The sequence below is a fragment of the Saccopteryx bilineata genome, chromosome 3 (assembly GCF_036850765.1).
Source record: "Saccopteryx bilineata isolate mSacBil1 chromosome 3, mSacBil1_pri_phased_curated, whole genome shotgun sequence".
Taxonomy (NCBI): Eukaryota; Metazoa; Chordata; class Mammalia; order Chiroptera; family Emballonuridae; genus Saccopteryx; species Saccopteryx bilineata.
The window spans coordinates 317154140-317298318 of record NC_089492.1 but is presented as its reverse complement, the minus strand read 5'-3'; the positions used below and the strand labels follow the sequence as shown (position 1 = coordinate 317298318).

General features: G+C 45.3%; 1 protein-coding gene and 1 pseudogene across 6 annotated transcripts; one reads left to right on the top strand and one right to left on the bottom strand.

Annotated features, from left to right (window-relative positions):
* The first annotated feature begins 23193 nt into the window (after positions 1 to 23193).
* On the top strand, positions 23194 to 141379 carry CEACAM1 (CEA cell adhesion molecule 1). 6 transcript variants are annotated; one of them, XM_066271983.1, is made up of 9 exons: positions 23194 to 23390; positions 24265 to 24624; positions 28902 to 29180; positions 29713 to 29967; positions 129023 to 129304; positions 136928 to 137054; positions 137713 to 137765; positions 138459 to 138490; positions 139547 to 141379. In XM_066271983.1, exons 1-9 carry the CDS (start codon positions 23327 to 23329, stop codon positions 139664 to 139666), a joined length of 1572 nt encoding a protein of 523 aa, XP_066128080.1. In that variant the 5' UTR covers positions 23194 to 23326; the 3' UTR covers positions 139667 to 141379. The 6 variants fall into 6 exon arrangements, with proteins under 6 accessions (XP_066128080.1, XP_066128081.1, XP_066128085.1 ...); XM_066271982.1 differs by lacking the exons at positions 23194 to 23390; positions 24265 to 24624; positions 28902 to 29180; positions 29713 to 29967 and adding exons at positions 120880 to 121048; positions 121929 to 122288; positions 125936 to 126214; positions 126745 to 126999; XM_066271985.1 differs by lacking the exons at positions 23194 to 23390; positions 24265 to 24624; positions 28902 to 29180; positions 29713 to 29967; positions 137713 to 137765 and adding exons at positions 120880 to 121048; positions 121929 to 122288; positions 125936 to 126214; positions 126745 to 126999.
* Positions 78867 to 82077, bottom strand: LOC136328883 (microfibrillar-associated protein 1 pseudogene; annotated as a pseudogene).
* Positions 141380 to 144179: the final 2800 nt, after the last annotated feature.

The window sequence follows — 144179 nt, the reverse complement described above, 5'->3', positions numbered from 1 at the left end:
CGCTTTCCTCTCTGTCTCTCTCTTCCCCTCCCGCAGCCGAGGCTCCATTGGAGCAAAGATGGCCCGGGCGCTGGGGATGGCTCTGTGGCCTCTGCCTCAGGCGCTAGAGTGGCTCTGGTCGCAACATGGTGACGCCCAGGATGGGCAGAGCATCGCCCCCTGCTGGGCAGGGCGTCGCCCCATGGTGGGCGTGCCGGGTGGATCCCGGTCGGGCGCATGCGGGAGTCTGTCTGACTGTCTCTCCCTGTTTCCAGCTTCAGAAAAATGAAAAAAAAAAAAAACTTAAAAAAAAAAGAAAACAGACACCTCCAGAGAGGGAACCCTCCAAGTTGACCATGTCAGGCCGACCAGAGGGCCCAGGTACATGGGCATCTCTTCACATGGCTCACCTCCATCAACCAATCAAAGGACACCTGGGATTCTGGGGTCCGTGGGGTAGGCCATCTCTAGACTTTCTCAGAGAAAAATACCTCCAAGTTGTCCCCATACAGCTCACCAGTCACCAGGTCATCACTAAGTCTTATATCTGTATCTCTTTATCCTGACAGAACCAGTAGGTCTGTGCATCAGAGAATAGACTATTTATTCAGAAAGACAGGAGGGGATACAAAGGATTAGGGAGATTGGAATGTGAAGTGGATTTAGCATTTAAGACCTGCTCACCCACCTTGGGAGAGTCCAGAGAATACATCTTTCACCATGATTGTATGAGTTTGTAAGGGAGCCCAGCATCCTTGAAGAGCTACACGATGGCTCTTCTCTTCAGGGTCAGAAACTACATTGGGAACTGCTGCCACTGAACTGGGAAGCCCAAATGCAATTGGGGTACCTGAATCCTGAGGTAGCAAGGCTAAAAGGCAGCACTTAATCACCAAAGGCAATGGACAGTAGTCAAAGCAGGAATCAGAATAGTCTGATTCACAGGAACCAGTGGCATTGGCTAATTGATCATGAAAGAAATTGGAAGTCTACTAAATTCTTTCTTGATCTGTATAAGCAGAAGAGTTCTAAGTCAAGTGAACAAAAGTCTAACATTAATTATACAAACAGAGTGTTGTGGACCCTTAATCAACTCCCAGATTTGGTCCACTTTATAGACCAAAAACCCCTCGAATGAAAAGAAGAAAAACTGAGTTCCCTTCCTTGAGGGGTCCCCTTGAGGAAGGACCCCAGCTCACTACTGTTATGTACACTGTTATTCTTTCTCCCAGTCTTCCCTCAAGAGACCGATGGTCTGATACCAGAATAACTGCCCTGGGGAAAAATAAGTAATCTGACCTTTTAGAGACTGCTGGACACTGGCTCTGAACTGGCACTAATTGCAGGAAACCTAAAATGTCACAGTGGCCCACCAATCAAATAGAGGCCGACAGATTTCAGGTGATCAATGGAATTTTAGCTCAGTTCCAACTCACAGTGGGCCCAGTGGGTGCCAAAACTCAGACAGTGGTTATTTCCTCAGTTATAGAATGCATAATTGATAAAGATGTACTCAACAGCTGGCAGAATCCCCACATTGGTCCCCTGACCTATGGAGTGAGGGCTATATTGGTGGGAAAAGCTAAGTGGGAGCCACCAGAACTGCCTCTGCCAGGAAAATATAAACAAAAAAGCAATACCACATTCCTGGAGGGATTGCAGAGGGCAGTGCCACCAGCAAGGACTTGAAGGGTGCAGGGGTTGCAATTCCCACCACGTCTCCACTGAACTCTCCTATTTGATCTGTTCAGAAGAGATGGATCTTGGAGAATGACAATACAGTCATACACCACTTAACGACGAGTATGTTCTGAGAAATGCGACATTAGGCGATTTCATCATTGTGTGAACATCACAGCATGCATTTACACAAACTTAGGTGTGCAGCCCCATACACACCTAGGCTATTTGGTATTGCTCCTAGCCTACAAGCCTGCACAGCATGTTACTGTACAAAAACAATATGAAATTAAATCAAGCACAAAATAAAATGATGTGATCAAGAGATGCAGTAAACACGAGATGTACGAAACTGCTGCCAGTATAATATGATATACTGCTTTGAAGCAAATTTTTTCTTAGAAAGATTGTACTCTAAAATAACAAAAGTATAGTGTATTGTTTGGCCAAGCAGTGGTACAGTGAATAGAGCATTGGACTGGGACGCGGAGGACCCAGGTTTGAGACCCCAGGGTTGCTGGCTTGAGTGTGGGATGATAGACATGACCCCATGGTTGCTGGCTTGAACCCAAAGTCGCTGGTTTGAAGCCCAAGGTCACTGACTTCAACAAGGGGTCATTTGCTCTGCTGTGGCCCCCCAGTCAGGGCACATGTGAGAAAGTAATCAATGAACAACTAAGGTGTTGCAACAAAGAATTGATGCTTCTCGTCTCTCTCCCTTCCTGCCTGTCCCTCTCTCTGACTCAACTCTCTGTAGCTGTCACAAAGGGAGGAAAATAAAATAACATATAGTGTAATAAATAGATAATCCAGTAACATAGTTGTTTATTATCATTATATTGTATTACACATAATTGTATGTGCTATATATTTATACTACTGGTGGTGCAAGTTTCTTTAAACCAACATCACCACAAATACATGAGTGATACATTGTGCTACAACATTACAGTAGCTATGATGTCACTAGATGATAAGAATTTTCTAGCTCCATTACAAACTTATAGGACCACCATTGTACATGTAGTTCATTGTTGATTGAAATGTCATTATGTTTCACACTAGTATAGATTATCATGAACTTAACCAATTGCAGCTGTTGTATCACATGTGTGGCTTCATTGCTTGAACCAGTCAACACATCCTCTGGTGCTTGGTATGTGGCAGTTAATCTGACAAATACTTTTTTCTCCATACGTGTTAGTGAAGGCCTGCCATAGGCAGTTTGCTTTCAGCGGGCCAGTCCTGCAGTATACCTTCACTGTCCTATCTCAAACGTTCATCACCTCTCCAGCCTTATGTCATAATTGAGCTCACAGAAATCTTGATCAGCTTTTCCTGTCACATGAGGTCACACTGGCCCACCACATTGATGACATTATGCTGATTGGACCTAAAGAGCAAGAAATAGTGACTACTCTAGACTTATTGGTAAGATGTTTGCATATCAGAACATGGGAAATAAATTCTTTTACCTCAGTGAAATTTCTAGGGGTCCAGTAGTGAGGGGCATACTGAGATATCTCTTCTAAGATGAAGGGTAAATTGTTGCATCTGGCTCTTCCTACAACCTACAAGAGGCACAATACCTAGTGGCCTCTTTGAATTTTGAGATAACATATTCCTTATTTGGGTGTGCTACTCTGGCCCAATTACCAAGTGACCCAAAAAGCTGCTAATTTTGAGTGGCAACCAGAATAAGAGAAGGCTCCTCAACAGGCTGCTGGAGGTGTCAATGGCAGATCAGGTTGGTGTGTGGTCTTTGGCAAGGCCACGCATGTGATGAATGCCCTCAGGATGTTGGAGCAAGGCCTGTTGTCCTCAGAGGATAACTACTCTCTTTTTGAGAAACAGCTTTTGGCTTGTTAGTGAGCTTTAGTAGAGACTGACAGCTTAACCACAGGTCACCGAATTACCATGCATCTCGAGCTGCCTGTGCACTGGGGGAAAGAAAATAATCAGACCTGTTGGGGGTTACTGGACACAGGCTCCGAAATGGCACTAGTTCTATTATGAACTGAATGTTGTCTGACAGATAAAACCAGAAAACCAGGCATGCACAGCAGCCATCCATCATCAAATACGCATGCAGTCGGAGCACATCTGCTCTGCCAGGGATGACTTAGGTGGTGAGATTCTCAGGGTGAAGAAAAGCACTAGGAGCTGAAGGTAAGGTGGTATATTTTTTAATGTTTTAATTGTTGTTTTACTTCTGTTGTTGATGGTTTTGTTGTTGTTTCTGATGCCCCCTGCCCCACTTCTTTTAGTCTTAAGTTTTTTAAGTTTTTGAATTTTTAGTTTTGAAGTTTCTTTAGTGTTTTGAATTTTGATGTTTCTTGTTTTTTTTTTTAATTTTGATGTTTTTGTTTTTTGGATTTTGATTTTTTTGTTTTTTGTTGTTTTACACCTTCTTTAGGTGGAGGCAAACTGTTTTTGGCTTTTCGGGGCAACATCAATAGAGAAGAAAGTATTAGAGAAGTCTACGGTGGTAGTGTCCTAAAGTTAGGGTTAGTTTATTAAATTTAGTAATGACGGAAAGACTGCATGGAGTAGGGCAGTTACTCTGTTTACCGTACTTTCTGGTAGCTAACTATACTGTGTTAGGCTTTGTCAGCCTTCTGGCTTGTGTTCTCTGCCAGCCCCAGACTGTAGGTCAGCAGCTCGACTGTGGCCAGCACTCAGGGGGCAGGCCCACCGTGCTGTGCCGTTTGCTGTCCCTCTGGCCACGGCGCCACCTCAGCTTGAAGCCCTGGCTCCTAGGCCTGCTCTGTGGCCACTACGCACAAGCATCACCTTCCTTGGCGCGGCAAGGACGCCAGGGGCTGCGTGGAGAACTGTGGGTCAGGTTGCTCGCAGTCATTTATTTGGGATCCTACCAGGGTTGAAGAGACGGGTCCCTTCCTGTTTTTAAACTGGTTTTGTTTTGTAACGAAACCAATGAGAGTATACAAATGCTCTCCACACCAAAGTGCAAAATTTAAAGGAATCTTTATTCAAAGCCAGGACTGCTGGAGACCTAAGTCAGTCAAATTATGCAGCCCCCAACACAGGTTGAAGTCAGCTTTTAAAGACAAAATCACATACTGATTGGGGTATGGGGAGGAGGGGGAGCCCAGCGAAGCATGGGACAAAAGCAATAAAACAAAGCAATAAAACGCATTCATTAATCTTACTAATAAGCTCATTACATATTACCGACTTGTTACAATGTTTATCTATTGGATCAATTTAAAGAAAAACATTTCTAAACACTGAGATCCTAAGTTTTGAAGATGATAACAGTAGTAATAAATTTCCGTATGCCTAAAAAAACATTTCTAAACATTCTAGGGTTTATAACTCCTCCCACCTACAATTTTGCAAATCTGGCACAAGGCCAGGGGTAGGGACTTTTAGAAAAAATAAGTTCTAGGGTCATTTAGAGTTCAGGGTACAGAAAAGCTAAAATGGAGTTACATATGGTAAGAGCCTTTAAAGTTACCTGTGCTAAAAGCCTTTCTTTTCTACATTTCAGTTTGTCTAATATTTTTGTTTTCTAGGCTACTGGTACAAATGCAGTTGTTGGCACAGCAGCTACAAAAGTTTAAGGAGTGCCCCCCCCTGCACCGCAGGGGCTGGAGTCCTCTTGACACTCTTCAGTGTTACCCCACCCCCCACCCCTGCCCTGGGGTCAGGTAGTTGCAAGGGGGATGTACTATATGTCTTGCAACATTGCCTTCACAACCTAAACCTGAAGGTGGAATTTTATTTTGTTGTAGTTTTTTAATTACTGTATAGCCATTACAAGACATCCACCCCTAAGATACATTTAGGGATGAGACACAGTTTACTGTAGGGCTTAGGAGGCAGTCCTCCTATCAATAAGGGAATGATTACTGGCTTTGCTTGAACAGTCTAACACTGCAGGGGTTCTAGGGAGCCTCTTGGGGTTCTTGTAGGGGAGGGAGCAGTTAGTGGCGGTATCTATTTGAGTTAACACTTACTCTACATCAGAAGGGGACTAGTGAATTGAATTCTACATGGGGCCTTCTCCCACTTGTCACTCTTAGCAGGTCCCCTGACTTTTTTTATTAATTCAGACTGGGACTTCTCTACCCCTTCAGACTTTTTAGATTGCTGCAGCTGCTTGAGGGCCTGTAGCCTCTTTTTTGAGGCCTTCTCTGTCTGCTGTAGCTGCATGATCTGTGCTGTTTGCTCTAAAACCCAGAGATGCTGCTTTCCTACCTGCATCAAGAGCAGCCAGGACACTGGTCCTGCTGCCTCCGGATGCGGGGGTTGGGGAGGGTTGACTTTGAGTCTTTTAAAGCCTTCTTAATGGCTTCAGGTGTGGGCTTTGACATCAACAGGACTGCTGCCACCGGGTGCCAGAACCTTGTCGGTGGTCACAGGTCGCTGCCACTATCTAGGGGTGCAGGGTACAGGGGGATACTTACCAGATCCTGTCAGCTACACCAGTTGTCCCAGCACACCTACTCCGCAAGGGATGATTTAGACAGTGAGATCTCTAAAGTGAAGAAAGGTACGAGGAGCCGAAGGCAAGGTGGTATATTTTTTCATGCTTTCTTGTTGTGGTTATTTCTGTTTTTGATGTTTTTTCTGTTTTTTTCCACCTTAAGTCCCAAGTTTTTTTAATTTTTAGTTTTTTGTTTTGTTTTGTTTTGTTTTTTAACAGAGGCAGAGATAGACAGGGACAGACAGACAGGAATGGAGAGAGATGAGAAGCATCAATCATCAGTTTCTCGTTGCGCGTTGCGACTTCTTAGTTGTTCATTGATTGCTTTCTCACATGTGCCTTGACCGCGGGCCTTCAGCAGACCGAGCAACCCCCTGCTGGAGTCAGCGACCTTGGGTCCAAGCTGGTGAGCTCTTTGCTCAAGCCAGATGAGCCCGCGCTCAAGCTGGCGACCTCGGGGTCTCGAACCTGGGAGCTTCCGCTTCCCAGTCCGACGCTCTATCCACTGCACCACCACCTGGTCAGGCCTAATTTTTAGTTTTGAAGTTGTCTCAGTTTTTTGAATTTTGATGTCTCTTGCTTTTTTTAATTCTCATGTCTCATTTCCCAATTCTGATGTCGCCCATCTCCCATCTCCTCCCTAGCAGTACCAGCATCCACCCTAGCTGTAGACATAGGGCTTCAGGACCGTAGTGGCACGGAGCCAATATTACATTAATCATCAATGTGGTGATATTTGCTGAGCCAGCTTGCCTATATCCAAAAAGGTAGTCTTTCGGGCTGCTGACCTAGAAACACCTAAGAATTAAGGCTAAGTTAGTTAGCCCAAATATGCATGGGAGCTGGTAGTAGGGCACACAGCCTAGAAAGTCGGGGAAGCCACTGCTGCTTGAAGTGTCTCATGAAAACCAGAGCTCACATCCTGGCTTTCACTATTAGGGTCCTCACATGCAGTATATCCACAGTCTGGCCAGAGCAGGCCCTGAAGGCACAAGTAAGTTACATGAAGAAGTAGCTTAAGTATCCATGGACGCCACTCCTGGTACACTGTCCTCTCTCCCGGCCACACCTATGGGGAGTTTCCTACACCTGAGCCTGGTTTACAGATGGCTCAGGGGATAAGCAAGCACCACTGGAAAGCAAATACCACAGCAGTACAGACCCTTTCTGGGACATCCCCAAAAGACAATGTGGAAGGGAAATTCTCTCAGAAGGCCAAGCTTCAGGCAATAGAACTGACTGTTGATTTGCCTGGAAAGAGAACAGGCCATGTGTGATTAGATACCAACTCAGAGCTGTGGCTGATGATCTGGCTTATTAGTCAGGGACGTGAACATAACTGGGAAACGGTGACAAGGTCTGGGGAAGAAGTGTGTAGATAGACCTCTCCGAGTGCTCACCATTTGCCTCAAGAGAGGATTTTAATAATCAAGTGAATAGATGACCTGCTCAGTAGACACCAGTCAGACTGCTCAGCAGACACCAGTCAGACTGCTCAGCCATCCCTGTCATCACAGGTGGACTCATGAGCAAAGTGGCTATGCTAGTAGGGATGGAGGTGATGCATGGGCTCAGCAACATGAGCCCCCACTCGCCAAGGACAGCTGGCTATGGCCACCACTAAGTATCCAATGTGTCAGCTCAGAGACCAACACTGGGTCCCTGATACAGCACCACTCCCCAGGGTGATCAGCAACTACTTGGTGGCAGGTTCTTTACACTGGACTACTTCTGTCACGGAAAGGGAGCATTTTGTTTTTACTGGAATAGACGCTTACTTTATATACAGATTCGCATTCCCTGCACACTTGTTTCTACAAAAGCTATTTACATCCACTGACTCACAGGATGCCTATCCTACATCATGGTACTCCACATAGCATTGCTGCTCTTCTTCTTCCTCCTCCTCCTCCTTTTTCTTTTTCCTTCTTCCTTCTTCCTTTTTCTTCTTTCTTCCTCTTCCTCCCTCTCCCTTCTTTCTTCTCTCCCCTTCTTCTCCCCCCTTCTCCTTCTCCCTCCTCCTCCTTCTTCTTTTGAGAATTTATTTATTTGTAATTTATTGTGTTGACATAGTTTCAAATGTCCCACTCAATATAACACCATCTACACATCGCGTTGTGTCCCATGTCAAGTTTCTTTCCACCCCCATTTTCCCACCTTTTCTCCCCCCCCATCACACTTACTTTTGGCTATGCTACCCTTTTGTCTGTATCTATGCATTTTGTATGTATGTTTTCAGGCTAATCCCTTCAATTTCTTTGACTCAGTCCCCTCTTCCCCCTTCCCTCTGACAGCTGTTCCCGTGATCCTGCCTCAATTTCTATTTTATGCCTATTTGTTGTGTTCATTAGATTCCACATATAAGTGAGAGCATATGGTATTTGTTTTTCTCTGCTTGGCTTATTTACTTCACATATACATATATATATATATATACCACATCTTCTTACTTCACATATACATATATATATACACCACATCTTTTGTGTGTGTGTGTGTGTGTGTGTGTTTCTGAAGCTGGAAATGGGGAAAGACAGTCAGACAGACTCCCACATGCGCCCAACCGGGATCCACCCGGCACGCCCACCAGGGGCGACGCTCTGCCCACCAGGGGATGATGCCCTGCCCCTCTGGGGTGTTGCTTTGCTGTGACCAGAGCCACTCTAGCGCCTGGGGCAGAGGCCAAGAAGCCATCCCCAGCGCCCGGGCCATCTTTGCTCCAATGGAGCCTTGGCTGTGGGAGGGGAAGAGAGAGACAGAGAGGAAGGAGGGGGGGTGGAGAAGCAAATGGGCGCTTCTCCTATGTGCCCTGGCCGGGAATTGAACCCGGGTCCCCCGCACGCCAGGCCAACGCTCTACTGCTGAGCCAACCGGCCAGGGCCTATACCACATCTTCTTTATCTAATCCTCTATCGAAAGATACTTTGGTTGTTTCTTTGTCTTGGCCACTGTGCACAATGCTGCGATGAACATGGGGGAGGGGGGTTGTGTCTTCATGTAGCAATGCCAACACCATATATTGAAAAGACTATCTTTACTCCACATGTTACTCTTGCCTCTTTTGTCAAATACTAATTGACAATAAAGAAATGGGTTAATTTATGAGTTCTCTGTTCTGTTCCATTGATCTGTATGCCTGTTCTTATGCAAATCAAAACCAGGCTATTTTGATTATGATGGCCTTGTAGTATAACTTGATATCAGGAAGTGTGATACCTCCCACTTTGTTCTTCATTTCCAAGATTGCTGAGGTTATTTGAGATCCTTTTTGGTTTCATATAAAATTTTTAAATATTTGTTCTAAATCTGTGAAGTATGCCATTGGTATTGTAATAAGAACTGCATTGAATTTTATAGATTTCTTTGGGTAATATGGACATTTTAATGATGTTAATTCTTCCTATCTATGAACATGGTATATGCTTCCACTTGTTTGTACCTTCCTCGGTTTCTTTTTTCAATGTCTTATAATTTTCTGAGTACAAGTCTTTTACCGCCTTGGTTAAATTTATTTAGGTACTTTATTTTTTTGTTGTTGCAATAGTAAGTGAGATTGTTTCCTTAATTTCCCCTTCCAAGAGTTCATTATTGGTATAGAAAAATGCCACCAACTTCTGAATATTAATTTTATAACCTACCACATTGCTAAATTCATTTATTAGGTCAAGCAGTTTTTTTGGTGGTAACTTTAGGGTTTTCTATGTGCTTCTATCAGCAAATAATGACACTTTTACTTCTTCCTTTCCAATTTGGATGACTTTTATTTCTTCTTCTTGTCTGATTTCTGTAGGTAGGACTTCCAGGACTATGTTGAATAAGAGTGGTGAAAAGAGCCAGACTAGGTGCTGGCACAGTGGATAGAGTATAGGATTGGGACACAGAGGACCCAGTTTCAAAACTCCAAGGTAGTCAGCTTGGGTGTGGGCTCACCAGCTTGAGCATGGGATCATAGACACGACCCCATGGTTGCTGGCTTGAGCCCAAAGGTCGCTGGCTTGAGCGAGGGGTCACTTGCTCTGTTGTAGCACCCTGGTCAAGGCACATATGAGAAAGCAACCAATGACCTAAGGTGCCACAACAAAGACTTGATGCTTCTCATTTCTCTCCCTTCTTGTCTGTCTCTATCTGTCCCTCTCTCTGTTGCAAAAAAATAGAGAAAGAGAGTGAGAGAGAAAGTTTTCATTTCTCTCCCTTCTTGTCTGTCTGTCTCTATCTGTTCCTCTCTCTGTCACAAAGAGAGAGAGAGAGAGAGAGGTGAAAGGAGACACTCTTGTCTTGTTCCTGGTCTTAAGGGAATTGCTTTTTAGTTTTTTCCCTTTGAGTATGAGGTTGGCTGTCAGTTTGTCATAAATGGCCTTTATTATGTTCAGATATGTTCCCTCTATTCCTCTATTTGCTGAGAGTTTTTTTTTAACATAAATGGGTGCTGGATTTTATCAAATGCTGTTTCTGCATCTGTTGGTATGACTGTGCGGTTTTTATCCTTCATTTTGTTTATGTGATGAATCACGTTTGTTGACTTGCAAATATTGTACCAGCTTTGCCCCCTCAAAATAAATCCCATTTGATAATGGAGTATGATTTTTCTAATGTATCCTTCGATTTAATTTACTAATATTTTGTTGAGAATTTTAGCATCTATGTTCATCAGGGATGTTAGCCAATAGTTTTCTTTCTTTGTAGTGTCTTTACCTGGTTTTGAAATTAAGATAATACATGCTTGTAAAATGAGCTTGGAAGTTTTTTCTCCTCTTGAGTTTTTTTGGAAAAGCTTGAGAAGGATAAGAGTTAGTTCTTCCTTGAATGTTTGGCAAATTTTGCCTGTGAAGGTGTCTGGTCTAGGACTTTTGTTTGCTGGGAGTTTTTTGATAATTGATACAATTTAATTTGTTGTACTAGGTCTGCTCAGGTTTTCTGATTCTTCCAGATTCAGTTTTGGAAGATTGTACAGTATGTTTCTAGGAATTTATTCATTTCACCCAGGTTGTCCAATTTGTTGACATATAATTCTTCATAATATTTTCTTACAATTTTTTGTATCTCTGTGATGTCAGTATTACTTTTCCTCTTGCATTTCTAATTTTATTTGAGTTCTCTCTTTTCTTTTCTTGATGAGTCTGGTTAAAGTTTTGTCAATCATGTTTACCTTTTCAAAGAACCAGCTCTTGGCTTCATTGATCTTTTGCATTATATTTTTTAGACTCTATGTCATTTATTTCTGCTCTGATCTTTATTATTTCCTTCCTTCTACTTCCTCTGGGCTTTGTTCATTGTTCTTTTTTCTAGTTCTTTTAGGTGCATTGTTAGATTGCTTATTTGAGCTTTATCTTGCTGCTTCTTTTTTTTCAGAGACAGAGAGAGTTAGTCAGAGAGAGAGATAGATAAGGACAGACAAGACAGGAATGGAGAGAGATGGGAAGCATCAACCATTAGTTTTTCCTTGCACATTGCAACACCTTAGTTGTTTATTGATTGCTTTCTCATATGTGCCTTGACCGTGGGGCTACAGCAGACCAAGTAACCCCTTGCTTGAGCCAGCGACCTTGGATCCAAGCTGGTGAGCTTTGCTCAAGCCAGATGAGCCCGCGCTTAGGCTGGCAACCTCAGGGTCTTGAACCTGGATCCTTCGTATCCCAGTCTGATGCTCCATCCACTGTGCCGCCACCTGGTCCAGGCAGGCTTATCTTGTTTCTTAAGCTATGCCTGTAATGCTATGAACTTCCCTCTCAGGACTGCTTTTGCTGTGTCCCATAGATTTTGGATTATTGTATGTTCATTTTCATTTGTTTCAAGGAAATATTTTATTTCTTCCTTGATCATTGTTAACCTATTTCTTATTTGACATACTGTTTGAATGTTTCTCAGTTTTTCTATTGTAGTTAATTTCTAGTTTCATGCCATTGTGGTCACAGAAGATGTTTGATATGATTTCAATCTTCTTAAATTTATTGAGTGTAGGAGATGACTAAACCAGTATAAATGGCAGTTAACTGCAGAGCAAGGGTTAATTGGAGACAGGAGATCTTGGAGTGTGTTGGCCATGGAGAGACACTGAGCTGGGTTACTCAAGTGCATGTATGCAGGATTCTTAGAGGAATGCCTGCAAGAACCAGATGTACTTTGTGATTGATAAGTTCTGAGACTCTGACTCTTCTTGTGTCCTTGTTCATGAAAAGAAACAGTAGATGTGCAGGGTTGGGGACGAAACAAATGGGAAAAATGGCTTGTGTAACTTTCTAGTTTTAATTGCTGAGCTATGGTTTTTGGAACTCAATAAATATGCAGAGGCACTTTTTCTCAGGGCTGATTCCACATAAGAGTTTCAGCCCTCTGCCTGGTGTATATAGACTCTGGTGTGTCTTTTGCCTTGTGAGTCCAAACCTTGAAGAAATTCGTACCATCTGGTGCCCAACGTGGGGCAGGTTCCCACAACCCAGGGGCTCAAAGAGGTCAGAGGTTGCAGTCTCAGGACCATTAGACTGAAGGTGTATAAGACCGCTCTGTAGGTAAGTGAATTCTTTGGGAGGCAGAGTGATGGGGAATTCTCACACCAATTCATTAATGAAGACCCAAAAAAACGTGAAACTACTGCAAACATTTTTAGAGGGTCATGGTGGAACTGTAAATAGTAAAAATATTAAGTTATTAATTAAAAATATACAGAAGCATTGTTACTGGTTTCAGCCACAAGGAAAAGCTGCTTTAAGTTTAAAAACCTGGAACCAAGTAATGAGAGCTTTACGGCATGATCATCAACAAGGAGACACTATTCTTTCTGTTTGGTCTCTTTGTAATTTAATTTCTTTAGTTTTGCAGCCATTACAGTCTGATTCTGAATTCTCATGGCCTCCAGCTCGTCAGGTAAAGTCTGATATTGATATAGGCTGAGCAGTAACTGTTAAAAGGACAGAAGCTTGAAGCATCACATCAATTGGTACAAACTCAATTAGAATTAGGACATATAGAAGAAACACAAAGTCCTTAAAATAATCCAATCTTTGTAATAAAGAAAAATACCTGGAAAACGGAGAATGCTTACTGATTTTCTTTAATGTTTTAGCTATGATCCCCTGAGCTATCATTTTGTTTCTTTCTTGTTCTTTGCCTAGAAATTTAGACAGGTGACTCCTGATGGATTCGATTCAAAATCTCTTAGTGGCCACCGAGTTTTATTTTCTGTCTGGAGGATCTATCCACTGATGTCAGTGGGTTGTTAAAAATCCTCTACTATTACTGTATTACTGTCAATTTCTCCCTTTACATTCATCAAAATCTGCTTTATATATTTATGTAATCCTATAATGGGTGCATAAACATTTACAATGGTTATATCTTCTTTTTGGATTACTCCTTTTATCATTATGTAGTGACTATCTTTGTCTCTTACTATAGCCTTTTCTTTAAAGACTACTTTGTCAGATATAAGTATTGCTACCCCAGCTTTTTTTTTTTCATTTCCAGTTGCATGGAATATTTTTTTTCATCCCTTCACTTTTAGTCTGTATTACCTTTTGTTCTGAGGTGGGTTTCTTGTAGACAGCATATATATGGGTTGTGTTTTCTTATCAATCCAGCTACCTTATGTCTTTGATGGGATCATTTAATTCATTTACATTTAAGGTTATTATTGGTCTGTACTTATTTATTGACATTTTATTCTTTAAACCTGTAATTCTCTTTCTCCCGATTTCCTTTTTCCTTTCCTCTTCTTATAGCAGGCTCTTTAACATTTGTTGCAATACTGGTTTGGTGGTAATGACCACCTTAAGCCTTTATATATATATATATATATTTTTTTTTTTTTTGGTCTGGGAATCTCTTTATTTCTCTTTCAATTTTAAATGATAGCTCTGCTGGATAGAGTAGTCTTGGTTATAGGTTCTTGTTCTGCATCACTTTAAATATTTCTTGCCAGACACTTCTGGTCTCAGGTGTGTCTGTTGAGAAGTCAGATATTGGCCTTATGGGGGCTCCTTTGTAGGTAATTAATTGCTTTTCTCTTGTAGCTTTTAAGATTCTTTCTTTGTTTTTTATCTTTGGAATTTAATTATGATGTGTCTTGGTGTGGGCATTTTGGGGTTTATCTTGAATGAGACTCTGTGCTTCCTGAACTTGTGTGACTTTTTTCTTCACCAGGTTAGGGAAGTTTTCATCTATGATTTCTTCAAACAAGTTCTCTCTCCCTCGTTTGTTCTCTTCTCCTTCAGGAATCCCTATGATGCAGATGTGTTTTCAGTTGATGTTGTTGAAGAGGTCTCAGAGTTTCCTCAGTCTTCTTGAGCCTTTTTTCTTTTTGCTGCTCTTCTTCTCTGTTTATGTTTGTCTTGGCCTCTAAATTGCCGATTCGGTCCTCCACTTCATCCAACCTGCTGTTGATTCCTTCTAGTGCAATCTTCATTTCTGATATTGTATTTGTTGTTTCTGACTGGTTCTTTTTTATGGTTTCAATATCCTTTTTAAATGCTTACTATCTCTTTAAGTTCTCGCTGAGATCATCTACTCTTGCCCTAAGATCTTTGAACATTTTATTTTTATTTTTAAATATTTTATTTATTGATTTTACAGAGGGGGGGAGAGAACAAGAAGTATCAAGTCATAGTTGCTTCACTTTAGTTGTTCATTGATTGATTGTTGTATGTGTCTTGACTGGGAAAGCCCAGAATTTTGAACTGGTGACCTCAGAATTCCAAGTCAATGCTTTATCTTCCACGCTACCACAGGTCAGGCTGATCTTTGAGCATTTTAATAAACATTGTTTTAAACTTTGCTTCTGGAAGTTTGGTTACTTCCATTTCATTTAACTTTTTTCTGTGGATTTCTCTTGTTGATTTACTTGGGGAATATTTCTTTGTCTGCCCATCTTGTCTGTTTATCATGTAGCTCTGCTGTGACTCCCAATTTTGTTGTGATGTCTTTAGAGGAAGATGGGCTCAGTGGTACCATCCTCCAGGCTACCTGGGTTTCTTGCTCTAGGAATGCTTCTTGAGGGTAGTATTTACCCTCCTATTGTATTTGAGTATTGAATGCAGTTGGTCCTTTCCTGGGTGTGGTTAGCCTTTCAGGCTGGCTGGCTCTAAGCGTCAACCTTGATCATGTGTATTAGACACTGTGCAGTGTCTGTCCTGTTGGGTGTATTTATTCTCTGTAGTGTCTGGTGCCTGCTGAACTCCTTTGGGCTTGCTGCTTGTGAAGCTAGCTGAGTCTAACATTGGTACTGTCTGCCTCCCACTACTGGTTGTGTTGATTCTGGGTCTTCTTGGGTTAGCATCAGCTATTGTTTGTATCCTGCCATGAGCTCCTGTCTAGAGCTACTGCTCCATTAGCTGTTTGTGTCTGCATTTTCTGTGCCTGGGTAGTGCGGAAGAAGCCAGCTTGTGTATAAGGATCAGCTTCCTTCTGCTTAGAGATGACAGCAGCTCCGTACAATTTGCCTCTACTTTTCAGCTGCTCCCTCTCCTCTTGCAGCTGCCTGGTCTTCCCACAGAGTCCTCTGTAGAAAGACTGTAGTGTGAGCTCAGGCTGGCCTCACCCCATCAACCCTTCTACAGGTTGCAAGCTTGATGGGTTAGAGCAGCTGAGATTGGGAATACAATATTAGTGGGACCCCCTATTGCAGGGGTCTCTTGGTCAGGAGCTCTGTATGAGGAAAGTGGCCCCTTCTCCAGAGCCTAATCCCTCAAACACTGCTGGATATTCCTATTTTATTTCTCCCCAGTGACATGAGCAGCAGGTTCAGATTGGGTGGGGCCAAGAGTCTGCAGAAGTTCTTCCAGCTGGTAAGACCCTGGTCTCAGAGAGGAAGACCAAGAGACCTCCCCTGAGGCTGACTGTGTCTTCCTAGAAAGTGGTTAAGCCCCTTGTAAGGATCCAACAATAGGCTTGTGGGGAACCATACTGTTTTTACAGAGAGAGACAGAGACAGGGGTAGATAGGCACAGACAGACAGAAATGGAGAGAGATGAGAAGCATCAATCATCAGTTTTTTGTTGTGACACCTTAGTTGTTCATTTATTGTGTTCTCATATGTGCCTTGACTGTGAGCCTTCAGCAGAACAAGTAACCCCTTGCTGAAGCCAGCGACCTTGGGCTCAAGCTGGTGAGCTTTGCTCAAACCAGATGAGCCCATGCTCAAGCTGGCGACCTCGGGGGTCTCAAACCTGGGTCCTCTGCATCCCAGTCTGACACTCTATCCACTGCACCACCGCCTGGTCAGGTGGGACCCATACTTTATATGTGCATGTTCCAAGCCTCTCTCCCTTCCCCCTGTGGAATCTAGCCCAGCGGGGCAATATCCAGCACCTAGGCCAGCAAAATCTGGAGCTCCACCCTGTCCAATGCATGCAAGTCACTGTGCCGGTGATGATCACAGAAAGCAGAACTCACCTCAGTCAGGCCACTGTCAAGTGAGCCCTCCCTTAGGACACACCACCAGCAAGGGTCGTTAGGTCCTGAACCACTGCTCTCTGCAGCTGGCCACTCTATGTTCCAGCCCTGGGCCTGAACTTCACACAGACCAGTGGGGGACATTGCCTATGACTGGCCCTCAGTAACCTTTTTCAGGCTACAGCAATCCGGAGTTTGTGGCTGCCTCTGCTGGGCCCAGGTGCACATGGAAATACCAAGCTGTATACCTAGGCTGGCTTTTACCTGCACTGGGCCTGGGGGAAGGTCCGGAAAAGACCAAGGTTCCCTGAGCTGCACCTTCTGCAGCCTCTGCCTGCTGACTGCTTGTTGAACTCGGTCACTGAAATAACTACTGGTAGAGTCTACAACCTGCCGCAATTCAGGGATTAGGAAGGGTGATGGGTGCGGCTCCACCCCTCAGCCCCAGGTGTCAGTCTGTCCAGACTTTTTTCACAGAATTCAGTAAGGTCCAATGGGTGTGGCCTCTGAGACCCAGAGGTGTGGCTACCCACAGTCTGGACAGTTTCTACTGAATCTCCCATGATGTGGAAGCACCAATCATAGTCTCAGAAAAGTGTGGGGGTTGGGGAAATTTCTGGCCTCAATGCTGGAAAACTAAGTCAATGACACAACCTCTACTTCCTGGCTTACTTCTCAGAAGGGCCTGGTCTCCATAGGGTGGGGCAAGAGAGATTCCCAAAGGTGAGCCAGTTGCTTTCCCCCAGGCTGAAGCCGCACAGTTAGGGGACTGCTTCACCCAAGAAAGATGGTGACTGCAGTATTGGAGAATAACTCAGAACAAGGGTTCCAGTGGCCATCCCCCAACGTGTCTCCCCCTGGGCCACCAACCTCACACTCTACTCTTTTTACTCTAGTCCTCTCAGCTTTCCTTCCACCAGAGCCCCAGGTAAATGGCTGTGAACGAGATTTTCTATGCTAGCCCTTTAAGATGCAGCCTGTGTCTCCAAGAGCTCCCATCTCTTTATTGCAGACAGAAACTTCGGCTCTTTTCACTGACAAATGCTATGTGGGTACCTCTTATAGGCTCTGGGACAGTACGCTGGGGCTCTGGGACTGGGACTTAGGACCTGAACCTCTCAGAGTGAACCTCCCCACAGCAAGAGTCCCTTCAGACCCTCCACCCCACTCGCTCCTGGGAGAGAGGCAGCCCTTTCTATATCTCCACCCTTCTTACAGTCTTGTGGTTTCTTCTGCTATCCTTGGGTATAGACTCTTCTTTGTTTACTCCAAAGATATTTTTTCAGGATGGTTGTTTTTAAATTAAGTTGTAATCCAATTTGGTCCCAGGAGGTGGCAGTTGAAAGGTCTGCCCACTCCACTGCCATCTTGGAATCCCTCCTCTTCTTTTCACTTAGTTTTAATTTTGTTTTTCAGGATGATTGTTCTTAATTTGAGTTATAACTCCTGTTTGGTTCTGGGACAAGTAAATGGATCATCTGCCTACTTTGTCACCGGCTTGGATCCCACATTGTTTCTGATTGAGGAACTCACTTTACAGAAAATAAAGTGCAGCAGTGGGTACATGCCCATGGAGTTCACTGATCTTACCATTCTTGAACAGCTGGCTTGATAGAAAAGTAGAATGGCCTTTGGAAATCAGTGACAGCACCAGCTATGTGACAATACTTTGCAGGGCTGGGGGAAGGTACATATGCTCTGAATATGGGATACTGTTTCTCCCACAGCCAATAGTCACAGGTCCAAGAATCAAGGGGTGGAAATGTAAGTGATACCATTCTTTATTACCTCTAATGATCCACTAGCAAATTTTCTGCTCCCTGTCCCAACACATTATGCTCTCTGACCTAGGGCTCTTAGTTCTAGAGGAGAAATGCTTCCACCAGGAGATGCAATAATGACTCTGTTGACACATCAGGGTTCCTCACTCTCAAGTTAACCAGAAAGTTCAGAACCTTGAAGAGTGCCAACCTCAGCTCTATTCTTTTTCTTTGACAGGGTCAGGGGTCAGAACAAATGAGAGGCTAGTGAGCCCAGAGATTGTGAAGGGGTAACAGCCCCCGGGGCAGCCTGGAATGGGAACAGACGAGGCCACTGGCTGAGGCTGTCCACAGAGGCCCTGGGAAAGGATGGTGTGGGAAAGAAACCCCAGGAATGGAGAGAGGAAAAGGTGAGGAACACAAGAATTTGGAGAGTTCTGCTTAGGCCCTGGGTAGGTCTGTGTGTGTGAAGCAATCTCAAGGCCAAGCATGTCACCATTCATAGCTCCCATGGACAGAGACCACCAGTGACAGCCCTGGATCAATGTGCACTTAACTTTTGACAGTCCAGCCACGGACACAGAGCACTTGAGAGGCCCAGGTCTTGATGGCCTGCACAAGAAGCAGCTCCCACTCACCTGATCAGGGACACAGAGAAGTGTGAGGTGCCGTGTGTCCCCAGAATCAGGCTTCCCATTCTGAACACCAGGCCCTGGGAGTGACAGGGGACATTGACTTGATCATCCTACTCCTTCTACTCCCCTGACACAACCCTCCCCTCCAGACACACCCCATCTCCACTCCTCCTCCCCCAGACCCACCATCCAGAATTTCAGCCACACACACCACTGCACCCAGGGGCACCCACTGTGTAACTTACCGGAGACAAATGCTAATTAACTAGTACACATGTCTGAAAATGTGAGTTCGGTGACATCACATTGAGGGAAGAGGCAGAGCCAATGTACTTATAAGAACAGAAACTGGGACTCATGGACCTGGAACACGATGGGACATTAACATGATATGTACTCCATATGAAATGTCTGTGTATTGATGTTTAACATGGTGACTGCTACACTTCCATCCTTGTCCACCAGAGAGCAGCAGAACTACTCTGCAGTCTGGGCATCCCCCTAGGGCTGCTCACCCCGTCCCACTCAGCAGCACCCACAGCCCAGCAGGGTCCAACCTCACCAGCTTCACTCCATCCTCGTCCTCCTCCTCTCCAAGCTACCACAGTGGACTCTGTCGGCTCCTCCATCCAGCCAGGCATCTGCCCACCAAAGGCCAGTCCTCCACAGACAGCTCCTCTAAACACACCCTATGTCCTTCAACAGGCAAATGCCCACTCATCCTTCATGTCGCACACAAAAAGTCTTCTTTTGCCTGACCAGGCAGTGGCGCAGTGAAGAGAGTCCGACTGGAATGCGGTGGACCCAGTTTCGAGACCCGAAGTCACCAGCTTGAGCATGGGCTCAACTGGTTTGAACAAAGCTTACCAGCTCGAGCCTAAGGTCGCTGGCTTGAGCAAGGGGTTACTTGGTCTACTGTAGCCTCACGGTCAAGGCAGATATGAGAAAGCAATTAATGAACAACTAAGGTGTCGCAACAAAAACTCATGATTGATACTTCTCATCTCTCTCCATTCCTCTGTCTGTCCATATCTGTCCCTCTCTCTGACTCTCTCTCTGTCTCTGTAAAAATTAAAAAATAAATAAATAAACTCCATGAACATGGGGCCCATGTATGTCCTGTTCTCTGTAGAGTTTCCAGGTCCCAGCCCAGGACCTGACATCAGATGCTCAGTAGACACTAAATGGATGATGAACCATGCAACAGATGCCTGTTGTGACACCTAGAGTCAGAGAATGTTCATTATAGACACAAAGGCTTTGGTGTCAACATAGGAAGAGGCCACCAAGTGCCCATGATTGTCCCAGGGACAGGTCTTTATCTTTGTAGAGTCATCATGAAGGACAGGGACCTCCTAACAGTGAGGGGTTGGAGCCACCTTGATTCCCAGAAAATAATCTCTACCCTGTAAGTGACTTCTCCTGGAAGAGGGGAGGGAGCTGGGCAGTAGTCTGAGTCCTTCCCACAGAGACCTGATACAGTGCAAACTCTGGATTCTCCACGTCAAGTGAAGTCACCACCAGGGAAGGAGGGCGCTCATCCTGACCACAAAGGAATCAGAGGCAACAGCCCCTCCAAATTGTCCCTGGTCCATGGAGACACGTGCCTGTGGCCCCAGAAGACATCTCACCAGCCAATGCATGGTATGCTGGAGGACAAGGGAGGCTTCCTGTGCAGGATGGGACAGGGAAAACCCAGGATCCGGAGTTGCTTCCATCTCAGAGGGGCTGATGGTCACACAGGGGTCTCCCGATCCCCTGCTGAGTCCCCATATGGAGCTGTTCCAGCTCCTGGGTCCTTGGTGACTTGGATGCAATGCCCCAGTGTGTGATGGGGGACACACAGGGAAATCTGTGGACCAGACCCCCAGCCTAGAGACCTCTCCTGCAACACTCGAGAGAACCCTCACTAGGCCCTTCCTTTGAAACTCTGAGGACAAAGAGCTCCTCTTAAGACAACACATTTTCCTGGAGGGACAGTTCTCCTGACACTGGATCAGGATTCCTTTGGACACTTATCTTCTCGCTGGGTTCACTCTGCACTAGGATGGAGTGGAGAGGCCTGGGACCCAAGTGACCAGGACCCAGGGTGACTGGTCACTGAGCCTGAAGGTCAGAGCCCACCTCTTCCCAGGGCTCAGGATCAGCTCACACCCTCTGGAGCAGGGGTCCCCAAACTATGGCCCACAGGCCGCATGCGGCCCCCTGATGCCATTTATTCGGCCCCTGCCACACTTCCAGAAGGGGCACCTCTTTCATTGGTGGTCAGTGAGAGGAGAACATTGACCATATCATTAGCCAAATGCAGGCCCATTCTTCCCATTGAAATACGGGTCAGTTTGTTGATTTAAATTTACTTGTTCTTTATTTTAAATATTGTATTTGTTCCAGTTTTGTTTATTTACTTTAAAATAAGATATGTGCAGTGTGCATAGGGATTTGTTCATAGTTTTTTTTTTATAGTCCGGCCCTCCAATGATCTGAGGGACAGTGAACTGGCCACCTGTGTAAAAAGTTTGGAGACCCCTGCTCTGGAGCCTGCTTGGTCAGTGTTCCTGCTGCAGCACTGACATTGGCCACAGGTCTCCTTCATGCCCTCCAGGTGGCGATATTGAGACACACAGACAACACACAGGAAATTCTTGCACAAAACTTGACTTTGGCTAAGGAGACAGAAAGAGACTGATTTCCATACCACAGACCCTTCTGGGTCCCTCCCATGTGTCTGCTCTGTCCTGCCCACCTCTTCTAGGGGCACCTTCCACCTGCTCTCTCAGGGACCCTTGTGCAGCTCCCTACTCTCTGCCAGGCCATTCATGGGCAAGTTGGGGTGACCACAGAAAAGTCCCTCAACAGAAGACAGAGATTGCCCCAATGGTCAGGGATCACAAGGACAGGCTCAACCCAGAGACACACAGAGGGAGGGTCTCCTTGTAACTCTCCCCTGAGGACCAGGAAACCCAGAGGTACCAGACATTTCACCAAAATCTTTACTGCCGGGACACTCCCCCCTTCACACCCAGGACCTGCAGGTCCTTCTGAGACACCCAGTCCTGGGTCTCTGTCCCTGGAAATAGCAGGAAATAGTGACACCTAGAGATAGATGGTAGGTCCCATCTGCAGTCATCACCCAGCCTGACCCCTTCTCACCGCTCTAAGGTTTCATTTCTTTAACCCTGCAGGCACGAGTTTTGTTTCAGGCCTTGCAGCGGGTGACTAACCATAAAGGAATGTCCGATGCAGTCATGGACGGTTGAAACTGCTGATGATTGAAAATGCACCAACATCCGTAATTAGTGGAAAAGCACCCCTGTGCCCAGCGATAGCGGCGGCCAATCAGCAAATGCCCCGCTACCTTCCCACTTCCCTTACCTGACCCTTAAGTGGCCTAGTGGCCTAAGTCTGTAGCCGGGGCTGCTCTCCCTTAGGAGACAGCCCGGCAGGTTTCCTTTCATTAAAGCCTGTTACACTGGTCATTCGGACTCCGATGGATTCTATCAGCCCCCACAATCATCTCTGAGACCTTCCTGCTGGGAGGGAATCCAGCCTTCTCATTGAAAGTGAGCTCCAATGCTCTTATAATTTTTTTAACAAATTTAGATGTTTATAAGAAATTTTAAATGAAATACTCTGGTGGGTTTATTAACAAGCGTTGCATTTTCACTTCTGTTTTGTTCAGTGCTGTACATTCAGCTTCTAAAAAGAGCTTGGGAGAGCAGTATAAGCTCAACAAATCAACTGCTCATAAAAATTAGAGGATATTTCAAAATGAATATGAAGCATAAAATATCCCCTAATTTTTGTGAGCAGTATTTGGTGAATGGAAAAAAAAGTGTGCTCCACAGCCCAGTAAGGTCAACCTCCCCTGACAGCTGGTGAGAGGCGGAGTCTCTGGTCCATCGCCCACCTGCTCTGACAAAATCTGCATTTAACAGGATCTGCAGACCCCTCCTGTGCACAGGAGCATCATTTCTAAGGTATCATCTGGGCACTCACAGTCTTTACCATGTTTTACAGGTGATCTGATGTACAAGAGGGTGACACCCCTGTGACAAGAGTTCCTGTTGTCGCTCCAGAGCTCCTGCTCTGATAGAAAAAGCCAGGAGTGATAAGGGAGGCTTAAGGGGGATGCTACTGTGCACCCACCGTGGAGCTGTGGGGAATGCCACGGACACTCAGCAGTTCCCACGGTCTGAAATCTAGAAGGAAGGTAACAGGGATGGAGAGAATAGGAAAGAGGAAGGAGAAGGGAAAGGGCAGGTTATCAGCACAAACCCCGCCCCTAGCCCACGTGACTGGGGAAGTGCTCTTGACTTGAGCCCTTACCACACCTGGAAAAGGACAGCAGATCTCACCTCAGCAGAGCGGTGCCTGTGAGCATTTCTGGAATCCAAGCTCTTCTCGCAGAGGTGGGGTCAGAGCAGGCAGCAGTCACCATGGAGTCCCCCTCAGCCCCTACCAGCAGAGGGCGCGGCCCCTGGCAGCGGGTCCTGCTGGCCGGTAAGGAGGGGACAGTCCCTAGGGGAGGACAGGAGACAGTGACTGCCTGGGGTGTCCTGGGGAGGACAGCGCTCTGAGGGGGAGGGCTGCTGTTTGGACCTGGGGAGAGGACATGAGAGCAGAGAAGGACAGGGGAGAGGGCGCAGCTACAGGAAAATCTCATGATCTAGAAGTGGTGAGGAGCAGGAAAACCTCAATTATAGTAAATTTTACAAGTTATTCATTACTGGAAAGTAATTTCTGAAAACTGATGATAATAACAATTTATGTCAGGGCAACACAAGAAAGACTTAAGCAGAGGCGCTAAACACTGTCCTTACCACCAACCTCAGAAATGGGCAGGAGGTGCCGGGCCCTGGCACACTCATTCACCCACAGGTGTGTGCAGCCTGCTGTGGGCCCTGCACGACAACAGGAGCAGACAAGCCCCTCCCACATGGAGCTCCTGTTCTACGGGGAGGAGAGGACAAGGAAAGATCTAGATGTGAGGTCAGGTACCCACCAGTGTCATAGAGGGAACAGAGCAGGGGCAGTCAGAAACTGAAGACAGAGGAACTTTAAGGGAGGTGGTTAGCCAAGGTGTCTCCCAAGATGTCCCTGAGTATCAGCAGGGGTCTGAGGGCCGTGAGGGGGTGAGCTGGGTGACACCTGGGGAATAGGTTTCAAAACAGAAGGAACAGCAGATTCAGAGGTGCTAAAGTAGTGCTGGCCATGCTGCTCACTTTCACCATAGGAGACACACTCACACTCAAACTCACACACGCACACACACACACCAAGTCTGAGAGATGAGAGACTTGCTCAGGACCCAGGGTCTCATTTTCCCATCCCAAAGCATAGATCCAAACATTGATCAATTTCTCTTTACTACTAGTGTCACTTTTAACCTTTTGGAGCCCGCCCACCACTGCCAGACTCACTGTTGAATCAGTGCCATCCAATGTGGCCGAAGGGGAGGACGTGCTTCTCCTTGTCCACAATAAGACTGAGAATTTTATAGGCTATTCCTGGTACAAAGGGGAAGTTGTGGACAGCAACCATTTGATTGCATCGTATGCAGTAGCCACTGCAGAAAGTACCCCAGGGCCTGCATACAGCGGCCGAGAGACAATATACCCCAATGGATCCCTGCTGCTCCAGAATGTCACCCTGAAGGACACAGGATACTACACCCTAAATGCCATAAAGCAAAATTTTCTGAGTGAAGACGGAACTGGACAGCTCCGTGTTTACCGTGAGTGATTGCTCTCTGACCCCTGGGTGTTGGGTGGGGAGAATTCTACTCCACACACAGGACAGACAGCCTTGGGCTCTGCCTCCACCGCTCTGCATCACGGCTCAGGTTGGGTTTGGGCATTTAGTGCAGGACACACACAGTGGAGACAAACTTCCTAAGATCAGAGTCCCCTTCCTGGGTTCCACCCCTGCAGACATTCACCGCAGAGAGAAGGGCCATCCTGACGGGAGTAACTCAGCAGAGGGAGACCAGGCTCATCCACACCCTGGGTCCCTCCCCATGACCATGACTCTGAGAAAGACCCTGCAGGGCAGGCATCCCCAAACTACGGCCCGTGGGCCGCATGTGGCTCCCTGAGGCCATTTATCTGGCCCCCCTCCGCACTTCCAGAAAGGGCACCTCTGTCATTGGTGGTTAGTGAGAGGAGCACTGTATGTGGCGGCCCTCCAACCATCTGAGGGACAGTGAACTGGCCCCTTGTGTAAAAAGTTTGGGGACCCCTGCTGCAGGGCTTGGTCAGGGCCTGACCTGTGGGGTCCCCTAGGATCCTCACAGATCTCAGAGGGGCAGTCATTCTCAGACCCCTGTCCCAGGGCTCCTGACTCCAGGGACCCTGGGGAGCCTGTGTCAGCTTGGGTTTGATCTGTGGAAAGGGCTGACAAGGACCAATAATTTCCCAGGTGCCTGAGTCCCAAGACTCCTAAGCTGTTGGTCACCAGCCAGGGCTCAGCCCATGACCCACATCTGGGCAGGGATGGGGCCCGGTCTTTCACCTGAGTCTATATATGGGGAACACATGTAGACCGAGTTTCCGGGCCATTAGCCAACTGCCCTGGGGGCCATAGGAGACCACAGAGGCAGGTCAGCGTCCCCAGGGAGGGACAGGGAGATGCTCCTCAAAGCTCCTCATCCACAAGGAATCAGGCCAGGACGTTGTCTCTCATGGACGCAAATAATTACAGATGCTGTTCACTTGGGCAGCTTCTCTATTCCAAGCTTTAGGTCAGAAAATTACAAAACATTTAAGGTTCATTCACAGGCAACATAGCCAGCCTGAGACCATTTACCATTCATCCTGTTTTCTGCAGGGGAAACCCAGTTACGTAGGATACACTCCCAGTCAGTCACACAGACTGTGACTCGCCAGCCTGAGTCATGGCCAGGTTGTCCTGCAGTCGTAGCTCCTCCTCTCCTCCCAGCCAGGGGCCTGGCTGTGCATGTGTAGACCCTGAAACCAGCTGTTGGTTCAAATCCTCTCTTAGCTGTCCCCAGCTCACAGGGAGAGATTCTGGCCTGGGGAATGAAAGCAAATGGAGAATTGATCTGTTTTTACTCCAGAACCAAATTTCCTGCAGGAACAATCAGACTCGGTGCTGGAAAGGCCCAGACCTCTTGCTCAGGGGGCCGATCCACACCTCCCTGCCTTGGACTTGAATCTCTTCTTTATTTCCTGATGTCTGGGTGTCACTCCCACAGGACAGAAAGGAAAGGACTTTGCTTCTCACTCCCCACTCTCCACCTGCAACCAGCTCAGGGACAACATGAGACAGACACTCAGTTGCTTTTCATGAAGAAGGAAAGATGATGGTAAATGAATAAATGAGTGATTCATAATCTCTACAAAGACTAGAACATGGATGTAGGGTCCTAGGAGGTTTTTGCCAGGCCTGTTCCCTGTCCCTCTAGGGGCTGAGACCCATGATTCATTCCTATGACCACCGACCCCTAATGCCCCTCCAGGAACCAAGTCCCATGGTGACTGTGGGGCTGTTTGGCTGTGGGAGGGTTTTCCAGGCTGCACCGCTTCTGCCCTGGGGCAGCCATGCTCTTTTGATCTGTGGGGTCCTTGAAGTCACCTGTAACCCTGACTGCTCACCACGGACGAGCTGTTCTTCCCATAGCCCTCATCTGCCTCCTTCATTCCTGCCACACTGTCCTGCTCTGTTCTGCTTCCTCCACCCTGGCTCTCTGTTCTTCCCATAGCCCTCATCTGCCTCCTTCACTCCTGCCACACTGTCCTGCTCTGTTCTGCTTCCTCCACCCTGCAGTCTCCCCAGATTCTGACACTAACACCTGCATCCAATCCCACCCTCCTGGGCAATAGGAAAGGACACAGAAATCAGTTGTTGCTACAGCCCCTGGCTCCATGATGAGCCAGTTTCCCAGGTCACCAGAAGAAAGAGCTTCCACTGTGTCCCCATCCAGGGCTCCTTCCCTCTGTGAGGCCAATAAGAGGAACAGGCCACGTGACAGGGACATGTAAACCATTGATCCACTCTCTGTATGACTCAACCAGGGAGGCAAAGGCAGAAGAGTCAGGTCTCGGTCCCCAAAAGCACAAGGCTCACTTCACCCCTGTATTGTGACTCACATCTTTGTCCTGGTGTGAAGCTCTCATTCCTCTCATTAGCCCCCAAAATCTTCCCAATATGAGATGGTGACTGTGTACAATCTGACAGGCGTACTGCCTAGTTCACACACAAGTGTCCTCACGATGACAATTTCACCATAGAGCAGGATCCACTCAGACAGTGAGATCCACCAGCCCTGTCCCTTCTCTTAGATGCTGCCCAGTTTGAATGAGTTTGGTCAACCTCTGTTCTGTTTCCTGAATTAGGAAGAAAAAGAAGAACACATGCCACATGCCTGTGCAGGGCTCCTCATTTGCCTGATTGTCCAGAGAAACTGGTAACAGGGACCTTCTTCCTAAATTTACTAACGTACCACATCTTTTCAACCCATTTACTATCATTCCTCCCTTTCTACAACAGACACACCTATACTTCCCTTCCAGTCCCTTCCATCCTCTTAGCAGGACTCACATCCTCTCCCCCCAGGGAGTCACTATTTCACACCCGCAGTGGCATCTCCCTTCGGTCACAGTGTGACCCTGGTTGGACTACAGAACTTGGTCTATGCCCTTCAGGGGTCTCTAGACAGAGATTCCTCCAAAAACTGGTCTTAGATATTTGGGGCACTATAATGATTTTTGTATGTTCTTTTACAATTTAACTCAAGTTTCTATCTCATAATTGCCAAACACAAACAGTCCATGAGGGTCATGTTTTCAGCATGTTCAAGTTCCCACACTTTATCCATGTCACCCTTCTGCACCTGCTGTTGTCTGAGTATTTGAGGAGGGTCCCTGCCCTCTGCGGTGGGAGCCAAGACATGAAAGGTCAAGGGCAGAGAGCACGGCTCTGATGCCAAAGCCAGCGAGCTCCCGCCACCCTCTCTCTTTTCCGAGTCATTCCTGAACTCCACTCCCGCCTTCCTGGGGTCACTGTCTCACGCCAGTCACCAGGGAGCTCCTGGGCAGACCGCCCTACCTCGTGGCCCTGCAGCCTGAGAACTGACTGACCGCTACACTTACTTCTGGCCCCGCCCCCCATGTTGTTCCTGCTCAAACCCCAGTTCCAGGCCGCACTGCTGGTCTCCTCGGGATGTGAGGACTCCTGGGGATGACCCAGGAATGTGAGGCCTCAGGGCAAACACACCTTGCCCAGGCAGACTAGGTTCGTGTACTCGAAGGGACTCAGCCCTGCGCATTCCAGGTGAGATCCGGAGGTCGCTCAGACAGTCAGACAGTATGAGAAGAACCAGGACCGATGCCGAGTGCACTCTGATCCCGGTCCTATGTTTTTGCCTAATCAAACCCTAATACTTTGGCCTTGGCCAGTTGACTAAGTGGTAGAGCGTCGGCCTGGCATGCAGGAGTCCCAGGTTCGATTCCCAGCCAGGGCACACAGGAGAAGCGCCCATCTGCTTCTCCACCCCTCCCTCTCTCCTTCCTCTCTGTCTCTCTCTTCCCCTCCTGCAGCTGAGGCTCCATTGGAACAAAGTTGGCCTGGGCACTAAGGATGGCTCCATGGCCTCTGCCTCAGGTGCTAGAATGTCTCTCGTTGCAACAGAGCAACGCCCCAGATGGGCAGAGCATCGCCCCCTGGTGGGCATGCCGGGTGGATCCCGGTTGGGCGCATGCGAGAATCCGTCTGACTGTATTCCTCTTTCCAACTTCAAAAAAATTAAATAAAAAAAGAACAACCCCAGATACTTCATTGTCACCCGAGAAAGTCAATGCTTTCCCCTGGACGTAGGGCTGGCAGGTTTAAGGGCTCTGAGCGCTCAGACCCTCATGCGTTTGTTTGTCTTGAGATACACAGACCTAAGGACTCAAGTTAACTGAGAGGTGAGAGGTGCCAACTCTGGTTGAAGGAGCCTTTGGAGGAACAAAGGCACCACACAGAGCAATGTTCTCTCTGTTATCTGCACAGTGAAGTTACCCACAGCCAGCATCACAAGCAACAGCTCCAGCCCCGAGGAGCACAAGGACCCTGTCGTGCTAACGTGTGAACCTCATACTCAAGACGCCACCTACCTGTGGCTGATCAACAGTCAGAGTCTGCCGGACAGCACCAGGCTGGAGCTGTCCGAGGACAACAGGACTCTCACTTTACTTCATGTCACAAGGAGTGACACGGGACTCTATGAGTGTGAAACCCGGAACCCAGTGAGTGTCAGCCGCAGTGACCCATTCTACCTGAATGTTCTCTGTGAGTAACTGTCCTTACCTGGCCCAAGCTGATGCCCAAATCCACACTCCCAAGGCCAGGCCACATTCGTCCCTCTCAGGGGTAACTTAATGGACCCTCACTCCGAACACCCAGGGTGGCCACGCCTCTGTCCCAGGCAAATCCAGGCAGGGCTCAGGGTTAGGACACACAGGTTTATGTCTCAGATTCAGGTTCAGTGAACACAGAGGGCGATCATTGGGACTTTTTTTAAGACTTTATTCATTGATTTGGGGGGGGGGGCAAGAAACATCAATTCCTGCTGCTTCACTTGAGTTGTTCATTGATTACGTGCCACATGTGCCTTGACCGGGCAAGCCCAGGGCCTCGAACCAGGGACCCCAACACTTCAGGATGATGCTCTATCCACTGCGCCACCACAGGCCAGGCTGGTTGAGACTTTTTAAGGCAAGGCTGAGACCTAGCTCAGAGAGACAGTGTAGCACTTACACAGACAGGGAGTCTCCCCCTACCTCTGATGATATCACGTGTGGTTTTGTTCTGTTTGATCCAGATGGCCCGGACACCCCCACCATTTCCCCCTCAGACTCCCATTACCTACCGGGAGCAAACCTCAGCCTCTCCTGCCACGCAGCCTCTAACCCGCCCCCACAGTATTCCTGGTTTATCAATGGGAGGCCCCAGCAATCCACACAGGAGCTCTTTATCCCTAACCTCATTGTGAATGATAGTGGATCCTATACCTGCCTCGCCCATAACTTTGTCACTCGCCTCAATAGGACCACCATCAAGAATATCACCGTCTCTGGTAAGGGCCTCCTGGACCATCGGCTCCAAGCTCTGGGGTGGAGGTCTGCCTGGTTTTCAAAAAACACCCTAGACGTTATCTCCCATCCTCTGGCCTCAGACACAAGGAAATCACAAATTCTCCCCCTGAACCCCTCACTGCATCTCTGTAGACTCCTCCCCTTGCTCTCCTGGTTTCTAACCACAGAGCTGGGGCCCAGACTTGGAAAGCAAGGAAGGGGTCTCTCAGCCACAGAGAGCCCCATGTGGTGGAGGGGTCTTCACAGAGCAGAAGAAACAAACACCCTCAAGGCCAAGTTGCTTCTGTCACTAACACATTTCATCTGTCATCTCTTTTCTGTTACCTACTCCATGTGCTACAGGAACATGCAAGGCTTTGAATCAAACTCCCTTCTTTTTTCCCAAACAAGAGGATGAAAGCACCCCGGAGGTGGGGTGAGCAGGACAGACCCTGCTGTCTGCTCTGCTCCAGGCTCACCCGGTCACTGACTCTGCTCTGCTGCCATCTGTGCTGGGACAGGGGCCCATAGAGTAGTTGCACGGGTGGCCTGTCCTTAATCTGGCCACCACTGACACGAGAGCCTCCTCAGACCAGGCTGCACAGAGATGGGAAGAGAGCAAACCACAGGGCTTCTCTTCTGAGCTGGGTCCTGGCTCTGAAGCCTCCAGCTGCATAACGCTGTGCGTCACCAGCGTGTCCGATATTCCAGAGAGCGGTGAGCGATGGTGCACACTCTGTGGTGGGATTCAGCCGGCTCACACCGGTTCAGCAGAACTGATTCCTAATTTTTTGTTGAATTTGGCTAACTGGTTGTTAAAATGGCACTTATAATCAGTGTTCTCTCTAAGGTGGGCGCCTGGGCAGCCCCCCAATGTGGAAATCACAAATTTACATTCCTTTCTCTTTTTTAATGTTCACCTGCCCAACAGCATATTCTAAGCACCTGTAGTAATGTCCATTCTGTCCATAGGTGAAAAAAAATGACAGAACTATGCTTCTAATATTTATTATTCATTTCATAAAACTCATTATACCTTTGATAAAATAGTACATTTTAATTCCCTCACATTTGTTACTTTGGAAGGAAGTGAGGATATAATATGGAAATATCTTAAATAACAACTTTACTGTTTTTTGTCAGGTATTATTTAATATTTTTTCATTAATATAAGGTCTACCAGAAAGTTTTGTCCGTTTTTGGAATTAAACAAAATACAAATTTTTCTTATTGTCAATAAACTATATTAAATAATATAATTGCCATTATTATTAATGATTTCTTGCCAGTGTGATGGCAATTTGTATATCCCATTTTTGAAAAATGTTTTATCTTTTGATGTGAAAAATTGAACCAGTGCTTGTTTGATATCTTCCTCATTTTTTAATTTTTTGCCCTTCAAAAAATTTTGTAAGGACAAAAACAAGTGATAATCGGAGGGTGCTAAGTCCGGGGAATATGGTGGATGCGACAGACATGCTTCTGTAGCATTTCTTCCTTGTTGAAATTTGTAAAAATTACAGTGGTGTAAATGAACTTTATCAGTAGCCATGTGTACACTATCGCTTCACACACAAGACTAATGTGAATCAACTTTGTTTTAGTTAATTTGCTACGTCAGTATGTATACATTAAGTGATAAAAATAGAGAGGCACACATGCGCCAAATAAACATGTGCTTACGTGTTGAAACATTGTCATAGAAACAGATAGAACTTTCCGGTAGACCTTATATTTTAAAACTCTTATAACAAATCTAGTTTTTTGTTCCTCTTTTATTGTTCTTATTCAAGTATTTAATGCATGAAATAATAAACTACCTTTTGGTATATCCTTTTTTATACTTAAAACGTTCATTAGGGCAGAGAACCTAGTTGTTAAATTATTTGAATCGCACCACTGTGCACACTTGACAGATAGATAGATTCATCCATGAAGTCCCTTTTACGGGACAGAAGGAGCAGTGTCACGAATTTCTAGTTTATGGAGAAGGCTAAGATTACCGGCGTTTTGTTAAAATCATAACTACTCTTCAGTGACTTCCTTTCTTCTCTGTGATACTCAATCCACAGGCCAGGAAGTGAAAGTCCTACTCAGATTTAAAAATTCTTTATATTGGAACTTCTCCAGTTCCTAAAGTGCTGTTTGGGTTGTTCTCATTCTCTAATAAATTATCTAACAAAAGGGAAATGCCTTCCCATCTCTATGTATGGCCAACAACCAAGAGAGGGGTCTGACTTTCTAGAAATTCGCAGGAAGCTCTAGGAAAGAATCACACAAAAGTCAATGGGTAAAAAAATTCCACCAGGTGATGAGGATGCTGTACATGTGGGCTGAGAGGAGGTTCCGATGCTAATACTCCAGATGCCCAGAGAGACAGGTCAGGGGTCATCCTGAGGTAACCTAGAGGTAAGAGGGGGAGATATGGTTCTATCGTTATAGATTGTCACCTGAACAGAGATACTTGTCCTGAAGAGGTGAGGGTCATCTTCTGGTGACCACTACAGCGCTCGCTGGAACTGTGAGTGGCTGAGATCTCTGAGGAAGGAGCCGTCTCGGTCAGTCACCTCCTCTGTGTCTCCACAGAGCCTGTGGGGAAGCCCTCCATCCAAGCCAGAAACAACACAGTCACAGAGCATAAGGACACTGTGGTCCTCGCCTGTCTCACAAATGACACGGAGATCTCCATCGGGTGGATCTTCAATAACCAGAGTCTGCGGCTCACAGAGAGGATGAAGCTGTCCCAAGGCAACAGCACCCTCACCATCGACCCCGTCAGGAGGGAGGATGCTGGGGATTATCAGTGTGAGGTCTCCAACCCCGTCAGTTCCAGCAAAAGTGACCCCTTCAGGCTGGGCGTGCTTTGTAAGTGACCCCTTGTTCCATCCTACACCTTCCTGGGAGGATTGCTCTACCAGTGTTGTGCGAAATGGACAGACATCACAGGGGGCAGAATGTCAATCAGGAGAGCATTACAGTAAACAGAAGGGCCAAGTAGTTAGGAGTTCAGTCTCTGAACCAAATATAGTGAATTTCTGATCCTGAGTCTGGTATTACTGTCTTTTTGTTGTTGTTTCTGTTTCCATTTTGAATGTGTTAGAATATATATAAGATTTACCTTTTTTTTTTAAGTGAGAGGAAGAGAGACAGTGAGACATGTGCCCCAACTGAGACCCACCTGGCAACCCCCATCTGAGGCGGATGCTCGAGTACTGAGCTATTTTTAGTGCGTGGGTCTGCTGCTCTCAGACCAACTGAGCTATCCTCAGCACCCAGGGCCACACTCAAACCAGTTGAGCTACTGGCTATAGGAGGAGAACAAGCAGAAAAGGGGGAGAGAAGCAGATGGTCTCCTCCTGTGTGCTCTGACAGGGAATCGAACCCAGGACAGCCATATACCTGACCAACACTCTATCCACTGAGCCACCAGCCATGGCTAGATTTACTTTTTCTTTTTTTAATTTAGTGAGAGGAGGGGAGGCAGAGACAGACTCCCATATGCACCCTGAGCAGGATCCCCCAGGCAAGCCCACTAGTGGGCAATGCTCTGCCAATCTGGGGCGTTGCTTTGTTGCTCAGCAACTGAGCCCTTCTTAATGCCTTAGGTGGAGGTCATGAAACCATCCTAAATGCTCAGGGCCAACCTGTTCCTATCAAGCCATGGCTGCAGGAAAGAAAAAGAGAGAACCAAGAGGGAGAGGGGTAAAGAAGCAGGTGGGGTGCTTCTCCTGTATGCCCTGAGAATCGAAACCAGGAAATCCGCACACTGGGGCAATGCTCTACCACTGAGCCAACTGGCCAGAGAAGATTTACCATTTTCAAGTGTACAGCTCAGTGGCATTAAGTACATTCACATTGTGCAATCATTACTGCTATCCACTGAAAACTTTTTGAATATGACTATTCTAGATACTTTGTATCAGTGGAATCACATGATATTTGCCCTTTTGTGTGTGGCTTAATGTCTTCAAGATTCATTCATGTTGTAGCATGTATCACAGTTTCACTCCCTTTGAAGGCTGAGTAATATTCCCTTTATGTATCCAACACATTTCATTTATCTTCACCTGCCCTTAAAGTTCTTTTGCCTATTGTGAATAATGCTGCTATAAACAAGGAAGGGTGCACAAATATCTGTTCAAATCCCTGCTTTCAATTCTTTTGAGTATATACCCAGAAGTAGAATTGCTGATCAAACTATAGTCCTTTGTTCAATTTTTTGATGAATTGCCATACCAGCCCTGACCAGACTGCTCGATTGGTTGGAGCGTTGTCCGGAGGTGCAGAGGTTGCTGGTTCAATCCCCAATCAAGGCACATACAGGAATGTATTTATGTTTCCCCCACCTCTTTCTCTCTCTCCCGCTACCACTTCTCAAAGAAAAGAAAAAAACTGCCATATCATTTCCCACAGTGGCCACCACTTTATATTCTGGCCAACAAAGCATAGAAGTTCCAATTTTTTCCCATTCTTTCCAACACATTGTTTTCTGGGGTTTTTTTTTATTTGTTTGTTTTGTTTTGGTTTTAGTAATAGTCATCTTAATGGGTGTGAGGTGGTATCTCACTGTGGTTTTGATTTGCATTTCCCTAATAATTAATGATGCCAAGCATCTTTTTATATCCTTATTGTCCATTTGTATATCTTCTTTGAAAAAATATTTATTCAGTTTCTCTGGCAATTTTTAATTGTTTTTAATTGTTGTTGAATAGTTATTTTTATATTCTAAATATTAATTCTTAATCAGATATATGATTTTCAAATATTTTCTCCCATTCTGTATGTTGCTTTTTCATTTGGTGACAGTGTCCTTGATGCACAAAGGTTTTTAATTTTGATAAAGTTCAATTTATCTATTTTTTTTTGTTGCCTATGCCTTTGGTTGCCTATCTGAGAAATCATTGCCAAACCCAATGTCAGAAAGCTTTCACCCTATGTTCTCTCCTAAGAGTTTTTTAGGTTTAGCTCTCACATTTACACCTTTGACCCATTGAGTTAATTTTTTTGTATATGGTGTTAAGTAAGGGGTCAATTTTATTCTTTTGATGGATATTCAGTTTTCATAGTACCATTTCTTTTGTGGGCTTTTGTGGGGGGGTGTTTGTTTGTTATTTTCCAAAGTTAGAAGAGGGAAGGCAGTCAGACAGACTCCCACATGTGCCCAACCAGGATTCAATGATCCACCTGGCATGCCCACCAGGGAACGATGCTCTGCCCATCTGGGGTGTTGCTCCGTTGCAGCCGGAGCCATTCTAGCAACCAGGGTGGAGGCTATGGAGCTGTCCTCAGTGCCTGGGCCAACTTTTCTCCAATGGAGTCTTGGCTGCAGGAAGGGAAGAGTGAGAGAGAGTGGAAGGAGAGGGGGAAGGGTGGAGAAGCAGATGGGTGCTTCCCTGTGTGCCCTGACCAGGAATCGAACCCAGGACTTCCACATGCCAGGCTGATACTCTACCACTGAGCCAATAGACCTAGGATTTTTTTCATTTTTTTTAAGTGAGAAGTGGGGAGGCGGAGACAGACCCCCGCATACACCCTGACTGGGATTCACCCGGTAAGCCCCCTACCAGTTGATGCTCTGCCCATCTGGGCCGCTGCACCATTGTTCGCCAACTGAGCAATTTTAGCACCTGAGGCAAGGCCATGGAGCGATCCTCAGTGCCCGGGGCCAACTTTGCTCAACCAATCCAGCCATGGCTGCAGTGCAGAAGAGGAAAAGAGAGGGGGACCATATATGCAAGAGCTTATTTCTGGGCTTTCTATTCCATTGGTCTGTATGTCTGTCTTTATGCTAGAACCACACTGTTTTTATTACCATAACTTTATAGTAAATTTTGAAATCAGAAAGTGTGAATCATTTTACTTTGTTCTTCTTTTTTGTTTGTTTTGGCTATTTGTGGTCTTCTGAAATTCCATATGAATTGAAGGATAGATTTTTTTACTTTTGCTTCAGACTTTTCAAAGGGATGTTGTTAGGGATCGCACTGGGTCTGCAGGTCACTCTGGGCAGTGCTGTCATCTCAGCAGCAGTAAATCTTCCAGTCCCTGAGCACAGAATGTCTTCCCAGTTATTTATATCTAATTTTTTTCAGCAGTGTTTTTTGTAGTTGTTCAATAGGTAAGTTTTTCACCTCCTTGGTTAACTTAACTCCTAAGTATTTTATCATTTTTGATGCTATTGTAAATGGAATTTTCTTAATTTTCTTTCTGAATTGTTCATATATAGAAACACAACTGATGTTTACATGTTCATTTAGTATCCTGCAACTTTGCTGAATTTATTAGTTGAAACAGTCTTTGTGGGATTTTTGCAGTTTTTCTATATATAAGGTCATATCATAATCAGACAGAGATAATTTTGCATTTTCCTTTCCAATTTGGATGACTTTTATTTCTTTTTCTTGCCTAATTACTGGCTAGGACTTTCAATACCGTTTTGAATAGAAATATCAAAAGCAAGCATTTTTGTCTTGTGCCTTATCTTAGGGAAAAAACTTTTCATTTTTCACCACTGAGAATGATGTTAGCTGTGGAGTTTTTATAAATGTCCTGTATTGTATAGAGGTAGTTTCCTTCTATTCCTCATTTGAGTGTTTTTTATCATGAAAGGATGTTGAATTTTGTCAAATGCTTATACTGATTCATTCTTCCTACTTCTTACAGATCTAATCATATTTTTTATTTCTTTGTGATTCCATCTTCGTAGGTTTTGTGCTTCTAGGAATCTGTCCATTTCATCTAAGTGATCCAATTTGTTAGCATACCATTATTCATAGTACCATTATAATTATTTTTTCTTTTTTGTAGCAAGAGAGAGGGTGAGGAGGAAAGAGAGAAAGAGGGGCAGACAGTCAGGAAGGAAGAATGAGAAGCATCAACTCATAGTTGTGGCACTTTAGTTGTTCATTGATTTCTTCTCATATGTGCCTTGATGGGGTGAAGGGGAGGGCTCCAGCTGAGCCAGTGTCCCCTTACACAAGCCAGCGACCTTGTGCTCTTGCTATCAACCTTCAACTTCAAGTCAGTGACCATAGGGTCATATCTATAATCCCACACTCAAACCAAATGAACCCATGCTTAAGCCAGCGACCTTGGGGTTTCAAACCTGGGCCCTCAGTGTCCCAGAATGACACTCTATCACTACACCCACCACCTAGTCAAAAATTATAATTCTTATTGGTTCTGTAGAACTGGTAAGTAATGTCCCCACTTTCACTTCTGATTTTAGAATGTGAATCTTCTTTCTTTTTTTCTTAGTCTAGTTAAAGGTTTGTCAATTTTGCCTATCATTTTTGAGGAACCAACTTTTGGTTTCATTGATTTTTCTTTCCTGTTTTTCTTTTATTTTTTTTAGGTGAGAGGAGGAGAGATAGTGAGGCAGACTCAAGCATACTCCCCAACCGGGATCCACCCGACAACCCCATCTAGGGCTGATGCTCGAGTACCGAGCTATTTTTGGCATGTGAGGCTGACCTGCTCAGACCAACAGAGCTATCCTCAGAACCCTGAGTCACAATCGAACCAATGGAGCCACTGGCTGCAGGAGGGGAAGAGGGCGAGGAGAGGGAGAGGGAGGGGAAGAGAAGCAGATGGTTGCTTCTCCTGTGTGCCCTGACCAGGAATCAAACCCAGGATATTTTATTTAACTCCACAAATATTTTATTTATCTCCACTCTGATCTTTATTATTACTTTCCATCTGCTACATTTGAGTTTAGTTAGTTGTTTTTTTTCTAGTTCCTTAAGTTGTAAAGATATGTTGTTGATTTGAGATCTTCCTTATTTTTTAAAATAAGCATTTATAATTCCAAATTTCTTGCACAAGATTTTTCACTTCTCTGAGCCTCATATTCCACAAATAAAAATTACAATAAGAGTACCTGTATCATGGTATTGTTTCAAATATTTAAGGTAAAACAAATAAACCCTTAGCAAAGTGCCACACATGGCAGACATGTTCCATAAGTGTTAGCTGCTATCATTACTACAATTATCATTGGCCTCTATGAAGTCAGGGAGTCCTAGCATCAAATCCCAGCTCCACCTCTTACTAGTCATATGACTTTGGGTAAATTTTTAACCACTCTTAAGTCTCAATTCTTCATCAATAAAGTGGAAATAATGTCCATCTGACAGGGTTATTATATGAATCAAATGAACTACATGTAAAGGAGTTGGCACAGACGGTGGCACATAGTAAGTACTCCATAACACAGGGGTTGGGAAACCTTTTGGCTGAGAGATCCATGAACACCACATATTTTAAAATATAATTCCATAAGAGCCATACAATGACCCATGTACGTTAAGCATTATCCAATAAAAATTTGGTGTTGTCCCGGAGGACAGCTGTGATTGGCTCCAGCCACCCACAACCATGAACATGAGCGGTAGTTAATGAATGGATTATAATACATGAGAATGTTTTATATTTTTAACGTTATTATTTTTTTATTAAAGATTTGTCTGCTAGCCAGATGCAGCCTTCAAAAGAGCCACATCTGACTCGTGCGCCATACGTTCCTGACCCCTGCCATAACAGAAGCTAATATTAACATTAACCATCAACCTGAGTTGACTAGTTAGGGCAACAGAAATCAAAAAGAAGAAACAAATGCAAACTGTATATTTTTTTTCCTCAAGTGAGAATCAGGGAAGCAGAGAGAGACTCCTGCATGCGCCTGACTGGGATCCACCTGGCAAGCCTGCTAGGGGGCAATGCTCTGCCCATCTGGGGTGTTACTCCATTGAAACCAGAGCCATTCTAGCACCTGATGCAGAGGCCATGGAGCCATCCTCAGTGCCTGGGCTAACTTTGCTCCAATGAAGCCTAGGCTGCTGAAGGAGATGAGAGAGAGAGAGAAAGGAGAGGGGGAAGGGGGAAGAAGCAGATAGGCGCTTCTTCCGTGTGCCCTGGCTGGGAATCAAACCCAGGGCTTCCACACACTAGGCCAATGCTCTACCACTGAGCCAACCAGCCAGGACCAATGCGAACTATATTATATTTTATAGCAGGGAGGGCATTACAAACAAAAAAATGTTAGGACATGGTTACTGACTAAACATGGGAAAGGAAAAAAGAGACTTGAGCACAAAGTTTCAAGACTAGTTTGTTAGTTTTCATCCAGAGATGCAGCCAAGGTGGCCTTAGACATACACAGTATTTATTGAGAAAAATGCCTTTGAAGGAAAGGGGGATGCAAGTGCAGGAGCCCAGGAGGTCCTCAGCCCGTGATGCCGACCTGACTCGGGCGAAGGGAGAAGGGACAACAGTTCTAGGTTGCAGAGCAGTTCTCTGAGTGTCTGCAAGGCTGATGGGGAGTCCTTGAGCTACAGTCACCCATCAGAGGAAAACTGTTTCTCACAGAGTTGGGTTTGTTTTGTACCCTTGCTGGGAGTTGGTCCTTTCACCACCTTCTGTCAATTCAGCCCCCACCACAGTAGACCTCAGACGCATGTATTCATGCCTGCCACATCTGGTATTCAGAAACACATGCAACCATGAAATGGTGAAGACTTATAACTTACAGAATGGCAATCCACCTCCAAAGCTCCAAAAATATCTGAGTGCAGAAAGGCCAGGTTGGAATTGCAGCAAGTCTGACCACCAACCTAGAAATACAGTGGGAGGAAAAACCATAAGGATGTAGTGAGCAAATCACCTCACAGCAGCCTTCCCACAGAAAATGTACTCCTTGGAGAATAAGTAAAGACTGTTTGTGTTCAGAGTTGTTTCCCAGGGCACCCCACTGTAAAATAATGTCACCTTCATTCATTCTTCCCTTTTCTACCCATTACAGATGATCCAACACCACTAAATCCTGGCCTCTCAGACGGGGCTATTGCGGGCATCGTGATTGGAGTCCTGGCCGGGGCAGCTCTGATAGCAGCCCTGGTGTACTTTCTGTGCATCAGAAAGACTGGAGGGTAGGTGGCCTTCCCTCTCATCCCGCTTTGCCAATGGCTAACCGCCAGGCTTGCGGGAGGGAAGCTTTCCCCTTTTCTCTGGGCTGGCTCAACTCCTCGTCCTTCCTAAACCCCAGCTTGTCACTAATCCCTGCGGCCTCTTCCTCACTGCTCTTCAAGCTTCCCTCTTCCCACCCTGACACAGACTGCATACACTCCCCCTCATCTGTGCTAGTCTGTGTTATTTAATTTTGCCTGACTAAGGCCACTTCTGGCCTTAAAAACTTGCTCTATATTTCTAATAAAAATTATACATCAGATATCAACATGCTGCCTCACAGTTAGTTATACTTTTGACAGTGTTTTCTTTACAGTTAGAAGAAAGAGAAATAACTGAGCAGGGTGTCAAATCCTATTTCTAAGTCTACAGATATTTGATCCAGTGATCAGAGAGGTAGCTAATCCCTTGGCACATGAGCTAACAAAGCAAGTCTATCTAGAAGCAAAAGCCCACATGGCAACCTGCTTGGAAAAAGACAATTTCATAAGGAAAATTTCCCGGCCCCTTTATGAGGGACAAATACTACTTCCCGCACTGGTGGCTCCAGTGACCCAGATGCAGCCACAGAGTTTCCCTCACAGCTGTCTCCACGGCTTCTGTCATGGAGAAGTCTCTCTAGCACCTTCTGTCTTATTGTCTGCAGTTCCTGTTCTCTGCTGCCTCATAGGGTCAGAGCCCTTCAAACCTGAATAACCTTCATTTATTAATTCTAAATATTAGCCTGTTAGCTCACTTCCCTCATTTCCAAGTGATTGAAATGTGTGCTGTTGTCCCCTCGTCGACACCATCTCTCCTCTATCCCCAAGTCGCTGGACGCAGCATGAAATGACATCTGTCTCCCGGCCAAATTCACAGGTCTTTTCACCATCCTCACGTTGTTCACTTTTACACCACCAAAGACCACAGACAATGTTTTCCACCTTGGATGTGCTCCTTCTGTCGCCCACCTCCACACTGCATCCTCAGACTCTGCCATCTCCGTCCACACCACCCTCTCCCCCAGTTCATGTCCTCTCTGCAGACGGCTCCTGCATCTCCGTCTCCAGCCCCTACTGCTTCCCAGACCTCAGGACACTCATATCCAGATGCCTTCTGAAACCACTCCCCATTTTCACTGGCTTGGCCCCACAGCTCACTCATTTGTCTCAGCGACATCTCTGTTCCTTGGCCCTTGCTTTTTGTTTCCCAGACTCAATACATCGTCCAAGCCTGTTGGTTCTTTCTGAACATCTCTCAGTCATGTCCTTCACTCCCTAAACCTACATAATCCCAGCTCTCAGCAACTCTACTGGGGGTACAACTTGACTTCTTGTCTCTGGTCTCTACTGAACTGTTCCTTGCAGACCACTGCCTCATTATCTTCCTAAAAACTGGTTTACTCTCCTACTCAAGGGGTCTACTGTGGCCTGCCCTGGCCTACCAGATAAGTTCACAATTCTTCCTCACTAATACTCCTTATTCTCTTTACCACTACTCTCTGGTATAATTCCTCCATCCTAATTGGATCTGACTCCTTACCTATCCCTGCCCCGCTACCCCATACACACATATAATTCTCAGTCCCAATGCTATGCCTGAAAACATACAACACAGGGCAACGCTCCATCTGTTACCTCCCACAGGAGTCACCCACACCAGTCATCATGAGCAAAAGCTCAGACCCAGGGGAGGACTAGGAACTGGAGCATTACATGTGCGTTTGAGACTTGGAACACAACCTACCTGTGATTGAGATTCTTCCTAAGGACCAATTTATTACACAGGAAATCCTTATGGAGCAACTGCTGTGCTACAAGGCTCAGTGTTAAACCCCAGGAGAGAGACAGAAATGAGAAAGGCAGAGTTCCTACCTCAGGGAACATGAATCCTAAGATAACAGATAAGACATGAAAAATTATTATAATATAAAAATAAAAAGGGAGCCTGCCCTGTGGTGGAGCAGTGGATAAAGCATCAACTTGGAATGCTGAGGTTGTCAGTTTGAAACTCCAGCTTGCCTGGTCAAGGCAAATATGGGAGGTGATGCTTCCTGCTCCTCCCTCATTCTCTTTCTCTCTCTCTCTAAAATGAATAAATAAAATCTTTGAAAAAAAGAATATGTGTGTTTAAAAAAGAAATAGAGGGATAAATGCCAGAAGAGAAGACAGAAATCCAAAAGGATATATGGCCTCTCATTAAAATGACTGGGAAATTTTAAAAACAATTGATACTCAGTGCTCACCCATAGGTTTCAATTTAATTGGTAAGAGGAGGAACCCAAGCACGGGTCCCTTTCAAAACTTCCCAGACATTTTTAACATGCGTCCAGGATGGAGAGCCTCTGCTGTCACAGGTAGGACTTGAGCCTAAAAGCAGTGGTTTTAGCCAGGAGTATAAATGAGAATTACATAGGGAACTTTTTCAACATACATAATAAGCCTATAAACCATCCCTGGTCAAGCTGATGCAGTATGTCTGGAGTGATACTGAAGCTTGTATATTTTTTAAAACTCCCCAGTGATCCTCACATATATTCCATGTTAGGAAACACTGTCCTAAAACATAGGAAGGACTGAAAAACTGGGGAATTGAGATAGCATTCCACAGGACAAGCATAACATGAATAATATATTATGCAAGGCATCAGAAGTACTCAATAAGAAATTACTGGCAGGGACTAAACTAAGAGGACTCTTCAACCAAGGAACACTGAAGAAGCCACACTGAGACTGGTAGGAAAAGCAGAAATGCGGAGAGGGCTGCCCACCTCCCAGGAGCTAACGGCAGCCCGGAGAGACTTGTGTGGTGGGAAGTGAATTCAGCGGAGAGGGGAATGTCTTGAGCCCCAGGAACAAAGCTCCAGCCTGCAGCCCCAGAGCATAGAAGAGGCTTACGGACAGTATTTAGCTGCGAAACAAGTCAGGATACTGTTTGTGAGAAAGAGACAGATTTCTCAGACCCAGGATTCGTCTTAAAGGGACCATGCAGAAAACCTCTCTCACAACCACCCACCCAGGGCTCCAGGGACAGGGAGAGAGGAGAGGACTGGAGCAGTGAGAAGAGAGTGTAATCTAGGAGGCACAGGGAGAAACACTTTGAGGGACAGCCACCCTAACCCTTGGGCTGATTCACTCCCCAAATCTGAAATGAATTATTTCCTCTGAAAACAGCAATACCAGCAAAGGGAAGCAGGACACCAGCCAAACAAGCTTTCCTGCAACACTCAGAGCAGGGTCACTTAGAAGGAAGGAGCTTTTGGGACTAGACTATGGAGTGTTAGGGTCTGAGCTGCAGTGCCCCCACCCACACGGCTGAGGGCTTGCTGGAGGGCTGGTCGCGCGACACGGAAGTCGGCAAGGGCAGAAGCTGGCTGGCCACCACTGAGGCCCCGGCATGTGTGCAGTCTTGAACAAAAGCGATCAGGCCCAGCTGCAGGCCTATCTGCAATCCTGCCTGTGGGAGAAGGGCAGGAGCACTGGAAGGGGCAGAGACCTGAGCTGAGCAAAGAAGCGCTGGCTCGCAGCCTCATCTGCCCATGGAACCCAGGCTTGCAGCAGAATGCACGAGCCATCTCCTCTTGTGGGGGTAGGGCAAAAGCCCAGAACAGGCAAAGTCCACGACTGACCACAGTGCACAGCCCTGCCCAGCCCACAGAGTGCAGAGCCCAGGCTTGCAGCTGAACCATGGGCTGGCTCCTCCTGCTGGGGTGGGGTGGAAGCTCAGAACAGGTGGAGACCCACAGCTGAGCAAAGGTGCTCACTCCTGCCCTCAGGGCCAAGCCTTGCCCCCTCCCCTGCCCAGGACATAACCCCACCTGTGGGGGCAGAGCAAAGGCCAAGACCTCTGAGGCTTATAGACCCAGGCACGTAATCACAGCCCCACCCATGGAGGAAAGGCAGAAACTGCAGTGACAGTCACAGTGAGCTGAAGCCTGCAATGCCCATATCCAAATGCCCTAGGCAGCAGTGGCAGAGGGAGTGACGGGCCTACAGACAGTCCACACCTAGGGAACACAGAGGCCATACCCATTGGACTCCAGCAGCCAAAACCTTCTTATACACAGACAAAATGTGAAGGCAGAGAAATGCAACCCAAATGAATCAAGAGAAATTCCCATAAAAGGACCTGAATGAGTCAGATATAACCAAATTACTGGATGCAGAGTTTAAAATAATGATTGTTAGGATGCTCAAAGGCCTTAGAACAATAATAGATAGCCATTAGGGGCACCTAAATAAAGAGATAGCAAATATAAAAAAAGACATTGAAATAATAAAAAAACAATCAGTCAGAAATGACAAATACAATATCAGAACTGAAGACCACAATGGAAGGAATTAAAAGTAGATGGATGAAGCTGAGGATTGAATCAGCAAGTTAGAGGACAAGATAAATGAAGGCACGGAAGCAGAGCAGAAAAAAAAAATAGGAGACTCAAAAAGTCTGAGGAAACTTTAAGAGAGCTCTGTGACAACATGAAGAGAAATAACATCCGCATCATAGGGGTTCCTTGTTGTTGTGAGTCGGGGGCGCAGAGAGAGAGATCAGCAGACAGAATCATCAAGGACTAGCCAAGGAAGACTGCTCGCTCAGGCAAATGGCCCTGAGTTCATGCAGTGTCCTAATTTTATTCACAAGACTTCAAAAAGCTTGTTTACTGAGAAATTGGCATAACATCAAGAGTAACTCTTACTTAAAGATACATAGAGTGCACCTGCAAGATAGCTTAGTAACAACATAATATCAGAAGGCATTAATTGCTATTGCTTCTATGGAACCCACAACATTACTCTCATCTTAAGGGATAAGGAAAGCACAGAAATCTTATGAGAATGTTTTACTGAGAAAAGCCAAGCAACTGCCTTCAGTCACATAGACTTGTTTCAGTGACTCGCCTTCAACTCACAAAACAACTTTCTTGGCAAAACATTCATTTCTTGTTGGCTGTGTTCCCATCCAAGGCCATGCAATGGGTTATTCCACTACATTTCCCACTTTTTGTTTATGCTGAATATTATGAAGCACTACAGAAAACACAGCCTTCTGTTGTTCATCCCTTATTTCTCTTGCTTTGATTTGTCAACAGACTACATATAAAAGAAAACATAGAATTAATACTATTGTAAAAAGTTCTACAGTGGATCCCCAAAATTCCTTAATATATTCAATAGGATTTAATTGCGATAAATTATCTATTAATCCCTTCAATATAGGTTAACATGTTAGAATTTCTAATTTTCTTTGAAAAGCTTCATGAATATGTTTTTGTAATTTAATGATTTTTTTAGTTACATTATCATGATTTAACAAATGTTTTTTAACATTTTCCTAGTGGAAATAAGTATGATTTTAAGAAATAGGGGTAACACAAAGAGTAGTTACATTCTAATCACATCTTAGCTTAATTTGTCTTTGCAGGCTAACAATTTGATCTCTTAACACAATCATAGTCTGTTCTAAATCATTGACTTTAGTATTAATGTTATTATTTATACATTATTGAGAAGTCCACAGTTGTTCAGAATCTTCATGCCATTTTTGCACAAAGTCCACAGTCTAAATACTTTGATGTAATGTAACTCCAGATATAGCAGCCGCGGTGGTTACAGCTATTAGTCTTATAATGATGGCAATGATCAGTCCAACCAGTCTCTTGGTTCGCTTCAAGGACTTAATAAGATGTTGTAACAGCATCATGGAAGGGGAACCCTGCCCCATCTGATGCATCTGTACTGGAATCTAGACTCCTGTTTAGGTTCTTAAAATGTAAAGACTTTGACTATTTTATTAAAAAGAATAGAAGAGTTAATACATGTATAAAAAGCACACTTATTGCAAGTTATTGAATAATTTTCAGCTGTCTATTTGGTTTCACCTATAATAAACATATAAAGCAATCTAACACAAGCAAATATAAAATGTGTTTCATTTTTCTTAAAGATTAACATAATATAATTAGAAGGATAATTTCTCCAGATTTTTCCTTTCTACACTGACATATGTTTAAGTGCCATGGCTACTTTCCACAAATGATATTGTATAGGACTAAATTTTATATGAGGAGCTTGAGGTGACATCCCTCCTCTATGCTATATGATAGTAGGATTACTTTGATCACCAGCTGTAATTAAACCATTGTTCTTATGCCACCTTAAATCAGCACCCTGCCCTTTAACTTGGGCAGAGCTAGCAATGAGGGCTTTAATCTATAATGTTTTATGTACAGATGTATTACTTTTAAATCTATATTTTTGTAATAAACATTTGGTTTTTTTCTTTTTCATATCCTTTACTGTTATCTTTGACAATAGAGAGCCAAGCTTGAGCTTCTATGTTTAAACAATGTGGCTCATGTCCTATACATATAGGGTATTCCTCAACTTCTGTTGTATGATTTTCTAATTTTACGCCTTCTTTCGAAGGTGCTAAGGGACCTCTATCATTTAAAGGTCCTAGAAGCCAATTAGAGTCATTAACAAAATTAGGAAAGGCACTATTTTCCTAATGAATAGCTCTACTTAATAGAGGATTAGGAACATATGCCTAATAACTAAAATTTTCAGCTCTACTTGCCGGAATTGTTACCAAAGCAATCATTGCTAAAAACAGGTTAGTAGCATTTTTTTTCTAGTAGCTTGTAGCATATTTTTACCATTAAAGGTCAGCTTTTTAAGTTGAACCCAACTTGGTATTTTAGCCTTTTCAATACCAAGCACTAGTACCTTTAAGATTCTTCTTTTGAAATTCATTTCTTCCATCTCAGCAATGGGTGGATATGGAAAGAATCTATTGTCCTTATTTATGTTGTTAGTTTAATTCTGCGAGCAGGACTCCAATAAACTTCACCGGATTCTGCAATGACACAAGCAAACCCTCTTCCCCAATGTTGCAATACACTAGGTACCTATTGATTCAACTCACTATTAAAATGCATTGGTTGCTTTAATTTTAGAACTGTTATTTTTTTGTCCAATGTCTGTAGCAGTCTAATTATCTTCTCCTGTATTTAAGAAATTTAAAGTAAATAAAGCTTTGTGTAACATAATTCTAGGGAATAATCTCCTTTCTTCTCCCCCCTTTTGTTTAAGTAACATAATTTTCAGAGTGCAATTACTGCGTTCAATAATTGCTTTTTCTTGTGGATTATATGGAATTCTAGTAGCAGGTTTAATATTCTAAAATGCTAAGAATTGTTGAAATTTAGTAGATATATAGGCAGAACTATTGTCAGTTTTAATTGCTTTAGGAATGCCTATAACATTAAAAGCTTCAATAAGATGTTGAATGACACAATTAGCCTTTTCTCTAGGCAAAGGTGTGGCCTATCAAAAGGAAGAATAAATATTAATAAAACCATACATAAGATAGTTTTTTAAAAGAAAAAATATGAGTAATATCTATTTGCTACAGGTTATTACTGTGTTGCCCTCTAGGATTCATTCCTCTCGGTAATGGAGGAGCATTTATAATACTATACTGAGGACAGTTTCTAACAATATTCCGAGCTTCTCACCAGGTTATTTTAAATTTTTGCATTAAATCTTTTTTATTTGTATGAGTCTTTGTATAAAACTTAGTAGCTATTTTTATTGATCTAATGAGTAATTAATCAACTTCATTATCTGTAGTAGACATAGGTCCTGGTAAAGCTGTATGAGAACAAATGTGAGTTATATAGACAGGCAAATTTCATTCCTTCAATAAAAGTTGTAACTCTTGAAACAATTTGTGCAATCTAGAATTATTATTTAAAATATAAACAGTTTTTATAAGTTTAATTGTATGTTCTACATATTGTGAATCCATAACAATGTTAATAGGACAGGATGTTTGAATTTTGTCATTAACTACAATCAAACTACACTGACTTAAGGTTTCAGAAGCATTTTTAAGGATGACTGAAAGTTCAGCATTATTTTTATAAGCTATTAATATGTCATTTATATAATGGATTATTAAAGATTGAGGATATTTTTAACAAATTTTTTAAAGGTTGGTTTACATAATGTTGATATAGTGTCTGACTATTCAACATTGCTTATTTAAGTAATATAAACTTAGTAAGAATAGTTAGTTATGCTTATTATTATAGACACAACAGCTAGCATTGCTAGAAACAGTCAATGTTGTTTTTTGAAGTCTTAGTCTTAATTAAAAAAATTTTTTGCCTCCTGGGTAAGTTTATTTAATTGTCAAATTTCCCTTTTTCTATTTCCAACTTATACCGAGGCTACAATTTTCTGGAAGGTATCTACTACTCCCGTATCTGTGGAAATAAGAACAAATCCTCACCCCTATATTTTGCCTACATTGCTGTTGTAAATTAGAAAACTCTCTATTTTAAAAGTTATAATATTAATAAGATGGTTAATATTAATAAGATGTAATATTAATAAGATGGTTAGCATTAGTATTTTGATTAGCTTGAATACAAGCTTGATTTTCCTAAGTTATAAATTGTAACTCTCGCTTTTGAAAGAACAGTCCAAGCTAACATTTCTAAATTTTTTGAAATAAAACATTCAGAGTCTATGAAGGAGAATAGTAGTTCCTTCATATAAAGACAATTAGTTTTATACTGGGAGCAAGCTGTTTTTAACTCTTTAAGAGCTTTGACAGAAGTTTGGTCATAGTGAGTATAAAAAACTCCTTGTCAGAAAGTTTAGACTGTAATTTAAAAAGTCGCTCTTTTAATTATTTATAAGATAAATGTTTTTCTTTATCAGAGGCCAAATGACCCTTGTTATTTTCCTATTGTAAAAGAAATCTTAGAGCTTTGTTAGGGACTTCTCCTAAGCCATGCAGCTTAGTGACTACTGCCTAAGTGGGCTAAAAAGAAAACTAATGTTGCTTAGTAATAAGAGATGCATCAACTTCTATATCTAAAAGTCTTTTGTATTGTTAAGTCTATTATAGGGCATCAGAGGAACTAAATTCCCGCTTTCCTCAGTGCCTCCTTTTTCAGGATATTGCCTTACAAGCAGCTAACTGTCTGAAGCAGCTTGAGATAAATTCTTAAAATGACTTAATTTTGTTTAATTCCTTAGTTTTACAAATTTGAGCATATTTTACACACAAACAAGACAATTTTCAACACAGAAACACAAGTATAACACATAACTTTAATCCTAATACTTAAATTCTTATTTGATTTCAAACTTTGAATATACCTTACAATGTATTAACCAAATTAGCAAGTCTTAAGAATCCATATTCTATTCAATTTAAATTTAAATGAGCGCTCCTTATAATTTCTCATTTTAAAGCAAAAAATATATGGATGAAACTATTTTTTCAATATAAAAGAAAGCCTGCATTTTTAATCTTTGTATGTAAACACAATTCAGGCCTTAAAAATCAAATTTTAGACTACATCAAACAAAAACTAAACAAAATTAGAATCAGACAAAACAGACTAGACAAACCAAAGAGAAACCCAGGATTTCAGAGCACAGCCAGATTAGAAAGATGCCTGCCTGATTTTAATCAGGGCATTTTCTGACAGAGGGACTGACGATGGATGAGACTAAACAAAATTCCCCCAAGAAAATTCTCTTGGCAGCTGCTGGGATATTTTCTATAGTCAGATCCAATACATGTCCCCTGCCTCAGTTTCCAGACAAAGAATAAGAAAGAAACAAAGTGATAGCTCAGAGGATTGTAGCTAAAACATCAAATAAAATTAGTATTTATTTATTTTATTATTACAAAGACTAGAGAATTTTAAGGACTTCATGATTCTTCTATATGTCCTAATTCTAATTGAATTTGTATCAACTGATGTAAAGCTTTAAGCTTTTCTTCCTTGTCTCCAACTCTAGTGATTTGCATCCAGGCTTTAAGACAAGCAATCTAATCTGAGCTATAACAGCATCAGTATAACCAGTTTGTTGTCCCACAGCTGCATAAGCAGCAATGCCTATGAGCATTTCAAAAGTAGCTCCAGGGAGATTATTTCTGGCATTCATGCGAGATATTCGAAGAACCTCCTCTCTCCACCAAGATTTGAATTGTAAATATTGTCCTGGTTCCAAAACCATACTAGCAAGTAAATCCCAATTCAAAGAAATCATTAAATGTTCATTACAATAGGAATAGGTAATACCTTGAACATATGAGGACTGAGGTCCATACGTAGCAACAGATTGTTTGACTAGCTTTAAGAAAGTAAATTCAGTTTGCTCAAATTGGATATTATGCCCTCCCCAAGGATCTGGAGCATTAAGAGGAAAAGGCTGTCAAATAATTGGAAAAATAGATGTAGAAAAATTACTAGAATTAGATTCTAAATCATTATGACGTATAAGCACCTGTTGCATTTCAGAGATTTCAGGGAATTGAAAAATCCTTCCCCTGCCAGTACCAATTAACTTTTGACCTTGAATTGGAGGAGCCATAGGCTCACATATATCTTGCTTTTGAACAGAATAAGCAGTATACTGATTTCATTTCTCCTGTTGTTCCAGTGTAAATTGTAGTTTACTTAATAAATGTTTTAGACAGGCAACATCATCCATAGGGGCTCCCTCATTTTTTAAGAAAGAAGGATGAAAGCCTGTGGAATGCTGAATTTCATTAACATTATCAGTAACTTCAGAAGCAGAGACAATATTGTCCAAGTCATTATTCTGTTCATTCTGTGCTAAATCAAGTCCTTCAGGCTCATTAAAAATAAGCTCACTCAAGTCTTTAACAGAATCTCCATCTGATTGCAAAGGTCCAAGGGGTATAGCAATAAGATTATAAGCAGCCCACATTTCAGCATCAAGTGGATCTCCGTGCTGATGAACACAGCGTAAAGATTTTCCTACTTGTTGCAAAACATTCAAATTCAATTTATTACAATGTTCAGGAGTATACCAATAACAGTATTTCTGAATAGCATTTAAAAGACGGAACAAAACCTTGTCTTTTATCTGAGTCCCAGACCCTTTTAAAAGGGATGTCAAAACCTGTACATAATTGTCATGTAATGAAAGGGAATTTCCCATGACTTTGCTAGTTACCAGAAAGTAAGGCGTACACAGCGCATCCAACTTACCCTTTTGGGGTTCCATCTGTTCCCAACCTCTTCTTAAGGCCCCACGGTAAGTGCCAAATGTTGTTGTGAGTCGAGGGTGCAGAGAGAGAGATCAGCAGACAGAATCATCAAGGACTAGCCAAGGACCACTGCTCGCTCAGGCAAATGGCCCTGAGTTCATGCAGTGTCCTAATTTTATTCACAAGATTTCAAAAAGCTTGTTTACTGAGAAATTGGCATAACATCAAGAGTAACTCTTTCTTAAAGATACATAGAGTGCACCTGCAAGATAGCTTAGTAACAACATAATATCAGAAGGCATTAATTGCTATTGCTTCTATGGATCCCACAACATTCCTCTCCTTATCTTAAGGGATAAGAAAAGTACAGAAATCTTATGAGAATGTTTTACTGAGAAAAGCCAAGCAACTGCCTTCAGTCACATAGACTTGTTTCAGTGACTCGCCTTCAACTCACAAAACAAATTTCTTGGCCGCCTGATCTGTGGTGGCGCAGTGGATAAAGCGTCGACCTGGAAATGCTGAGGTTGCCGGTTCGAAACCCTGGGCTTGCCTGGTCAAGGCACATATGGGAGATGATGCTTCCAGCTCCTCCCCCCTATCTCTCTCTCTCTCTGTCTCTCTCTCCCTCTCTCTCTCTCCTCTCTAAAATGAATAAATAAAATAAAAATTAAAAAAATAAATAAATAAAAATTTTAAAAAAGAATTGTTTAAAAAAAAAATTTCTTGGCAAAACATTCATTTCTTGTTGGCTGTGTTCCCATCCAAGGCCTTGCAATGGGTTATTCCACTACAGTTCCTGAAGAAGAAGAAGAAGAGAAATAACAAAGGATAGAGACTTTGTTCAATCATATCATAGCTGAAAACTTCCCTAAATTAATTCAGGAAAAGGTCTCATAAGTTCAAGAAGCACAGAGAACTCCATTAAAGAGAATCCCAAAGAAATCTACACCAAGACACATTATAATTAAAATACCAAAGCTAAGTGATAAAGACAAAATATTAAAAGCTGCTAAAGAAAAAAAGGCTATCACCTACAAAGGAGCCCCCATAAGGATGACATCTGTCTTCTCAACAGAAATACTTGAGGCCAGAAGGGAATGGTAAGAAATATTCAAAGTAATGCAGAACAAGAGCCTATAACCAAGACTACTGCTTTACCCAGCAAGGCTATCATTTAAAATTGAAGGAGAAATAAAAAGCTTTCCAGACAAAAAAAACCTCAAGGAATTCATTAAAACCAAAACAATGCTGCAAGAAATGCTAAGGGGCCTGTTGTAAACAGATTAAAGGAGGTAAAGAATATAGCAAAAGAGGACTACAGCTTTAAAGAATAAAATGGCAATAAACAGCTACATATCAATAATAACTTTAAATGTAAATGGATTAAATGATGCAATCAAAAGACATAGGGTAGCTGTGTGGATATGAAAACAGGACCCATACATATGCTGTTTGCAAGAGACACACCTTAAAACAAAAAATGCACATAAACTGAAGGTAAAAGGATGAAAAAAATATATTTTATGCAAATGAAAATTTAAAAAAAGCTGGAATAGCAATACTTATATCAGACAAAATGGACTTTAAAACAAAGGCTACAGTAAGAGATAAAGAAGGCCACTACATAATGATAAAGGGAGCAATCCAACAGAAAGATATAACCGTTATAAATATCTACACACCTATGATAGGAGCACCTAAATATGTAAAGCAGACTTTGATGGATATAAAGGGTGAGATCAACAGCAATACCATAATAGTAGGGAATTTTAATACCCCACTAACATCACTAAATAGATCCTCAAAAAAAATTAATAAAGAAACAGCAGACTTAAAGGACACACTAGATCAACTGGATTTAATAGATATCTTCAGAACCTTTTACCCTAGAGCAGCAGAATATACATTCTTTTCAAGTGCTCATGGTACATTCTCTAGGATAGACCACATGTTAGGATACAAAAGCAGTCTCAACAAATTTAAGAAGATTGAAATCATATCAAGCATTTTCTCTGATTACAATGGCATGAAACTAGAAATCAACCACAACAGAAAAACTGAAAAATACTCAAACACTTGGAAACTAAATAGCATGTTATTAAATAATGAATGAGTTAACAATGAGATCAAAGAAGAAATAAAAACAATTCCTAGAAACGAATGATAATGATAAGTTGTTCCATGCAACAACTCATTTATGGGACACAGCAAAAGCAGGACTGAGAGGGAAGTTCATAGCATTACAGCCATACCTTAAGAAGCTAGAAAAGGCTCAAATAAACCATTTAACCCTGCATCTAAAAGAACTAGAAAAAGAACAGCAAGTCAAGGCCAGTGGTAGTAGAAGGAAAAAAATAATAAAGATCAGAGCAGAAATAAATGACAGAGAGGCTAAAGAAACAATACAGAGGATCAATGAAACAAGGAGCTGGTTCTTTGAAAAGAAAAACAAGATTGATGAACCTTTAGCCAGACTCACCAAGAAAAAAGAGAGAGGACTCAGATAAATAAAATTAGAAATGAGCATAGAGAAATAACAACTGACACAACAGAAATACAAAGGATCGTAAGAAAATACTATGAAGAACTGTATGCCAAAACATTAGACAACCTAGATGAAATGGACAAATTCCTTGAAACATATAATATTTTAAAAATCAATCTGAAAAAATCAGAAGACCTAAACAGACTGATTACAACAAATGAGATAGAAACAGTTATCAAAATACTCCCAACAAACAAAAGCCCAGGGTTCTACGGCTTCACAAGTGAATTCTACCAAATATTCAAAGAAGAACTAACTCCTATCCTTCTCAAGCTATTTCAAAAAATTCAAGAGGAAGGAAGACTTCCAAGCTCTTTTTATGAGGCGAGCATAATTCTGATTCCAAAACCAGGAAAAGACAACACAAAAAAGAAAATTATAGGCCAATATCCCTGATCAATTTAGATGCTAAAATCCTCAACAAAATATTAGCCAACCAGATACAGCAATATATGAAAAAAAATCATACACCATGATCAAGTGGAATTTATTCTGGGGAGGCAAGGCTGGTATAATATTTGCAAATCAATCAATGTGATTCATCACATAAACAAAAGGAAGGAGAAAAACCACATGATAATTTCAATAAATGAAGAAAAAGCATTTGATAAAATCCAGCACTTATTCATGATCAAAACTCTCAGCAAACTGGAATACGGGGGACATACCTCAACATGATAAAGGCCATCTATGTATGACAAACCCACAGCCAATATCATACTCAATGGGCAAAAATTAAAAGCAATCCCCTTAAGCTCCGGAACAAGGCTAGGGTGCCCCCTTTCACCACTCTTATTCAACATAGTCCTGGAAGTCCTAGCCACAGCAATCAGAGAAGAAGAAGAAATAAAAGGCATCCAAATTGGAAAAGAAGAAGTAAAATTATCATTATTTGCAGATGAAATGATACTGTATATAGAAAACCCTAAAGTCTCAGTCAAAAAACTACTGGACCTGATAAATGAATTTAGCAAGGTGTCAGGATATATTAATACTCAGAAATTAGAGGCATTTTTATATACCAACAATGAACTGTCAGAAAGAGAAATTAAGGAAACAATCCCCATCACTATTGCAATCAAAACATAAAGTACCTAGGAGTAAATTTAACCAAGAAAATTAAAGACTTGTACTGAGAAAATTATAAAACACAGATAAAAGAAATCAAGAAAGATACAAGCAAGTGGCATCATATACTATGCTCATGGTTCGGAAGAATAAACATCATTAAAATGTCTAAATTACCCAAAGTGATTTATAAATTCAATGCAATACCAATTAAAATACCAATGACATACTTTAAAGATTTAAAATACATATTCCAAAAATTTATATGGAACCAAAAAGAACCTGAATAGCCTCAGAAATCTTGAAAAAGAAGAATAAAGTGGGAGGGAATACACTTCCTGATATCAAGTTATACTTCAAGGCCATCGTACTCAAAACAGCTAGGTGCTGGCATAAGAACAGGCATATAGATCAATGGAACAGAACAGAAAACCCAGAAATAAACCCACACCATTATGGACAATTGATTTTGACAAAGGAGGAAAGAGCATACAATGGAGTAAAGACAGCCTCTTTAATAAATGGTGTTGGGACAATTGGACATCTACCTGCAAAAAAATGAAACTAGACCACCAACTTACACCATTCACAAAAATAAACTCAAAATGGATAAAAGACTTAAATGTAGGCCGTGAAACCATAAGCATCTTAGAAGAAAACATAGGCAGTAAGCTCTCCGACATCTCTCGCAGCAATATATTTGCTGATTTATCCCCACAGACAAGTGAAATAAAAGACAGGATAAACAAATGGGATTATATCAACTAAAAAGCTTTTGCACAGCTAAAGACAATAAGAACAGAATAAAAAGACAAACTACACAATGGGAGAACATATTTGGCAATACGTCTGATAAGGGGTTAATAACCAAAATTTATAAAGAAGTTGTAAAACTCAACACCAAGAAGATAAACATCCAATAAAAAAAATGGGCAAAAGAAATGAATAGACACTTCTCCAAAGAGGACATACAGATGACCAATAGGCAGATGGAAAAATGCTCACCATCACTGATCATTAGAGAAATGCAAATTAAAACCACAATGAGATACCACCTCACACCAGTCAGAAAGGCACTCATCAACAAAACAACACAGGATAAGTGCTGGCGAGGATGTGCAGAAAAGGGGACCCTCCTGCACTGCTGGTGGAAATACAGACTAGTTTAGCCACTGTGGAAAACAATATGGAGATTCCTCAAAAAATTAAAAATCGAACTGCTTTTTGACCCAGCTACCTCAATGTTAGGAATATACCCCAAGAACATCATAGCACTGTTAGAAAAGGAGAAATGCACCCCCATGTTTAGGGCAGCATTGTTCACAATAGCAAAGACCTGGAAAAGCCCAAGTGTCTGTCAGTGGACGAGGGGATTAAAAAGCAGTGGTACTTATATACAATGGAATACTATGAGGCCATGAAAAAGAAGAAAATCTTATCTTTTGCAACAACATGGATGGACCTAGAAACTATTATATTAAGTGAAATAAGCCAGTCAGAAAAAGGAAAATATCATATGACCTCACTCATTTGAGGAATCCAATGAACAAGGTCAACTGAGTGACAGAATTGAGACAGTGGAGATACCAAAGGGACCAGAGGAAAAGAGAACAGAGGAAAAGGGGATGATAGGATGGGATAAACCTGAAGGGAAGGGGGGAGGGTGCTAGTGAGAAGGGGCAAGGGAGATGTTCAGGGGAATATGGGGGAGGAGGATGCATTTGGGGCAACACTAGAATCTATGTAAACATAATAAATTAAAATCAATAATAAAAAAAAGAAATTACTGGAATATACCTAAATTTTAAAAGCCTGATTATATCACCTGACCAGTGTTGGCACAGTAGATAGAACATTGACCCAGAACGCTAAGGGTGCCAGTTCAAAACTCCAAGGTCTCCAGCTTGAGCATGGGCTCCTCAGCTTGAGCATTGTAAGGATCAAGAAAAGATCAGAATGCTGTAAATAACAGGATGTGGGCTAAGCACTAACAGAACAGGGAACTTAGGTTGAAGACATGTCCTGTCCCTGACCGTTAGAGGTGCCTTACCCAGAGTTACTCAAGATGTTGACTTACTGCCAAAAGATAAACAATATATGTGTTTAGACTTGAAAAATTTCCATTCCTTATTAGGGTTGTTATAACGCCCAACTATGAATCAGCCAATAGCTAATCGCCACATTTTGCTTCTATGAACTGCTTGCTTGCCTAGCTTATATAAGGACTTAGTTATAAGTGCCGGGCACGATTCCCATTTGCAGCTCCTTGTGAGTACGGTGTCTCCAGACATCTTGGGAATTTGCCCCTGCACAGGGTAAACTGGCCAATAAAGCAACATCTATACTCCTGAAAGTCTCCGACATTTGTTCTCATACCCAGTGGATGCAACAAGCATGGGTTTGTTGGTTTGAGCCCAAAGGTTGCTGGTTTGAAACCCAAGGTCACTGGCTTGAACCCAAAGTCATTGGCTTGTGCAAGGGGTCACTGGCTCAGCTTGAGCCTCACCCTCCGTCAAGGCAGGAGAAGAAACTACAGGTTGGTGCTTCTCATCTCTCTCCTCCCTCTCTGTCTCTTTCTCTCTCTCCCTTCCTCTCTTTAAAAATAAAAAAATTAAAGATTAATGATAAGAACTGTTGAGGATGTCAAAAAATTGGTATTCTTATATATTGCTGGTGAAAATATAAAATAAAATGAGCTCTCTGAAAAAGAGTTTGCATTTTCTTATAAAATTAAATATGCGCCTGACCTGTGGTGGCGTAGTGGATAAAGCGTCAACCTGGAAACGCTGAGGTTGCCGGTTCAAAACCCTGGGCTTGCCTGGTCAAGGCACATATGGGAGTTGATGCTTCCTGCTCCTCCCCCCTTCTCTCTCTCCTCTCTATAATGAATAAATAAAATCTTAAAAAAATAAATAAATAAATAAAAATAAATAAAATAAAATTAAATATGCTTCTACAGCCCAGTAATTCCTCTTCTAGGTATCTACACAGGAGAAATGAAAATAGATATCCATACAAAGAATTGTACACAAATGTTCACAGGAGCATCATTCATAATAGCCAAAGAATGGAAACAAGCCATATATCCATCAACATGTGAATGGATAAACAGGTAAGGGTCTAGCCCTACAAGGGAATACTAATCAGCAGTGGAAAGGGCATAAACTGCTACTAAGGCAAGATGGATGAATCTCCAAAACATCAGGCGAAAGAAACCAACCACAAAGGAGCACATACTACAAGATGCCATTTAAATGAAGTTCAAAAATAGGTAATAGTAATTAATGGTGTTCAAACTGGCCATGGGGATTGGAATTAACTGCAACGGTGCACAAGAGAGTTTTTGTGCTGACGGAAATTTCTCCATCTCAATTCAGGTGGTGACGACATGTCAGGAGTATACATATATTTACCAAAAATCCAAGTGCACACTTAAGATGCATTTCCATATGCTTTTCAGTGTATTTCAACTTTATCTTTTTTAACTTATTAAAATTTTTATTAATTTTTAATTTATTGTGTTTACATGGATTCAAGTGTCCCACTGAATACAAGTCCCTCACCCCCACCCCTGGGTCTCTTTTTATACCCCTGTTGCCCCCCTCCCTCTAACTCCCTCCCCCCTTCTCTCTAAGATTCACTGTTCTGTTATCTATATCTCTGTATCTTATTTTAAAAAAAAACAATAAAATTAGCAAAGGAATACCTCATTCAATCTAACAGGTACAAAGCACCTATTGTATTTTCTATTTTTTCAAAACAAATTACCACAAATTTAGGGTTTAACACCACACTCATTTATTAGCTCACAGAATTCAGATCCTTTAAGTGATAAGTCAGGGCCCAGAAGGCCCCTCCATCTGAGCAATGAAGAATATCCCTTAAATCAAACCCCTCTCACACTTCTAATCTCTGATTTCCCCTCTGAGACCAGCTGGAAAAAAACTGTCTGCTTTAAAGGGTTGGTGGGATTAGATCAAGCCACTCAGCTGATCTTTTTTTGTTAAAATCAAAGTCAACTGATTAGTCACCCTAATAACATCTGCAAAATCCCTTTTCCCACCTAAGGCTGTGATGGCGAATCTTTTTATAAAAACCGCCCACTTTTGCAGTGCTGGTCGACCTGGTCCCTCCCACCCAATAGTGGGCGTTGCAGCTTTCATGGTGGGCCAATCACGGCGCTGTTTGGTTGCTCCACTACTGCCCACCATGAAAGCTGGAATGCCCACTAGTGGGCAGAATGAATTAGGTTGACCAACACTGCAAAAGTGGGCAGTTTTTATCAAAAGGTTCACCATCACGGACCTAAGGTAACAATCATAGGCATGACATTTCATCATATTCACAGTCCAAGGATTATGGGTAAATCTTGGGGTGCCTACCACAGCACCGTAGGGAAGTCATCCACTCTCAAGGAACTCCTTCAGGGTCTCTGTTCTGAAGAAATAGCAGGAAAGCCAAACGTGGTAAGTCCGAATTCAAAGTGAGAAAATAAGAAACTAGGACAAAAAGCAGAGACAAGAAATCAGGTGCCCATTTCCTTCTAGCTTACAAATGTCTGAGTCACAGGCACATTCACTGACTGCCCTGACCTTCGGTAATGTTCACAGGCACTGACGGTAGTTAGCACCTAGGTTAACCCCTAACTGAAGTTACCAGAAACCAAAGCTTTCCCCAGAAGCCTACCAAAAATGGCAGTAATTCAACTAGGACATTTTATAGATTTCTGATGATTCATTCATTCAACAAACATTTGTTGAGGATTCCCTATATGTTGAACACTAAACCAGGTCCTGAGGAAAACATCAAGATTAAAAAATATGCCCTTATTTGGATTTTTATTCAAACAACTCTATTATTTATACAGGGGGACAGGGACAAAGGAAGTTATAAAAGAATAAAGAAAAATGGAAGAGAAGGGGAAATTTATGAGATTATTGCAGAAATATGAACATTAAATATATTATGATTTAAAGAAGTATTGTGTTCACTTTGGCAGTACATATATTAAGAAAAAAGGAAGTATTAATTTTTAGTATAATAATAGTATTATAGTTATGTTTTTTGCCCTGGCTGGGTGGCTCGGTGATAGAGCATTGGCCCGGCATGTGGAAATCCAGGGTTCAATTCCCAGTCAGGGCACACAGGAGAAATGCCCATCTGCTTCTCCACCCCTCCCCCTCTCATCTCTCTTTCTTTCTCTCTCTCTCTCTCTCTCTCTCTCTCTCTCTCTCTCTCCCCCCTCCTCCTCCTCCTCCTCCTCCTCTTCTTCCTCCTCTACAGCAGCTATGGCTCAATTGGAGGCCCTGGGCACTGAGGATGGCTCCAGATGGGCAGAGCATCGCCCCTAGTGGGCTTGCTTGATGGGGCGCATGCTTGGGGCTCATGGAGGAATCTATCTCTGCCTCCCCTCCTCTCACTAACAAACAAACAAAAACACAAAGTGCTAGTGTTACTAGACCGAACCAGATCCAGTTACTCAGTAGTTGCCAGCCAAAACACAACTCTGAGATGATTCTTTGACAAGGAACTCTATTTCAAGTGAACAAGCAAGGACACACAGGTAGGGGGAAGGAGAGTAACTTCCCAAAGCCACGTCTTCGAAGAAAGGATTGGCTTCATCTTCATTCAGGAAATCACACGTAAACATCAAGGTAAGCTTCATCATCGCAGATATAGGTAGGGCTGCAAAGTTAGAAAACATGGCTATACATACATCGCATGTTAAAAAATAGAGGACAGCCTGACATGTGGTGGCACAGTGGATAAAGCGTAGACCTGGAAATGCTGAGGTCACCGGTTTAAAAAACCCTGGGCTTGCCTGGTCAAGGCACATATGGGAGTTGATGCTTCCAGCTCCTCCCCCCTTCTCTCTCTCTCCTCTGTCTTCCTCTCTGTCTCTCTCTCTCCCTCTCTCTGTCCTCTCTAAAAATGAATAAATAAAATAAAATAAATTTAAAAAAATAGAGGATAATCTCTGTCCCTGAGAAGAAAGTCTAGTATTATAATGAGGGTATAATGAGAAAAGTTCATGAAGAGGTCACTAGAGGGTCCACCAAGCTGCTTTGGCCAGTTTCAGGTGTTTTCAACTGGGTCACCCCCACTTCACCGCGCCTCCACCCCAGACCTGCACTTGCTCCTGAAAACAGCTCTGGCAATCATCAGTGTCAGGAATGTGTAGGTACGGAAGGAAGTTTAGCTAATTAAGCCTCAGCCTTTCTGTTAAACTCTTAGCAAATTACAGGGTATGGTTACACAAACCTTATGAAATGCAATGAGTTTACAGGTTAAATCTAAGCAAAGTTATGAATTCTAAATAAAAGTTTGTCGGTGTTAGGCTGTATGTATGGGTGCGGTTGCCCTAGTCAAGCTCCAAGGACATCAGTGACCGGCCAGGAACAGGCAGAGCAAGGCAATCCCTTGCCCAGGGTCTCTAAGCAAGGGCAGACAGGGGATGCAAAGGAGTCAGATGTGAAGCATCAGAACTGGGTGCCTTCCTAGAAGCCATGCTCCTAAACAGCTCATGTTCTACATCCAGGGCACCTGCACTACTGTGCCCTGGTGAGCTACTGGCAATGTCACTGTGCCTCAGATTCTTTACTTATAAAAGAGTGGTGTGCCCTGGCCGGTTGGCTCAGCGGTAGAGCGTCGGCCTAGCGTGCGGAGGACCCGGGTTCGATTCCCGGCCAGGGCACATAGGAGAAGCGCCCATTTGCTTCTCCACCCCTCCGCCGCGCCTTCCTCTCTGTCTCTCTCTTCCCCTCCCGCAGCCAAGGCTCCATTGGAGCAAAGATGGCCCGGGCGCTGGGGATGGCTCTGTGGCCTCTGCCCCAGGCGCTAGAGTGGCTCTGGTCGCAACATGGCGACGCCCAGGAGGGTCGCAACATGGCGACGCCCAGGATGGGCAGAGCATCGCCCCCTGGTGGGCAGAGCTTCGCCCCTGGTGGGCGTGCCGGGTGGATCCCGGTCGGGCGCATGCGGGAGTCTATCTGACTGTCTCTCCCTGTTTCCAGCTTCAGAAAAATGCAAAAAAAAAAAAAAAAAGAGTGGTGATAACAATACACACACATCACATGGTTGTTGCCAGGAGCTAATGAGTTAATTCATGTTAAACACTTAGAAGGTGATGGGTAAACAATAAATGTTAGCTGTTAGTAATGATAGTAGTATCTCAGCCCACAATGCCACCCATTTTGAAAATCTCATCTAATTTCTATTTGTTACCTATCTTTTTTTTGTTAGATTGTACACTCAGAAAGCAGGCACTGTCTTATTTATCTCTATAACCCCAGGACCTAGCCTAAAGTCGTGCCTATAACAGGCTCTGATCAGGCAACACTTCTTTAAGGCAGCAGGGAAGAGCCACCTTATTCCCCTGGGATTACCCCCTCAGTGCTACAATTATTTGGCTTCCTTTAGCTTCCTTCCTTGTTCCAACCTCCTCCCTTACTCTGCTCCAGAGATGTTCACTTGCTAATGGTGCTCTCTGGTCCCTTCTCTGGCAAGTGTTCCAGTGCTTCCTTTCTCTCTCTCCCCACAGCTATACTCTCTAAACGCTTCTGTGTCACTTATTCTGCAATTAATAAAGGATGAAGAGCAGCTGAATTTCTAAACCACTGGCATCATGCCTGTTTGTGCTAAGTAGAATCCTCTGGAAAAGAGAAAAGCAGATGGAATGATAGTCAGAATATAAAGCTTTCAATCATATCTTTGAAAAAAACCTGTAGACATATTTTACAGTCAGCAATCACCTCACTGGGGTTTTGAGAGGTTTGGAAGCTGCTGGGGAGGAGAGGGAGGCATGACAGGCAGGGAGCCCAGTTTTGTGTTAATTTTTGCTTTGCAAAGTTCAGGGTTTCTTTTCCCTCACTAATAGTCATCTTTGTTTTGCACCCAGGACAGAAACTCAGAGAGGAAGAGAATATGAAGATCCAGAGACTAAGAACTGAGAAGCTACAAAAACACAGATGTCAAACCCTTAAGCCCTGGCCAGTGAGCTCAGCGGTAGAGCATTGGCCTAGCGTGTGAAAGTCCCGGATTCGATTTCCGGCCAGGGCACACAGGAGAAGCACCCATCTGCTTCTCAACCCTTCCTCCTATCCTTCCTCTCTATCTCTCTCTTCCCCTCCCTCAGCCAAGGCTTCATTGGAGCAAAGTTGGCCCAGGCACTGAGGATGGCTCCATGGCCTCCTCACCAGGCACTAGAATGGCTGAGGTTGTAATGGAGTAATGGCCCCCTAGTGGTCATGCCGAGTGAGTCCCAGTCGGGCACATGCAGGAGTCTGTCTCTCTGCCTCCCCGCTTCTCATTTCAGAATAAAATAAAATAAAATAAATTTGAATAAAACAGACGTCATAGGAAGGTCAGATGAAAATCTCTCTCATATCACAACTCTCTGTACAAAGTGCCCTCTGCCCTGAACAGCAATGTGGCACTGGAACATGATCCTGGTCTCCCAAAAGTGGGAATTGCTGGTAGAACATTAACGAGCTACTCAGGAGCAGAAGGAAATGGAGCCCTCTGAAGTACCTTTCCACACAGGAGCAGAAGGAAATGGAGCCCTCTGAAGTACCTTTCCCTACCTATTCTCCCAAGTTTTCTCTGAGAAGAGGACAATTCAAGGCTATGTTCCCAGCTGTAGGATGTGATGGTGAAAAGAAAAGAAAGAGAAAAGAAAGCCAGGTTGGGGAGGGGATCGCAAAGCAGAAATGGGACACAGGCCAGAATGCACTAAAAAAAAAGGATCGTTTAAGCATGCTTTGTTTAAGGTCAAAGTCTCTTGAAACACACCAATCTACCCTACCGTTGGCTGCGCTCCACCCTTGGAACCCTATCTGAACTCGAACTAGAGCAAGAAAGAAAAGGGGGAACCAGAAACATACAAATAAAGAGCGGCATGCTCCCGGAAATACTGAGTGTGATTATAATGGAATGATACTGGTTTAATCGGGCTCAGACTGGTTTAGAGAACAACTCTATATAAGTGACCAGAATATTCTGATTAACAACAGAATTTTGGAATATATGTGTAGCCACCCAGGACAACTACTCTTAAGGTACCCATATTTATCTAGATATGATATACTTATTAAAAAATCCTATAATTCACATGAGTTTCATAACTTTATGGTCTTAACTTACACAGCAACCAGGGACAGGTTGAATCTACCAGGAGTTTAAAGAGAAAGGGAAGAGCAGGGAAAACAATAGCATGTAATGGCAGAGATGTGTGGAAAAGAAAAAAGAAGAACTGAAGACAAGAGTAATACAAAAGAAACAATAAATTTCTATTCAAATGCAAAGATAGAAGTGATCTAATTATGGCTGAAACCAGCTAAGAAGCCAACTCCCCCAACTGAAGCCTTCCTGGGTAGCTGTCAGTCGGCACTATGTAGTCCAGGCGTGGAATGGAGTAGGAGTGGAAACAGGCAGGAACAGATACTAAATTCTCCCAATTTCATTTAAACCCAAGAAGGGCTTTATCACCCTACACAGGAGAATTAGACTGCCCATTTTTTGGCTACTTTATATTAGACAGAGAAACTTGATTAATTTAAAGAACCAGCTGTGAAACTTGTCTAACACTAAAAGAAGAGCAAGAGTTATCAGTGCTTCATATGTTTGTGAACTTATTCTCTAAAGCAACCTCTGTTCTTAAGGATCCTAAAGCCTCCACATGACCCAGCAGTTCCACTCCCAGGTGTGTGATGAATGAATAAACAAAATGACATGGACAATTGAATATTATTTGTCAATAAAAAGAAATGAAGTACTAACATGATAGAACATGGATGAATCATTTTGCCAGTAGTGAAAGTGTTGTAAGGTGCCAAAAGCTACAGAATATTTTAGAAAGCTTAAAGAACATTTTGTTGATTTGGGCTAGGCATACAGATAGATTTTGTGGATGACTTCTCTGTACTTGTGTGATTAGCATAAAACCAATATGGCCGATTGCATTGTGTTGTAAATGCAGAAGAGGAAGGAGACTTGGATTCTCTGACCTTCCCACATACCTATGGGGAAAGGGTGAATAGCTAGCCAGGTACAGGAAGAAAAAGATTAAATTAAAATCTTTTCTTATATAGATGAACCATTTACAGGCATTTGTCCCTATAGAAACTACCCCTCCCCTCCTGAGAGCATGTAGTTAATGTATGTATCTCTAAACAAAATGTATAAATTTATGCCGTGATGTCAGGTTTTTTCCCCTCCCATGTATAATTAAGAGTATATAAACAGCCCCTGAACTATTTTGCAGGTCTGCACAATTTGGGTCTGTTGCCCTGTGTCAGCTATATGAGGCCGGCATATTTAATAAATTTCCTCCTTTAATAAAACTTTTCAAAAACTTATTTGGACTATGTGCCTCTACTAAAACCTGTGGAATTGTGGATTGGGTACTTTACAACAAAAGAAGCCAGACACAAAGAACCACTTATTATATGATTCCATTTTTATTAAATATCCAGGAGAGGCAAATTCAGAGATAAAAAGTAATTAGTGGTTTCCAGGGGGAGGAGGGAGGAGCTGTAGAGAAGGGAGGGGAATGAGGAGTGATAGCTAATGCACATAGAGTTGCTTGTTGGGATGATGAAAATGTTCTAGAATTAATTATGGTGTTGGCTGTACAATTCTGTAAGTATACTAAAAACCATTAAATTATATACTTTATTATTTTTAAAATTTTTATTTATTGGTTTAGTGAGAGAAGATGGGAGAAAAGTGGGAACATTGATCTGTTCCTGTATAGGTACTGATTGGGGATTGAACTGGCAACCTTTGCACTTTGGAATGATGCTCTAACCAACCAAGCTATCTGGCCAGGGCAAATTATATACTTTAAATTAATAAATTAGATGGTATATGAGTTATATATTTTTTATTTGTCTGTTTCATTTTTCTGAAGTGAGAAATGGGGAGGCAGAGAGACAGACTCCCACAAACGCCGGACCGGGATCCACTGACATGCCCACCAGGGGGCGATGCTCTGCCCATCTGGGGCACTGCTCTGTTGCAACTGAAGCCATTTTAGAGCCTGAAGGAGAGGCCATGGAGCCATCCTCAGCGCCCAGGCCAACTTTGCTTCCATGAAAACTTGACTGTGGGAAGAAAAGAGAGACGTAGAGAGAAAGGAGAAGTGAAAGGGTGGAGAAGCAGATAGGCACTTCTCTTGTGTACCCTGGCCAAGAATTGAACCCGGGACTTCCACACACCAGGCTGATGCTCTACCATTGAGCCAACCAGTCAGGGCCATGAGTTATCTTTTAACAAAACTGTTATTAAGCCTGACCTGTAGAGGCACAGTGGATAACGCATCGACCTGGAAATGCTGAGGTCGCCGATTCGAAACCCTGGGCTTGCCTGGTCAAGGCACATATGGGAGTTGATGCTTCCAGCTCCTCCCCCCTTCTCTCTCTCTGTCTCTCTCTCTCCTCTCTAAAAATGAATAAAAAAAAGAAGAAGAAAAAAAAAGATTAAAAAAAAAAACAAAAAAAATCTGTTATTAAAAAGAAAAGAATTGTAAGGCCTGAATAAGGGCTGTGTCAGCTGGCTGTAGTTTAGAGTTAGCTATACTATCACATAAGCCCATTAAGACCCATACTCAGTTTGTTAAACTGCAAAAAACTGAACATTTACTTTAATTTTTTTAAACTGATATGAAGACCTTGGACTTCACTTCTGCTCTCTCTCTACCAGTTTTCTTCCACCTGCTCAGCTGGTTTAATGAGAAACATGTTCAAAGTAACTATGGTGGGCCCTGGCCAGTTGGCTCAGTGGTAGAGCATCGGCCTGGCGTGCAGAAGTCCCAGGTTCGATTCCTGGCCAGGGCACACAGGAGAAGCGCCCATCTGCTTCTCCACCCCTCCCCCTCTCCTTCTTCTCTGTCTCTCTCTTCCCCTCCCACAGCCAAGGCTCCATTGGAGCAAAGTTGGCCCGGGCGCTGAGGATGGCTCTGTGGCCTCTGCCTCAGGCGCTAGAATGGCTCTGGTCACAACAGAGCAATGCCCCAGATGGGCAGAGCATCGCCCCCTGGTGAGCATGCTGGGTGGATCCTGGTCGGGCGCATGCAGGAGTCTGTCTGACTGCCTCCCTGTTTCCAACTTCAGAAAAATACAAAAAAAAAAAACCAAAGTAACTATGATAAGTCATTCATTGATATAACAAATATTTACTAACCATCTACTACATCACAGGTACTTCTCTAGGCCCCAGGAATGCAACAATGGACATGGAATCCCTTCCTACAAGATGTTTACAGTACATTCATAAGGCTGTCTCAAGGGAGCATGGTAAGTGCTGCAAAGGGGTACATGATGGCTACTTCAGAAGCATAACCTGGAGCTGGTGGTCAGTGTAAGAATACAGCAGAAGTAATGCATCAACCAAGGCCTGAGGGATAACTAAAATTTATAGAAAAGTAAGAGGCATGACAGGAGCGATCTAGGTAGACAGAATATGTACAAGGGCCCAGATGCAGTAGAAAGCAGGGGATTTAAGGAATTAAAGTAATTTTGTGTGGCTGAAGTATGAAATGTAACAACTGTGGTGGGGTGGGGGACAAGATTGGCACAGCTAAAGCTGGAAAAGACTGAGGTCTTTTAAATTTGTAACATAACAAAAATTAAAACTTGGGAGCCATGCTAAAGAGATCAAAGTGCATCCTGAGGACATAGATTAAAGGACCTGAATAATGGGAAAAGATATGATCAGAATTTTGTGGGAGTTTTTCCTTCTTCTTTTCCAAGTGAGAGGAGGGGAGATGAAGAGACAGACTCCCGCATGTGCCCTGACTGGCATCCACCCTGCAAACCCTGTCTGGGGCCGATGCTCTGCCCATCTGGGGCCGTGGTCGCAAATGAGCTATTTTTAGCACCTGAGGCAGAGGCTCCATGAAACTATCCTCAGTGCCCTGGGTCAATGCACTCAAACCAATTGAGCCATGGCTGCAGGAGGGGAAGAGAAAGAGAGAGAGAGAGAAAGACAGAAACAGAGAGAGAGACAGATAGGAGGAGAAGTAGATGGTTGCTTCTCCTGTGAGTCCTGACCAGGAATTGAACCCAGGACATCCACAGGCCGGGCTGACATTCTACCACTGAGCTAACCAGCCAGGGCCAGAAATTTGATTTATAAAACCAATCTAGCTGAATTGTGGACAATGAATGAAATGAGTCATACAATTAGACTGGAGGTAAAGAAGGGAGTCAGAGAGAAAAGCTGCAGTGATCTAGAGAAGGAAATGATAGTGGCCTGAATTAACCATGTGAGTAAGGTTGGAAAAAGAAATGGACATATTAGAGATACTTAGGAGTTTGCTTTGTCAAGACTCAGTGACTAAATAGATGGCCAGGTTTCTGGTGTAGATCATCGTGGAGTACCTGTCACTAAAAAATAAATTATTTTTATAAGTGTCAAGTTTGGAGGTAAGATAAGTTCAGTTTTAGACATGTTGTATATTTAAAATCAGATATCCAAGAGATTTATTGTAACTAAAGTTGCAGAGGGCCTGGTGAAAAGGACATAGGACAGAACCCTAGAGACCACTGACATTTATGGAATGAACAGATCAGAGGTGGCAAATAAAACTGAAATAGAATGGCCAGATTGAAGGAAAGCCAACAGAGTGAGGGCCATACAGCAGTTCCAGAGTGAAGCAGTGGTCAACAGTGGCAAGTGCTCTAATAACAGGTAAAACAACAGTGAGAAGGATTTATTAGTATTTGGGGACAACTTCACCATTGGAGGTCTGGTTAAAGCAGTTAGGGTTGCATGATGAGGGTGTGGGGGTGGAAGGGGTCAGTGAAGTCCATGATGCTGAGGAGTAGATGGGAGAGACATTGGTTAAAACCAACTCTTTTTTTTTTTTTTTTTTTTTCTGAAGCTGGAAACGAGGAGAGACAGTCAGACAGACTCCCGCATGCGCCCGACCGGGATCCACCTGGCACGCCCACCAGGGGCGAAGCTCTGCCCACCAGGGGGCGATGCTCTGCCCCTCCGGGGCGTCGCTCTGCCGCGACCAGAGTCACTCTAGCGCCTGGGGCAGAGGCCAAGGAGCCATCCCCAGCGCCCGGGCCATCTTTGCTCCAATGGAGCCTTGGCTGCGGGAGGGGAAGAGAGAGACAGAGAGGAAGGAGGGGGGCGGTGGAGAAGCAAATGGGCGCTTCTCCTATGTGCCCTGGCCGGGAATTGAACCCGGGTCCCCCGCACGCCAGGCCGACGCTCTACCGCTGAGCCAACCGGCCAGGGCCTAAAACCAACTCTTTTAAGAAGTTTGTAAAAAGGAAGACAGTGATAGAATGGAAGTCAGCAAGAGAAATAGAGTTCAAGTAAGAGATTTTATTTTAAATATAAGACTTAGATATATTTAAATATTAAGATAGATGCAGAGTTTGAAGGTTTATATTATAGTCATGATCTTCCCCCTTAACTCTCCCTCTTTCTCACAGGAAACCTGCAAGGGAAGACCTATTTTATAATATGCTAGGTGCTTAGCATTTTAAGCCAGAGCAGCTTTCCTGCTGATTTCACTTACCAACCAACAGGGTGCCTCCAATACCTCTGTTAAAATCTGCTCTCCTTGCCTGACCAGGTGGTGGCGCAGTGGATAGAGCGTCAGACTGGGATTCCGAGGACCCAGGTTCAAGACCCTGAGGTCGGCAGCTGGAACATGGGCTAATCGGCTTTGAGCAAAGCTCACCAGCTTGGACCCAAGGTCGCTGGCTTGAGCAAAGGGTTACTAGGTCTGCTGAAGGCCCGCGGTCAAGGCACATATGAGAAAGCAATCAATGAACAACTAAGGTGTCGCAATGAAAAACTGATGATTGATGCTTCTCATCTGTCTCTGTTCCTGTCTGTCCCTACCTATTCCTCTCTTACTGTCTCTGTAAAAAAAAAAAAAAAAAAAAAAAAAAAAAAAAAAAAAAAAAAAAAAACTCTCCTTCTCAGTCTTTTCTCTATGGCCACACATAATTTAAAACTACTAATTTTCTCTGCCTGATACTTGATGGAGCAGTGGATAGAGCATCCACCTGGGACAGTCCCAGGTTCAAAACCCTGAGGTCTCTGGCTCAAGTGTGGGCTCATCTGGCTTGAGTGCAGGCCTGCTAGCTTGAGTGAGGGGTCACCAGCTTGAGCATGGGATCATCAAGATAATCAGTGGTTGCTGGCTTGACTCCAAGGTCGCTGGCTGGAGCAAGGGATCCAGCTGCAGCAAGTGGCCCGGCTGGAGTTCCCCAGGTCAAGGCATGTGTGAGAAAGCAATCAATGAACAACTAAGGTGTCGCAGTGTGCAATGAAAAACTAATGATTGATGCTTCTCATCTCTCCGTTCCTGTCTATCTGTCCCTATCTATCCCTCTCTCTGATTCTCTCTCTGTAAAGAAAGAAAAGAAAGCAATCAATGAACAACTAAGGAGCTGCAATGAAGAATTAATGCTTCTCATCTCTCTCCCTTCCTGTCTGTCTGTCCTTATTTGTCTCTCTCTCTGTCTCTGTCTCTGTCACAAAAACAAACAAAAACAAATAAACAAAAAACAACAGAAAAAAACACACCAGTTTTATTTTTTTTTTTGGTCAGGTATTATTTAATATTTTTTCATAAATATTTTAAAACTTTCTTATAACATAATCTAGTTTTGTGTACCTCTTTTACTGTTATTTAAATATTAAATGCATGAAATAATAAACTACCTTTCGGTATATCATTTTTTTTTATACTTAAAACGGTCATTACTGCAGAGAACCAGTGTTACATGATCTCAATCCCACCACTGCCCCAAACATCTGGATTTTCTGGTATTCACAGCTCCTACTGCGGAACAGAATGGAGCAGAGCATGGGATAGTACTTCTGAGATCAGGTAGCACAAACTGACTGTCTCGGCCATGACCTGCACTCCCCGTTCTCTTAGCGAGGAAGACGCTGCCCTGCTGGAGCTGCCCTGTGTGTGTGTGTGGAGGGGGGGGGGGGGGTCCCTGCAGCAAGCACCTGCCAGAGGCTCTGGCCAACAGTCAATGACACATTGACTGCCACGTCTGAGAGATCTTGAGCCAGAGGCACAGTTAAACTGTGCCTGTATTTCTGACCCACAGGAACTGTGAGATAATGAAACATTGTTTTAGCTGCTAAGCTTGGGGCTAATTTGTTAATGTGGCAATAGAGAGTTACTCCGAGCTACTTCCTCCATATCTGTCAGAGAAGATCCCAAAGCCACCCTGTTTATGTTTTATTATTAACCAAGGTCCCTAAGTGAACATTCCTACAATAATGCTTTGGTTTAGTCATTGGTTAGATGAAATTTGTTTCCTGTCTCTCTGATACTAGTAATTATAATTGGTCCCTTTTCTGTTTCAGTTGTTGAGCCCTCTTAAGACTTATATTCAGACACTGAGTGTATCATTAAATAAAAATGCTTCTAACCTGACCAGAAGCCATTAGTGCTAAATACCTACTTCAGGACTAATATAATGGGGAGTCGGAGGCACTGTACCTGCTTGGCGGAAATCGCAATTGGTCCAGATCTCATTGCTCCACTGAGAAACATCATGAACCGGATATGTCAGACTTGTGACAGACAGAGCTCATGGTGGACAACAGGGAATACGCACAGATCTGAATTTCAAGTTTATTCAGAGTCACTATATTGAGTAGGCCCCAAATTTGGATTCGAACTGATCTTACACAAACTCATGCGACCATTCTAGCCATTGATGTTTTCTGAACTCCAGGCCCCACCACTGCCTCTCAGGGTAGTCCAGCATGTGGGTAAGGGAGGACAAAACCAGTTATTTTATAAAAAGCAGAAAGTGAAACTGATGAAAACCTTTCTCTTACAAAGTAAAGCAATAATTAAGTGGCAAAGAAACAAGTTACATATTTGCAAAAATAAACATTTATTATGATAAACATGTATTATGATTCTCTTCCTTCCTCTGATGAAGTTAAACACTCCACGTAGATGGTACTGGATGGTGCTTATGCCATTTGGTCTTCTAAAGCGGTAGTGCTCACATTTAAGAATCTCACAGACTAGGCCCTGGCCGATTGGCTCAGCGGTAGAGTGTCGGCCTGGCATGCAGGAGTCCTGGGTTCGATTCCCGGCCAGGGCACACAGGAGAAGCGCCCATCTGCTTCTCCACCCCTCCCCCTCTCCTTCCTCTCTGTCTCTCTCTTCCCCTCCCGCAGCCAAGGCTCCATTGGAGCAAAGATGGCCCGGGCACTGGGGATGGCTCTGTGGCCTCTGCCTCAGGTGCTAGAATGGCTGGATGCAATAGAGTGACGCCCCAGAGGGGCAGAACATTGCCCCAGTGGGCATGCCGGGTGGATCCTGGTCGGGCGCATGTGGGAGTCTGTCTGACTGCCTCCCTGTTTCCAGCTTCGGAAAAATGAAAAAAAAAAAAAATCTTACAGACTAATGGAATTTCCAAAAAGATTTTGACAACTAGCCAACACTTCGTTTGGCCAAGTATGCAGTGAAATGCGCAAATAAAAAAACAAATCCCCTCTCCCACCAGGAAAACCATCACTTCACAAAAGAAAGGGCAGCGTAACCTCCAAAGTGGCGAAAGGGAACGCTGTCAGAATAAACAGTAGTCCTTTAAATGGGATCCATTTAGGGTTAGGAAAAAACTCATGACAGTACCTTTTATTTCATTTTTTACTAATGATTGCTAAAAGTTTTATCACAAACCAGCACTGGTGTTCAGGAACCACTTAAGTTCCTAGAAAAGACCTACCCGAGAGCTTCCTCATGTAATAGGCATACGTGGCAGTTATAATGGTTACTTGGCATATAGAAGAAAGTTGCAAACAAACTAATAAATCATATTTTCTCTCTTTCAATGAAGCTTCATTAAGTTTTTCTTTTTCAACGAAGTTCACAGAAAATTACCTGCTCACAAAAATTAGGGGATATTGCAAAACGAATATAAAGCCATAAAAAAGAAGCATTTGAATTTAAACAAGAACATCAGAAAAACAAATAACAAGTCAAAGAAAGTTGTTCGATTATGCAAATGAGATGCAAAACCAACTTTTATTTCATTGGTGAAAATGCACTACACAAAAGGCTGAAAGTACGGGAGTAGCTGATCACCTACTTTTTGTGATCAGTATATTTGGCTGCAAGATGTGGAGGGGATACAAATGAACTAACGTTGGCCATAACTAGACAATTATTGAAGCAGGGTGATCATTCACGGGGGTTCATTAAACTAGCCTCTTGACTTTTGTGTTTAACTTTTGCATTAGTAAGAAGTTTTAACGATGCAAAAAGGAAAATGTTAGTATAGAAAAGAGGTTACATTGGAGAATGCCTTTGTTCTTAGAAGATGAAGTTTTTGCAGGTACATGATGCCGTGGACCAGCATGGCTCCTAATAACGGTGCGGAATTAAGGAAACACACTTATCAATACAAAAACGATGGGACCGGGAGGACTCTTGAAAATGCCTGGCAGTATCCGAGTGCCCATAGCCCCAGTTTGCTTTATTATATAGCCATATGCAAATCAAGGACCCTGATACAAAGTTGCACATCCAAGGCTAAGACAGGAACTCTCCCAAGGCAAAAACAGGATACATAAGTGAAATCTACCAATATCTGAAACAAACAAAGAGTCAGAGGAAGGGCATGTATATTGCTTTCAGCAACTCAAGGAAGCAAGTGAAGTGGGTGCAAATACTCAGCATCATAGCCAATATGGAGGTGAAGGGGGGAAAACTTAGCCTTTTGCTAAGCCTGGAATCTACAAAGGCTTTTTGCAATTTACAGTCCACAACAATGTGACTCTAATGTATTTCCTGTAAGAGAAAAAATATAGACAGAGCATAGGCAATGTGGCAGAAATGTTAACAGTGTGGGCATTCACTGAGTTTTCTTTTGATTTTTCTTTTTCTTTCTTTTTTTTTTTAACAGAGACAAGGAGAGAGAGTCAGAGAGAGGGATAGATGGGGACAGACAGACAGGAATGGAGAGAGATGAGAAGCATCAATCATTAGTTTTTCATTGCGACATCTTAGTTGTTCATTGATTGCCTTCTCATATGTGTCTTGACCGTGGGCCTTCAGCAGACCGAATAACCCCTTGCTCGAGCCATCTACCTTGGGTCCAAGCTGGTGAGCTTTTGCTCAAACCAGCTGAGTCTGCGCTCAAGCTGGTGACCTCGGAGTCTTGAACCTGGGTCCTCCACATCCCAGTCCGACACTCTATCCACTGCACAACTGCCTGGTCAGGCTGATTTTTCAATACATTTAAAATATTTCAAAATAAAAAGGAGGAAATGGTGATTGCAGAATTTATTCAAGTCCCTGCCTAGGTAAACATAATGGTGAACTGAACCTCGGTGGATCATTGAGGTTCCTTTATTTCGGCAGCCTCTTGGAAGCCTTTGGTTCCAGGCAAAATGGTGAAACGCAATCAAATACGTAAATAGACTTACACTAATTCACTAACTCGAAATTAGAGAAAATCTTCAGAGATGGAGCTCTAGCAGCGCACAGAAGAGGGAACACTTTCTTTCCAAAGACCACCAGAGTTCACAGCTGCCTTTGAACAACACTATGCAACTCCAACCCTGTGAAGTTCAGGAAAGAAGAGAGCTCAGAGAGAAACTAGGGGTGAAACACAACTCAGGTAGATTGTAAAGCTCCAGATCCCGAGGACAAAGACATTGTCAAGATAATATAGTAAGTCGCTTAACCAAATGAACCTAGTAATGCATGTGAAATTTCAAAGCAAAATTTTAAAAAGAGGAATTTGGTTATTCATTTTACTGAGAGTTGTTTTGCCTGTGGATTCATTTAAATAGCCACCTCAACAACTTAAATTGTTTAAATTGTATTTAATATATATTGACTTTCACACCACATCAGGTCCATATCCACTGACGACTACTATTCTAAATCGGGATTCCAAAACACCCAATTTGTTGCTATAAATTCCAGTCTGTTAACCAGCAGCGACCCCATGTGGCTACAAGAGAAACAAACGGAATTCAACAGGAGCAGGGCCTTGAAACGATTTTTCCCATTTCAATCTTCAAGAATTTCAGTCCTCTTGTTGCATGTGGATAGATCTTCAGATCGATGACTAGTTTAACTCACTGGAGATTATTATAAGAAAGATAGGATGGGTCCCAGTGAGATTAGACCAACAGTAGGGACCTTGTGCTCCAACAGAAACATAAAAGAACATCCACAGTACAAGAAACTATGATGAGCCCAAGAGAACACAATCCCTGCCTGGGATCTCTTAGGTTCTTTAAAATCTTTCCCATTTCCCACCTACAATCTGAAAATGCAAGAATAACAAAGAGGGCTTTGCACTTGACTGAGCCTCAGGGTGGAATCTCAGATCTGATCCCTGCCCACTCTGTGGGGGAGGGTTCAGAGAAGGAACACTGGCCTCTGCTAGCTCTTCTCGGGGAAGTAAGCCGCCCCCAGCTCTGCCCTGATGCTGGGCAGTTCAGTTCCTCCTGATATGTCTCGGGTGTTTCTCCAGCCGTGACCCCAGCGCTGTTGCTCAGAGGGAGTCCAATGCAAGTTCAATCATACTTCCTATGGATGCCTTTTCCAACCTTCCTGATTGCGATCTGCAGAATTTCCAGAACACTGTGGCTGCCCAACTCTGGTGGAAACGGGACGGTCACTTGGAATGCTATTTTCTTTTAAGAGGAAAAGGAAAAAAAAAAAAGGAGCAACTTTATCTGACTCAGCCTCAAATCTTGCCAGATTCAAATAGTAACCACGATTGAGTCACTTCTTGCTCCAGGACCAACAACTTTTTGAGGACCTTGTGGTCTACAGGGGGCCTGAGTTTGGGGTGGGGGTGGAGGCAAGCCAAAAAAGAGGGAAGGTGAAGAGAGAACTGTAGGGTCGCAGAGGCCGAGGACCCCTAGGTGGCTTCTTCCGACCTCACCCACACTAAGCACCCCGAGGGGTGACAGATCCTCCAGGGCCAGACCTAAGGGGAGGCTGCTCTTCGGAGCTGCTCTTCTCCTGGGTCGGCCCTGGTGATTCGGGCTTACAGGGGCCGCTCTCTGCGTCGCCAAGGTCCTCCTGGGGCACATTCTCCTCCACGTTCTGCATTTTGCTGATAGAACCTGGGTGGAAAGAGATGGTGCACCGTTGGCGTGGGCCAAAAGACTCTCCCAGTGCCTGGTGGCGTGGGCGTCTGAGACCGGGCCCGTGGTGTCAGCCCTGGACAGGACAACCCAAAAGAGAAAAGTATTGGGGTCTCTCGGGGGACGGGCAGGGGCAAAGGAGCCCACAGGACGGAGTCGGGGATCAGAGAGAGGCCGGGCGTTGGAGGCGCAACAGGGAAGCTTGGGCCCCACTAGCGCAGGGCGGGCGCGCTGGGCAGGGTCCTTCCTGGACGGCCAAGCGACCTCCCCGCCCAAATGGCCGCTTTTGGCCGGCGCGGTTCCGGCAGCAGGGGGCGCCCCGGGCGCGAAGGCGGTTCACTTCTTCCCCCGCGCAACTGACGGATCCGGCTCCATGACAGAGCCGCCTCGGGTTCAGGCCAACCACCGGGAATGGGGGCAGCCGGCCGAGCGCAGAGAGGGACGCCAGGGACGTGAACAAAGTCCACTCAGCTCTGAGGCTCAGGAAGCTCTGAGGGGAACGGCCTGGTAAAGTTACTGTTTAGCCAGAGAGTATCTCAAACCAATTCATACTAAACCTGCCCTTTCCTCGGCCTCCCTCTTGCCTGGTTTTTCTCTCAGGGATGTCAACTGTGAAGCAGGCTGGCCTTCCTGCAACCCAGGAGTGGGAGGAGCTCATAGGACTTTGCAAAGAGTTCAATGAAAATAGGATTCTTCACGTTCACATCGGCTGGGTTGTTGATTTGTCTTAAAAAAAAAAAAAAAAAAAAAAAAATCCAGAATTCTGTTTGGGCATCTTTATTTGTGGGAGAAATGTTTCAGAATAACACAGATTCTTCCACACCCCCCCACCCCCCAAATGGCATTGCCTTAACAATGCCTCCCTGCCCATGCCTGGAATCACTCCCACAGTTTATTCATATATGTTATGCAGCCTCTTTAAGTGTCCTTTTTACACCCAAATTCTCTGGAAGGAACAGTGGGAAGAAACAGCAGTCCAGGAGCACATGGAGGTGGGGGTTGGGGGGACTGCAGTCAGGAGAGAAATATTTAGCATCTTCCCAGAGGCAGCCTGGGGCTACATCTCATAATCGTTATCATGAGTATATCAGAGCTAATGAGGCAAAGTTCAAGGCTGAAGGGAAAGATGATATGAGAGATAGACCCTCTCTCCCTTTGGGGGTCTTAGTTAATAATAACTCATTTTTGTTTAATGGTTTACAAAACACTTCTACATGGCAAATTCATACTCTCTGTACACAAGCCTGCCTGTTCCATAGGCAAGGTGGGTGTTTTTTGGACGACTGAATAGAGCGAACTAGAGATCAGAGAGATTTTGGTGATTGCATGTGAAGGGACATTTTACTCCCGTCAGTTGCCAGGGTCAAGGCGAGACCCCGCACCTAACTGGGACAAGGTTAGACACTGCCTCCCACCACCCCCACCAAAAAAAGAAAAAAGAGAGAGAGGAAGTGGTGTTTGGCTGACACTCTAGGCTTGGGCGGAGGACATGCCCTTGGGGAGCCCAGTATTCCAGACCTGCTTTCCTTGGCAGAACTTCATCACGGAGCACAAGATCCGGAACATTTGTTGTGCGGCCCCGGACCCCGAGGATCTCTGCACCTTTGCCTATATCACCAAGGCCCTGCAGACCAGCCACCGCTATTGCCATGTCTTCAGCACGGTGGACGTGATGGGTGTCCCATGTGGTGGGTGTCCCGCAGCGGGGCGGGCCTGGGTCGAGGGGTCCTCGGGGAGTGTTGTCCCGGCACCTGGGGGGCTCTCGGAAAAAGTCTGGTTCGTGAGGGAGGCCTCAGTGGCCGCCTAGCCCGTCCCGCTACGCCATGGTGAGATGGATGCCCAGAGGACAGGTGGCCTCTCAGGGTTGTGCTGGTGACAGGTCTTCTTGCTCCTAGCGAGCTTCAGTCATGGCCTGAGTCTCTCCTCTGCTGTTTGTGAGCCTGCCACCCTACTCCCCCCAACCAGCTGGGCAGTCTCCCCAATGTGCCCCACTGCCTGGGTCAGGACAACGGGCCCGCATGACAGGAGGCTCTCTTTCCCTGCATCCCTGCTCATTCTGGGCTCTGGTCTGGGCTGAGGGGAGCTGCCCACCGGGAGTAGACAGGCCAGAAGACTCCCTCCGTCCTGCAACAAGGCCCCGGGCGCAGTCCTCCCTCCTGGTTCTGGTCCAAGTCCCTGTTTCCCTTGGGCAGAGGAGCTGGTTCCTAACCCTGGGGCCCCAGGGACAGGCGGAGGGCCTGGTGGTCTGGCTCCTCCTCCGTACAGTGCTACTCCGCGACCCCCACGTGGTGGTTCTGAAGATGAAATGGGGTTCACCCAGTCCTCATTGTTCCTGGCACTTGCCTGTCACTCCCATTTCCCACGCCAGTCAGTTCGGTGACACACTTGTGCACTCCTGAAGGTCACCGTGCCCTGTACAATCACAAAGAAAACAGGGTTTATGCGGTCATGGGTGAAGGACACAGCACTCAGAACTCCCATCAACAGTATGTTTAAAAAAAAGAGAGAGAGAGAGGAACTGAATAAAAACCCTCGCGCCATTTTATTCCTATTAAATGGCCAAGAAGTCCATAAAGGCCACAGTGAGCCAGCCATCTGTCTTCCTGGAGACAGGCTGGGGTTGGCTTGTGGAGGCGCGGCCTGCGGTGAGAGGAGAGCACAGAGGGGCTCAGAGAGGAGAAACGGAAAGAACAGGGACAGCAGGGCAGACAGCAGGACGGGACCAGGGAAGCCCGGCCACCGTGGCGAGGGTGGGGGGTGCAGCCTGGGAGCTGGCGGTGGGAGGCAGAGCCGGGGAACCGCTGAGGTAGCAGTGTGGGTGCCCGGGCTTACCATTGTCCAGACATGTGCCCGTTCCTGTGTGTGCCCGGGTGGCTTGAGTCAGCTGGGCGCAGGGCCTGCGTTCACCAAGTGTTTCTCTGCGAGGACATAACGCGTGAGGACCAGCTGTGTGTGGGGCTCAGCCCGTTCCCTAGTACACCAGCTGTTCAGGTACAGACGCAAGAATCGACCATGCCTGCTCTTGTGACTCCGGATGCCACGGTCCCCGTTCTCAGCGGTATGAGACCAGGGTAGCGGCTCCATCCGCGTGCCTGAGATGCGCTCTTTCCTCCCAGAACCTCACCTACGAGATCATCCTGACGGGCAAAAATTCGAGGTGGCCTACCAGCTGGCCTTGCAGGCCTAGAAGTCCAGGACCCTGGGGGCCTCTGCCGGGGAGACGATTGAGACCAAGTCTTCCAAACCGGTGCCGAAGCGTCGCGCAGGCATGAGGAAGTCAGCAGCAGTACGTGGCCCCGGGCTCGTGGGGGTCTCCCTCACTCCAGACCGCTGGCCCATCAGGAGGCTGCCCTACCGGTTAGGCTGCCCTATGAGGCCCCACCTGTACCCACAAACCCTCTACTGCGAGGGTACAGCTGTCCACCCGGACCCCACCTATCAGATCTAGCAGGGCCGGGTGTCACGCGTGCGGAGTGCGGCCGCGGGAGGCCCCCGTGACATCCCGTGTCTGTGTCTGCTTTGCCTCGCACCCCAGGTGCCGCTGCCTCCCCCCATAGTCGTTGTTACTATCACACCTGCACCACCCACTGCCCTTACCTACCACTGCCGTCTGTTAGTCCCGGAGTCAAGGTCTTTGTGTCTTCTGTGTCTGTGTGTCAGTCTGCCTTCAGTGCCCGTGAGCTTCCTGAGATGCATGGCCTCCCCTTCGGCCTGCATGGCACCCTTTCCTGAGCTGCCCTGCCGCCCTGTCTGTGCTTCAGCCCTTGTTGTCTGTGTGTCCTCCCTCCAGAGCCCAGGTGCCGACTGTGGCCTGGCCCCATCAGGGCCTACCTGAGACCTGAAGTTTCAAACCCTTCTCCCATTCTGCCACAGCTCTGGGGCTTAGAGCACAGTGCTCAGGCAGGGCTAGGCCCCTTCCAGGGGTAGTCAACCTTTTTATACCTACCGCCCACTTTTGTATCTCTGTTAGTAGTAAAATTTTTTAACTGCCCACCGGTTCCACAGTAATGGTGATTTATAAAGTAGGGAAGTAACTTTACTTTATAAAATTTATAAAGCAGAGTTACAGCAAGTTAAAGCATATAATAATAATTATTCAATACTTACCAAGTACTTTATGTCAGATTTTTGCTAAGTTTGGCAGAATAAATCTTTATAAAACAACTTACTATAGTAAATCTATATCTTTTTATTTATATTTTGGTTGCTCCGCTACTGCCCACCATGAAAGCTGGAATGCCCACTAGTGTGCGGTAGGGACCAGGTTGACCAGCACTGCAAGCAAACAGCTCCAAGAAATCCCTGGATCAAGGTGCCCACGGTGAGGCCCAGAGGTGGTCTTCCCACGGTGACCCAGGGAGGGTGTCACTCTGCCATGCCACCTCTTATATATTTCTTCATCCTCATCCATGAAGAAGGCACCCCCATGATAATATGAACTTGTATTTGCCCTTAACAGCTTTGTTGGTAATAACTTTGCCATTCTCCCGAAGTTCAGCTCGCCTCTCTTCCTCAGGTTTCGCATACGTTAGATTTCTGCCCTTTCCTTCTCAAGCGCTTCTCTATCTTCTGTCCCTCTTGATTCTCTTTAGCTCCCGAACTTTCCATGCCTCATATTCCTCCTCCTCATTTTCATCATCAGTATTCAGTGCATCCAGTGCAGCCACCGATCGCTTATTTTCCTCCAGCTCTTTCTTGGTCTCCTCTTCTACAATCTTGAGTGTGTACTTGCACCTCTCCTCAGCCATGCGTTTTGTTTGCCTCCTGCTTCAGCTCCTTCTGTTTCAATGCTTCAGCCTCACGTTCTTGAACTGTTATTCACTCCTTCTTTTGAATGAAGACTGGCTTAAGACCAGGCTCCATCTCATCTTCATTGTCTGTGTACTCTTCATACTCGGACTCTGATCCTGACTCCTCCCCAGAACGTCCTTCATCTTCCACTTCCATGACTTCCATCTCTTCATTTTTTCTTTCCTGTGCTCGCTGACGCATCATGCCACGATGCCGCTCTGTTTCTTCATTATCAATTTCTTCTTCTTCTTCACTGCTGTCTTCTTGTTCCACACACCAAGCATCTCCTTCTACTTCTGAGTCACTTTCTCCTACCACTTCAGGTTCCACTATTTTCTGATGCCGAGCCAATCTCTCTTCCACATCTTCACTGATACGGTTCTGCAAACGCCGAAGCCGAGGGTCGCTAGATGAATCCTCCTCCTGTTCTTCAGGCTCTGCTTCTTGTTCTTTGGCTTTCTTAATGACCTGAAATTCTTCATCCTCCTCATCTGAGGACTCCAGAGGGGCATAGTCCGGCCTCTTTCTAGATACATAGTGTTGGGCAGATAAAATATATTATGCTCACTTTGTTAAATTTGGTGCTGCCCACATGTAAACTGTTGCCCAGGTGATATTAATGTGTGTTGGGAGCGGGCTGTGGGCAGACAGGATAATTGTAGCCTGGGGCTTGGTTTTGGGATTAAGCCTTTTCCACCCTTTTTTTTTTTTTTTAACTATTTTTTTAATTTTATTTATTCATTTTTAGAGAGGAGAGAGAGAGACAGAGAGGGAGAAAGACAGAGAGAGAGAAGGGGGAAGGAGCTGGAAGCATCAACTCCCATATGTGCCTTGACCAGGCAAGCCCAGGGTTTCGAACCGGCGACCTCAGCATTTCCAGGTCAATGCTTTATCCACTGCGCCACCACAGGTCAGGCGCCTTTTCCACCCTTTTTGATGTGGGGTGGTACAATCCAATCATGCCTCAGAGAAGTGACTTTGTATTAGAGACTTCCCTATTTTGTATATTGGATTAAAGGTTTTGATTTCTACACTATAAAATGGGGGCAGGATGGGAGCTTGCTCTCTTGGTTCCTGAGATTAGCATTAGAGAGCAGAGAGCAGAGAAAGGCCACGTGGAAGAGGCCAGGAGAAGCAGCCAAGATGACGGAGTGTTGAGTGAGAGGCCAGTTAGTGCAGAGTTTGTGCAGGGAGAAGGAAGGAGATGGGGAACAGAGGTGAATAAGTCTGGTGAGCTAAAAACCTTTGATTCTAGGAAACTCAGATAAGTCAGTAGCTTTGTGAGCACTGAATGTGAGTGGGTTTTGGAGCCCAGTGTGTGTTTTTACTTGCCCGCCGGGTGCAAGCTAGGATTAAAGAAGATGGCCCATCAGTTTTTGGCTCCGTTGTTTCTTTACCGACTGTCCGAATCCAATGCGAACCTGCATGGGCCAGGTGGCCACTGTGATCATGATAGTGGTCTTGGCCACTGGCTTTACACATAACATTTGACTTTCACTTTTTCCATCGAAATCTCACCTTTCTCATTGCAAACAGGGACGGCACCAGCCGTGGACTGAATGGGCAGTTATTTCATGAGTGCGCTTGGGGCTGACATGTTCATGGCTGCAGCGCTCCTTCCTAAACTTCACTGATTCTAAATAGGAAACAGCTACAACATGGAAGAACAGAAGATCCTCTTCGTCTAGATGTACTAGGAGCTGCAGCGCGACTGATGGAAACACCACTTACGACAGAGTTAGATAAAAAGAAATATGCGATCAGAGGATTGTGAGATTGTGGAGGACGTCTTGGGCTGTCCTGTGTTTTTAACTATGCTGGTGCCCCTCCTCCTGGAGCAGAACGGCAGCGGGGGGCTGGTTCCCGGAAGGTGGGGGTGGAGCCAGGGGCGGGTCTAGGGGCGGGGCCATGGCAGGCCCCAGTCCCAGACCTTGCAGAGTAAGGAGCAGACCTCAGGCTTCACCTTCAGGGCTCAGTCCCCTCCCGCATCAGTGGTCCAGGCTCAGGGGTGTTTCTCTTCCCTGGGGGAGATCAGAGTTGAATTTTGCTGCTGGTGTGCACCTGCAGGGGCAGCTCTCCAGGACACTGTCACAGCCCTGTGGTTGGCCAGAAATTGAGAGCAGGGCCTTGTCTCCCTGCTGACTTAAGCTGACCCTATGGGTTCCTCTCTATTGAACCGTCCTGCGCCCTGGGGCCTGGCAATCACCTTCTCTTTGGAGTAGAGGTGGTGGACCTCTCCTTTCCCATACTAAACAGAAACCTCAACACCTAGAAGTTGGACTTTTACTTCCTGTTCTTCCAGGGCCTGTGAGGGTTCCCCTCCACTTGCTCTGTGCAGGTTCAGCCCCTGCTTTCTTCCAGGAATTGATGAGGACCAGGAGTGGGGGACAGGTAAACTGAGCCGCTGAAGCACTCTGCTGGCCCAAGGTGTGATAAGGTGCCAAAGAACTGTAAAACTTAATATTGGCAATGCCATTTTAAAGAGTAAAGGTCAGGCTTCTCACCCCCTTCTTTCTGTGGAGAAAGGAGGGAGAAGAATGCAGGAGCTTCCTGACTTGCAAGGGCACCTCGGTCAGATAAGTCATAATTTAACTACAGAGCAAGGAAGATAAAACTTATCTAAGAATCCCTTCACTTCTCTTTTCTTAAAAGTCTTTAGAAAAGAATGTTTATATACCTTAATTAAGAATTCCTACACTCTGACTCACCCTCCATCCTAAAGTCATGAGAGTAACAGATACCTCTAGGCAAAGGGATCATGAGCCCCTCCTTACCCACCCCAACCAGTATGTGATTTGGCCTATAAAATCAGCCACAGGCCCTGGCCGGTTGGCTCAGCGGTAGAGCGTCAGCCTGGCGTGCAGGAGTCCCAGGTTTGGTTCCTGGCCAGGGCACACAGGAGAAGTGCCCATCTGCTTCTCCACCCCTCCCCCTCTCCTTCCTCTCTGTCTCTTCCCCTTCAGCAGCCAAGGCTCCATTGGAGCGGAGTTGGTCCGGGCACTGAGGATGGCTCTATGGCCTCTGCCTCAGGCGCTAGAATGGCTCTGGATGCAACAGAGCGACACCCCAGAGGGGCAGAGCATCGCCCCCTGGTGGGCATGCTGGGTGGATCCCGGTCGGGTGCATGCAGGAGTCTGTCTGACTGCCTCCCCGTTTCCAGCTTTGGAAAAATGAAAAAAAAATTTTTTTAATCAGCCACAGAATGGTAGGGACTTGCTATATGATTTTGGATTGTGCCCTGTGTAGTTAGCCAGGGAATTAATAAACTCAAAAATTCATTTGGACTTGGTGTCTCTATGTCAGTGTTTTTCAACCAGTGTGCCATGAGACATGGTCAAGTGTGCCGTGGGGAAATTAAACATGGGTCCCCAAACTATGGTCCGCGTGCCAGATATGGCCCACGGAGGCTATTTATCCGGCCCACTGCCAGCCACCTCCATCCGAACATAAACATTCCCCTCACAATCCCTACAGCTATCAGCAACAGGAAGAGTGGAGGCACAGGGAACATTCACTGACCAATCACCTTCTAGGATTCATCCCGACCACTAGCGATGAACCAATAGTAGGCCACCTCTCATCCGCACTCAGGAAGGTCCCCACTCGGGCTGCCTCACACTTGTCATTGTGTGGCCGTGATGAGTAGTTGAAGCTGCTATTCCTCCCCATGATCCCGATTTCTAATCCTGGTCAGGACTGGAGGTAAATGTTGCCACCACTAGATGAAGCCTCAGCCTCAGCTGGTTATGTCTATCCTGATGGTGTATATAGATATTTGACCTTTTTCTTTTTAAAAGAGGCCCCCACAGAGGGTGATATACAATACATCACAATGTTATCTATATTGTATATGGCCTCCTGAAGGGTCATCTTCTTAAAGAGCTCAGTCTATATACACCATCAAAACAGACAGAACCAAGGCCCCTGCACCCAGCTGACCATGGGATTTGAACCCAAAACCTCAGGGAGAACTCTAGTATTTATCAGAATCCTTACCTAGAAAGCAAACTTCTCAATCTGACAGTAGAGATGCTCTGAGGACTTATGATGTTACACAAGTACCCAACATTTTCTAAAATTGATTTTGTCCAGACTCTATATAGAGTATTTGCCAAATTGATATGAATGCACAACCTTGATGAAAGCTCCAGTATCTATTAGCACTCCCATTTTCAACCACATATCTATGTGAGCTGAGCTTCTCAAGCTTGACTGCAATAAAAACTAAAAACAGAGAGAGACTGAGAACTATTGAGGAAGAGCTTCGTGTGTGTCTTTCTACCATTCCTGCCAGGATATCCCTTTTGTGTTCATCTAAACAGGCCTAGGTTTCACACTAAGTGAGTATACATACATTTAGAAACTATATTATTAACTATATGTATAATATGTACTGTGTTAGAGTGTCATTTTGGTAGGTGGTGTGCCCCAGGATTTTGTAAATGTAAAAAATGTGCTGTGGCTCAAAAAAGGTTGAAAATCACTACTCTATGTAACCCGTGAATTGTAGCACTTTATAATATTTGGGGGCTTGTCTGGGATGCCGGTGTTCTGTGTCACAGGGTAGAGACCTCCAGACCAGCTGGCCTCTCTGGAGGGTTGCCTGACCCCACTAGATCTCTAGGAGGGTCACCCCCTGAGATGTTCCAGGGTTCCAATTTTCCTGTGGGTCTTGGACAACTTCTCAGCCAACACTCCTGGTCCGTAAAATTTGATGATTTGGCAGAGAAATCAAAGAGTGCAAATTCTGACCTCCAGAGGTAAGTAGGGTAAAACTTTTCCTTTACTGAATTCTAGCTTTCTGTCTGTTTTGAATTCTAGCTTTTCTGTTTGTGACTAGTCGATATAAAACTATTGTGGCAGAGGGTCAGACATGATCAAACTCACACAATAGGCTCTCCAGGAACAAGACGTTGGTGGAGAGTTAGGACCTGCCTTGGGCTTTGTAAAGCCAGCAGCCAGGGCTACCATCACAGCCGCCCGGCCCATGCAGGTTCGCATTGGATTCGGACAGTCGGTAAAGAAACAAAGGAGCCAAAAACTGATGGGCCTTCATCTTTAATCCTAGCTTGCACCTGGCAGGCAAGTAAAAACACACACTGGGCTCCAAAACCCACTCACATTCAGTGCTCACAAAGCTGCTGACTTATCTGAGTTTCCTAGAATCAACGGTTTCTAGCTCACCAGACTTATTCACCTCTGTTCCCCATCTCCTTCCTTCTCCCTGAACAAACTCTGCACAAACTGGCTTCTCACTCAACACTCCGCCATCTTGGCTGCTTCTCCTGGCCTCCTCCACGTGGCCTTTCTCCCCTCTCCTCTCTGCTCTCTCCTCTAATGATAATCTCAGGAACCGAGAGAGCAAGCTCCCATTCTGCCTCCATTTTATAGAGTAGAAATGAAAACCTTTAATCCAATATACAAAATAGGAAAGTCTCTACTACAAAGTCACTTATCTGAGTCATGACGGGATTGTACCACCCCACATCAAAAAGGGTGGGAAAGGCTTAGTCCTAAAACCAAGCCCCAGGCTACAAGAATCCTACCTGCCCACAGCCCGCCCCCAACACATTAATATCACCTGGGTGACGGCCTCCACGTGGGCAGCACCATCTTTAACAAAGTGAGCATAATATATTTTATCTGCCCAACAGGCTTTATTGGGACACATTTGTTTGTGCTCTCAGGAAAGACAATTAGTGAGGACATTTGTTTGTGCTCTTGGAAGACATTAGTGGGGACTGAATTAATCAGTCCTGCCTCAGACTTCCAGGGACACCTTTGTGCTGTCCATGTCGAGATTTCCTTCTTTGATTTTATTGTTTCTGAAGGAAAACCCCTAAGTGATTGGTGTGTGAGTGGGGATCTCTGGTGCCTGAGCATGAGTTTCCATGAGGGACGTGGCCAGTGAGCACCTGAGAGGCTCCTGACCAGGCATCCCCTTCCCATGTCCATTGAACTGTGCCTAAAAGTCAAGTGTAAATGTAAATGGTAAATCGTTCTGAAGTTTGTCTTTGTTCATCAGAGAAATCTCTAGTGACATTTTCTGGTTCAAGCCACCTTCCTCAGACTTGCTAGATCTCTTTTCTTGGATCCAAGACCTTTAGTTTCAAGGCTCTCTGTCCTACTTTTCCCAAGAGGAAATTGCTTTTTCTGTTATGTTGGGCAGATAAAATGTATTATGCTCACTTTGTTAAAGTGGCGCCGCCCACGTGGAGGCCATTGCCCAGGTGATATTAATGTGTGTCTCTGTGGACAGGCAGAATCCTTGTAGGCTGGGGCTTGGTTTTGGGATTAAGCCTTTCCCACCCGTTTTGATGTGGGGTGGTACAATCCAATCATACCTCAGAGAAGTGACTTTGTATTAGAGACTTCCCTATTTTGTATATTGGATTAAGGGTTTGGATTTCTACACTATAAAATAGGGGCAGAATAGGAGCTTGCTCTCTTGGTTCCTGGGATGATTAGCATGAGAGAGCAGAGGGAGCAGAGCAGAGCAGCAGAAAGAGGCCATGTGGCCAGGAGAAGCAGCCAAGATGGCGGAGTGTTGAGTGAGAGGCCAGTTTGTGTAGTGTTTGTATCTGGGATAAGGAAGGAGATGGGGAACTGAGGAGAATAAGGCTGGTGATCTAGAAACCTTTGATTCTAGGAAACTCGGATAAGTCAGTAGCTTTGTGAGCACTGAATGTGAGTGGGTTTTGGAGCCCAGTGTGTGTTTTTACTTGCCCGCTGGGTGCAAGCTAGGATTAAAGACTATGGCCCACCAGTTTTTGGCTCCATTGTTTCTTTACCAACTGTCCGAATGTAATGCGAACCTGCACTGGCCAGGCGGCTGTGATGGTGGCCCTGGCCATGGCTCCTGGCTCTACACTGAGAAAGGTGACTTTTTTAAAAAGATGTGAAAATTAAGAGGCAGTAAGCCATAAAGATATGAGGGCCAGAGGTTGGAGAGCCTTCTGCAGAGGGACCAGTGAGAGCAAAGGCTTTGAGGCAGGACATGGTTTGGTTATGAGGCACAGCAGAAAGGCCAGAAGGCTGGGGCAGAGTGAACTCAGGAAAGAGTGGAGCAGATGAAGTAGAAAGGAAGGGAGCCATTTTTGGAAAGCCCTGGAGGTCATAGCAAAGACTTTGCATTTATTCTGAGCCAGATGTCGGAGCCGATCCACTAGTGCTGGCTAACAAGGTCACAGCAGAAGAAGATCCACAACTGCTGGTTGACAAAGTCACAGCAGAAGAAGACCAATGGCTGCTGGTTAGTAAAGTCACCGCAGTGAAGACTAACAGCTGCGGGTTGACAAAGTCACCGCAAAGGAAAGGCACAACGATACTTCCCCCTTTAGACCTTTTTGAATTAATCTGGCCTTATATCCCCCCTTTCCTGGTGTGTGCTATCATTTATGGCACAGGGATAATAGTACCGTACTTTCCCTGTAGATTCATAGTAATTTCTTTGGAAATGAGACAGAGGGTGTGAGTTCCACAGAAAAGCCTGTAAGCCCCTTGAACTGGGCTCATAGACATAAGAAGCTGGCTATGATATCCCTCATAAAGGGTTAAGTTGGTAGGAGAACTTCTTCTTATTAATCATGTTAGAAAGAATAGATTGTGACTTATGAATAGGTAGGAAACAGTAACTATACACAGAGCACCTTTCAGCCTTCACTTAATTCATCACTTTTCCTCCCTAGCCTTCTCATGTGGTAGAGTAAAGAAACTTCCCATTCTTCTTGCATACCTGACCTGCAGGTGGTGGAACACTCTGAGAAAAGTAAAGTTAGAACTTAATTAGTGTATGAATATAGTAATAAATAAAATTTGACTAGACAATAGTATCCTAGACAAGGTAGAGTTATTAATCAGTACTGACCTTTTGGAAGTTTGTATCAATATTGTTATTGCTGTTCAAGTTATTGTATAATTGTACTTTGAATGACTTACAGTTTATAGAAATGAATTAACTGTTACCTAGAAAATGTAACCATAGTGAAACAAAAACAATGATTAATCAATGTATTCTGAATACCATGTGATTGTAACTTAGTGTGTGTGCATAAAAGGAAAGCTAGACCAGCAATTGAGAGAGATGCCTGGCAGTAAATGCTAACCCGAGAATAAAGAGAAAGAAAAGAATTCGGCTCTCTCACTCGATTCGTGCCGACGCCGTCTCTTCCTGTGGGACCCCTGGATTCCCCCCAGGGCTGGACCCCGGCAGCCAGAAGCCAGGAACAGCTTTAAGCCAGGGAGGGAGTGCGTGGCCTGACCTGCCCTTAAGCTGGGCCATTTGGCCTGTGTTGAGAACAGATTGCAGGAAGGTGTGAGTAGAAATGCAAAAATCTGAGAAAGATGATGGTGGCTAAGACATAGTTCTGGGTAGTAGAAATGGTGAGAAACAGTCATGTTTGTTTTATTTTGAAAGTAGAACTGCCAGAGTTTTCTTGCTGATCATCTGTGAAGGATGTGATTGAAGGAAAGGGGTATGTTTCACAACTCTTACCATAAAACAAAGTCAAGATTATGGAATGTAGCGATCAAAATTGGGAGTCTTAGAATATATTGAACATTTCAAAATTATTTTATACAGTTATGGTGGACTGGTTGGGTGGATTTATCTCTGCGTGTGGTGGGTGTACACAAGCAACCCCCCTGCCCCCGTGTAAAGCCAGTAGGCAGGGCCAGAGCCACTATCACAGCAGCCTGGCCCATGCAGGTTCGCATTGGATTCGGACAGTCGGTAAAGAAACCATGGAGCCAAAAACTGGTGGGCCATAGCCTTTAATCCTACCTTGCACCCAGCGGGCAAGTAAAAATACACACTGGGCTCCAAAACCCAGTCACACTCAGTGCTCACAAAGCCACTGACTTATCCGAGTTTCCTAGAATCAAAGGTTTCTAGATCACCAGACTTTCTCCTCAGTTCCCCATCTCCTTCCTTATCCCAAATACAAACTCTACACAAACTGGCAACTCACTCAGCACTCCACCATCTTGGCTGCTTCTCCTGGCCTCCTCCACGTGGCCTTTCTCTGCTCTCCTCTGCTCTCTCTTCTAATACTAGTCTCAGGAACCAAGCACCAAGTCCCGTTCTGCCTCTATTTTATAGTGTAGAAGTCCAAACCCTTAATCCAATATACTAATAGGGAAGTCTCTAATACAAAGTCACTTCTCTGAGGCATGATAGGATTGTACCACCTCACACCAAAAAGGGTGGGACAGGCTTAATCCCAAAACCAAGCCTCAGGCTACAACAATTCTCAACACACATTAATATCACCTGGGCAACGGCCTCTTTAACAAAGTGAGCATAATACATTTTATCTGCCCAACACCCCGTGTGTATATGGTTCTGGAACGTTCAAGTGGGGATTTTTTTCCATTAGCAATTGGTCGCAATTACTAAAGTTCCGGGCTCTGCTGGTGTGCCTGCTGCTTCCTGAGAGGTTGAGGCTGCAGACCGCAGCCCGGTTCTGCTCTGCAGTGAGTCTCAGGGCTGTTCCCAAAGGAAGACAAGAAACCTGTGTACAGAGTGAGTACACAAATGTAGAAGCTACCTGTTGGTCAAATAAGTTTGTAAATATGATATATATGTTTGCTCGCTTATAGTTTGCATTGGGTGTGGAGGACAGGCTGTAAGCAGGCCGGGTTGTTATAGCCTAAGGCTCAGTTTTAAGACTAAGCTTTTCCCCACACCCTTGACTGTTACATGATGTGGGGTGGTGCACTCTTGTGAGGAATCCCATTATGCCTCAGATAAGTGACTTTGTATCAGAGACTTCCTTGTTTGTATATTGGATTAAAGGTTTTGGTTTCTACACTATAAAGTGGGGCAGACCGGGAGCTTGCTCTCTCTCGGTTCCTGAGATTAGCATTAGAGCAGAGAGCAGGTTGGAGAGCAGAAAAGGGCCACGTGGAGGAGGCCAGGAGAAGCAAAGCAGTCAAGATGGTGGAGTGCTGAAAGAGAAGCCAGTTAATGCAGAGTTTGTGTAGAGAGAAGGAGATGGGGAACAGAGGTGAATAAGGCTAGTGAGCTAGAAACCTTTGATTCTAGGAAATTCGAATAAGTCAGTAGCTTTGTGAGTGCTGAATGAGAGGGTTTTGAAGCCCAGTGTGTGTTTTTACTTGCCTGCCAGGTGCAAGCTAGAATAAAACATAATGGCCCATCAGTTTGTGGGTCTGTTTGTTGTTTCATTACTGTCTGTCCGATTCCAATGTGAACCTGCATGGGCCAGTCGGCTGTGATGATGGCTGTGGCTACTGGCTTTACACTACCATAAACCCACAGAGCACACACCAAGTTTTGAGAAGTTTGAGCATTTAAGAACTGGAACGTAAAAATTTGGTGGAAATGTAAAATAATGTTGAATTTACTAACTTGGAAATTTAGTCACAGGCACAATGACTTGACTATGTAAAACATTATAGCTCAATAAATGGCAGCAGTTTTTGCAATATCTGTAAGAGATTACATGGGGGATTTGTTTTAGCTGTGAAGCAGCTTATTTGTAGCAAAGGTGATTAAATAATGGAAGGTGTACCTGCAGAATCTTAGGAAGCCTTTTTATTCCAACAGCCGAGGGACGGATATTCCTGATCTCTCCACAAGGTGGCAATCATGACTACACTTCAGTTTTTTTTTCTTGATAAAAATATCTAGGCCCTGGCCAGTTGGCTCAATGGTAGAGCATCGGCCTGGCGTGCAGAAGTCCCGGGTTCGATTCCCAGCCAGGGCACACAGGAGAAGCATCCATCTGCTTCTCCACCCCTCCCCCTCTCCTTCCTCTCTGTCTCTCTCTTCCCCTCCCGCAGCCGAGGCTCCATCGGAGCAAAGATGGCCCAGGCGCTGGGGATGGCTCCTTGGCCTCTGCCCCAGGTGCTAGAGTGGCTCTGGTCGCAACAGAGCGATGCCCCAGAGGGGCAGAGCATCACCCCCTGGTGGGCAGAGCGTCGCCCCCTGGTGGGCGTGCCAGGTGGATCCTGGACGGGCGCATGCAGGAGTCTGTCTGACTGTCTCTTCCCGTTTCCAGCTTCAGAAAAATAAAAAAATAAAAAATAAAAATCTATAAAATTTGTACTTTGGCAGGAAAAACTAAAGAACCGTGACTTATATTTTATTGTCACATATTGTATTTTATTATCTATGGATGAGTTATATTTCCCCAAACCTTCATCTCCACTTATGGGTTTTTAAAACATATTAAGGGCTGAGGGAGGCATGTTGTAATAGTGGGTTGGCAAATATCCACTCCCCGGCCTCACATCTCTACACTAGAACATTGTCCTTATGAAAAGTTTGAAAAACCAAACAAAGTTTCTTGTATCTTAAAAGTCTAATATGAGGTTCTACCTAAAACTCAGTGTAAAGAAGAAAAGTCAGAAATCTGGATGTTTTCTCAACATTAAAAAATTATGATTTAGGCCAAGGAATGTGGAAGTAGTATGTTTTATAAAATGCTCTCAATGAACTAATGTTCCAGTAAGAATCTTTTACCTTTGAGATAGAATGCTTTCAATTTAAAATTCAGAGAAATATGCCTGACCTGTGGTGGCACAATGGATAAAGCGTGGACCTGGAATGCTGAGGTCACCGGTTCAAAACCCTGGGCTTGCCCAGTCAAGGCATATTTGGGAGTTGATGCTTCCTGCTCCTCCCCTCCCTCTCTCCCCCTTCTCTAAAATGAATAAATAAAATCTTTTTTAAAAAAAGAATAGTTTAAAAAAATTCAGAGAAATACACTTTTATTTTTAATGAAATAAAATTTCCCCTTGTGTAGGAGTTACAAATTTTATGTAGTTAGCGTTATTCTTGCCACTTGACCTGCAATAATTCTCTATTTTGTACCTCTATTTTGCCTGATGGCAAAAAAAGAAAAAGAAAAAAATCCTGTCTCTTGCTCTTGTAGTCTATCAGTTCAGGATTTTCTCTCCCCTCCTTTGTGGAATTAGCTCTGTGGTATTAAAGCCTCATCAGCAGAGGGCACTTGGTTCCTGGAATGTGTGTATATGTATCTCTGACTTGGATGTTGATATATTTGGGCCCAGGGCAAGGTCAGTCCTTCATGGTGCATCCACAGAAATGTGGTTCTTGCTCTTTTTCTCTCTTCTTCCTACTGTGGCACCCTTTCTTTATAACCACAAGACTCAGGTTTTTCCATAAGCCTCTCTTACTCGGTTAACTTCCCAGCTCTTCCATGCTCCTGGGAAACCTCTGTTCTGGTCTGGTGTGCTCTGCCTAAAAACAGCTCAGTGCGGGGGCTAGTCTGGCAGTATTAAAAACAGCTCAGGATTCCCTGGCCGGTTGGCTCAGCGGTAGAGCGTCGGCCTAGCGTGCGGAAGACCCGGGTTCGATTCCCGGCCAGGGCACACAGGAGAAGCGCCCATTTGCTTCTCCACCCCTCCGCCGCGCTTTCCTCTCTGTCTCTCTCTTCCCCTCCCGCAGCCAAGGCTCCATTGGAGCAAAGATGGCCTGGGCGCTGGGGATGGCTCTGTGGCCTCTGCTCCAGGCGCTAGAGTGGCTCTGGTCGCAACATGGCGACGCCCAGGATGGGCAGAGCATCGTCCCCTGGTGGGCAGAGCGTCGCCCCTGGTGGGCGTGCTGGGTGGATCCCGGTTGGGTGCATGCGGGAGTCTGTCTGACTGTCTCTCCCTGTTTCCAGCTTCAGAAAAATGAAAAAAAAGAAAAAGGAAAAAAAACAAAACAAAACAAAAAAAACAGCTCAGTGCGGGGGCTAGTCTGGCAATATTTCCCAGCCTGCAAAGGTGTATGTGTGTGTGTGGGGGGGGGGGTGCTATATGTGTTGCAGCTGACAGGCATTTGGGACTTGCCTTTACAAGCTCCGCCTGTGGACGGGGGTGGTCTGCCCTCAGGAATACAGGTGTTCATGATGCTTTTTCTTTCTCCATCTCTCTCTTTCCCTGTGCCCTTCTCTGTATAGCACTACTAGACATTTACACTGCGACATTTGTGCATTCAGAGACTGGCTTATCAGTTACAAAATCCAGAAGATTGTGTGGGGTTGGGGGGAGCATGTTAAACTGGTTAGCTTTTTTTTGTTGGTTTTTTTTTGGGGGGGGGTTGTATTTTTCTAAAGTTAGAAGTGGGGAGGCAGTCAGACTCCTGTATGCGCCCAACTGGGATCCAGCAGGCATGCTCAACAGGGGGCGATGCTTTGCCCATCTGGGGTGTTGCCCTGCTGCAATCGAAGGCATTCTAGCGCCTGAGGCAGAGGCCATGGAGCCATCCTCAGCACCTGGGCCAACTTTGCTCCCATGGAGCTTTGGCTGAGGGAGGGGAAGAGAGAGACAAAGAGAAAGGAGAGGGGGAGGAGTGGAGAAGCAGATGGGTGCTTCTCCTGTATGGCCTGATCGGGAATTGAACCCAGGACTTCCATAGGCTGGGCTGAGGCTCTACCGCTGAGCCAATCAGCTGGGGCCTTTTAATTTTTATTTATTTATTTATTTAAATTATTTTTTTTTTATTTATTCATTTTAGAGGAGAGAGAGAGAGAGAGAAAGGGGGAGGAGCAGGAAGCTTCAACTCCTATATGTGCCTTGACCGGGCAAGCCCAGGGTTTTGAACCAGCGACCTCAGCATTCCAGGTTGACGCTTTATTCACTGCGCCACCACAGGTCAGGCCTTTATTTATTTTTTTGACAGAGAGAGGGACAGATAGGAACAGACAGGGAGAGAGAGAAGAATAAATTCTTCGTTGTGGTTCTTTAGCTGTTCACATAGCTTTCTCATATGTGCCTTGACTGGGGGGCTACTTCAGAGTGAGTGACCCCTTGCTCAAGCCAATGACCCTGGGCTCAGGGTTCCGAACCTGGGTCCTCTGCGTCCCTGTCCAATGATCCACTGCACCACCACCTGGTCAGGGTTTGCCTTTAATGTAGCTGGAAAATGATGAATTAGAGCTAGTGCAGGGCACATGTTACTGAGTGTAGCTAAGAGACATTATGACAAATCCAGGATCCTCCAGTTACTAGTTGTGTGAGTTTAGACAATTAAAAGATGTAAATGGTATCAAACTGTGAAGTGTAAATGTAGAATATGATCTTTTTCCTTTTAGTTTAAAGCTATGGTGTGTAAGTAAAACCTAAGTTAATACAAAAGCTTTTAAAGACTGGGTTTCCATAGTTCCTCAAGGCAGTTTATACAGAGAAATTATGTGGTTTGAAAGAATACTGTAAAATTTGCTCAGTTTTAATGGCCTGAATACAAAAATTTTTGTATAAATATAGCTTTCCTATATTATTCTCCATCTATAATTGTCATAAAATTATGTTGAAAACATACTTTTCATCACATCTGGGTATATCATTAAGTTCTTTTCTTTTTTTTTAATTTTATTTATTTATTTATTTATTTTAGAGAGGAGAGGGAGAGACACAGGGAGAGAGAGGAGAGACAGAGAGAGAGAAGGGGGGAAGATCTGGAAGCATCAACTCCCATATGTGCCTTGACCAGGCAAGCCCAGGGTTTCGAACCTGCGACCTCAGCATTTCCAGGTCGATGCTTTATCCACTGCGCCACCACAGGTCAGGCTAAGTTCTTTTCTTTAATAAGACTTTATAAAAATGAACAAAGAAGAAAGTATGGATAATTTCAGGCAGAATGAGAAAACAAATATTAAAAACACCAAATAAAATTGTTATAGGTGGCACTCTAGATGTTGAGAAGGGTTTTCATTATAAATATATACTTAAGCTTACATGAGTTTCACATGGCTAATAATACTCTAGAATAATTCAAATTATATGTTACAAATAGCATTTTTGCGAGTAACTATCCAGAGTTCCTTTTTACAGTCTTCAGTACAAAACTCTTTCTTTAGGTTTAAAATAACAACTGTGATCTTATGAATAATGCCAAGAGGGAGTTTCAGGTGTTCTTGGTAATATGCTAGTCTCCAGTGCAGTTTCTTTCCCACTGCGCTTATGCGTCCCATGTGTACTTGCCTCTGTGTGAGTGAAATGGCACCACAGCCCTGAATGGGACAGTCACTTGTCCAGCTTGACAGAAGTGGCAGCTCAACTGGGTTTCACTGGAACATTTATAAAGTTTTAGTTAGTGGCCACTGCCAGCTTAGAAGGTAATTAGAATAAGTGAATTTTGTCTAGAAGCCAAGGAAAGAACATCTATCTGGCATTGAGGTAAAAGAGAAGGACTTCTTGTTTTCCTGGCCCTTGTACTTGCAGCTGGACTCTGCAGCGCAGTAGGGGAAGGAAATCATGCCCTCCCTCCCATGCCTTTGTGAACCCAGAACAAAGCAATTACATTTTGAGAAGAAACCATTTACAGGAGAACCAATTTCACTGCAAGTATCCCGGAATTCAACAGCTTAACATGGCTCTGGTTGGAATAACATCTTTAAAATTGTGTCTTGGCTGCTGTGTGACTCCTAGTGTGTACTATTATTTGGTGGCAGAAACCATATGACTCATTGAGGTCCCCTGCTGTGTGAGGTCCCCTGTGGCAGGCTGCCACCATCATGGCTGTGTGGCTGCATGGTGGTGGGAAGCAGACCTCAGAGTCAGTTCCTCTGGGGCCAGGGGGGTGGGAGGGGGTACAGAAAAGAAATTGCTTCACAACAGCTGGGCAGACAAATGGCTAAGCTCATCACCTGACTCTTACTGTCCATGTTTCTCATTCTTTTAGCAAAAGAAAAACTTACTAGCCAATGGGATTTTCTCTGCAATGCTGGCCTCAAGAAATGGCATACAAGAAACCCAGAAGTAAATTCTTATGACTTAATTAAAGCTAATGTAATATGCAATTCCAATGCATTATCAATCTCAGTAGAATTGTTGCTTTGTTCTAACTGGCAGTGCAAATTGCTTATGAAGGTACAGGAATAACATGTGATGAAAAAATTCATATAACAGCTACTTTTTATTGATCTGAACACAAATGTTTTTTGTTTTTGCCTAACCACAGGTTGTCTTTGTTCTTTTACTAGGTCTTTAAGGTGTGATGTTAGGTTGTTTACTTGGGATCTTTTGGGGTTTATTTTCAGTTTATTTTTTTATTTTTTAAATTGTGTTAACGTAAATTCAACTGTCCCACTCAATCTAACACCCTCACCCACCAACAAGGTATCCCCATACACCCCTTTGGTTCCTCCCCCGACTCCCTTCCCCATTCCCTCTGGAATTTGCTGATCTGTTACTGTATCTATGCATTTTGTATACATAATTTCACTAATCCCTTCACCTTCTCTGATTCCATCCCCTTATCCATCTTCCCTCAGACAACTGTCCTCCTACTCCCCATGATTCTGCCTGTTTCTATTCTGTTCCTCAGTTCACCATGTTCATTAGATTCCACATATAAGTGAGATCATATGATATTTGTCTTTCTCTGCCTGGCTTATTTCACTTAGCATAATAATCTCTAGGTCCATCCATGCCATCACAAAAGGTAAGATTTTCTTTTTTCATGGCTGCATAGTATTCGATTATGAATAGGTACCACATTTTTTTTTTATCCATTCATCTACTGATGGATACTTGAGCTGTTTCCAGATTATGGCTATTGTAAACAATGCTGCAATAAACATGGGGGTGCATATCTTTTTCGAATTAGTGTTTTGGTATTCTTTTGGGGGGGGTATTCTTAGCATATATTACTAAAAGTGGGATAGCTGGGTCAAATGGCAGTTTCATTTTTAATTTTTTGAGGAAACAATATTCTGTTCTCCACAGTGGCTGCACCAGTCTGCATTCCCACCAGCAGTGCAGGAGGGTTCCCTTTTCTACACACCCTCACTAGCACTCATTGTGTATTGATTTGTTAATGAGCGCTATTCTGACAGGTGTGAGATGGTATTTCATTATGATTTTAATTTGCATTTTTCTGATAATTAGTGACATTGAACATTTTTTATATGCCTGTTGGCCATCTGTATGTCCTTTTTGGATAAGTGTATATTTAGCTCCTTTGCCCATTTTTTTTATTTTTATTTTTAATTTTATTTATTCATTTTATGGAGGAGAGAGAAAGGGAGAGAGAAAGGAGAGAGAGACAGAGAGAGAAGGTGGGGAGGAGCTGGAAGCATCAAATCCCATATGTGCCTTGACCAGGCAAGCCCAGGGTTTCGAACCAGCGACCTTAGCATTTCCAGGTCAATGCTTTATCCACTGTGCCACCACAGGTCAGGTTCCTTTGCCCATTTTTAAATTGAATTGTTTACCTTCCTGGTGTTGAGTTTTTAAAGTTCCTTATAAATTTTGGTTATTAACCCCTTATCAGATATGCAATTCATATTAAAATACCAATGGCATACTTCACAGATCTAGATCAAATATTTCAAAAATTTATATGGAACTAATTTGTTCCTCATTGAAGGGGTTGTCTTTTTATTTTGTTAATGGTGTCTTTTGCTATGCAAAGCTTTTTAGTTTGATATAGTCCCATTTGTTTATTTTGTCCTTTATTTCACTTGCCTGAGGACATATATTGTCAAAAGTATTGCTACAAGAGATATTGGAGAATTTACTGCCTATGTTTTCTTCCAAGATTTTTATTGTTTCATGAGTTACATTTAAGTCTTATATGCATTTTGAGTTTGTTTTTGTGAATGGTGTAAGTTGGTGGTCTAGTTTTATTCTTTTGCATGTACCTGTCCAATTTCCCAACACCATTTATCAAAGAGACTATCTTTACTCCATTGTATACTCTTGCTTCTTTTGTCAAATGTCAATTGACCATAAAGATGTGGGTTTATTTCTGGGTTCTCTGTTCTGTTTCATTGATCTGTATTCCTGTTTTTATGCTAGTACCAAGCTGTTTTGATTACAGTGGCCTTGTAGTATAACTTCATATCAGGAAGTGTGATACCTCCTACTTTATTCTTCATTTTCAAGATTGCTAAGGCTATTCAGGTTCTTTTTGGTTCCATATAAATTTTTGAAATATTTGATCTAGATCTGTGAAGTATGCCATTGGTATTTTAATATGAATTGCATTGAATATATAGATTGCTTTTGGTTGTATGAACATTTTAATGATAATTGTTCCTATCCTTGAACACAGTATATGCTTCCACTTGTTTGTATCTTCCTTGATTTATCAATGTTTTATAATTTTCTGAGTACAGGCCTTTTACATCCTTGGTTAAATTCATTCCTAGGTACTATATTTTTTTGTTGTTGTGATAATGAAGGGGATTGTTTCCTTAATTTCTCTTTCTGACAGTTTTTTGTAGATGTATACAAATGCCACTGATTTCTGAATATTAATTTTATATCCTACCACCTTGCTGAATTTATCAGCTCTAGTAGTTTTTAGACAGAGACTTTAGGGTTTTCTCTGTACTGTATGATGTCATCAGCAAATAAGGACAGTTTTACTCTTTTTTTCCAATTTGGATGCCTTTTATTTTCTCCTCTTATCTCATTGTTGTGGCTTTTTTTTTCTTTATGGTTCAATGTCCTTTTTAATGCTTACTACCTCTTTAAGTTCCATTGTGATCATTCATTTTTACTCTAAGATCCTTGAGCATCCTAATAACCATTATTTTATACTCTATATGGTAGTTTACTTCTATTTTACTTAATCCTTTTCCTGGGGATTTCTCTTATTGATTCATTTGGGACTTATTTCTTTGTCTATTCAGTTTGTCTGTGTATTAGGTAGCTCTGCTCTGACTCCTAAATTTGTTGTGATGTCTTTATGAGGATGTTTCAGTGAGAATAACCTCTAGGCCACCTGAGCTCTTTGCTCTAGGGATGATTCCTGAGGGGTATATTTATCCTCCTTTTGTATGTGAGTCTTAGATGCTGTTGGCCCTTTTGTGGGTCGACTTAACCCTTTAGGCTGACTGGCTATAAGGATCAACCTTGATCACCTGTATTAGACCTGTGCAATGCCTGTCCCCTGGGGTGTAGTTATTCTTAGCGGGTTCTGGTGCCTGCTGGACTCTTTTGGGTGCACTGCTTGTGTGGCTAGTTGAGTCTAGTGTTGGTGTGGTCTACAACACACTGCTGGCTGTGTTGGTTGTGGGACTTCCTGAATGGGTTTGGGTAAAGGTTGATTTCAGATGTTGTTGCTTCATCTTCCCAGAGTCTTCTGTAGAGTTGGCTCAGGCTGGCCTTATACTGCCAACTCCTTCACAGGTTGGAAGCTTGGTGGATTAGGGAAACTGAGGTCAGGAGAACATTAGTGGGACCCACTACTTTGGAGGTCTTTTGGTCAGAATCTCATTACGGAGAAAGTGGCCCCTACTCCAGAGCCTAATCAGTCAACCACTGCTGGATACTCCAATTCTATTTTTCCCCAGAGAGGTGAGCAGCAGGCTCAGGTTGGGTAGGGCCAACTGTCCCCTCTGCAGAAGTTCTTCTAGCTGAGGAGCCTCTGATCTCACGGAGAAAGATTGAAAGAATATTCTACTGGTACCAATTGTGATCCTTCCCCTATATGGTGACTAAGCCCCTTGATCGGTCACAACAGTAGTCTCCAAGGAACTCACACTTTGAATGTCTGAGCTCTAAGCCTCTTTTCTATCCCACTGTGTAACTTAGCCTAGCAGGGCAGGGTATCTGAGGCCTGGGACGGCTAACTATGAGGCTTTACCTTGTCCAATGCATGTGAGCTGCTATGCAGGTATTGACCACAGAACGTGGAATTTGCCTCAGCCTTCCCTTTGGATATGCTGCTAGTATTGCTTGTTGTGTCTTTCTCTGATGTTGTCTGTAGCTGGCCACTGAATGTATTAGTTCTGGGCCTCTTAGGAGAGAACCTGATGCTGACCAGTGTAAATCACTGCCCATGACTAGCCCTCAGCAGACTTTTTGGAACTATAAGTAATCCAGAGTTTGAGGCTGCCTCTGTTAAGTTTAACTGCAGCTGGAATGACCAAGCTGCACACCTAGGGTGGCTTTTACCAGCACCAGGCCTGGGGGCAATTCAACAAAAGACTCAATGTTCCCAGGGAGCCACCTCCTGCTGCCTTTGTCTGCTGGTTGCTTAGAGCAAATCAGGCATCAGGAAAGTGGATAGGTGTAGTTTCTACCACAAAGCCCCAGGTGTCCATCTGTCCTGAGCTCTCTTACAGACCTCATTAGGGTGTGGTCTCTGAAGCTCAAAGATTTAGTCTGCCCACAGTCTGAATAGTTTCTAGTTTCTTCTAAGTCTTTTGTGGAGCTGAAGCACCAGTCATATCCTCAGGAAAAAGGGGGGAAAACTCTGGCCTCAAAGCCAGACAACTGACTCACTGTCACTCCCTGATCCTTATCATCCCCCTGCTTCCTGGCCAAGGCTGATTGCTTCTCAGCCAGGCCCAATCTCCTTAGGGTGGGGCTAGAGATGCCTGAGGGCAGGGCAGCTGCTTTCCTTCAGGCTGATGCTGCAGGGAAGGGACGGCCCTACCTAAGAAAGAAGTCTACTTTTCTGTGACGTGATTGCCTTGGTGTTAGGGCACCAGCATCATGGAGGAATGTATGGGGAGATGGGGTTTCAAGCCTGTGAAATTTCAGTGCTATCCTCTGCAAACTGATGCTGCTGGCAGTGAGGTCACCATAGGGGTGAGAAAGTACAGGGTTAGCTGGGAAAGGCTAGTAGGAGCTTTTGTGACTTTGTCTCCTCCCAGTAATGGTGATTGTCAGACCTTAGCGGCCTCATATCTGTATCTCTGCCCATCACTGGAACTAGCCACAGCATGCCTGTTTAGCTCAGACAAAAAATTGCTTCAATTGCTCCAGTTTTCAGGATTGCAGAAAATATGCTCTGTAGCCTCACACTCACTACTACAGCTTCTTCTGGGACCTCCATAAGCCTGTGAGCAACTACCAGGGACCACTCCTGGGACTTGGGACTGATGGCCCTGTTGGACAGATAAAATATATTATGCTTAGTTTGTTAAAGATGGTGCTGCCCACATGGAAGTCCGTCTCTCAGGTGATTATATTAGTTGCTCTTATGCTTGGAATGGGCGTAATTATATTAATGTGTGTTGGGGGCAGGCTGTGGGCAGGCAGGATCCTTGTAGCCTGAGGCTTGGTTTTAGGACTAAGCCTTTCCCACCCTTTTTTTTTTTTTTTTTTTTTTTTACAGAGGCAGAGATAGACAGGGACAGACAGACAGGAACAGAGAGAGATGAGAAGCATCAATCATCAGTTTCTCGTTGTGCGTTGCGACTTCTTAGTTGTTCATTGATTGCTTTCTCACATGTGCCTTGACCGTGGGCCTTCAGCAGACCGAGTAACCCCTTGCTGGAGCCAGCGACCTTGGGTCCAAGCTGGCGAGCTCTTTGCTCAAGCCAGATGAGCCCGCGCGGGACCTCGGAGTCTCGAACCTGGGTACTTCCGCATCCCAGTCCGACGCTCTATCCACTGCGCCACCACCTGGTCAGGCTTCCCACCCTTTTTGATGTGGGGTGGATTTTGTATCAGAGAATTCCCTATTTTGTATATTGGATTAAATGGGTTTTGATTTCTGCACTATAAAGTGGGGCAGACCAGGAGCTTGCTCTCTCAGTTCCTGAAATTAGCATTAGAGCAGAGAGCAGGTTGGAGAGCAGAGTAAGGCCATGTGGAGGAGAAGAGAAGCAGCCAAGATGGTGAAATGAGAAAGAGAAGCCAGTTAGTGCAGAGTTTGTGTAGAGAGAAGGAGATGGGGAACAAAGGAGAATGAGGTTAGTGAGCTAGAAACCTTTGATTCTAGGAAACTCAGATAAGTCAGTAGGTTTGTGAGTTCTGAATGAGTGGGTTTGAAGCCCAGTGTGTGTTTTTACTTGCCCGCCGGGTGCAAGCTAGGATTAAAGATGATGGCCCATCAGCTTTTGGCTCCATTGTTTCTTTACCGACTATAAATCCAATGCGAACCTGCATGGGCCGGGCGGCTGTGATGGTGGCCCTGGCTACTGGCTTTACGGGCCCCATGCTGTCTGTAGAATGCACAGTGGACTATGAGAGAGGCAGGGGAGCTCTTCCCTCAGGACTGCCTCTGGAACTTCATAGAGGGAGGCTGCGTTCCCCCAGCACTTGGGCAGTGTTCATGAACAACTCTGACAGAGCGACAGGAGCTGTGTGGCTTTTGAATGGCAGCCCCGAGGTGAATGTACAGTATCTTGGAGGCAGATTAATCAGTTTACAAAGTGACAAATAATCAAGGGGCTCTTGGCTCAACTCCTCACTGGAATCCTGCAGCCTTCATAAAATGGGCAATGTGGATCTAGGGTGCCATAGACAACTCCTTAAAATGGGATTCTCTCAAACTGAATCTGTATCTGTGCCTTAAGTCCTAAGAGGGGCTGTTCTTAGTTACTAAACAGGGGATGGGATGGAATGAAAGTAAAAGTTTGTAGGAGAATGAATAAATTCAATCCGTGCATTCTTTAAAGTGACTGCATGAGTTTTGAACCAATTGTTACTGTTGTAAAGTACTGTACCTTAATCCATGGGTTACATAGAGACACCAAGTTCAAATGAATTTTTGAGGAATGTATTAATTAGCTAGCTACACGGGGCACAATCCCAAATCATGTAGGACCTCTTACCATTCTACACCTTCTGTTATACAAAATCAAGTACTGGTTGGGGTGGTGTTGGGCAGATAAAATGTATTATGCTCACTTTGTTAAAGATTACGCTGCCCACGAGGAGGCCGTTGCCCAGGTGATATTAATATGTGTTGGGGGCAGGCAGGATCATTGTAGCCTGGGGCTTGGTTTTGGGATTAAGCCTTTCCTACTCTTTTTGATGTAGGGTGGTACAATCCAATCATGCCTCAGAGGTGACTTTGTATTGGAGACTTCCCTACTTTGTATATTGGATTAGAGGTTGTGAAGCTACAGTATAAAGTGGGGGCAAAACGGGAGTTTGTGCTCTTGGTTCCTGAGATCATCATTAGAGGAGAGAGCAGAAAGGAGAGCAGAAAGAGGCCATGTGGCCAGGAGAAGCAGCCAAGATGGCGGAGTGCTGAGTGAGATGCCAGTTTGTGTAGAGTTTGTATTTGGGATAAGGAAGGAGATGGGGAACAGAGGTGAATAAGTCTGGTGAGCTAGAAACCTTTGATTCTAGGAAACTCGGATAAGTCAGTGGCTTTGTGAGCACTGAATGTGATTGGGTTTTGGAGCCCAGTGTGTGTTTTTACTTGCCCGCTGGGTGCAAGCTAGAATTAAAGACTATGGCCCATCAGTTCTTGGCTCCGCTGTTTCTTTACCGACTGTCCGAATCCGATGCGAACCTGCATGGGCCAGGCTGCTATGATGGTGGCCCTGGCCGTAGCTTCTGGCTTTAATTTGGCGTAGTCGGCAGGATTCGATACAGATCGGCAAGGAGCCTTTGAGCGGTGGAGTAGAGGACTGGCTAGTGTTAGGGTTCCCCATGGCTGTCCTTTTGGGGACTGTAGGCTGGCTGACTTTTACAGCCATGCGTGAGAAAACTGAGAGCTCTGTGGAAGAGGCTGCCCGGGACCTGCAAACCGAGCAGTGGAAGGAGCTGGAGCAAACACAGGAGAAATTGATCCTGACCCTGGAGCTGGAGGAAGCGCTGGAGGAGGAGGCCGACCAGGTTTGCGAGATTCGCCTGGAAATGGAGCAAACGCTGGAGGAGGATTCAGAGGTTCATGATTTGCAGCTTTCCCTGGATGTTGTGGAGAGCCAGCAGCGGCAGGAGGCCAGGGCTGAGGCTGAGGCTGAGGCTGAAGTTGAGATCGGGTCCAGAGCTGCAAGGTCTGCGGAGCATGAGGCGGCGGCAGCCCAGGGCTTGAGCCTGGCAGCGGGAGCTGGTATTTTCAGTTCCTCTTTTGAGGATGAGAATTGGGCTGGAGTTGTGATTTGCAGTCTCCAGAAGATGGAAGCCCAGCTGGAAGGAGCACCTACTGCAGCCCTGGTAGGTCTGCAATTTTGGGACATAGGGCTGGACGCCATGTGCCCCTCTTTGGGACAGTGTAAGACCTGCCAGGATGGCAGGAATGAGGGGGATGGCTGACGCCCCATGTGCTTGGACTGATTTCCTGGACTACAACCGGAGTGGACATTGACTCCTTTGTTGGATGGATTTACGGATTACGGATTTTGGACAATGTGAAATACCCTGATGTGGGTGGGGGGTGGCTTTGCTGGAAGCACTCCCCTGCCCCGGGAAGCTTTTCCCATGGCTAGAAAGAAGGCCGAGGACATTTTGCGCTTTGGGCTAAGTGCTCAGAGACTGGTGAAGTGTACTTTTGTGATTGTTGAAACTGTATGATTTTTGCTGTTGTAATCTGTGTAATGTTCTAATTTCCTTGCACAGGAATGCTGGTGATGTAAATTGTGGGTAGTAAAGTGAGCATAGGGGTGGATTGTTGGGCAGATAAAATGTATTATGCTCACTTTGTTAAAGATTACGCTGCCTACGAGGAGGCCGTTGCCCAGGTGATATTAATGTGTGTTGGGGGCAGGCAGGATCATTGTAGCCTGGGGCTTGGTTTTGGGATTAAGCCTTTCCTACTCTTTTTGATGTAGGGTGGTACAATCCAATCATGCCTCAGAGGTGACTTTGTATTGGAGACTTCCCTACTTTGTATATTGGATTAGAGGTTGTGAAGCTACAGTATAAAGTGGGGGCAAAATGGGAGTTTGTGCTCTTGGTTCCTGAGATCATCATTAGAGGAGAGAGCAGAAAGGAGAGCAGAAAGAGGCCATGTGGCCAGGAGAAGCAGCCAAGATGGCGGAGTGCTGAGTGAGATGCCAGTTTGTGTAGAGTTTGTATTTGGGATAAGGAAGGAGATGGGGAACAGAGGTGAATAAGTCTGGTGAGCTAGAAACCTTTGATTCTAGGAAACTCGGATAAGTCAGTGGCTTTGTGAGCACTGAATGTGATTGGGTTTTGGAGCCCAATGTGTGTTTTTACTTGCCTGCCGGGTGCAAGCTAGAATTAAAGACTATGGCCCATCAGTTCTTGGCTCCGCTGTTTCTTTACCGACTGTCCGAATCCAATGCGAACCTGCATGGGCCAGGCTGCTGTGATGGTGGCCCTGGCCGTGGCTTCTGGCTTTACAGGTGGGTAAGAAGGGAGCATGGTACAATAGTCAATTACTAACAAGCTTACATCTATTATAAGATCTATTAAAAGGAAAAAGCATTCTTACACATCAAGACCACAAGATAACACAGTAGTAATCATTGTTTTACATAGGCAAAGACATTCCCAAATCTTCCAGTGTCTACCCCCCATCCCTGTTGCCACAGCGAAATGGTTAGCAGATAAGGGAGAGAGGCTAAATGAAAATACCTTTGCTGAAAGTGTTGGAAACCTAATAAGCTAGTCCCCACTTGTTTAGTTTACAAGTTTTTATACATATAAAAAGATTTCAAGAGAGATGATTATTAGAAAGCATATAAAATGTTACAGAATGCAGGTTTTTCAGGCAAGGAAGTGGGCTGCTGATCCTTTTGTCTAGAGCAGGGGTCCCCAAACTTTTTACACAGGGGACCCCAAACTTTTACACAGGACAGTTCACTGTCCCTCAGACCGTTGGAGGGCCGGACTATAAAAAAAAAAACTATGAACAAATCCCTATGTACACTGCACATATCTTATTTTAAAGTAAAAAAACTGTTACGGGAATAAATACAATATTTAAAATAAAGAACAAGTAAATTTAAATCAACAAACTGACCAGTATTTCCATGGGAACTAGGCTCCTCTCACTGACCACCAATGAAAGAGGTGCCTCTTCTGGAAGTGAGGTGGGGGCCAGATAAATGGCCTCAGGGGGCCGCATGTGTTATAGGTCACTCTCAGGACTCCAGGAGGGGAGGAAGAGTTAGAATCAGTGTAGGAATTTTAATTAAGGTAAGTAAACATTGTCTCCTAAAGGCTCTTAAGGATGGAGAAGAGGAAGTTTACAGATAAGTTTTATCCTTCCAGAGAACTATGATTAGTTACTAACTAACTTTTGTCCCTTTAATCTCTTTCTCTGGGTTTTTTTCTTTTCAAAGAGGGAGGGGTAAGGGGACCTGACTCTTCCTTTTAAAATACTAATGTTAACAATTTGTGCAATTCCTTGGCACCTTATCACATTACAGGGGAATAAGAATTGTACCTGATCAATAAACATTTCCCCACCTGGTACTGTAAAGTAGAAGGCATGTAAATCCACCCTTCCAGCAATACTATTTGGACGTGGTCATTGGGAAGTAGTAAGGTTGCCTGAGCCCACACTTTGTATAATGTGGAAGCAGGAGTGCTGGTAGGGATGGGTTTTCTGGGCTCTAGGTCTTGGTAGGGCACAGCCTGGCACTGAAGGCAAGAGCCTGAGTGCCTACCATGGACCACTCCTAGGACTTTGGACTGATGGCCCCATGCTGTCTGTAGAATGCACAGCGGACTATGAGAGAGGCAGGGGAGCCCTTCCCTCCAGACTGCCTCTGGAACTGCGTGGAGGGAGGCTACGTTCCCCCGGCACTTGGGCAGTGTTTGTGAACAGCTCTGACTGAGCGACAGGAGCTGTGTGGCTTGTGAATGGCAGCCCCGAGGTAGGTGGACAGTGTCCTGTTTGCATCTGCTGGTTTGATTGAGCTGCCCTCCAAAGACTCTGATTGAAGCAGGTGAGAGCAGATCAGTTTGCTTCGGCTGACTTGTGCACTGGTTTTCTAGCAGTGATAGAGGAACTGAACGGTGATGGAGCTCCTCAGGTTGGGTAACTCCTGACTCTTTGTCAGTGGCCAGTAGCCTGGCTCTGAACACAGATGAGCAATGGAAGCTTGGCCTGGCACAAGGATGCCCTGGTCATAAGTGACCCAGATCTGTAAAAACTTGAGAGCTCCGTTAAAGAACATAATTGATGTCCACCATCCGAACTCACTTCCAGGTCTGGGAGGTGATTGACTTTGAAAAGCAAGTCGAATCCCTTGCTCCCTTGAGAAGGCCACCTCTGTCCATGGAATGAGTGGACATCAGAGTCTGCAGCTTGTGGAGACGGGCTAAACCTAGATGGGTGTTTTGGCATGCTCTGAGGCACAGAGCCGAAAAACTGCCCTGTCTGCCAGCAAAAGAGGCAGTGACCGCAACCGGCTGTGTGGCACATTCCCTGAGCGGAAGGCCCTGAGCTTAGCTGGCAGGCGCACGGTGCTGGGAGCCGCGGCGGGGCCGCACACCGGTCTGACAGGAATGGACACTGCCTCTGGACTGGGCTCTGCTTGCTGATGGTGGATGCTGATGCTCAGACCATCCCAAAAGAAGCTAGACAGAAGGTCTCTCACCAATTGAGACACCTGAGCACCATTTCTTAAGACCAAAGAGCACATTTCACAGTTCACAATGAACGGACAGAGAGAGCACCTCCTCAGTCCCAGTTTGATAGAGAATTGGAATGGGCAACAAAAACATTGGTTTTCTAAATTGGTGGCAGGGTGTGTGGGCAAAGAGCACTTGAGGGCTGCCTTACATGCCTTCACAAGTGTGTGCTCACACTCAACATGAACCCAAGTAGGGCTAAGGGAACGGTCCACTAGGTATAGTTCTGTGTTCTATGCATTGTTCTAGGGGAGTGGGAGTGGGGAAGCTGCTGGTTTCTAGTCTCCACATCGCCTCGAGTTGCCTTTCCTTCCTAATGCATTGGCCAGAGGACAGGGGCTTCAGTTTCAAAGTCTAGAGACAGGGATGATTTTTAAGCCAGTACTTGTCGCAGTTTCAAAACTCGGTCAGAATTCTGTAAAGGCCTGATGGGCGGGATGTACTTCACCCATTCTGGTGGCATTGGAGCTGACTGTTAATCTAGCACCATTGCCTGGTGGTGAAGATAGCCCATCAGTTCTGCTCCATGTGATTGTACTCTGCGGAAGTAGAAGTGGACTGAGGGGGAGGTGCGTGCTAAACTAGTATGGGTGCCAACCATTTAGCCTAGACCAGCACAGTCACCAAACTTGAGGACCCTTCTAAAGGTTGACAGGTTTGGGTGTTAATTGGGGAGGAGGAGAAATAGTGTCTGAGGGTCAAAGAATGACTGCATGGGTTGTGTCATGGGAAAATTCAGGACTATATTAACATCTTGAGAGGTACAGGCCCAATGCCGTGAACCAGTGCAGCTAGTGACTCCAGGTCCTGAGTGGGAATGGCGCAGAATTGAGAAAATAGGCTTAAAGAGAAAAAAGGTGTGCTCAGGAGGACTCTTTGCAACACAAATGATAGCTTGCAAAAGGCATCTCCACCCCCATACCTGCTTTATTTATAGGGCAAAGAGAAGCCATTAGCAAATCAAAGAGATTATTAAAACAAAGTCACATTTCCAAGACAACCCAAGAATTCTCCCAAGTGCAGAAAACCTCCACCATACATAACATCTTAACTTCACAAAACAAAGAATAAAAAGAAAACATCCTCCAGTCTCTGAGGCACATGGGGGATAGGACAAGTAGAAACAATCCAGCATCACAGCTAACATTGAGGTGTGGAGAAAAATTTAGCCTTTAGCAACTTCACTAAGGAAGTGTGGTGGGGGGTTAGGATGAGTGCAAATACTCAGCTTCATAGCCAATAGGGAGGTGTCAAGGGGGAGAGAACTTAGCCTTTGCTAAGCCTTGAACTTACAAAGGGTTTACCACTTGCAGTCAGTCTTCCACATATCCTCTTTTTTTTTTTTTTTTTGGTGGCACAGAGTAAGAGAGAGGGACAGACAGACAGGAAGGGAGAGAGATGAGAAACATAAACTCTTTGTTGTGGTTCCTTAGTTGTTCATTGATTGATTTCTCATGTGTGCCTTGACCAGGGGGCTACAGCAGACTGAGTGGCCCCTTGCTCAAGCCAGTGACCTTGGGCTCAAGCTGGCGAGCCTTGTTCAAACCAGATGAGCCCGCGCTCAAGCTGGCGACCTCGGGGTCTCGAACCTGGGTTTCTCCGCGTTCTAGTGCTCTATCCACTGCGCCACTGCCTAGTCAGGCCCTCCCTTCTTTTTATTTTTAATTTGTGTGCTGAGATTTGCACTCATCTGATTTCCTTGTTTCCAATTCAGAGACAGACTGACAAGTCACCACAGCTAACATAGCCAAAAATAAATTGTCTGGGGTCATTTTTTTTTCATGTCACCTGACCATCTCTTCCCCTTCCATCATCAGCTTCTTCAGCTGCTTCCAGGTTGGGGGTTGCTGACTGCGAGTGCTCCTGGCCTGGTGGCTGATGGTCACGGTGGGGTGGAGGCAAAGTCTCTTGTACCTGGTGGTCAGATCTTCCTCTGGATTCATGGTGTCTCACCAGACAATCAGGATCCCACTGAGGAGCCTCAGCAGACCTAGGGAAAACACAAACATATCCTTAGCCGCATAGAAGAAAAGGGTCTGGCCCTTGCCAGATTCCTGTGGGCAGGTCCTTCCATCACACTTCAGGGAAGGCTGTCCTTGTTGATTTCAGAGTCTCTCAGCCACTGTGTGGCCCTGTATATCAGCACTTTAAAATTTTAAGGTATAAAGAACATGATAAAGAAGATTTGCAGGAGTTCAAGGGTATAACTCCCCCTTATTTATTTTTTCTAATTGACTTTTAGGTGTTTGATGGGCATGCTCTTCAATGCCTTGACCCTGAGGATTGTAAGGAATACCTGTCCTCAGGTCAATTCCAAAAGTCTGACAAAATGTACTAAATGCTTTTCCTGCTTATGCAGGAGCATTGTCAGTTTTAATCATCTTAGAAAGTCCTAAAATAGAAAATGGATACAAACAGTGAGCTATGACATGCTTAACAGCCTCACTTGTTCTGGCAGAGGCTACTATAAATCTAGAATAAGTATCCACTATAATGTGGACAAAGGATTGTTTGCCAAATGAGGATATTTGAGTAACATCCATTTGCCAAAGTTGCCCTGGTAGGAGTCCTCAAGGGTTAACTCCAAACAAGGGGACAGATTGTAGCATAGCACACTCTGGGCAGGATTTAACAATCTGCCGTGCTGCTTCCTGAGAGAGTTGAAACTGTTTATGCAGAGCTGCAGCATTCTGGTGATGAATAGCATGAGACTGAATTGCTTGATCTAACATAGTTGCTCCAATAATCTTTTGAGTGGCTTGATCTTGTGCCAAAGCTCTGAAGAGCATAGAATGAGCTCAAGTATGTCCTATAAAACATGGAGCTTTATGCTGACATACAAGTCTTTGAAGAAGGTGAAATTGCTGAAATAGTTCCTCACCTGCAGCTGTTCTCAAGACAGCTGTCTCTATAGTGGAAACAACCATAAGCATATACTTCCTATCTGTATATAAATTAAGGGAGGAATGTGGCAAATGCTGAAAAGCCATGATAACGGCATGTAGTTCTACCCTTTGAGCTGATTTTAAGGCAACTGTTTCAGTACAGACTTGTCCATACTGACTACTAACATCCTACATTACATACTAACTACACTAACCCTGCTATTCCCAAGCTGGACCCATCAGTAAAGACTGTAGGCGCTTCAGGAATGGGCTCATTAACAAATGTCTTAGGAAAGACAAATGTAGTAACCAATGAATATTGAACTACTTTATCAGCTGGATAATGAGAATCAATTTGACCTGTAAAATTTGCAAGAGCAACTTGCCATTTCATGGAAGTTTCCCAGAGCCATTGTTGTTGATCTTTTGAAAAAGAACAATAAGTTGAGGCTCAAAATCTATAAGCTGTAAAAGTTGCCTAGCCCCTTGATAATCAAGGAGGCAACAAGATCAAAATACAGAGATAAGACTTTCTTAATAGTAACAGCTAAATGAATCCATTTAATATGATCTGAAGCTTGCCACATAGTCCTGTTGGAGTGTAGCTCAAGGGACAAGTTAGTAAAACAATTGGTTCTTCAGAATTTATGTGCTTTACTTGTGTTTGCGGCAAGGCCTTGTCTACAAACTGTAAAGCTTGCTGTCCTGCAGCTGTAAGCTGCCGAGGGGAAGCTGGTTCAGCCACGAACCTCTAAGAATATCAAAAAGTGGTTTGAGTTCCCCGGTAGTTAATTTTAAGAAATGTCTAAGCCAATTGATGTCTCCTAACAATTTCTGCCTGATTTCTAATTTCTGTGGATGAATTTTTCGTCCCTCAATAATTTGTCCTAAATAAGAGAAAGTCAAGGATTGCTGTACTTTTTCAGAAGCTATATAAAGTCCTGATTCTTTCAAAGAATATTCTAATTGTTGCAAAATAGTCAGCACAGTGTCTTTAGCTGGATGAGCAATAAGAATATCATCTATATAATGAATTATGTATGCCTTAGGGCCGTGGTTGGCAAACTCATTAGTCAACAGAGCCAAATATCAACAGTACTGTTAAGCCAAATTCGGAGGGACCCAAAACATGGAAGACAGGAACGAGGTCCGTCAGTTACACATCAAAGCTTTATTGTCTAGCTTGGCCAAGCGGCGGGAACTCCGACAAAAATCTGACGGAGAGCGCGCCAGCCCTTTGTTCTACTTAGTTTTTATAGTTTTGTAAGTGGGAAGTACAGAAGCAAAAATTGCAATTAGGAGCCCCTTACCACTATTGGTTATAGTCATATGTCCTTTAACATGATAGGACCACGTTCAATTTGCAAGCCATACATCCTTTTGGGGAAAACAAAGTTTACAAGCCAACACAATGGTAGAAAGATGTCTTTTTACATATTAAAAGGCATTCCTATATTATCTAATGTTCATCTGCTATCTCTTTGTCCAGAGTCACACGTGTTAACCACATGCATTTACATAGGAAAGGTAGTTTTGGTGGGGACAAATGCCCGCAAATGGCTCATTGCTATGAGAAAAGGTTTATTTTGGCTTTTCTCTCCCTGCACCTGGCTAGCCATTCACCCTTTACCCCCACAGGCATAGTGGAATGTCTGGGGATCCATGTTTTTCCTCCCCTCTGCATTTGCAACACAATGCCAAGGGCCATCCTGACTATGCCAATCACACAGTTCAGAGACTATTCTCACAATTTCTCTGTACACCTTAATCCAAATTAATAAAATGTTCTCCAAGCCTCCCAAAATATTAATATTAATTCTGTAGCTTTTGGTACTTTACAACACCTGCGGGTGAAGTGGCTCAGTGGCTCCTCAATACAATGATTGAAATTTCTTTTCAGAGCCAAAGTTTTTAAACTTAAATTATATAGGTAGGTACATTCCTTATCAAGGTAGTGCCCGCACATGGTATTTTGTGGAAGAGCCACAGTCAAGGAGCCAAAGAGCCACATGTGGCTCGTGAGCCACAGTTTGCCAACCAGGGCCTTAGGGTGCTGCCTTCCTACTGGAGAGATTGCTTGAGCAACTGTAAAGCCAATACCCATGGCCACCATCACAGCCGCCTGGCCCATGCAGGTTCTCATTAGATTCAGACAGATGGTAATGAAACAATGGAGCCAATAACTGGTGGGCCATTAGCTTTAATCCTAGTTTGCACTCAGTGGGCAAGCAATACACACAGTGAGAAGACACTTCCCTTTCCATTCAGGGCTCCCAAAGCCACTGACTTATCCGAGATTCCTAGAATCAAGGTTTCTAGCTCACCAGCCTTATTCACCTCTGTTTCCCATCTCCTTCTCTTTGCACAAACTCTGCACAAATTGGCTTCTCCCTCAGCATTCCGCCATCTTGGCTGCCTCTCCTGGCCTCCTCCACATGCCTTTCTCTGCTCTCCTACAGCATGGGCTTCTCCTAGAAGTAATCACTCTTCCCCTGGAACAATGTGATCTCTCTTCCTTTTAAAACCTTTTGGCCAGAAAGCCCTCCCCCAACACAAATTAACATAATCACACCCATCCCAAGCAAGAAGGACAACTAATATCATCACCTGGGCAACGGGCTTCCAAGTGAGCAGTGCCATCTTTAACAAAGTGAGCATAATATATTTTATCTGCCCAACAGCAACATATTTTTGGCACAAGGTAGGACTCTTAGCCATACCTTGAGGCAAAACTCTCTACTGGTATCATAGGAGCCTGAATTTTTTTTTTTTTTTTTACAGACACAGAGAGAGAGTCAGAGAGAAGGATAGATAGAGACAGACAAGACAGGAACGGAGAGAGATGAGAAGCATCAATCATTAGTTTTTCATTGTGACACCTTAGTTGTTCATTGATTGCTTTCTCATATGTGCCTTGACTGTGGGCCTTCAGCAGACTGAGTAACCCCTTGCTCAAGCCAGCAACCTTGGGTCCAAGCTGGTGAGCTTTACTCAAACCAGATGAGCCCACACTCAAGCTGGTGACCTCGGGGTCTCGAACCTGGGTCCTCTGCATCCCAGTCCGACACTCTATCCACTGCACCACCGCATGGTCAGAGGGGACCCATACTTTAAATGTCCGTGTTCCAAGCCTCTCTCCCTTCCCCCTGTGGAATCTAGCACAGCGGGCGATATCCAGCACCTGGGCCAGTGAACTCTGGAGCTCCACCCTGTCCAATGCATGCAAGCTACTGTGCCGGTGATGATCACAGAAAGCAGAACTCACCTCAGCCAGGCCACTGTCCAGTGAGCCCTCCCTTAGGACACACCACCAGCAAGGGTCATTAGGTCCTGAACCAATGCTCTCTGCAGCTGGCCACTATATGTTCTGGCTCTGGGCCTGAACTTCACACAGACCAGTGGGGGAAACTGCCTATGACTGGCCCTCAGTAACCTTTTTGGGACTACAAACAATCCAGAGTTTGTGGCTGCCTCTGCTGGGCCCAGGTGCACATGGAAATACCAAGCTGTATACCTAGGCTGGCTTTTACCTGCACTGGGCCTGGGGGAAGGTCCGGAAAAGACCAAGGTTCCCTGAGCTGCACCTTCTGCAGCCTCTGCCTGCTGACTGCTTGTTGAACTCGGTCACTGAAATAACTACTGGTAGAGTCTACAACCTGCCGCAATTCAGGGATTAGGAAGGGTGATGGGTGCGGCTCCACCCCTCAGCCCCAGGTGTCAGTCTGTCCAGACTTTTTTCACAGAATTCAGTAAGGTCCAATGGGTGTGGCCTCTGAGACCCAGAGGTGTGGCTACCCACAGTCTGGACAGTTTCTACTGAATCTCCCATGATGTGGAAGCATCAATCATAGTCTCAGAAAAGTGTGGGGGTGGGGTGAGTTCTGGCCTCAATGCTGGAAAACTGAGTCACTGACACAACCTCTACTTCCTGGCTCACTTCTCAGAAGGGCCTGGTCTCCATAGGGTGGGGCAAGAGAGATTCCCAAAGGTGAGCCAGTTGCTTTCCCCCAGGCTGATACCGCACAGTTAGGGGACTGCTTCACCCAAGAAAGATGGTGACTGCAGTATTGGAGAATAAATCAGCACAGGGGTTCCGGTGGTCATCCCCCACCGTGTCTCCCCCTGGGCCACCAACCTCACACTCTCCTCTTATAACTCTAGTCCTCTCAGCTTTCCTTCCACCAGAGCCCCAGGTAAATGGCTGTGAACGAGATTTTCTATGCTGGCCCTTTAAGATGGAGCCTGTGTCTCCAAGAGCTCCCATCTCTTTATCGCAGACAGAAACTTCGGCTCTTTTCACTGACAAATGCTATGTGGGTACCTCTTTTAGGCTCTGGGACAGTACGCTGGGGCTCTGGGACTGGGACTTAGGGCCTGAACCTCTCAGAGTGAACCTCCCCACAGCAAGAGTCCCTTCAGACCCTCCACCCCACTCGCTCCTGGGAGAGAGGCAGCCCTTTCTATATCTCCACCCTTCTTACCAGTCTTGTGGTTTCTTCTGCTATTCTTGGGTATAGACTCTTCTTCATTTACTCCAAAGTTGTTTTCTCAGGATGATTGTTTTTAAATTAAGTTGTAATCCAATTTGGTCCTGGGAGGTGGCAGTTGAAATGTCTGCCCACTCCACTGCCATCTTGGAATCCCTCCTCTTCTTTTCATTTAGTCTTAAGTTTGTTTTTCAGGATGATTGTTCATAATTTGAGTTATAACTCCTGTTTGGTTCTGGGACAAGTAAATGGATCATCTGCCTACTTTGTCACCGGCTTGGATCCCACATTGTTTCTGATTGAGGGACTCACTTTACAGAAAATAAAGTGCAGCAGTGGGTACATGCCCATGGAGTTCACTGATCTTACCATTCTGGAACAGCTGGCTTGATAGAAAAGTAGAATGGCCTTTGGAAATCAGTGACAGCACCAGCTATGTGGCAATACTTTGCAGGGCTGGGGGAAGGTACATATGCTCTGAATATGGGATACTGTTTCTCCCACAGCCAGTAGTCACAGGTCCAAGAATCAAGGGGTGAAAATGTAGGTGATACCATTCTTTATTACCTCTAATGATCCACTAGCAAATTTTCTGCTCCCTGTCCCAACACATTATGCTCTCTGACCTAGGGCTCTTAGTTCTAGAGGAGAAATGCTTCCACCAGAAGATGCAATAATGACTGTTGACACATCAGGGTTCCTCACTCTCAAGTTAACCAAAAAGTTCAGAACCTTGAAGAGTGCCAACCTCAGCTCTATTCCTTTTCTTCAACAGGGTCAGGGGTCGGAACAAATGAGAGGCTAGTGAGCCCAGAGATTGTGAAGGGGTAATAACCACCGGGGCAGCCTGGAATGGGAACAGACGAGGCCACTGGCTGAGGCTGTCCACAGAGGCCCTGGGAAAGGATGGTGTGGGAAAGAAATCCCAGGAATGGGGAGAGGAAAAGGTGAGGAACACAAGAATTTGGAGAGTTCTTCTTAGGCCCTGGGTAGGTCTGTGTGTGTGAAGCAATCTCAAGGCCAAGCATGTCACCATTCATAGCTCCCATGGACAGAGAGCACCAGTGACAGCCCTGGATCAATGTGCACTTAACTTTTGACAGTCCAGCCACAGACACAGAGCACTCAAGCAGCCCAGGTCTCGATGGCCTGCACAAGAAGCAGCTCCCACTCACCTGACCAGGGACACAGAGAAGTGTGAGGTGCTGTGTGTCCCCAGAATCACGGTTCCCATTCTGGACACCAGGCCCTGGGAGTGGCAGGGAACATTGACTTGTCCATCCTGCCCCTTCTGCTCCCCTGACACAACCCTCCCCTCCAGACACACCCCGTCTCCACTCCTCCTCCCCCAGACCCACCACCCAGCATTTCAGCCACACACACCACTGCACCCAGGGGCACCCACAGTGTAACTTACCGGAGACAAATGCTAGTTAACTAGTACACATGTCTGAAAATGTGAGTTCGGTGACATCACATTGAGGGAAGAGGTAGAGCCAATGTACTTATAAGAACAGAAACTGGGACTCATGGACCTCGAACATGATGGGACATTAACATGATATGTGTGATCCATATGAAATGTCTGCGTATTGATGTTTAACATGGTGACTGCTACACTTCCATCCTTGTCCACCAGAGAACAGCAGAACTACTCTGCAGCCTGGGCATCCCCCGAGGGCTGCTCACCCCGTCCCACTCAGCAGCACCCACAACCCAGCAGGGCCCAACCTCACCAGCTTCACTCCATACTCGTCCTCCTGCTCTCCAAGCTACCACAGTGGACTCTGTCGGCTCCTCCATCCAGCCAGGCATCTGCAGACAGCTCCTCTCAACACACCCTCTGTCCTTCAACAGGCAAATGCCCACTTACCCTTCATGTCGCAGTCAAAAAGTCATCTTTTGTCCGACCAAGCGGTGGCGCAGTGGATAGAGCATCGGACTGGGATGCAGAGGACCCAGGTTCGAGACCCCGAGGTCACCAGCTTGAGCGCGGGCTCAACTGGTTTGAGCAAAGCTTATCAGCTTGGACCCAAGGTCACTAGCTCGAGCAAGGGGTTACTCGGTCTGCTGTAGCCCCACGGTCAAGGCACATATGAGAAAGCAATCAATGAACAACTAAGGTGTCGCAACAAAAAACTCATGATTGATGCTTCTCATCTCTCTTCATTCCTCTGTCTGTCCATATCTGTCCCTCTCTCTGACTCTGTCTCTGTAAAAATAAAAAATAAAATTAAAAAAACTCCATGAACATGGGGCCCATGTATGTCCTGTTCTCTGTGGAGTTTCCAGGTCCCAGCCCAGGACCTGACATCAGATGCTCAGTAGAAGCTCTAAATGGATGATGAACCACGCAACAGATGCCTGTTGTGACACCTAGTGTCAGAGAATGTTCATTATAGACACAAAGGCTTTGGTGTCAACATGGAAAGAGGCCACCAAGTGCCCATGATTGTCCCAGGGACAGGTCTTTACCTTTGTAGAGTCATCATGAAGGACAGGGACCTCCTAACAGTGAGGGGTTGGAGCCACCTTGATTCCCAGAAAATAATCTCTACCCTGTGAGTGACTTCTCCTGGGAAGGGGGAGGGAGCTGGGCAGTAGTCTGAGTCCTTCCCACAGAGATCTGATATAGTGCAAACTCTGGATTCTCCACGTCAAGTGAAGTCACCACCAGGGAAGGAGGGCGCTCATCCTGACCACAAAGGAATCAGAGGCAACAGCCCCTCCAAAGTGTCCCTGGTCCATGGAGACACGTGCCTGTGGCCCCCAGAAGGAATCTCACCAGCCTGTGCATGGTGTGTTAGAGGACAAGGGAGGCTTCCTGTGCAGGATGGGACAGGAAAACCCAGGATTCGGGGTTGCTTCCATCTCAGAGGGGCTGATGGTCACAGAGGGGTCTCCCCATCCCCTGCTGAGTCCCCATATGGAGCTGTTCCAGCTCCTGGGCCCTTGGTGACTTGGATGCAATGCCCCAGTGTGTGATGGGGGACACACAGGGAAATCTGTGGACCAGACTCCCAGCCTAGAGCCCTCTCCTGCAACACTCGAGAGAACCCTCACTAGGCCCTTCCTTTGAAACTCTGAGGACAAAGAGCTCCTCTTAAGACAACACATTCCCCTAGAGCAGGGGTCTCAAACTCACGGCCCGCGGGCCGCATGTGGCCCGCCGAACAATTTTGTGCAGCCCGCAGACTAATCCACGAAGTTCAAAATATTTTGGATAAAATTAAGTAAGCCTAGGGGCCTACTTGTATTTTTCATTTCTCTAGCATCCTAGCTAGATATTAGCTTAGTTAACAGCAGTTGTGATGCGAACTACAGTTTCTGGTCGTTTTGTGACACTGAGTAAACTGCATGTACGATTATGCTTGTTGTACTGATTTTTTTTTTGTTTTCAACTGCAGTGAGAAAAGTGTTGCGTAACAGTTGCCTTTTGTAGACCTAGTGCGGCCCGCCAAACGGCTGTGATCTTGCTCTGCGGCCCACATGCTGAGTTGAGTTTGAGACCCCTGCCCTAGAGGGACAGTTCTGACACTGGATCAGGATTCCTTTGGACACTTATCCTCTCGCTGGGTTCACTCTGCGCTAGGATGGAGTGGAGAGGCCTGGGACCCAAGTGACCAGGACCCAGGGTGACTGGCCATTCAGCCTAAAGGTCAGAGCCCACCTCTTCCCAGGGCTAAGGGTCAGCTCACACCCTCTAGAGCAGGGGTCCCCAAACTACAGCCCACGGGCTGCATGTGGCCCCCTGAGGCCATTTATCTGGTCCCAGCCGCACTTCCGGAAGGGGCACCTCTTTCATTGGTGGTCAGTGAGAGGAGCACATTGACCATCTCATTAGCCAAAAGCAGGCCCATAGTTCCCATTGAAATACTGGTCAGTTTGTTGATTTAAATTTACTTGTTCTTTATTTTAGATATTGTATATGTTCCCATTTTGTTTTTCTACTTTAAAATAAGATATGTGCAGTGTGCATAGGGATTTGTTTATAGTTTTTTTTATAGTCCGGCCTTCCAATGGTCTGAGGGACAGTGAACTGGCCCCCTGTGTAAAAAGTTTGGGGACCCCTGCTCTGGAGCCTGCTTGGTCAGTGTTCCTGCTGCAGCACTGACATTGGCCACAGGTCTCCTTCATGCCCTCCAGGTGGCGATATTGAGACACACAGACAACACACAGGAAATTCTTGCACAACACCTGACTTTAGCTAAGGAGGTGGATAGAACCTGATTTCCATAACACAGACCCTTCTGGGTCGCTCCCATGTGTCTGCTCTGTCCCACCCACCTTTTCTAGGGGCACCTCCCACCTCTCTCAGGGGCCCTTATACAGCTCAACAGAAGACAGAGATGACCCCAATGGTCAGGGATCACAAGGACAGGCTCAGCCCACAGACACACAGAGGGAGGGTCTCCTTGTAACTCTCCCCTGAGGACCAGGGAACCCAGAGGTACCAGACATCCCACCAAAATCTTTACTGCCAGGACACACAGGACACTACCCCCTTCACACCCAGGACCTGCAGGACCTTCTGAGACACCCAGTCCTGGGTCTCTGTCCCTGGAAATAGCAGGAAATAGTGACACCTAGAGATAGATGGTAGGTCCCATCTGTAGTCATCACCCAGCCTGACCCCTTCTCACCCCTCTAAGGTTTCATTTATTTAACCCTGCAGGAACGAGTTTTGTTTCAGGCCTTGCGGCAGGTGACCAACCACAAAGGAATGTCCGATGAAGTCATGGACGGTTGAAACTGCTGATGATTGAAAATGCACCAATATCCGTAATTAGTGGAAAAGCACCCCTGTGCCCAGCGATAGCGGCGGCCAATCAGCAAATGCCCCGCTACCTTCCCACTTCCCTTACCTGACCCTTAAGTGGCCTAGTGGCCTAAGTCTGTAGCCGGGGCTGCTCTACCTTAGGAGACAGCCCGGCAGGTTTCCTTTCATTAAAGCCTGTTACACTGGTCATTCGGACTCCGATGGATTCTATCAGCCCCCACAATCATCTCTGAGACCTTCCTGTTGAAAGAGAATCCAGCCTTCCCATTGAAAGTGAGCTCCAATGCTCTTATAATTTTTTTAACAAATTTAGATGTTTATAAGAAATTTCAAATGAAATACTCTGGTGAGTTTATTAACAAGTGTTGCGTTTCACTTGTTCAGTGCTGTACATTCAGCTTCTAAAAAGAGCTTGGGAGAGCAGTATAAGCTCAACAAATCAACTGCTCATAAAAATTAGAGGATATTTCAAAATGAATATGAAGCATAAAATATCCCCTAATTTTTGTGAGTAGTTGGTGAATGGGAAAAAAAAAAAGTGTGCTCCACAGCCCAGTAAGGTCAACCTCCCCTGACAGCTGGTGAGAGGCGGAGTCTCTGGTCCATCGCCCACCTGCTCTGACAAAATCTGCATTTAACAGGATCTGCAGACCCCTCCTGTGCACAGGAGCATCATTTCTAAGGTATCATCTGGGCACTCACAGTCTTTACCAAGTTTCACAGGTGATCTGATGTACAAGAGGGTGACACCCCTGTGACAAGAGTTCCTGTTGTCGCTCCAGGGCTCCTGCTCTGATAGAAAAAGCCAGGAGGGATAAGGGAGGCTTAAGGGGGATGCTACTGTGCACCCACCGTGGAGCTGTGGGGAATGCCACGGACACTCAGCAGTTCCCACAGTCTGAAATCTAGAAGGAAGGTAACAGGGATGGAGAGAATAGGAAAGAGGAAGGAGAAGGGAAAGGGCAGGTTATCAGCACAAACCCCGCCCCTAGCCCACGTGACTGGGGAAGTGCTCTTGACTTGAGCCCTTACCACACCTGGAAAAGGACAGCAGATCTCACCTCAGCAGAGCGGTGCCTGTGAGCATTTCTGGAATCCAAGCTCTTCTCGCAGAGGTGGGGTCAGAGCAGGCAGCAGTCACCATGGAGTCCCCCTCAGCCCCTACCAGCAGAGGGCGCGGCCCCTGGCAGCGGGTCCTGCTGGCCGGTAAGGAGGGGACAGTCCCTGGGGGGAGGACAGGAGACAGTGACTGCCTGGGGTGTCCTGGGGAGGACAGCGCTCTGAGGGGGAGGGCTGCTGTTTGGACCTGGGGAGAGGACATGAGAGCAGAGAAGGACAGGGGAGAGGGCGCAGCTACAGGAAAATCTCATGATCTAGAAGTGGTGAGGAGCAGGAAAACCTCAATTGTAGTAAATTTTACAAGTTATTCATTACTGGAAAGTAATTTCTGAAAACTGATGATAATAACAATTTATGTCAGGGCAACACAAGAAAGACTTAAGCAGAGGCGCTAAACACTATCCTTACCACCAACCTCAGAAATGGGCAGGAGGTGCCGGGCCCTAGGACACTCATTCACCCACAGGTGTGTGCAGCCTGCTGTGGGCCCTGCACGACAACAGGAGCAGACAAGCCCCTCCCACATGGAGCTCCTGTTCTACGGGGAGGAGAGGACAAGGAAAGATCTAGATGTGAGGTCAGGTACCCACCAGTGTCATAGAGGGAACAGAGCAGAGACAGTCAGAAATTGAAGACAGAGGAGCTTTAAGGGAGGTGGTCAGCCAAGGTGTCTCCCAAGATGTCCCTGAGTGTCAGCAGGGGTCTGAGGGCAGTGAGGGGGTGAGCTGGGGTGTCACCCAGCTGGGGAAGAGGTTTTAAAACAGAAGGAACAGCAGATTCAGAGGTGCTAAAGTAGTGCTGGCCATGCTGCTCACTTTCACCATAGGAGACACGCTCACACTCAAACTCACACACGCACGCACACACACCAAGTCTGAGAAATGAGAGACTTGCTCAGGACCCAGGGTCTCATTTTCCCATCCCAAAGCATAGATCCAAACATTAATCAATTTCTCTTTACTACTAGTGTCACTTTTAACCTTTTGGAGCCCGCCGACCACTGCCAAACTCACTGTTGAATCAGTGCCATCCAATGTGGCCGAAGGGGAGGACGTGCTTCTCCTTGTCCGCAATAAGACTGAGAATTTTATAGGCTATTCCTGGTACAAAGGGGAAGTTGTGGACAGCAACCATTTGATTGCATCGTATGCAGTAGCCACTGCAGAAAGTACCCCAGGGCCTGCATACAGCGGCCGAGAGACAATATACCCCAATGGATCCCTGCTGCTCCAGAATGTCACCCTGAAGGACACAGGATACTACACCCTAAATGCCATAAAGCAAAATTTTCTGAGTGAAGACGGAACTGGACAGCTCCGTGTTTACCGTGAGTGATTGCTCTCTGACCCCTGGGTGTTGGGTGGGGAGAATTCTACTCCACACACAGGATGGACAGCCCTGGGCTCTGTCTCCACCACTCTCTGCATCACGGCCCAGGTTGGGTTTGGGCATTTAGTGCAGGACACACACAGTGGAGACAAACTTCCTAAGATCAGAGTCCCCTTCCTGGGTTCCACCCCTGCAGACATTCACCACAGAGAGAAGGGCCATTCTGGCGAGAGTAACTCAGCAGAGTGACACCAGTCTCATCCACACCCTGGGTCCCTCCCCATGACCATGACTCTGAGAAAGACCCTGCAGGGCTTGGTCAGGGCCTGACCTGTGGGGTCCCCTAGGATCCTCACAGATCTCAGAGGGGCAGTCCTTCCCAGACCCCTGTCCCAGGGCTCCTGACTCCAGGGACCCTGGGAGCCTGTGTCAGGTTGGGTTTGATCTGTGGAAAGGGCTAACTAGGACCAATAATTTCCCAGGTGCCTGTGTCCCAAGGCTCCTAAGCTATTGGTCACCAGCCAGGGCTCAGCCCATGACCCACATCTGGGCAGGGATGGGGCCCGGTCTTTCACCTGAGTCTATATATGGGGAACACATGTAGACCGAGTTTCCGGGCCATTAGCCAACTGCCCTGGGGGCCATAGGAGACCGCAGAGGCAGGTCAGCGTCCCCAGGGAGGGACAGGGAGATGCTCCTCAAAGCTCCTCGTCCACAAGGGATCCGGCCAGGACATTGTCTCTCATGGACGCAAATAGTAACAGATGCTGTTCACTTGGGCAGCTCCTCTATTCCAAGCTTTAGGTCAGAAAATTGCAAAAGATTTAAGGTTCATTCACAGGCAACATAGCGAGCCTGAGACCATTTACCATTCATCCTGTTTTCTGCAGGGGAAACCCAGTTACGTAGGATACACTCCCAGTCAGTCACACAGACTGTGACTCGCCAGCCTGAGTCATGGCCAGGTTGTCCTGCAGTCGTAGCTCCTCCTCTCCTCCCAGCCAGGGGCCTGGCTGTGCATGTGTAGACCCTGAAACCAGTTGTTGGTTCAAATCCTCTCTTAGCTGTCCCCAGCTCACAGGGAGAGATTCTGGTCTGGGGAATGAAAGCAAGTGGAGAATTGATCTGTTTTTACTCCAGAACCAAATTTCCTGCAGGAACAGTCAGACTCGGTGCTGGGAGCACCCAGTCCTCTAGCTCAGGGAGCTGATCCACACCTCCCTACCTTGGACTTGAATCTCTTCTTATTTCCTGATGTCTGGGTGTCACTCCCACTGAACATAAAGGAAAGGACTTTGCTTCTCACTCCCCACTCTCCACCTGCAACCAGCTCAGGGACAACATGAGACAGACACTCAGTTGCTTTTCATGAAGAAGGAAAGATTATGATGAATGGATGAATGAGTGATTCATAATCTCTACAGAGACTAGAACATGGATGTAGGGTCCTAGGAGGTTTTTGCCAGGCCTGTTCCCTGTCCCTCTAGGGGCTGAGACCCATGATTCATTCCTATGACCACCGACCCCTAATGCCCCTCCAGGAACCAAGTCCCATGGTGACTGTGGGGCTGTTTGGCTGTGGGAGGGTTTTCCAGGCTGCACTGCTTCTGCCCTGGGGCAGCCATGCTCTTTTGATCTGTGGGGTCCTTGAAGTCACCTGTAACCCTGACTGCTCACCACACACGTTTCTGGCTCTCTATTCTTCCCATAGCCCTCATCTGCCTCCTTCACTCCTGCCACACTGTCTTGCTCTGTTCTGCTTCCTCCACCCTGCAGTCTCCCCAGATTCTGACACTAACACCTGCATCCAATCCCACCCTCCTGGGCAATAGGAAAGGACACAGAAATCAGTTGTTACTACAGCCCCTGGCTCCATCATGAGCCAGTTTCCCAGGTCACTGAAAGAAAGAGCTTCCTCTGTGTCCCCATCCAGGGCTCCTTCCCTCTGTGAGGCCAATAAGAGGAACAGGCCACGTGACAGGGACATGTAAACCATTGATCCATTCTCTGTATGACCCAACCAGGGAGGCAAAGGCCGAAGAGTCAGGTCTCAGTCCCCAAAAGCACAAGGCTCACTTCACCCCTGAATCGTGACTCACATCTTTGTCCTGGTGTGAAGCTCCCATTCCTCCCATTAGCCCCCCAAATCTTCCCAAGGTGAGATGGTGACTGTGTACAATCTGACAGGCGTACTGCCTAGTTCACACACGAGTGTCCTCATGATGACACTTTCACCATAGAGCAGGATCCGCTCAGACAGTGAGATCCACCAGCCCTGTCCCTTCTCTTAGATGCTCTCAGTTTGAATGAGTTTGGTCAACCTCCATTCTGTTTCCTGAATTAGGAAGAAAAAGAAGAACACATGCCACATGCCTGTGCAGGGCTCCTCCCCATTTGCCTGACTGTCCAGAGAAACTGGAGACAGGGACTTTCTTCCTAAATTTACTAACGTAACACATCTTTTCAACCCATTTACTATCATTCCTCCCTTTCTACAACAGACACACCTATACTTGCCCTCTGGTCCCTTCCGTCCTCTTAGCAGGACTCACGTCCTCTCCCCCCAGGGAGTCACTATTTCACACCCGCAGTGGCATCTCCCTTCGGTCACAGTGTGACCCTGGTTGGACTGCAGAACTTGGTCTATGCCCTTCAGGGGTCTCTAGACAGAGATTCCTCCAAAAGCTGGTCTTAGATATTTGGGGCACTATAATGATTTTCGTATGTTCTTTCACAATTTAACTCAAGTTTCTATCTCATAATTGCCAAACACAAACGGTCCGTGAGGGTCATGTTTTCAGCAAGTTCAAGTTCCCACACTTTACACATGTCACCCTTCTGTACCTGCTGTTGTCTGAGTATTTGAGGAGGGTCCCTGCCCTCTGCGGTGGGAGCCAGGATATGAAAGGTCAAGGGCAGAGAGCACGGCTCTGATGCCAAAGCCAGCGAGCTCCCGCCACCCTCTCTCTTTTCCGAGTCATTCCTGAACTCTGCTCCCGCCTTCCTGGGGTCACTGTCTCACGCCAGTCACCAGGGAGCCCCTGGGCAGACCCCCCACCTCGTGGCCCTGCAGCCTGAGAACTGACTGACCGCTACACTTGCTTCTGGTCCCGCCCCCCGTGTTGTTCCTGCTCAAACCCCAGTTCCAGGCCGCACTGCTGGTCTCCTCGGGATGTGAGGACTCTGGGATGGGCCGTCACTGCTCCCCTCTGGGATGACCCAGGAATGTGAGGCCTCAGGGCAAACACATCCCCCCCCCCAACCCCGGCAGACTAGGTCCATGTGCTCGAAGGGACTCAGCCCCGCACATTCCAGGTGAGATCCCGAGGTCGCTCAGGCAGTCAGCCAGTCCGAGAAGAACCAGGACCGGTGCCGAGTGCACTCTGATCCCGGTCCTATGTCTTTGCGTGATCAAACCCTGATACTTAATTGTCACCCGAGAAAGTCAATGCTTTCCCCTGGACGTAGGACTGGCAGGTTTACGGGCTCTGAGCACTCAGACCCTCATGCGTTTGTTTGTCTTGAGATACACAGACCTAAGGACTCAAGTTAACTGAGAGGTGAGAGGTGCCAACTCTGGTTGAAGGAGCCTTTGGAGGAACAAAGGCACCACACAGAGCAATGTTCTCTCTGTTATCTGCACAGCGGAGTTACCCACACCCAGCATCACAAGCAACAGCTCCAGCCCCGAGGAGCACAAGGACCCTGTCGTGCTAACGTGTGAATCTCATACTCAAGACGCCACCTACCTGTGGCTGATCAACAGTCAGAGTCTGCTGGACAGCACCAGGCTGGAGCTGTCCGAGGACAACAGGACTCTCACTTTACTTCATGTCACAAGGAATGACACGGGACCCTATGAGTGTGAAACCCGGAACCCAGTGAGTGTCAGCCGCAGTGACCCATTCTACCTGAATGTTCTCTGTGAGTAACTGTCCTTACCTGGCCCAAGCTGATGCCCAAATCCACACTCCCGAGGCCAGGCCACATTCGTCCCTCTCAGGGGTAACTTAATGGACCCTCACTCCGAACACCCAGGGTGGCCATGCCTCTGTCCCAGGCAAATCCAGGCAGGGCTCAGGGTTGGGACACACAGGTTTATGTCTCAGATTCAGGTTCAGTGAACACAGAGGGCGATCATTGGGACTTTTTTTAAGACTTTATTCATTGATTTTATGGGGGGTGGGCAAGGAACATCAATTCCTGCTGCTTCACTTGAGTTGTTCATTGATTGCTTACTACATGTGCCTTGACCGGGCAAACCCAAGGCCTCAAACCAGTGACCTTAACACTTCAGGTTGACGCTCTATCCACTGCGCCACCACAGGCCAGGCTGGTTGAGACTTTTTAAGACAAGGCTGAGACCTGGCTCAGAGGGACAGTGTAGCACTTAGACAGGGAGTCTCCCCCTTCCGCTGATGACATCACGTGTGGCTTTGTTCTATTTGCTCCAGATGGCCCGGACACCCCCACCATTTCCCCCTCAGACTCCCATTACCTACCGGGAGCAAACCTCAGCCTCTCCTGCCACGCAGCCTCTAACCCGCCCCCACAGTATTCCTGGTTTATCAATGGGAGTTCCCAGCAATCCACACAGGAGCTCTTTATCCCCAACCTCACTGTGAATAATAGTGGATCCTATACCTGCCTCGCCCATAACTCTGCCACTAGCCTCAACAGGACCACCGTCAAGAATATCACCATCTCTGGTAAGTGCCTCCTGGACCATCGGCTCCGAGCTCTGGGGTGGAGGTCTGCCTGGTTTTCAAAAAACACCCTAGATGTTATCTCCCATCCTCTGGCCTCGGACACAAGGAAATCACAAATTCTCCCCCTGAACCCCTCACTGCATCTCTGTAGACTCCTCCTCCCCTTGCTCTTCTGGTTTCTAACCACAGAGCTGGGGCCCAGACTTGGAAAGCGAGGAAGGGGTCTCTCAGCCACAGAGAGTCCCATGTGGTGGAGGGGTCTTCACAGAGGGTTAGAAACAAACACCCTCAAGGTCAAGTTGCTTCTGTCACTAACACATTTCATCTGTCATCTCTTTTCTGTTACCTACTCCATGTGCTACAGGAACATACAACGCTTTGAATCAAACTCACCTCTTTTTCCCCAAACAAGAGAATGAAAGCACCCCGGAGGTGGGGTGAGCAGGACAGACCCTGCTGTCTGCTCTGCTCCAGGCTCACCCGGTCACTGACTCTGCTCTGCTGCCATCTGTGCTGGGACAGGGGCCCATAGAGTAGTTGCACGGGTGGCCTGTCCTTAATCTGGCCACCACTGACACGAGAGCCTCCTCAGACCAGGCTGCACAGAGATGGGAAGAGAGCAAACCACAGGGTTTCTCTTCTGAGCTGGGTCCTGGCTCTGAAGCCTCCAGCTGCATAACGCTGTGCGTCACCAGCGTGTCCGATATTCCAGAGAGCGGTGAGCGATGGTGCACACTCTGTGGTGGGATTCAGCCGGCTCACACCAGTTCATCAGAACCGATACCTAATTTTTTGTTGAGTTTGGCAAACCAGTTGTTAAAATGGCACTTGTAATCAGTGTTCTAAGGTGGGCACCTGGGCAGCCCACCAATGTGAAAATCACAAATTTACATTCCTTTCTCTTTTTTAATGTTCACCTGCCCAACAGCGTATTCTAAGCACCTGTAGTAATTCCATTCTGTCCATAGGTGAAAAAAATATGACAGAACTATGCTTGTAATATTTATTACTCATTTCATAAAACTCATTATACCTTTGATAAATAAAATACTACATTTTAATTCCCTCACATTTGTTACTTTGGAAGGAAGTGAGGATGTAATACGGAAATATCTTAAATAACAGCTTTACTGTTTTTTGTCAGGTATTATTTAATATTTTTTCATTAATATTTTAAAACTCTTATACCAAATCTAGCTTTGTGTTCCTTTTTTATTGTTCTTATACAAGTATTAAATGCATGAAATAATAAACTACCTTTTGGTATATCCTTTTTTATACTTAAAACGGTCATTAGGGCAGAGAACCGAGTTGTTAAATTATTTGAATCGCACCACTGTGCACACTTGACAGATAGATAGATTCATCCATGAAGTCCCTTTTACGGGACAGAAGGAGCAGTGCCACGAATTTCTAGTTTATGGAGAAGGCTAAGATTACCGGCCTTTTGTTAAAATCATAACTACTCTTCAGTGACTTCCTTTCTTCTCTGTGATACTCAATCCACAGGCCAGGAAGTGAGAGTCCTACTCAGATTTTAAAATTCTTTAGATCGGAACTTCTCCAGGTCCTAAAGTGCTGTTTGGGTTGTTCTCATTCTCTAATAAATTATCTAACAAAAGGGAAATGCCTTCCCATCTCTATGTATGGCCAACAACCAAGAGAGGGGTCTGACTTTCTAGAAATTCACAAGAAGCTCTAGGAAAGAATCACACAAAAGTCAATGGGTAAAAAAATTCCACCAGATGATGATGATGCTGGACATGTGGGCTGAGAGGAGGTTCCGATGCTAATACTCCAGATGCCCAGAGAGACAGGTCAGGGGTCATCCTGAGGTAATCTAGAGGTAAGAGGGGGAGATATGGTTCTATCGTTATAGATTGTCACCTGAACAGAGATACTTATCCTGAAGAGGTGAGGGTCATCCTCTGGTGACCACTACAGCGCTCGCTGGGACTGTGAGTGGCTGAGATCTCTGAGGAAGGAGCCGTCTCGGTCAGTCACCTCCTCTGTGTCTCCACAGAGCCTGTGGGGAAGCCCTCCATCCAAGCCAGGAACAACAACACAGTCACAGAGCATAAAGACACTGTGGTCTTCACCTGTCTCACAAATGACACGGGGATCTCCATCGGGTGGATCTTCAATAACCAGAGTCTGCGGCTCACAGAGAGGATGAAGCTGTCCCAAGGCAACAGCACCCTCACCATCGACCCCGTCAGGAGGGAGGATGCTGGGGATTATCAGTGTGAGGTCTCCAACCCCGTCAGTTCCAGCAAAAGTGACCCCTTCAGGCTGGGCGTGCTTTGTAAGTGACCTCTTGCTCCATCCTACACCTTCCTGGGAGGATTGCTCTACCAGTGTTGTGCAAAATGGACAAACATCACAGGGGGCAGAATGTTCATCAGGAGAGCATTACAGTAAACAGAAGGGCCAAGTAGTTAGAAGTTCAGTCTCTGAACCACATATACCCCTGTCTGAGGCTGATGCTCGAGTACTGAACTATTTTTAGTGCTTGGGTCTGCTGCTCTCAGACCAACTGAGCTATCCTCAGCACCCAGGGCCACACTCAAGCCAGTTGAGGTACTGGCTATAGGAGGAGAACAAGGAGAGAAGGGGGAGAGAAGCAGATGGTTTCCTTCCGTGTGCTCTGACAGGGAATCGAACCCGGGCCAGCCATACACCTAACCAACACTATCCATTGAGCCACCAGCCACGGCTAGATTTACCTTTTTTTTTTTTAATTTAGTGAGAGGAGGGGAGGCAGAGACAGACTCCCGTATGCACCCTGACCAAGATCCCCCTGGCAAGCCCACTAGGGGGCGGTGCTCTGCCCATCTGGGGCGTTGCTCTGTTGCTCAGCAACTGAGTCCTTCTTAGCACCTGAGGTGGAGGCCATGGAGCCATCCTCAATACTCGGGGCCAACTTGTTCCAATCGAGTTATGGCTGAAGGAGAGAAAGAGAGAGAAGCAAGAGGGAGAGGGGTGGAGAAGCAGGTGGGGTGCTTCTCCTGTGTGCCCTGACTGAGAATCGAACCCAGGACATCCACACACTGGGGCAATGCTCTACCACTGAGCCAACTGGCCAGAGAAGATTTACCATTTTCAAGTGTACAGCTCAGTGGCATTAAGTACATTCATATTGTGCAATCATTACCGCTATCCACTGAAAACTTTTTGAATATGACTATTCTAGATACTTCGTATAAGTGGAATCATATGATATTTGCCCTTTTGTGTGTGGCTTAATGTCTTCAAGATTCATTCATGTTGTAGCATGTATCACAGTTTCACTCCCTTTGAAGGCTGAGTAATATTCCCTTTATGTATCCAACACATTTCATTTCTCTTCATCTGCCCTTAAAGTTCTTTTGCCTATTGTGAATAATGCTGCTATAAACAAGGAAGGGTGCACAAAAATCTGTTCAAATCTCTGCTTTCAATTCTTTTGAGTACATACCCAGAAAGTAGAATTGCTGATCAAACAATAGTCCTTTGTTCAATTTTTTGATCAATTGCCATACCAGCCCTGACCAGACAGCTTGATTGGTTGGAGCATTGTCCGGAGGTACAGAGGTTGCTGGTTCAATCCCCAATCAAGGCACATACAGGAATGTATTTATTTTTCCCCCACCTCTTTCTCTCTCTCCTCCACACACTTCTCAAAGAAAAGAAAAAAACTGCCATATCATTTCCCACAGTGGCCACACTACTTTATATTCTGGCCAATAAAGCACAGAAGTTCCCATTTTTCCCCATCTTTCCAACACATTGTTTTCTGGGGGTTTTTTTGTTTTGTTTTGTTTTGTTTTTGTATTTTTCTGAAGCTGGAAACGGGGAGGCAGTCAGACAGACTCCCGCATACGCCGGACCGGGATCCACCCGGCACGCCCACCAGGGGACGATGCTCTGCCCATCCGGGGCGTCGCTTTGTCGCGACCAGAGCCACTCTAGCGCCTGGGGCAGAGGCCAAGGAGCCATCCCCAGCGCCCCGGCCATCTTTTGCTCCAATGGAGCCTCGGCTGCGGGAGGGAAAGAGAGAGACAGAGAGGAAGGAGAGGGGGAGGGGTGGAGAAGCAGATAGACACCTCTCCTGTGTGCCCTGGCCGGGAATCAAACCCAGGATTTCCGCATGCCAGGCCGACGCTCTACCACCGAGCCAACCGGCCAGGGCCTTTCTGGGGTTTTTTTTATTTGTTTGTTTTGTTTTGGTTTTAGTAATAGTCATTTTAATGGGTGTGAGGTGGTATCTCACTGTGGTTTTGATTTGCATTTCCCTAATAATTAATGATGCCAAGCATCTTTTCATATGCTTATTGTCCATTTGTACATCTTCTTTGAAGAAATATTTATTCAGTTCCTCTGGCAATTTTTAATTGTTTTTTATTGTTGTTGAATAGTTATTTTTATATTCTAGATATTAATTCTTAATCAGATATATGCTTTTCAAATATTTTCTCCCATTCTGTATGTTGCTTTTTCACTTTGTTGACAGTGTCCTTTGATGCACAAAGGTTTTTAATTTTGATAAAGTTCAATTTATCTATTTTTTCTTCGTTGCCTGTGCCTTTGGTTGCCTATCTGAGAAATCATTGCCAAACCCAGTGTCATAAAGCTTTCACCCTATGTTCTCCCCTAAGAGTTTTTTAGGTTTAGCTCTCACATTTAGACCTTTGATCCATTGAGTTAATTTTTTTGTATATGGTGTTAAGTAAGGGGTCAATTTTATTCTTTTGATGGATATTCAGTTTTCATAGTACCATTTCTTTGGTGTGGTTTTGTGTGTGTGTGTGGTTTTTTTGTTTGTTTCCAAAATTAGAAGTGGGAAGGCAGTCAGACAGACTCCCGCATGTGCCCAACCAGGATCTAGGGATCCACCTGGCATGCCCACCAGGGAATGATGCTCTGCCCATCTGGGGCATTGCTCCATTGCAGCCGGAGCCATTCTAGTGCCTGAGGGAGAGGCTATGGAGCCATCCTCAGCACCTGGGCCAACTTTCCTCCAATGGAGTCTTGGCTGCAGGAGGGGAAGAGAGAGAGAGAGGAAGGAGAGGGGGAAGGGTGGAGAAGCAGATGGGTGCTTCTCCTGTGTGCCCTGACCAGTAATCGAACCCGGGACTTCCACATGCCAGGCTGACACTCTACCACTGAGCCAACGGGCCAGGGATTTTTTTCTTTTATTTTTTTAAGTGAGAGGTGGGGAGGCAGAGACAGACTCCTGCATACACCCTGACCGGGATTCACCCAGCAAGCTTCCTACCAGGTGATGCTCTGTCCATTTGGGCTGCTGCGCCATTGTTCGCCAACTAAGCTATTTTAGCACCTGAGGCAAGGCCGTGGAGCCATCCTCAGTGCCCGGCCAACTTTGCTTAACCATTCGAGCCAGGGCTGCAGTGCAGAAGAGGAAAGGAGAAGGGAACCATAGATGCAAGAGTTTATTTCTGGGCTTTCTATTGCATTGGTCTGTATGTCTGTCTTTATGCTAGTACCTCACTGTTTTTATATAACTTTATAGTAAATTTTGAAATCAGAAAGTGTGAATCCTCCCACTTTGTTCTTCTTTTTTGTTTGTTTTGGCTATTTGTGGTCTTCTGAAATTCCATATGAATTGAAGGATAGATTTTTTTTATTTTTGCTTCAGACTTTTCAGAGAGATGTTGGTAGGGATCGCACTGGGTCTGCAGGTCACTCTGGGCAGTGCTGTCATCTCAGCAGCAGTAAATCTTCCAGTCCCTGAGCACAGAATGTCTTCCCAGTTATTTATGTTTAATTTTTTTCAGCAGTGTTTTTTGTAGTTGTTCAGTAGTTAAGTTTTTAACCTCCCTGGTTAACTTAACTCCTAAGTATTTTATTAGTTTTGATGCTATTGTAAATGGAATTTTCTTAATTTTCTTTCTGAATTGTTCATATATAGAAACACAACTGATGTTTACATGTTCATTTAGTATCCTGCAACTTTGCTGAATTTATTAGTTGAAACAGTTTTTTTGTGGGATCTTTAGAGTTTTTCTATATATAAGGTCATATCATAAGCAGACAGAGATAATTTTGCATCTTCCTTTCCAATTTGGATGACTTTTATTTCTTTTTCTTGCCTAATTACTGGCTAGGACTTTCAATACTGTTTTGAATAGAAATGTCAAAAGCAAGCATTTTTGTCTTGTGCCCAATCTTAGGGAAAAGACTTTCAGTTTTTCACCACTGAGAATGATGTTAGCTGTGGAGTTTTTATAAATGTCCTTTATTATATAGAGGTAGTTTCCTTCTATTCCTTGTTTGAGTGTTTTTTTTTGTTTGTTTGTTTTTGTTGTTTTTTTTTGTTTTGTTTTGTTTTTTTGCATTTTTCTGAAGCTGGAAACAGGGAGAGACAGTCAGACAGACTCCCGCATGCGCCCGACCAGGATCCACCTGGCACGCCCACCAGGGGGCGACGCTCTGCCCACCAGGGGGCGATGCTCTGCCCATCCTGGGCGTCGCCATGTTGCGACCCTCCTGGGTGTCGCCATGTTGCGACCAGAGCCACTCTAGCGCCTGGGGCAGAGGCCACAGAGCCATCCCCAGCGCCCAGGCCATCTTTGCTCCAATGGAGCCTTGGCTGCGGAAGGGGAAGAGAGAGACAGAGAGGAAGGCGCGGCAGAGGGGTGGAGAAGCAAATGGGCGCTTCTCCTATATGCCCTGGCCGGGAATCGAACCCGGGTCCTCTGCACGCTAGGCCGACGCTCTACCGCTGAGCCAACCGGCCAGGGCTGAGTGTTTTTTATCATGAAAGGATATTGAATTTTGTCAAATGCTTATACTGATTTATTCTTCTTACTACTTACAGATCTAATCATATTTTTTATTTCTTTGTGATTCCATCTTGGTAGGTTTTGTGCTTCTAGGAATCTGTCCATTTCATCTAAGTGATCCAATTTGTTAGCATACAATTATTCATAGTACTATTATAATTATTTTTTTCTTTTTTGTAGCAAGAGTGAGGTAGAGGAGGAGAGGGGGCAGACAGGCAGGAAGGGAGAACAAGAAGCATCAACTCATGGTTGTGGCACTTTAGTTGTTCATTGATTGCTTCTCATATGTGCCTTCACGGGGTGTGGGGGAGGGCTCCAGCTGAGCCAATGACCCCTTACACAAGCCAGCGACCTTGTGCTCTTGCTATCAACCTTCAACTTCAAGTCAGTGACCATAGGGTCATATCTATAATCCCACACTCAAGCCAAATGAACCCGTGCTTAAGCCACCGAACTTGGGGTTTCAAACCTGGGCCCTCAGTGTCCCAGACTGACACTCTATCACTACACCCACCACCTGGTCAAAAAACTATAATTCTTATTCTGTAGAACTGGTAGTAATGTCCCCACTTTCACTTCTGATTTTAGAATGTGAATCTTCTTTCTTTTTTTCTTAGTCTAGTTAAAGGTTTGTCAATTTTGCCTATCATTTTTTGAGGAACCAACTTTTGGTTTCATTGATTTTTCTTTCCTTTTTTTTTTTTTAGGTGAGAGGCGGGGAGATAGTGAGGAAGACTCCAGCATGCTCCCCAACCGGGATCCACCCGGCAACCCCATCTGGGGCTGATGCTCGAGTACTGAGCTATTTTTAGCATGTGAGGCTGACCCGCTTGGACCAACTGAGCTATCCTCAGAACCCTGGGTCACAATCGAACCAGTGGGGCCACTGGCTGCAGGAGGGGAAGAGGGCGAGAAGAGGGAGAGGGAGGGGGAGAGAAGCAGATGGTTGCTTCTCCTGTGTGCCCTGACCAGGAATCAAACCCAGGATATTTTATTTATCTCCACAAATATTTTTATTTATCTCCACTCCGATCTTATTACCTTCCATCTGCTACATTTGAGTTTAGTTAGTTGTTTTTTTTCTAGTTCCTTAAGTTGTAAAGATATGTTGTTGATTTGAGATCTTCCTTATTTTTTAAAGTAAGCATTTACAATTACAAATTTCTTGCACAAGATTTTTCACTTCCTGAGCCTCATATTCCACAAATGAAAATTACAATAAGAGTACCTGTGTCATGATATTGTTTCACATATTTAATGTAAAACAAATAAGCCCTTAGCAAAGTGCCACACATGGCAGACATGTTCCATAAGTGTTAGCTGCTATCATTACTATGATTATCATTGGCCTCTATGAAGTCAGGGAGTCCTAGCATCAAATCCCAGCTCCACCTCTTACTAGTCATATGACTTTGGGTAAATTTTTAACCACTCTTAAGTCTCAATTTTTCATCAATAAAGTGGAAATAATGTCTATCTGACAGGGTTATTATACGAATCAAATGAACTATAAGTAAAGGAGTTGGCACAGAGGGTGGCACATAGTAAGTACTCCATAACACGGGTTGGGAACCTTTTTGCCTGAGATAGCATGAACACCACATATTTTAAAATGTAATTCCGTGAGAGCCATACAATGACCCATGTACGTTAAGCATTATCCAATAAAAATTTGGTGTTGTCCCAGAGGACAGCTGTGATTGGCTCCAGCTACCCACAACCATGAACATGAGCGGTAGTTAATGAATGGATTATAATACATGAGAATGTTTTATATTTTTAACGTTATTATTTTTTTATTAAAGATTTGTCTGCGAGCCAGATGCAGCCTTCAAAAGAGCCACATCTGGCTTGCGAGCCATAGGTTCCCAACCCCTGCCATAACAGAAGCTAATATTAATATTAACCATCAATCTGAGTTGACTAGTTAGGGCAACAGAAATCAAAAAGAAGAAACAAATGCAAACTGTATTTTTTTTTTCCTGAAGTGAGAATCAGGGAGGCAGAGAGAGACTCCTGCATGCACCTGACCGGGATCCACCTGGCAAGCCTGCTAGGGGGCAATGCTCTGCCCATCCAGGGCATCGTTCCATTGCAACCAGAGCCATTCTAGCACCTGAGGCGGAGGCCATGGAGCCATCCTCAGCACCCAGGCCAACGTTGCTCCAATGAAGCCTGGGCTGCGGAAGGGGATGAGAGAGAGAGAGAAAGGAGAGGGGGAAGGATGAAGAAGTAGATGGGTGCTTCTCCTGTGTGCCCTGGCTGGGAATCAAACCCAGGACTTCCACACACCAAGCCAACACTCTACCACTGAGCCAACCAGCCAGGACCAATGCAAACTATATTATATTTTATAGCAGGGAGGGCATTACACACAAAAAACAATAGGACATGGTTACTGACTAAACATGGGAAAGGAAAAAAAGGACTTCAGTACAAAGTTTCAAGACTAGTTTGTTAGTTTTCATCCTGAGATGCAGCCAAGGTGGCCTTAGACATACACAGTATTTATTGAGAAAAATGCCTTTGAAGGAAAGGGGGATGTAAGTGCAGGAGCCCAGGAGGTCCTCAGCCCGTGATGCCGACCTGACTCGGGCGAAGGGAGAAGGGACGACAGTTCTAGGTTGCAGGGCAGTTCTCTGAGTGTCTGCAAGGCTGATGGAGAGTCCTTGAGCTACAGTCACCCATCAGAGGAAAACTGTTTCTCACAGAGTTGGGCTTGTTTTGTACTCTTGCTGGGAGCTGGTCCATTCACCACCTTCCATCAATTCAGCCCCACCACAGGAGACCTCAGACGCATGTATTCATGCCTGCCACACCTGGTACACAGAAACACATGCCACCATGAAATGGTGAAGACTTATAACTTACAGAATGGCAATCCACCTCCAAAGCTCCAAAAATATCTGAGTGCAGAAAGGCCAGGATGGAATTGTAGCAAGTCTGACCACCAACCTAGAAATAGAGTGGGAGGAAAAACCACAAGGATGTAGTGAGCAAATCACCTCACAGCAGCCTTCCCACAGAAAATGTACTCCTTGGAGAATAAGTAAAAACTGTTTGTGCTCAGAGTTGTTTCCCAGGGCACCCCACTGTAAAATAATGTCACCTTCATTCATTCTTCTCTTTTCTACCCATTACAGATGATCCAACACCACCAAATCCTGGCCTCTCAGACGGGGCTATTGCGGGCATCGTGATTGGAGTCCTGGCCGGGGCAGCTCTGATAGCAGCCCTGGTGTACTTTCTGTACATCAGAAAGACTGGAGGGTAGGTGGCCTTCCCTCTCATCCCACTTTGCCAATGGCTAACCGCCGGGCTTGCGGGAGGGAAGCCTTCCCCTTCATCTCTGGGCTGGCTCCACTCCTGGTCCTTCCTAAGCCCCAGCTTGTGAGCACTAATCCCTGTGGCCTCTTCCTCACTGCTCTTCAAGCTTCCTGTACCCCGCTCTCCCTGGGACTTGGTTACTTCCATCCCCTTCTGGATTAGACCGGGCAGATCCAATTATGCTCCCCAGTCCGCAGTCAGGGAAGCCAAGGTCCAAGAAGGAAAAGAAATGAGGGCGCGAAAGGTGGAGCAGGAGAGACTGTCGTGTGCTCTGTCACGTAGGAAGAGAAGGGGAGGAGAGGGCAGGCAGGAGGGGAACCTAAGAGCAGAAAGCAAAGGCTTCTTGGGCAGTCAGTAACGTGAGAATAAATACAGTATCTATCTACGAAAAGAAAGATGTCAGGGCAGAAGTGGGCTCACAAGCAGTTGCTACAGAATGGACCTACATGGAGGTCAGGCCAGCAGGAAAGGCGTGCCCATGAGAAGGGATGGTGGGCACAGAGAAGAGGAGGCCCTAGGAGAAAAGGCAGTACTGACCTGAGCAAAGGAGCAAAGACCCTGTACCTGGGCACAGCAATCACAGTCTCTGGTATTTATTTAGGGCAAGCGACCAGCACGATCTCACAGAGCACAAACTCTCAGCCTCCAACCACAGTAAGTAAAGCCGCCGCCCAGTGAGAGCTGGCATGTTCCACCACGTGCCCTGCCCTAGCAGGGAGTCCTGGATTCCCAAATAGTCAGCACCTCCTAAATTTTTAGAATAGGTTTCTATTTCTCGACCTTAAGTCAGCATAGGTCACACTCTTTCGGCCACAGAAGGATCCACTGAGACTCAGCCGTGGGAGAAACTCCCTCGGCCAGACCAGGCAGGCCTGAGTAAGATGGACATGTTTCCCAAAGACATCCCTCACCCTTCCCGCTTCCCCTCCTGCCTCTACTACGGACGTGGGCACCCTCCTTGGTGACAGTTTCCCTGTCTGTGGCCTCTGGGTGCTGTGGGTCTCCATGCCCCTTCTCACTGCTGGTGCCTGTTGCTGAGCACACCTGGGCAAACAGTGAGGCCTTGAGCGGGAGAACATCTTCAGAAGCAGACTGAGGCCTCCGTGGCTCTACTCCTGTCCCCTGGTGCCCCCCCACCCCGCTGGTACTAACACCCCAGGTCTGGACCAGACTCTGAGGGAAGAGCATTCCTTAAGTGATCCCGGGCCACCTGCACCCCACCCTCCCACTCACTACCTAAAGCCCCCCTCACCTAGAAATCACAGCAGCTTAGGAACACCGTGGCCCTACGCCACAGGTCAACTTTGCATTTTCATGGATTGGTAAACTCTTCTTTCTCTTCCCCAGGTCAGGGCCACTCTGACAGCGCGGCTAACAAGGTAAGCACAGCCAGTGTCACGGGCTCATTTTCCCGTGGGCATACCTCTGTGTAGAATGGGTTACTCTTGAAGACACAAATGCAGTCAAATTTGGGTCAGAGTTTCTCAGTGCAGCCGCAAACCAAGATGTATCTGTTAACTTCTCCCATGGGTCTACCTCATGCAAGAGCATGGGCTCTGGCATTCTCCTCAGCCCGTGTTTGAATTGTGGTGTGACTCTTAGTAGCTCTGTGATCTTGAGCAGGCAACTTAACCTCTTTGATTCTCTGCTCTGTCATCTGTAAAATGGGCATGCTGCCGACTTCAGACAGAAGTGGAAGGAATGAAATGAGACACAAATGCAATGCGCCAGCTTGGTGCCCAGCATGCGGGAGGAGCTGGGTCGTTCTCCTGCTCTGCCTTCAATATGGCCCAGCTCCTCCTGTGAAAGGATAACGCCCATCACCATGGGTCTGAGGTCTGAGTCCCTTTACTTTATAACAATTTTACCAAGTTTCTCTCACTTAGCATTTCTAAAGAGTACACATATATATTGAAAAATGCTTAAAACAGATGTATATGTTAGCAATGTATAAATTATCATCAGTTGAACACACTTTTATAAGCAGCACTGAAATCAACAAAGCATGTCATCCACTTGCCAAATGAAAACCTCCAGTCACTTGCCTCCAAAGAGTGACGCTATCCTGACTTCCATTGCATTAGATTAGTTTTGCCTGTTTGTGCTCTTACACTGAAAAACACAGTATCTCCTTACATGTGTCTGGTTCTTCTCATTCAACATGGTTTTGTGAGATTCATCCATAGTCCTGTATGCATTTGTAGTTGTTCATTCTCACTGCTATATCATTGTATTCCATCGTATGAATATTATAATTTGTCCCTTCTAATGATCATTCAAAAGATGTCAGCAAGCAGAGATAATGGGTAATAAAAGCCCATCTCCAAAGCTACTAGTTTCAAAGTGGTAAGAGGAGGTCGTGCTGAATCACACCAGACAAGGTGAGGGCCCGACCTATGACACTGACTTAACTGACTGCTGCTCATACATTTCAGATCAATGAAGTCATATATTCTTCCCTGAACTTCAAAGCCCAGGAATCAAAGATACCAACTTCAGCTTCCCCATCTTCAACAGCCACCGAAACAGTTTATTTAGAAGTAAAAATTAAGTAATGCAGCCTGCCCTGCCCACTGCACTGCTGCGAAGTCCAACTTCTCATCTCCATCACTAGGAGATCCCTCCACCTTCAGGGAAAAGAGAAGTAGCCTTTTCCTCCCCCTGTGCCACCTGCTCCCCTTCCCGCTCCTGGTCACAGCCCCTCCCTTCAGTGTCAACAGATGAAAAGGTACATCCGGGAGTGTGTGGGAAGCCCAACCTTCCTCGTCGCTGAAATTTGGCAAAGCAGACCTTGGGAGAGCATAGCCAGAACCTCCCGCCCATCCCCCTTCCCTGACCTAGACTCGTTCTAACCTACCTATCCAGCGTCCCCCCACTCCTTTCCTCCCCAGTCCTATACTGTTGGAGTCTAACATGAATTTGTCATAACCTTCAGAAATAGGTCCCTATCCACTGAAATGCATGTGCCAGGGAAGAAGAGAGAGAAAAAGTAATAGTTTCTCCTATGCCTCCCAACCCCAATGTGAACCTGTCACACACAGGGAAACAAATATATAACCAGTTCTCAACAGAGGAGTTCTACACCACTGTCCACTGTCACAGTGTCTACCTGTAGGACTGGAACCTCAACACCTCGGTAATTTGCTAGAATACCACCTAAGCCCTTTGGCAAGCCTGTCTTCAGAGAAGCCACTAAAAGCAACTAGGAAAACTATAGATAATTCCCAAGGTGAAAACTGAAAGAAAAAAAAAAAAAGCACATGTGTTTTAATAACTTTAAGGGCTTTTATTCAAAAAATGCTTCCAGTGGGGGGGGGGGGGTTACAGCTTTGGGGACAGTCAGTTCCTAACAGAGACAGTATGCTGGGAATTTCAGAAAAGAATCGGAGTGTTACCATCCAGAGATTATTTAAATAATTATGAAAGAATGCACAATTTAAGGTATTGGGTTTTCTCCTATTTCCCTGAGACATTTGCCATTTAATTTTTGTAACTCCCTATTTATGTAAAAGAGGTGATTTTTAATTGGCTTTGCTATGTAGACCAATCTGAGGGCCTTAAGTGAAAGAAGACAACAAAACCCCTCAAGGCTGTTATGTCAGGGGCTCCAAATACAAAAGAAGAATCAGTTTTCCTCATTCATGACTAGAATGGATCCAAGTCAGTTTCCAGGCATCTCCTGCTGATCATCAACCACCATTCAGTTTCGTGTTTCCACCTGTGCATGTTCTGTCCATCGGCCCCACGCACTTTCTCAGGAAACGTTGGCCTCTGCTAAGATGCTTTTGATCCTTGGGAAGCAGGACTGAAGGGAACACTCACTCACGCTGTTGGCATTGTTTACAACCCAGAAAGCTGCTCCGGTGCTGACACTCCTTAGGCTTCTTGAACAGCTTCTGAAATTTGTTTTCTCCTGTGGGGTCTGTGAGTCCCAATGTGTCAGAAATAAAAAGAAAGGGGGAGGCAAACGTGCTGCCCACCGAGCCGTTCACACAGATGTCTCTCTTTGGGGCTGCTGAGAGGAAGAATTGCTTGTATATTGATTACTGATGCCATGCTGTGTCTGAGAGGCCCCTCAGAGAGGGTAGTTGGGAGCTCTCTGTACTTCAGTACCTCTGTCAGGGTTTTCCAACCCTGACACAGACTGCATACACTTCCCTTCATCTGTGCTAGTCTGTGTTATTTAATTTTGCCTGACTAAGGCCACTTCTGAATTATTTGTAAAATTTGCTCTATATTTATAATAAAAATTGTACATCAGACATCAACATGCTGCCTCACAGTCGGTCCTACTTTTGACAGTGTTTTCTTTACAGTCAGAAGAAAGAGAAATGACTGAACGGGGTGTCAAATCCTATTTCTAAGTCTACAGATATTTGATCCAGTGATCAGAGAGGTAGCTAATCCCTTGGCATACGAGCTAACAAAGCGAGTGTATCTAGAAGCAAAAGCCCACACGGCAACCTGCTTGGAAGAAAGACAATTTCATAAGTAAAATTTCCCGGCCCCTTTATGAGGGACAAATACTACTTCCCGCACTGGTGGCTCCAGTGACCCAGCTGCAGCCACAGAGTTTCCCTCACAGCTGTCTCCACGGCTTCTGTCATGGAGAAATCTCTCTAGAACCTTCTGTCTTATTGTCCGCAGTTCCTGTTCTCTGCTGCCTCATAGGGTCAGAGCCCTTCAAACCCAAATAACCTTCATTTATTAATTCTACTAAATATTAGCCTGTTAGCTCACTTCCCACATTTCTAAGTGATTGAAATGTGTGCTGTTGTCCCCTCCTCGACACTATCTCTCCTCTATCCCCAAGACGCTGGACGCAGCATGAAATGACATCTGTCTCCCAGCCAAATTCACAGGTCTTTTCACCATCCTCACGTTGTTCACTTTTACACCACCAAAGACCACAGACAATGTTTTCCACCTTGGATGTGCTCCTCCTGTCGCCCACCTCCACACTGCATCCTCAGATCCTGCCATCTCCATCCACACCACCCTCTCCCCCAGCCCGCAACCTCTCTGCAGATGGCTCCTGCATCTCCATCTCCAGCCCCTACTCCTTCCCAGACCTCAGGACATTCATATCCAGATGCCTTCTGAAACCACTCCCCATTTTCACTGGCTTGCCCCAACAGCTTACTCACTTGTCTCAGCGACATCTCTGTTCCTTGGCCCTTGCTTTTTGTTTCCCAGACTCAATACATCGTCCAAGCCTGTTGGTTCTTCCTGAACATCTCTCAGTTGTGTCCTTCACTCCCTAAACCTACATAACCCCAGCTCTCAGCAACTCTGCTGGGGGTACAACTTGACTTCTTATCTCTGGTCTCTATGGAACTGTTCCTTGCAGACCACTGCCTCATTATCTTCCTAAAAAACTGGTTCACTCTCCTACTCAAGGGTCTACTCTGGCCTGCCCTGGCCTACCAGATAAGTTCACATTTCTCCCTCACTAATACTCCTTATTCTCTTTACCACTACTCTCTGGTATAATTCCTCCATCCTAATTGGATCTGACTCCTTACCCAACCCTGCCCCGCTACCCCATACACACGTATAATTCTCAGTCCCAATGCTATGCCTGAAAACATACAACACAGGGTAACGCTCCATCTGTTACCTCCCACAGGAGTCACCCACACCAGTCATCATGAGCAAAAGCTCAGACCCAGGGGAGGACTAGGAACTGGAGCATTACGTGTACATTTGAGACTCGGGACACAACCTACCTGTGATTGAGATTCTTCCTAAGGACCAATTGATTGCACAGGAAATCCTTATGGAGCAACTGCTGTGCTACAAGGCTCAGTGTTAAACCCCAGGAGAGAGACAGAAATGAGAAAGGCAGAGTTCCTACCTTGAGGAATATGAATCCTAAGACTGGAGATAAGACATGAAAAATTATTATAATATAAAAATAAAAAGGGAGCCTGCCCTGTGGTGGAGCAGTGGATAAAGCGTCAACTTGGAATGCTGACGTTGCCAGTTTGAAACCCCAGGCTTGCCTGGTCAAGGCACATATGGGAGGTGATGCTTCCTGCTCCTCCCTCATTCTCATTCTCTTTCTCTCTCTCTCTCTAAAATGAATAAATAAAATCTTTGAAAAAAAGAATATGTGTGTTTAAAAAAGAAATAGAAAGGGATAAATGCCAGAAGAGAAGACAGAAATCCAAAGGGATATATGGCCTCTCATTAGAATGACTGGGAAATTTTTAAAACAATTGATACTCAGTGCCCACCCATAGGTTTCAATTTAATTGGTAAGAGGAGGAACCCAAGCACGGGTCCCTTTCAAAGCTTCCCAGACATTTTTAACATGCGTCCAGGATGGAGAGCCTCTGCTGTCACAGGTAGGACTTGAGCCTAAAAGCAGTGGTTTTAGCCAGGAGTATAAATGAGAATTATATAGGGAACTTTTTCAACATACATAATAAGCCTATAAACCATCCCTGGTCAAGCTGATGCAGTATGTCTGGAGTGATACTGAAGCTTGTATATTTTTAAAAACTCCCAGTGATCCTCACATATATTCCATGTTAGGAAACACTGTCCTAAAACATAGGAAGGACTGAAAAACTGGGGAATTTCGAAAGCATTCCACAGGACAAGCATAACATGAATAATATATTCTGCAAGGCACCGAGAAGTACTCAATAAGAAATTACTGGCAGGGACTAAACTATGAGGACTCTTCAACCAAGGAACATTGAAGAAGCCACACTGAGACTGGTAGGAAAAGCAGAAATGCGGAGAGGGCTGCCCAGCTCCCCAGAGCGAATGGCAGCCCAGAGACACTCGTGTGGTGGAAAGTGAGTTTAGCGGAGAGGGGAGGGTCTTGAGCCCCAGGAACAAAGCCAGCCCCAGCCTGCAACCCCAGAGCATAGAAGAGTCATACAGACAGTATTTAGCTGGAAACAAGTCAGGATACTGTTTGTGAGAAAGAGACTGATTTTTCAGACTCAGGATTCTTCTTAAAGGGACCACACAGAAAAACCTCTCTCACAACCACCCACCCGGGGCTCCAGGGATGGGGAGAGAGGAGATGACCAGAGCAGCGGGAAGAGAGAG

What these genes read in the sequence shown, in the direction of transcription:
- CEACAM1 (XM_066271983.1), top strand. Translation starts at nt 23,327, where the DNA reads ATGGAGTCCCCCTCAGCCCCTACCAGCAGAGGGCGCGGCCCCTGGCAG. An exon ending in TGGACAGCTCCGTGTTTACC is followed by an intron (nt 24,625 to 28,901) that starts GTGAGTGATTGC and finishes TTATCTGCACAG; the next exon opens with TGAAGTTACCCACAGCCAGC. An exon ending in CAAGAATATCACCGTCTCTG is followed by an intron (nt 29,968 to 129,022) that starts GTAAGGGCCTCC and finishes GTGTCTCCACAG; the next exon opens with AGCCTGTGGGGAAGCCCTCC.